Below are 144,179 nucleotides of genomic sequence, written 5' to 3'. Positions count from 1 at the left end.
GCAACGTCAGCGATATACACAAATGACGGCGTCAAAAACGCCTGAAAAATATGAAGCCAGGTTAATAAAGCAACGTGAGCGATACACACAGATGATGGCGTCAGAAACGCATGAAGAATATGAAGCCAGGTTAACAAAACAACAGGAGCGATACACACAGATGTGTGTTGCTTTTAATACTATCATGGGCTTCTACAATACATAAAATGCAGGGCAGCACTGTGGATCACGCAGTCGTATACTTAGGTGCGAAACTGTTTGAAGAAGGTCAAGCCTACGTGGCTCTTAGTAGAGTAAGATCTTTGCAGGGACTACGTATAGAGGAGTTGGACTGCAATAAACTAACGGGCAAGAAACCTTGCAATAATAAAGCACTAAATGAATTAAACAGAATGCGAGATAAAAACTAAAAACTAGAAAATAAAAATAGGTAAAAAAACTTTTTAAGTTAAACGGTTTTATGTTAAATATACATTGCAATGTTTAAGATAAATGTACTAAAAACCAAAAAATAATAAAATAGATACAGTCGTGGGAATTATAAACATATGCATAGACTAGACTAAAATAAAACCGTCAATAGTCTACAAATTATCGACTTAATGTGCGATAGAAGAATCGTTTAATTCGTCGTTAGGCAGTTTGCCCGCAGACGGTGAGGAAATTACTTACTATTTTCTTGCTCATGGAAATTCCAATAGTTATACACTCCATGTAAATAAAATAGATGTTTCAACTAGTTTATCGTTGGACATTCAAACTGCTGGCTGGCGAGGAATCGTTTCACTGCTCGTAGTTTGTCTTTAATCGACAAAGTACTACTCGCTCACCACTATGAAACCCTAAAACTCGCTTATAATCGAGCTTGCTAGCTTGTTTTCACATTCTAGCCCTACTTATCACACGTCCATCGTTGTCGGTTGAACAACTGCCTAATTATAGTGTAACATTACAAAACAAACATTTTAATCAACGATTGTAGACAATTGACGTGCCCCACGGTTTTATTTTATTTTAGTCTAGTCTATGCATATGTTTATAATTCCCACGACTGTATCTATTTTATTATTTTTTGGTTTTTAGTACATTTATCTTAAACATTGCAATGTATATTTAACATAAAACCGTTTAACTTAAAAAGTTTTTTACCTATTTTTATTATTTTTTTATAAAAATTTGTACACATTATTTGCATAAAATTAAATGTTTCCAATATTTTTTTGGGGATTTTTTGCAAGTACTCAAAATGAAAGTTGAGTTTTACCATAGGGTAATTTGCAAGATTTTTTTTTTTATTTTTTTTATATAAGGGTGTAGATCCGGCCAAATATTACCCGCATATTGTCTTTTACCATCAAAAATAGTTTAAAAATTTATAGTTCTTGCCATTTTAAAAATTGTGTATCTCGTAAACTGACTCAATTCTCATTGAGTGAGAGAATTTGACTGAGAGGATTTCTTCGTCTACACATTCATTAGTCTATGGTTTTACTAACTAGGCCATTCATGTTTAACTTTACAATTTTACAAAAAAAAAGTTGTTCCAGCTGCATACATTTGCATTGTATGATTTTTAAAGAATATTTATTCAGGCACCAACAGACCTTTAAGCGTAGATTTTTAAGGAATATTTATTCAGGCACCAACAGACCTTTAAGCGTAGATTTTAAAGGAATATTTTTTCAAGCACCATGAGACCTTTAAGGGAGGATTTTTAAGTAATATTTTTTCAAGCACCAAGAAACCTTTAAGCTTGAATTTTTAATTTTGTCCAGCATCAAGAGACCTTTAAGCGTTGATCTTTATGGAATATTTTTTCAAGCACCAAGACACCTTTAAGCGTGGATTTTTAAGGAATATTTTTCAAGCAACAACAGACCTTTAAGCGTGGCTTTTTAAGACCTTTAAGCGTGGAATAATTTGTCAAGCACCAACAGACCTTTAAGCGTGGCTTTTTAAGACCTATAAGCGTGGAATAATTTTTCAAGCACCAACAGACCTTTAAATGTGGAATTTTAAGTGTGGATTTTAAGGTATATTTTTTTCAATCACAGACCTTTAAGCGTGGAATATTATAAAGGACCAACTAAGTAAAGATGTAATATTCCTTCTCTCGTTTAAACGATTCCGCCCCAACCAGGGTTTCGGAGTCGAGGTATTTTTGGCTCGACTCCGACTCCAGACGAGTTTTTTTTCACGACTCCGGCTCCGACTCCGGGTCGACTCCGAGTGTGAATTCCTATACCACTAAAAATGAATAAAATGTTCACAAATTTTTAACTTTTTCCTATATTTTGGCCCATATAGGCTAATGTGTTAGTTTTCCTTAGAAAGGGCATTCCTTGGAATACATTCGAACATATCAATATTGTTTCTGCCGAATCTTACATTGAAATGTAGCAAAGTTAGAAATTTTTTGTCGGGTTTCCTTTTTTGTACGAGTATATTCTGGACGGATTTCTTACGTGTGACAAAATCTTTAAGCTTTCAAAATATGTGAAAATGAAGGGGCAACACAAATCATAAGGACTACATACAATAAAAATTATAAGAAATTCATGACCAAGTTTCAAACTGGATATAAGCCAACATTTTAGTGTACTTAGCCTTAAAAAGAGACCCGCAGTTGTAAAGCTCAATAAAAGCCATTTTCATGATTTTTTTCGTAGAATTTTTTCTTCATCGGGAAGAGAAAAATATTACGAAGTTTTGAGGTCGTCTACGAAATCCTGTTTTTATTAAAGCATTTTGCATTGCAAATTCTAGCTCGAAAACTAGTAAACCAATTTTCATATATTTTCGGAAATATTTTTCCGCTCGACTTAAAAATTTGACCATATATTCTAGGCCATTTATACTTTCTATTTTTTTTTTTTTTTTTTTGAAATTTATAAGTAGGGATCACCCCTTAAACTAAAATTCAGCGCTTACATTTTAAACTTTGGTGTGGAGTGGATAATTTTATTGAAATATTGGAGATATATTGTGTACACTGTACACCACCCAGCCGAACACAGATGGATGTTTTCTGGAACTGAAAAATTAGCACACGATGGGATTTCGTATATGAAAATATTCTACAAAAATGTTGCTAGGAAATTTTTATGTAGTGTCGGTCCACTAGGACAATTGTATCGATATTATCATTGTATCGATATTATCATGTTTTCATTGTCCTTTATCATTTTTACCCGATCCTTTCACAAGGAAGCTCTATGATTATGTATTTCATTGAATTTCGTATATGCTATTGATTGTGTAGAAAGCTCGGATACCCATGAACTATATCTGTTCCTGGCGGAGGGATCCGGTTAATTGAATGTCTACATCTAAAGCAGGGTCGAGCTTCTTTGCTTAGACCGTATAGTGAGGGCGCCCACTGAGTTGTTTTTGCATTTGCTTCTCTCTCTCTCACGTACAGTGTAAATGAATGAAAACAAACAAAAACATAATGTGGTTGTTGCTTTTTTCACTCATACGTTCATACATGTCCTCGCTTTGGCTGTATTTCTGTGGTCGTCGCTGATCTAAAGCCCTCATTGAGTATATAATGAATCCTAGGCGAAAGACTCGCCGTTTGTCAGACTTCTGTGTTATGGCAGGATGAATCTGCCGTTGACCAACAATGAATTTATGATGCCCTAATTCAGAAGCGTAACCATCCGAATTTCATATATAGTTAATAGATTTTGCTAAATTTGCCGAAATACATAAACATTTACTTTTTTGAGAAAGTAAGGGTTAAAACTGATAAAGGATAATGAAAACGTGACAATATCGAGTTCTTGGATATGGGAAACCTACATATAATTTTCGGTGGAACAGTAAGACTTCTGACGAAAGAAGTTAAAGGTCCAATCCTAATTCTATTGCCATAGAACTTTACTTTTGTTTGCAAAAATGTAAAGAATAAATTGGATCAACAAAATAAGGAAGAATAGACTACACTTCGGAGGATAGTAAATATCCTGTGAATTGTTCTTTAACTTAGTATAATATACCGTTTGCATATGTGTTTTCTTATACCTTTCTTTTAAAATAAATAATGATTTTAAAAATAAAAATTTTCTTGTTCCAAATTTAATGTTATATTTCTATAACGTGGAAAAAATTTTTGCCCGGAGTCGGAGTCGAGTTATTTTTTCGACTCAGACTCCGACTCCGACTCCAGCAAAATTGCTCGACTCCGACTCGTAGACTCCGACTCCGAAACCCTGGCCCCAACTCATCCCATTGAAAGACTCTCTGCCTGATGCATTCCAAACAAACTCAAATATCCTCTTTGGGGTTTTTCATTTTCCTTACGAAATGCTGACATCTAACGTCTATTTGCCTAAACCTAAACTTGCTTAAAGCCGTGCAACAACCATTAAAAGTAGCTATCAAACTTTGCTTCGTTTCAATTGTGACACTAAAACTTTAGTATTACATTGTTTAAAAATCACTGTGTTTTTATAGCTATTCCATAAGTATTATCTCTCATCTTTGCAAAATTCCATTTTATAGCACATGCGCTATACTTAATAAACTAAAAGATAAATGAGATACAATTTTTCTAGCAGATATTAGATAAATATTCGTCAAGTTACATTTTACAAGACATATTTCCAATCTCCAATGGAAATTCTTTCAGGACATCAACCTAAGGGAATACACCCCTACCATGTGGTGTATTATATTTTATTATTTTACCTCATAAAGATAAAACAAAGATAATTTTTTGTGGTACGTATTCCCGTTGGTATCGCAAACATATGTATATGTACATACATAGGTATTTGTAACATCAAGGACATGAACTAATTACCACGAATTTACACCAGATGGAGTAAGTATTGAAAGGCCATTTTTAATGGATTTGAAAACAAGTCAAAAACGACTATAGTCGAACGGACCCGACCATGGAATGCACCATTCTACAATATTAGAGCAATAAATTTCGGTCTCATAGAAATAATGGTTTTAAACCCAAAGTATGTTTGGAGAAAGTCCGTTTCAGACAATTTGTAGTCGATTCCACGACTCAATGGCCCAAATATTTTAAAAGCTGTATCTAAGTATTTGTCAAGAATGCATACATTTTTTTCTATATCTGCTGTATGTGGAATATTAGGAGGTTTATTTTTCAAACCCTTGATGAACTTCTTCCAGTTCATTCTTTTGGGCGTTGATTTTTCAGATATGTTAAAAAGTATGCTATTGTGATCTGAGAAAGACTTCTTATCGCTTAATATCCAGTTGCCTATTTCTATTTGTAGTCTGCCGGATATTAGTGTGAGGTCAATGACCTCCTACAACCCCTTAAAGTTCTCCGAGTTTGGAAATACAATAGTGGGGTTAGTACATCTGTTGACTATTGCGAGTTGTTTATATTAATTAAATCAAAAACTGGCTTATCTCTGTCGTTGATTTCACGCTGTCCCACAAGGTCTTGCATTAGCGATCTTTTTTCCATAGTAATTTGTATCGGGCCAATGAAAGGTATATTTTCACGAAAATTCTCTAAATGCCGCAATTATGGTCCAAACAATGAAAAAACTTTACAAGTAGCTAAAAAACGAATCCTACAAAAAGTTTTGAAAATCGGATGTACAATAACAGTTACTCCTTTAGAAAGTTGCTGTGAACTTACTTACTTAGCTGGTCCATTACAGAATATTTGTCCCATAGACCGAACTAAGAAAAAATCTCCAATTCTCTGTTTAGTGCTTCGCTTTCTGGAATACCGCGCCTTGTCATCTCTTCATCCACTTGTTTGCGCCATATATTATTTAGCCTGCCAATTCTGCGTGCACCGCCATGTGGCCCGTATTTATACGCTTTTTTAGCGGGTTCATCATCGCTCATTCTTATTTTATGGGCTAGCCAACGCAATCGCTACATCTCGATACGTTTAACTATATTGATGTCGTTGTATAGCAGATACAGCTCATGGTTCATACAACGTCGATATTCACCGTCAACGAAGATTGGTCCGTAGATCTTTCGAAGAATTTTTCTCTCAAACACGCCAAGCACAGCTTTATCTGCTTGCGCAAGTATCCAGGCTTCGGAACCATACATCAGCACGAGACGAGATGTGCCCCTATAGTTAGAGCATACATTCTTATCTCCTTTCTTGTGGACGGGGCACAGTATATTTAGCTTCCAATAATCGGGTACTCGTTCTTCTCTTCCTGCCAGATGGGGCTAACTAGCTGATGCATACACCTTATCAGCGTGTCGCCTCCGCTTTTAAACAGCTCGGTTGGCAGGTCATCAGCTCCTGCTGCCTTATTATTCTTCAGCCGGTTTATTGCTGTCTTTACCTCATCTTGGCCGGGTGGTACACATTCAATACCATCTTCTTGGATTGGATCTGTGGTATCTTCGTCGACTTCGCTACTATTGGATACCAACAGTTTAGAAAAATGTTCTTTCCATATCCATAGCACACTATCTGTATCAGTTACCAGATAACCTTGCTGGTCTCTACAGGATGCTGTGACTGTTCCAAAGCCATCAGTTTATTGTTTCACTCTTTGGTAGAATTTTCGGACTTCATTCTGTCTCCTGTACATCTCGATTTGTTCACACACCCGCTTTTCCATCTCTCTTTTTCCTGCGGAAAAGACGTTTCTCCTCTCTCCATTTCTCCCGATACCACTCTCGTGCGCTACGCGTTGCTATTGATTGTAAATTAGCCTATATGCCGCATTTTTCTCTTCGGCAGCAGCACGACACTCCTGGTCATACCATGAATTCCTTGGTGGAGGTCTCTGGTATCCAAGTACTGATTTTGCGGCTGTTTGCAGGGAGTGGGCAATTTTTTGCCATTGTCCTGATATGTTATCGGGACGAGGAGTGCTTTGATTAAGCAGTTGGGCCAGTTGAGTGGAATATGCTGTAACTACCTGTTGTGATTGCAGCTTACCGATGTCCAACTTCCGTGCTGTGTCTGTTCGCACTTTGTTTGCTACGTTTAATCTGGTACGTACCTTTGCTGCAACAAGGTAGTGGTCCGAGTCTATGTTTGCACCTGAATTTCCCGACTGTTTGGCCAAAGATATTCTCCTTTCCAATTTTGTCATTTAAATCGCCTAGTATAATTTTAATGTCATGGGCAGGGCAACGGTCATCAGTTTCTTCTAAGTGCTCGTAAAATATATCTTTGGTCTTTGTTGTGAACTTCTTCACATAATATCGTTGTACTCAGGAACATAAAGAAAAAGTTAAGACGATCCTCAATCAGGCCTTAAACTGTACTTAGTCCGCCTTCTAATCGCCTACAATGGCCGTCTTTAAAGATTTCCTTCAGCTCGTCCTGAAGAATCGGCTCGTCTATAAAGACTACCTATTAGTCGTCTAGAAAGATCCTCTTCTGTTAGTCTATAAAGGCTCTCTTCTGTTCGTCTATTAAGAATACCTTCTATTCGTTAGAAAGACGCCATTCAGGTCGTCTATGGAGCCCGCCTCAAGCATCCCTTAAACTAGTCTTAAGTGAAAACTTCCATGTTTTCTTAGGAGGTACCTGATGACGCGTTATCCAATATGGATCATCTTGGAACTTCTACGCTGAGAATAGAACGTAATAAGAAACAAGTGAGCAAAGGCTATAGTCGGGACGGGGCCGACTATGTGACACCTTGCACCAATATCCTTGTGCATACGCCATATACCTGCTGGTCGAATAGCTAAAGTGAGGCCAAACATCAGCAAAGTTGCCTCTGGCATTTGCAAATGAGCATAATGTGCTTCGTCGTGCCAACCCCAGTGACCCCAACGTCTGGGAGATGACACTGGAAGTTAACAGGTTGGTCGGAGAGCATAAGCGGAACAAGTGGTTAAATCATCTGAAGAGCCGGAGTAAATGAAATGAACCCAGGAAAGAAGGAAGATAGCACATCAGTCACGTTTGGTGGCGTTAGGCTGACTGATCCGAAGAGCTGTGCAAGTTATTTCAATCGACAGTTTGTCGTGCAACCCGGGAGTGACAGTGAGAAGAGACGAGCGCCATACCGCATTAGATCTCTTCCTACCGAGGATGAACCATGAATGACATCAGGAACGCTAAGTCATCCAAAGCGTTGGGCGCCGGTGGATTTTCCATGGTAATGCTGAAACAGCTGGATGCGCCGGCCGGGAGTATAGTATCTTACTAAAGTTCTCAACCTGTCCTTAGCCACGCACATCATTCCCGAAATCTGAAAAATGGGCAAAGGTGAATCATACAGACAGATTTCGTTATTGTCGCACTCCACACTGTTTGAGGATATCGAATAGACAACCCTCCGACCAAGGAGTTACAAGGAGTTCCTCAAGGTGGAGTGATATCACCGGAACTGTTTAACCTCTTCCTCTCCGCCCCTCCTGTCGTCATTCAGATCGTAACGTATGCGGATGATTGTACGATCTTCGCGTCGGGTACCTTCCCTGATGTCTTTTGTGAAAGGCTGAACTCCCATTTGACTGATCTTACCACACGAGGAATATGCAAATATCCGCCACTAAATCTACGACCACTCTGTGCCCTATATGGACGGCAGAGTTGAGAACAGAGTTGAATATCATGGTCGATGGTAGCAAAATACCCGAAGATTCCAGAGGTTGCCACAATTATTTGCGACAAGCTGAGATGTAGCAACAAGGTCCTCAGGTCCCTAACCGGCAGCACTTGAAGTGCTGATAAGATAAAGAAATCTTCTTGACCAAATGTAATGCGAATGTTCGATCTGTGGTAAGCTATGTGATCCGAAAATATAAGTGCAACTCGATGGACAAATATTCAAACTTATCAGAATACCGCCCTGAGAACTGCAGCAGGTCGCTTCCTTATGTCTTCAGTGGACCAACTATATGAGAAGGCAGAGAATCTTCCAGTACAGCAGCACAATGACATGTTCTCGGTGCAGTACTTGGTCGAGGGTTACCGGGAGAGCCGACCTAATTACCATATTGTGGATGGGACCCCACACCGGAGTATGTCAGGAAGGATCTTCATGATCTAGGAAGCGAGGTGCAATGTTACAACCCCCATATGTAGCAGCTGAGGAATGTCAGCTGCCACGAAAATGCAGATTAGCTTTAGCTCCACTACACTCAGGATGGTGCAGCCTTCTAACTAGCAAATTTACAACCCATCGCAGCAGTCACTTTCCTAGAACTGTAGATAGACCCAGAGCCAGATTAAGCAGAAGAATGAACATACAAACATATAATAAAATCACAACAGTCATATAATAAAATCACAAGGCAACATCTGCCAGTCCGTAAACTGTGAGTTCTGTATAAAGAGTGCGAACATTCCAGGTGCGGTGGTCCCCAACTATGGTAGGATGTTTTTTTATCCACCTTATGGGTGAACATGCCGCACATATTAGCAACCACCTTTAACGGATGTTAAACGCAGTTCGCCAGGTGACATCAGGGAGAAGCCATAATTCACTTGCAATAAAAGAGGCCCTGGGCTTAGCCATGTCAAAGCCTTAGTATCATTCTTCTCCTACTGTATTAAAAGCATTAAAGCTGTGGGGGAGAACGACGAAGTAGCCAGGTTGTTCTAAATGCACTACCGTCTTTTGCCATCAAATCTAAAACTTCTCAAAATTGTAGATCTCACTTGAAATCTTGTAGTGTTTGTAAAATTTCGATCTACTGGTAGACGGCTTTGTCAAGCCACTAATATGCTTCCGTCTGATAAAAAGACTCTTAAATGACTCACTAAGGACTCACAAACGATTATAAACATGACTCGAAAAAGAGTCTCAAATTAGTCAACAAATAAAGAGTAAAGTGATTGACTGACTGGCTTAATGATTCATCAACGCCCAGACCAAACGGCAGAAGCTAGAATCTTGAAATTTTGGGTGAGGGTCAGTCTTGGTCCGAAGGTGTCAGATAAGGCTGGGTTTTTGGAAATTCGAACTAGAACGGTACGAAAAGTACTAAAAGGTACTAAATATGGTACCCTTTGAATTAGGCAAACGGGAAGAGCTAGAATTCTGAAATTTGAACGAGAGTCACTAATAGAGTATAGGATAGATGTACCACAGGGTTTTTACGAAAATGGATGGAGCTGGAATCTTCAAATTTGAAATGAGAATCAAGAAAGGGAAGTAGGGCTGATATAAGAGGTGGTTTTGAAAATGTGTACGAAAAATACTAAATGGTACTAAATTTGGTACAAATTTGATTTGGATGAACGGATAGAGGTGGAATCCTAAAATTTGGAATTAAGATTACTGTTGGAGTGTAGGTTTGAGATATGGATGTAGTTTTGGAAATTATTACTTATGTGTACGAAAAGTACTAAATAGTACTAAATTTGGTACAATTGGGATTTGGGCGAACGGGTAGAACTGAAATCCTGAAACTTTGAATTGAGATTACTGTTGAAGTGTAGGATTGAGGGAGTTTTGGAAATTCGTACAATGGGTAAGAAAAGTACTAAATGGTACTAAATTTAGTACAATTTGGATTTAGGTGAACGGATAGAGCTGGAGTCCTCAAATGTGGAATTTATATTACAGTAGGAGTGTAGGATCGAGGGAGTTTTGGAAATTCGTACTTATGGGTACGAAAATTACTAAATGGTACTAAATTTGGATTTGGGCGAACGGGTAGAACTGAAATCCTGAAATTTGGAATTAGGATGACTATTGAAGTGAATGATTGAGGAAGTTTTGGAAATTCGTACAATGGGTATGAAAAGTACTAAGTGCTACTAAATTTGGTACAATTTGGATTTAGGTGAACGGATAGAGCTGGAGTCCTCAAATTTGGAATTTACATTACAGTAGGAGTGTAGGATCGAGGGAGTTTTGGAAATTCGTACTTATGTGTACGAAAAGTACTAAATAGTACTAAATTTGGTAAAATTTGATTTTGGGTGAACGGGTAGAGCTGAAATCCTGAAATTTTGAATTAAGAGAATCCCCATCTTTACCCTCTAGTAGTCCCGTTCAAGATTATGGTCACTCCTTCCGCCTTCCTCCGTGCGACACTGAAATCTTCAACGGAGATTATATGTCACGGCCTACATTCCGAGACATGTTCACGGCTGTGTACATTAAAAACTCCAGTCTCAGTCCAGTCGAGCGTTTATTCCACTTAACGCAGAAGACAAGAGGTGAAGCCCGTGACATAGTCCAAAGATCGCCTTTGACTAATCAAGGTTTCCAATCAGCCTGGCAGAACTTATGCGCTAGATTCGAAAACAAAAGAATTCTTGTGAATGGACAGATCAATGTTCTTTTCCATCTTCCTTTTATACAATCCGAATCTGCCTCTGCCTTAAAGTCAATGCAGCGAGATATTATTTCCTGTAGATCTGCGCTTTCATTGTACGATATCGATGTCACGAGTTGGGATCCGATATTCGTATTCCAACCGTCTTCCAGATTCAACTCTGACGTTGTGGGAGCAAGGTCTGGCCGATAAAACGGCCATTCCAAAGTGGGAAGTCCTTGATTCCTTTCTCACAAACCGGTATCGTACTCTTGAGTCCGTTTCCGAGATGCGCAACAACTCAAAGTCGGAGGACAACAAAGGGAAACCCCATTCCAATTTCAAAGTTCAGTTCATTTCACACTAATGTTTCTGTTCAAAAAGGTCCTCTGTGCGCCAATTCCGCGCATATCCTTCGAAAATGTCCAAAGTTCATCGCAATGGACATCAAACAACGCTTATCCGAAGTAAAGAAGCAAGGGCTCTGCCTAAATTGCTTCTCTAAGACGCATCATGTGCGTAATTGTTCCAGCAAGAACAATTGTTTCGGGTGTAAGAAGAGAGACAACACAAGCCTCCATGACAGTTCCGTGCATAGTCGTCCCTCCAATTATTCTTCCAACCCTCAACTCAACTCATCTCTGAGTGCTAGCTCTGTTCCTTTCACTCCTAATTCCGTACAGTCCACTAGTCCGGGGAACGGAGTTATCCAATCCTCCTTCACAACAAGCTCAAGAGGAGTTTTATTGGGGACTGCTCTGGTGAATGTGATTCACTCAGGTGTTTCATATCCAGCTCGTGTGCTTCTCGATTCCGATTCACAAGGAATCTTTGTTTCTGAGAAGTTCTTCAACCAATTGAAGCTTCCGTACCAGAGAACGAACGTGCAGATTTCCAGTCTTAACAATACTACTGCAGTTTCCGTTCGAAAACTTTGCTCCATACTTTTATGCTCCAGATTTGAAAAGTCCGTTCAAGTTGAAGTTCAGGCATTTGTAGTGCCGCAATTATCTGGAAATCTCCCTTCGCAGACTCTGCAGAAGTTCCACTATTGATCTGCTAGTAGGAGGCGATTTTATTACTGAAATCATGCGATCCGGGGTGATGCATAATTTGTGCGAATCCCTGATGGGCCAAGAGACCATCTTTGGATGGATTCTCACAGGTCCAATTCCTATCTCTTCTCCATCGTCCACTGTAGTCTCCAACTTCTGCGAGGTTCCTCCAAGGTTTACTTCCAATTCTGATCAATTCTGTGAGGAATTGGTTGTATCCACTACGACGAGGAACAAAGATGGCAGGTATGTCGTTCGCCTTCCCTTCCAGGAAGGCTTTCCAGATGCTATTCTTCTAAGACAATCCCGTCCAAGCGCGGTCTCTCAATTTATCAGCAGTGAGAGCGGCTTACTCCAACACCCAAGAATTAAATTAGAGTATGATCAGGCCACTTGTTCCAGTAAAGACATTCAAACATGTCCTCTTAATCCCAGATGTGGTCTGTTAGATTCTGATTTGTTGAATTATTGTCCTGGCACTGTTACATATCCAGTTCTTCCACATACTAATTCCAATCCAGAGGAGCTCTCCATTTCCGAGAGGCTTCCTAATTCATCCGTTTCTCCATTCCAAGATGAGTTTCCTTCCGGTGTTACTCATGCACTTCATTGTTCCTATACTGAGCAGTCCTACATGTCCGTGAGGTCTGCTTATACATCCATTCTTCCAATTAGGAAGGATTTCCATTTTGGTGCTACTGGTCCAATCTTAACGCTACATAGATCTAATCCAGAGGAGTCCTCCACTTCCGAGAAGTCTCCCTGTGTATCCATTCTTCCACTCCAGGATGAGTTTCCTTCCGGTGTTACTCATCCAGTTGCTGTACTCCATGATTCCAATCCTAAGGAGTCCTCTGTTTGCGAGAGGTCTCCTTATACATCCATTTCGTCCACTGTAGTCTCCAACTTCTGCGAGGTTCCTCCAAGGTTTACTTCCAATTCTGATCAATTCTGTGAGGAATTGGTTGTATCCACTACGACGAGGAACAAAGATGGCAGGTATGTCGTTCGCCTTCCCTTCCAGGAAGGCTTTCCAGATGCTATTCTTCTAAGACAATCCCGTCCAAGCGCGGTCTCTCAATTTATCAGCAGTGAGAGCGGCTTACTCCAACACCCAAGAATTAAATTAGAGTATGATCAGGCCACTTGTTCCAGTAAAGACATTCAAACATGTCCTCTTAATCCCAGATGTGGTCTGTTAGATTCTGATTTGTTGAATTATTGTCCTGGCACTGTTACATATCCAGTTCTTCCACATACTAATTCCAATCCAGAGGAGCTCTCCATTTCCGAGAGGCTTCCTAATTCATCCGTTTCTCCATTCCAAGATGAGTTTCCTTCCGGTGTTACTCATGCACTTCATTGTTCCTATACTGAGCAGTCCTACATGTCCGTGAGGTCTGCTTATACATCCATTCTTCCAATTAGGAAGGATTTCCATTTTGGTGCTACTGGTCCAATCTTAACGCTACATAGATCTAATCCAGAGGAGTCCTCCACTTCCGAGAAGTCTCCCTGTGTATCCATTCTTCCACTCCAGGATGAGTTTCCTTCCGGTGTTACTCATCCAGTTGCTGTACTCCATGATTCCAATCCTAAGGAGTCCTCTGTTTGCGAGAGGTCTCCTTATACATCCATTTCTCCGTTCCAGAATGATCTCTATGTCGGTGTTAGTTGTCCAGTTCTTGAACCCCATGGTTACAATCCGAAGGAACCCTCCACTTCCGAGAGGTCTTCTTGTGTTTCCATTATTCCGTTCCAAAACGTGAATTTTTCTGGCTTGATGGAGTATGATAAGACTATTTCCAAATACATTAGTCCACAAGATAATATTTCCATTCGTGGGTATCATAACTCCATTCCGATACACATCTATTTCAAAGATACAATTCATATTCTCCACAATTGGGAATGTGATGAACTATTTCCAGAATTTGTTCCAATTAAAGACAGATTTCCGATTCAGCCCCTGTGCTCGGAAAACAACTACTTACTACTGACGGTCGTCACTAACGGGAATATTCCGTCAAATACATATCGACTGGTTTCCACGTTGTATTTGTTCCTTTCCGGCAATGAGACTCCACATATGAGTCTCTTGCGTGAAACAACTTTTCCAAGATATCCTCCAAAATTGAAGTCCTTCCAAAACCACTTTATTATCCATATACCCAACATTCGTCACTCCAATCATACTCCATCGAAGATAATTCATTTTAGCAACCACCCAGGTGATATAATCCAAGAATTCCAGTTACAAACAGGCACATTGCTTGTCGTTTGTAACTCGTACTGGGCTATTCTGATTTTCCATAAACGAGGTCGATTTCCAATTCCTGATGCAAGCAGAACAGGGCGTGATGTACTTTGTTGTACACATTCATACGAAGCTGCACTCCGATTCGAACCTCCTACTAAAACAAGATTTTCATTCCGAGTAAATCATCCAACACCAGATTGGGTTAAAATTCTTATCTTTAATTATTATTACTCACAAACTGATATGCTCGTTTATGTGTGTGAAGTTGGTAGAACCTTGATATCTACCCCATTATACCTACGAATAGCCAATTGTACGTCCGCATCCTTTCACCTGGGTTCTTCCAAAGTAAGTGTTGCGCCAGTGAAAACGTTGTCCATTCCAAATATTATTCACGCATTGATTGTCGATTTTCCGTTTTCCAACTGGAGGTCAGGACAGAAAATTGGCTGTGGAATCTTCCCTATACAAACCTCGTCCAAACTGAATACATGGAATTAAAGATGGAGTCCCAGAGAACATTTCCTCATACCAGGAATGTTCAATTTCAGTTTTTTGTAGAACAAAGTTGTCGATTTTCCGTTTTCCAACTGGAGGTCAGGACAGAGTATCGCCTCTGGAATCTTTCCTATACAAACCTCGTCCACACTGAATACATGGGGTGAAAGATAGAGTCCCCGAGAACATTCCCTCATACTAGGAATGTTTAATTTCAGTCTTTTGTAGAACAAAGTTGTCGATTTTCCGTTTTCCAACTGGAGTTCAGGACAGATTATCGCCTCTGGAATCTTCGCTATACAAACCTCGTCCAAACTGAATACATGGAATGAAAGATAGAGTCACAAGAAACATTTCCTCATACCAGGAATGTTCAATTTCAATTTTTTGTAGAACAAAGTTGTCGATTTTCCGTTTTCCAACTGGAGGTCAGGACAGAAAATTGGCTGTGGAATCTTCCCTATACAAACCTCGTCCAAACTGAATACATGGAATGAAAGATAGAGTCACAAGAAACATTTCCTCATACTAGGAATGTTCAATTTCAGTTTTTTGTAGAACAAAGTAGTCGATTTTCCGTTTTCCAACTGGAGGTCAGGACAGAAAATTTGATGTGGAATCTTCCCTATACAAACCTAGTCCAAACTGAATACATGGAATTAAAGATATATTCACCAACACTATTGTAACTTTTTACCTCACTTGACAACATGAAATAAAAATCTTTGTTAACGATATTTTTGATAGCATCTCTTCTTTTTATTAATTTCCATTTTTCTTTGTTCTTGTTTTTTTTGTTTGTATGTAATTATGTATGTATATAGGTAGTTATGTATAAGTGTTTGGTTTGGTATGTATGTATTATATTTGTCATCGGAAAAAATGTTCTAAATTCATAATGTTAGAGTATTATCCGTATTTCATTTCATGCTTCTTTTTTTTGGAAATTTTCTTTTTATTTTATTTATTTTTATTTGTTTTGTTCATATATTTTTTTGTGAAATAACTCAACGCAAACAAACATTAGCTATATGTAATAAGTAGTTGTATATATAAGTATGTATGTGTATGTTATTAGTTACATATGTACTTCTCTATATATATATTAAGTAAATAACTTTGTTTCATTTTCATTATTCGTCTTCGGGTTTGCCTTCTTCTATATATGCATGTAGGTATGTATGTAAGTAATTATGCAATTGAAAAGTGGGATGTAGATTAAGTCGTATGTACTCGTATGCATTAATGTTAGTTAGAGGATCTCGATTGGCTTTAATAATATGTATCTATGTAAGTTTGTATATATATATTTTGTGTTGGTTTTTACTTTCTTTAGATCGGAATCGAATAGTAATTGCTGTGGTTGCTTTAATTAGGTAGTTCTGCATTATGCCATAATTTTGTTTGCTCCTTTTACACAATCTTTTATTTTTTCGGCTAGATAATTATATAATTTATAATTGTTGTTGTTTTTGTTTTTCTCATAAATTTGCTTGTCAACAATTCGAACAGTAATACTTAATTAAATAGTTATATAATTAATTAATTTAATTTAATTAAAATTTAACACAAGTTTCGCAGTTAGCAGCGAGCGCACAAAGCTTTGTTTGTATAAATATGTCGGTTGTGTGGTTGGTTTATTTAAGAACTAAAGGTTTATTGAGTTTTTCTTCTTGTTGTTGTTTTCTTTTCTTTAACGGTTAAACATATTAATATTTACTTTAAATATTTGCAATAAATTCAATTTTAAATAGAAAATTTTAATTTCAATAAAGATAGAGAGAAAATATTTTAAAGAGAGATAGAAAGAGCAGAGTTGAATAGAATAGAGTATAGCTGTAATTAGTCTAAATTATGATAATTTTACACAAAGAAGGGTATTGAATGGGGATGTTGTTTAAACAAACCATACAAATATTTTTTTTTTAATTTTAAAATAAAATTGAATTAACAAAAAAATTGTAAATGCCTCATTGAGTTGCTCAGATAAGATTCTTCAACCAAACCAGTAAGGAAGACTCAACATCAGACGTGGTCGACCATATGATAAAATACACCCCTGTGAATATGTACAAATAATTAGTTTTCCTTCAATAACAAATGAGCTTAGCTCACCCATCTTGGGCAAGTGAAACAGCGTATGTGTGTGGTGGATTTAAAACATGACAAGTAAAAAAGTATCAGTCGGCGTTGCCGACAGAGATATAAATTCACCTTATGTAAATTGAATCTTTCATCTACGGAGAGATCGAATATATTTAAGGTATTTTCAGAATTTCATAGCCCTTTTTAGACAATTGAATGCGGATTAGGATTAAAATTTAAAAGTGTTGTGGAGAAAGTACTTAAAGTAATGGACCGGCATAGTCCATTATGGAAGTGGATTTTATTTTGGGAGTCATATCTGGATTTAAGGGGTTTTCAGAATTTGTTGGGCCTTTTGAATGAACGTATGAACTTGCTGACAAATATATGGATTTGGATTAAAGCTCAAAAGTTTTGTGGATGAGGTATCTGAAGGAATAGATCGACATTGTCCATTTTGGAATGGGTCTTATTTTGGGAGTCGTTCCCTTCGTTAGATATGATTTCAGTTGATCACCGTATAATTTAAAGCTTTTGGGCCATTATGTATGTCCGAAAGCAAGTTTCCGTAAAAATTTCCAAAAAATCTTCGAACAGATTTAAAAGTGCACTTAAATAAACGTGTTAAACTTTTGTGAGGAGGTCCATGGTCCATTTTGGAACTTAAACTGCGAGATCCGAAGTTTGGACCAAATCAGATGCTCCGTGTACCGGAAGTGGTGGGTGGACCGTTAAGCATTATCTTCGAACTTTATCTAAGCTTCGCAGAAATATTACAATATGCAAAGTTTGTGCCAACGCAGTATCCGGATGGCTGTTTTTACAGTTTTCGGGTCATTTTGTCAGGAAGTATGGACTAGCCCCGAAAACTAGTAAAAAAGTATCAGTCGGCTTTGCCAACAGAGATATACCCTCAACCTGTGTAACTTGAAACACTTTTTTCCCAAATGTTAAACTTTAGTGAGGTAGGTCCATGTCTATTTTCGAAGTGAAACTACGAGATCCTCAGTTTGGACCAAATCAGATGCTCCCGTCAAAAGATATCGCGTGTACCGGAAGGGGTGGGTGGACTGATTAGCATTATCTTCGCACTTTATCTAAGCTTCGCAGAAATATTACAAAGTTTGCACCAACACAGTATCCGGATGGCCGTAGGGGTTTTTTACAGTTTTCGGGACATTTGGTCAGGAAGTATGGACTTGCCCCAAGCAAAAAATTATCGTTACAATGGCCCCGAGAACAGACTGTTGCAAACAAAAATCAAAACGATTCGAGAGAAGCTCTTATAATGTACTTTTCCAAAATTTTGTATGGAAGGTACCCGAAAGAGTTGGCCGATATATATGGCCAGTTTCTTAAAACCTGATCTATATCTGATAGAAATATTACTATGTGCAAGGTATGGACCAACTCGGTTTCTGCCTTCAATGGTTATCGTGCGCACCATTTTTGCCAACAAGTTAGAACTTTTGTGGGGGAGGTACCCGAAGATAAGGACCGGTATGACCTATCTTCAAATTTGAGCTAAGTTTGGACAAAGTATTACGACTGTCAAATTTAAGACCAAATCGGTTGATTCGTTTGACTATTTCCGCGCGCTCCAGCCAACCAACAAGCCGAACAGGCAATCAGACGGACATGACCAAATAGACTCCAAATTATCTGAAACGGATTTCGTCCAAACATGTTTGTGGTCTTAAATCATTATTTCATTAGACTAATGGCTGAGAACATAACAAGGAAAAAACCTTGCATGTGAGAAATTGGAGACGCACAGGGGCCAGACTGAAGTCCAAGAAAAAGCAAAAGAAAAAGTCTATAAATACTTCCTTCTGATCGTCTTTAAGGAATCCCTTCTGATAGTATATAAATACCACCTTTCTTTCAGCTCGTCTATAAGAACTTCCTTCGTCTTGTCCATAATAACTCCCTTCATCTCGTCTATTAAGAATGTCTTTTAGTTGTCTATAAAAACGTACTTATGACCACGTACAAAGACTACCATCTGGTCATCCAAAAAGGCTCCTTCTGGTTGTTTATAAAGATTTTCCTGTTGTTATTACAAAAACACTCTTCTGGTCGTCATCAATACTCTCTTCTGTATGTCTATAAAGACTCTCCTCAGGTTGTCATAAATAATTCCTTCAGGTCGTTCATTAAGACTCCACTTAGAACGTTATAAATATTAACTTATAGTATTCTTTAAAAATTCTCTTCTGGTCGTAAAGACTACCTTCTGACACTCTTCTGGTCGTCTATAACTACCCCTTTTAGTCATCTATAAAGGTTCCCTCTGCTCATCATATAGACTATCTTCTGTTCGTCACAAATACTCCCATAAAGACTGGATCCTGGTCTTCCTTTAAGACTTCTCCCTGGTCATCTATAAAACTCCATTCTGGTCGTCTATAAAACTCCCTTCTGGTTGTATACAAAAACGCTCTTCTGTTAGTCATAACTCTCTTCTGTTAGTCGCCATAAAAAACTCTCTATTTTTTTTTTTTTTTTTTTTTTTGTAAAGACTATCTTCTTTTCCGTTCTTTTTAAAGACTACCTTTGGGCGTCTATAAAAACACACTTTTGGTCATCTATAAAGAATCCCTTGTAATCGTCTGTACATACTCCCTTCTGGGCGTCTACAAAGACTCCCTTCTGATAATCTATGAAGTCTCTCTTCTGTTCATCATAAAGACTCCATGTTTGGTCATCCATAAATACATCCTTTTGATCGTCTATAAAATGTGGCTTCTGGTCATCATAAAGACTCCTTCTTGTAGAGAAACATCTGTCTCAATTATGTTATCTATTAAGATTTTCTTTTTTGTAGTCCTAAAAATATCCGTTAGGGCGACCCTCTTTTTTTAAAGTTTTTTTTCCACCAAAACGTTAACCACAACCGAGCGATATATGGGGACCAAACAACCTAAACTCGCACAAATATGCATATCGAAGCTACATAAAAATCCGATCCGGTTTTCACAATTTTTGGCTGGAATCATTTTTTTAACCACAAAAATAAACTGGTAAAAATTGTTCACCGATTGGACCAAAGTGCGACCTTAAGAGAATTTCGTGAAAATTCACATTTGGTCCAATAGAAATTACTATGGAAACAAAAATCGCTCGGCTGGCACGGGTTAACGTTAACCGATCGCCATAAAATTTCATATAAGGTTTTATGTCAAATGGAAAACAAAGGGAATAGGCCTTTCAAAAAAAATTTTTTTTGTTCATCCATGCATATCACACAAAACGTCCATGTACGTCAAAGGATAGAAAAACAAATACGAAACGAAATACCAACTTGAAGTCTTTGACATCCAGATGAACTTCTATCGGAGAGAAACGTCAATGCATAAACCATTGACAGTACGGAACAAAGTCTTTGGTCAAACCTATATAAATTTCAAACTTTTATACGTTAATTCTCGACTTACAACCTGTGCAATATACCAGAAAAACGTATGTAGACACTGTGCTAAAACAAGGGAATGATATTTTCGCATTCCCTTGTTCCGGAGAGAGTAAGAGAAAAATTAGCGTCGGTATTGTTGCCTTCCTTAATAAGTGTAAACATATTGTAGAAGCCGTATGCTCCCTAAAGGAGTAAAATAGGAATAAAAAAAATTGTTACCTTCCCAGCAAAAATTTGGATCCGTTAGGCGTTATGTAACCCATTACAAAGTAATGTATACAAAAATAACCACTTATATTACTCATTACAAAGTAATGAGTACGGTGGAACAAAGCTTGTGTGTCAGACTACAAGTTCGAGGGTTGTGTGTTCAATGCTCACAGCCGGCCGTGTTTTTTTTTTTTTGTTAAAAAAACAAGTATAAAAGTGTCAGTCGGCTTTGCCGACAGATATATACCCTCAGCCAATGTGAAGTGAAACTTTCACCTACGGACAGATTGAATGTATTTAAGGTCTCTTCAGAATTTTGTGGCCCTTTTTGGACATTTGAACTTGCCGACAAAAATGTGGATTAGGAACTGCACTAATGTTGAACTTTTGTGGGGGAGGTACCCTTAGAGAGGACCGATGTGGGTAATTTTAGAAGTTAAACTAAATTTTGACAAAATATAAGAAGATCCAAAGTTAGGACCAAATTGGTTGCCTCATTCAGGTGATATTGTCCTAGCATAGTGACCGGTATTGCCCATGAAACTAAGGTTGGATATAATATGACGAAGACCAAATGTTGGACCAAATCGGTTGAACAGTTGAAGAGTTATCGTGCTCTCCGATCGCCACATATGGTGAAATATGGACTTGCCCCTGAAAAACTTTTACCGACGTAATGAACGTAGCGAATGCAAATCGCTTCAACAAAAATCAAAGTGATTCGGGAGCAGGTCTTAAATTGAACTTATTCGAAATTTTGTGTGAGAGATACCAGAAGGAGTAGACAAATGTAGTCCATATTCGAACCTGATCTATATATGGTAGATATATTAGGATGTGCAAAGTATGGATTACTTCGGTCACTCCCTTAAAGAGTTATCGTAGGCACAAATTTTGATGTTTTGTGGGGGAGGTACCTGAAGGAGTGGACCGATATGGCTTTTCTTCGAATTTATACTATATTTGGACAAAATATTACAAAGGCCAAATTTTGGACCGAATCGGCATCGAGAGTTATCTCGCGCTCCAACCCCTACACACGTGTCATAGGGGCTTTTTACATCTTTCAGGCTATTTTCTCAGAAAGTATGGACTTGCCCCAGATGAAACTTGTACCGTCGTATAGGAAGCGGTGAATACAAGATGTTACAACAAAAACCGAAGAGTTATCGTGCGCACAAATTTTCCGAACATTTTCGAACTTTTGTGGGGAGGTACCGGAAGGAGTAGACCGATATAATCCATCTTCGAACTTAAACTAAGTTTGGACAAAATATTACGAAAGCCAAATTTTGGACCCAATCGGCTTATCCGTTCGAGAGTTATCGTGCGCACCAGCCAGGACGGACATTGCTCAAACGACTCCAAATTGTCTAAAATACATTTCGTCCAATCATAATTGGGGTCTAAAACCATTATTTCGATGAGGCAAATTTTGCTGGGTTTCCACTCGCCGGCATTATCCACCTTGGAGTGGAGTAGGTTCGTTCTTAAGCTGGGTACACATTGTCAGTTTTGAATGACAGCTTTGTTGTTGCTTGCTAGTGTGGCCTTTCATTTTTGTCATTCATCATGCAACCACAAAATATTTTGTGGTTGCTGGACGGTTTGACAGTTATCGATAATTGCGAAATATCGACATTCAAAACTGACAATGTGTACCCAGCTTTATGGTATGCTATTGAATTTATGCCAAATATTTGAATTATTTGAATTTAAAATAGGGTTGAATTAACATGAGAGTTATTACAAATTGCACTTTATCAAATAAGAAAGTCAGAAGGAAGGAATGCTACTCTTTTCACATATCCACTTGAAATTTGTCCATTGTGTGAACATTCCCTATCAGCAAAATCCCCCTCCATACCCTTTGTTTTTGTGTAAATCTACATTTAGTTTTTTAATTGTTATATACAAAAATGAATGAAGGCAATCATCAGCTAAATATTTAGACTAAATTATTTTAATAATAGTAATTAGAATAATAATAATAATAATGATAATAATTTAAGACATACACAAGTATAATTAACAAGGTAAACTTTGCTGTTGTTTCCAAGTTATTTTTTTTTTCTTTAATAATAAACAAATAGTTATTTTTATTTAAATATTTTTCCCATTATTTTCTGTTTGGTTTTTTTTTTAATTTAATTTAATTTAATTTAATTTAATAAACAAAATTAACTTAAAAATAATAAGTGGCAGTATTCATTCATAATTTAAATTTTTGTTTTAATTTAAAAAACAAGCAACAAATTTTAATTTAAAATTAATTAGTTTTTTTGGTTTGATTTCATTTTGTTTTTGTGTTTTTTTTTTCTTTTTGGTTTCATAAAGGCTGACACAGTTGTGATTGAGATTTCTTTAGATCTTTAGTTGTAGTATATATGTATACGTATGTAAATCTAGGAGACTAGGGGAGGGGGCTTTGATTTCTGTAGACGTTGAATGTTATGTTCGGAATATATATGTATTTATGTTGTTTATTATATAAATTGAAAAACATGTCGAGAGAAACATGGGAAAATTGTAATTAAAGTTTCAAGGGAAAAAGTAATAATAAGTGTCGGTGACATCATGGCGTATAAGTGATATTAAAGATTTTATTTAATTTAATTATTACACATACGCTCCCATTGATCAAATTATCATTTACCCAAAGAATGCGTTTTTGACTTAGCAATTTATATTTTTCTCTACGACTTCTACTTTATCTTGCATCAAATTTTCATGTTGATATCTCTAAAACTCAACGAGTCACAGCTCATTTATTGGGAGTTTGTCATAAATCAACAAAAAAGTTTTTTAGTTTATTATTTTATTTTTTTGTATAATAATCTTTTTATGTTAGGAAGTCAAAATTCAATTGGCAACTTAAAACGCATTTTTTCTGAACTAGATTTTTTGAGATATGACACTCTTTGAGTAAATCAGCAATATCTCCTAAAGTATCTTCAATGTTCTGACATATAACTTTTCCCCTCGACATGCAACTCAAAATTATATATCATTTTTATGTGGTGGTCTCATTTGGTTTATTCAGAATTTTATTTTCTTCATTTTCTTTCTCATTTAAATAAAGCATAATAACATTTAATTTTGTTTCCAATACTTTCTTGCTTAAATATTACTCATTTATATATATACAAGGAAATGTTTGTTGTTTGTTTATTTTTGTCTTTCTTGTTTTTGGAATGATTGATTCTATGTACCTAACTTTGCAATACATTTTTTGATATTGTTTTTCTTTTATTCTTTTGTTCTTTTGTTATCGTATAAATTTTGTTTTCGTTTAAGAAACACTTATTAAGGTGGTTAAATATGTATGTTATGGTAGTTTGTGGTTTCGGTTCGGTATATTTCTTTTCTTGCTTGTTTTTATTTTTATTGAATTTAAGGGTTAATTTTTTTTATTTTTGGAGGGGTATCAAACACACGTTAATTCATATATATGTATGTATATTACCACATAAAAAATTTTAAACCTGATTTAACTTTTTTTGGGAAAAAAAATGTTTTAACACACAAATACATTTTGTTATATATAAAATAGAATAGTTGGGAATTTGTAAATTACATTGAGTTTTTTTGTTAATGTAAAAAGTTCCATAAATATTTAAAAAACAGGAAAAATTGTGAATGAAATATTCGAGATGTTTAATAGTCAGATAATCACTTGGTGTACTACGGATCTTGGCTCAATATGTTTTTTTTTTTTTTTTTGCAATACCTTAAATTTTACGTCAACGGTAGGATGCCGCTAGCTCCAATTGGCATTTGAAAGTTTGAATATACAAACTATCAGGCATGTCACAGATTCCGATCGGAATGGTTTCAATTTCGTAATTTCATTTCGATCGTTTTTGTTTTAGCTTCTTCAGATTCCGATCGATTTTGTAAAATCGGAAAACTTCGTTATTTAGTTTAAATATGAAATTAAATGTAAATTTTGTAACAAAACAACATTTTTATTATTTCTAAGTGTTTTAAAGTGGCAAATTAAAAAAAAAAAACTAAAAATACAATTCCGTTTGCAAAATCAAAAGTGGTTTCATTCCAAAAAATTCTTCGTTTTTCGTTTTCTAAAGAAGCTAAATACGGAATTAATTCCACTTCGATCGCAATTCGTTTCTGTGACATGCCCGTATATGAAGAGGATTGGCAATAACTATACGCGCATCCATGCAGTTAAATATGTTAAATGGGTAAAAGTAAAAACGATTTGTTTCTTGTCACCTGGACTTTCGAAAAGAATAAGTTAGAGAATCTTATTTCTCTAAGATCAAATCAAATCCCAATTATAGGTTGAAGTAACAGACCACTCTAGTAACAAGAAACAATTCAGTGCATAAAGACTCAATTTTGGTCGTCACAGAGACTACCTTCGGTTCGTCTACGAATACCCCTTTCTGCTCATCATTAAGTCTTCTTTCGGATAGTCTATAAAGTCTCCGTTTTGGTCAACTATATAAACTCCCTTCCGGTAATCATTAAGGCTCCCTATTGTTAGTCCAGAGAGATTTCCGTCTGGACGTCTGATTGTCTATAAAGTCCCCTTCCGGTCTTCTATAAATACTCGCATCTGGTCATTATAAAGACTCTCTTTTGTTTGTCTTTAAAGAAATTCTTCTATAATGAATCTTCAAGTTGTAATAAAGACTCCTATCTGGTCGTCCTTTGAGAGAAGTCTATCTGCAGACTTTCTTTTGGAAGAACACTTCGTTACCGATGAGGTCTAAAAAGATTTGTTTGTCGTCACATATTAAGTCTTCCTGCTAGTCCTTCTGTTCGACATTAAACCCTTCCTTGTGGTCGTGTATAAAGACTACAGTTTGGTCGCAAGCACGCTTTGCACACTGAATGTCTGATTTCTATTCTCGGACTAGACAGCATCGAACCATTTTTCCCCGGTGACAAAAAACCCTCTTTGTAATATTACCATACATTTTCTGAGTATAGACTTCCTTCTGGTCAACAGTCAAAGACTCCCTTCTGGTCGTCTATAAAAACTCCCTTCTGATCGTCAATAAAGACTCCCTTCTGGTCGTCTGTAAAGATTCCCTTCTGGTCGTCTATAAAGACTCCTTCTGGTCGTCTGTAAAGACTCCCTTCTGATTGCCTATAAAGACTCTCTTCTGGTCGTTTATAAAGACTCCCTTCTGGTGGTCTATAAAGACTCCCTTCCGATCGTCAATAAAGACTCCCTTCTGGTGGTCTATAAAGACATCCCTCTGTCGTCTATAAAGACTCCCTTCTGGTCGTTTATAAAGACTCCCTTCTAGTCGTCTATAAAGGCTACGTCTCCGTCTATAAAGACTCCCTTCCGATCGTCAATAAAGACTCCCTTCTGGTGGTCTATAAAGACATCCCTCTGTCGTCTATAAAGACTCCCTTCTGCTCGTCTATAAAGACTCTCTTCTGGTCGTCTATGAAGACTCTCTTCTAATCGTTTATAAAGATTGCCTTCTGGTCGTCTATAAAGACCCTCTTCTGTTTATAAAGACTCTCTTCTGATCGTCTATGAAGACTCTCTTCTGTGTATAAAGACTCCCTTCTGATGGTCTATAAAGACTCTCTTCTGGTCGTCCATAAAGACTCCCTTCCGGTAGTCTATAAAGACTCTCTTCTGGTCGTCTATAAAGACTGCCTTCTGGTGGTCAATAAAGACTCCCTTCTGGTCGTCTATAAAAACTCCCTTCTGGTCGTCTATAAAGACTCCCTTCTGGTCGTCTATAAAGACTCCCTTCTGGTCGTCTATAAAGACTCCCTTCTGTTCGTCTATAAAGACCCTCTTCTAGGCGTCTATAAAGACTCCCTTCTGGTCGTCTATAAAGACTCCCTTCTGCTCGTCTATAAAAACTCCCTTCTGGTTGTCTATAAAAACTCCCTTCTGATCGTCAATAAAGACTCCCTTCTGGTCGTCTGTAAAGATTCCCTTCTGGTCGTCTATAAAGACTCCTTCTGGTCGTCTGTAAAGACTCCCTTCTGATTGCCTATAAAGACTCTCTTCTGGTCGTTTATAAAGACTCCCTTCTTTTCGTCTATAAAGACTCCCTTCTGGTCGTCTATAAAGACTCCCTTCTGGTCGCCTATAAAGAGTCCCTTCTGGTCATATATAAAGACTGCCTTGTGGTCGTCCATAAAGACTCCCATCTGATTGTCTATAAAGAATCCCTTCTCGTCGTCTATAAATATCCCTTCTGGTCGTCTATAAAGACTCCCTTCTCGTCGTCTATAAAGACTCCCTTCTGGTCGTCTATAAAGACTCCCTTCTAGTCATCCATAAAGACTGCCTTCTGGTCATCAATTACGACTTCCTTCTGGTCGTCTATAAAGACTGCTTTCTGATCGTCAATAAAGAATCCCTTCTACTCGTCCATAAAGACTGCCTTCTGGCCATCAATTAAGAGTTCCTTCTGGTCGTCTATAAAGGCTCCCTTCTGGTCGTCTATAAAGACACCATTCTGGTCGTCTATAAAGACACCCTTCTGGTTGTCCATAATGGCTCCGTTCTGGTCGTCCATAAAGACTCCCTTCTGGTCGTCTATAAATACTCCCTTCTGGTCGTCTATAAAGTCTCCCTTCTGGTGGTCTATAAAGACATCCCTCTGTCGTCTATAAAGACTCCCTTCTGGTCGTTTATAAAGACTCCCTTCTAGTCGTCTATAAAGGCTCCGTCTCCGTCTATAAAGACTCCTTTCTGATCGTCTATAAAGGCTTCTTACTGGTCATCTATAAAGACTCCTTTCTGGTCGTCTATAAAGACTCTCTTCTGATCGTCTATAAAGACACCCTTCTGGTCGTCTATAAAGATTCCCTTCTGGTCGTTTATAAAGACTCTCTTCTGGTCGATTATAAAGACTCCCTTCTGATCGTCTATAAAGACTCCCTTCCGGTAGTCTATAAAGACTCATTTCTGGTCATCTATAAAGACTACCTTCTGGTCGTCTATAAAGACTCCCTTCTGGTCGTCTATAAAGAGTCCTTTCTGGTCGTCTTTAAAGGCTCCTTACTGGTCGTCTATAAATACTCCCTTCTGCTCGTCTATAAAGACTCCCTTCTGGTCGTCTATAAAGACTCCCTTCTAGTCATCCATAAAGACTGCCTTCTGGTCATCAATTAAGACTTCCTTCTGGTCGTCTAGAAAGACTCCCTTCTGGTTGTCTATAAAGACTCCCTTCTAGCCGTCTATAAAGACTGCTTTCTGATCGTCAATAAAGAATCCCTTCTACTCGTCCATAAAGACTGCCTTCTGGCCATCAATTAAGAGTTGCTTCTGGTCGTCTATAAAGACTCCCTTCTGGTCGTCTATAAAGACTCCCTTCTGGTCGTCCATAAAGACTCCGTTCTGGTCGTCTATAAAGACTCCCTTCTGGTCGTCTATAAAGACTCCCATCTGGTCGTCTATAAAGACACCATTCTGGTCGTCCAAAAAGACTCCCTTCTGGTCGTCTATAAAGACTCCCTTCTGGTCGTCTATAAAGACTGCCTTCTGGTCATCAATTAAGACTTCCTTCTGGTCGTCTATAAAGACTCCCTTCTGGTCGTCTATAAAGACTCCCTTCTGGTCGTCTATAAAGACTCCTTTCTGGTCGCCTATAAAGGCACCCTTCTGGTATAGAAAAGGGGGAGAGTGTTATAGTTCGCCAAACATAATTATCGTGTCAGTCGATTATAGGGAAATGGTCTAACAGATGACCCTATAATTGTCTCCAACAGCCCGATCACCCGACTTCATCCTCTCTGAACGCCGAATTTTCATCAATCATGGGAATGTTTCAGATAGTTCACCCACCAATCATTGCTTCAAGGAACTGCTCAAAGCATCTGATATTCGGATAGCAGAATGGTTGTTCCCAGATATCATCACAGTCGCAGCTACTCGCTATACACCATATCGAATATACGAAGTGAGACCAAAGTGAGAAAAATCAGCAGAAGCGGAGCAATTACCAATTAATGTGATTAGCTCCGTCGAGCCACTCCTAGTGCCCCCGGAATTAGGTAGATGACATTGGAAGTTAAAAAAATTTAAAGACGAACATAATAACGAATCTTATCTCCTATCTCAACTATTCCAATTTACATATAATAAATTTGTTACATTTTTATTTATTGGGTATTTATTTCAATGGAAATTTGTAGGTTATGTTTGTATGTATGTATATCGAAAAGGAAATTGTAATAATAAATTTTCACAAAAAACACCTAGGAATTGTTATATATCAATACTATACTTTGCAATTTCATATGTTTGGAATATATATGTATATCTACATACATACACGTCTATATGTATATATAACCAGTTCAATATTTAAGAAAATCGCATACAATTTTTTTGATTATATTTGAATTAAAGAATGGGTTTTAAGCCGTCAAATGTCATATAAAACCCTTTGACATTGAAATGATCTTATACACATATGTACATATATGTATGTATATAATTATATATTATTTTTTGTTTATCAATTATTATTATTAATAATAACTAGAGTCTGACAATTTGTTTTGTAAAGTGTTTCCCATTTATATATGTTTACTTATTATTTGTATATATGTATGTAATTTTGTATTATTTTCACTGAAATTTTGCAAATATGTATGTAATGTAATAATTTAGTTTTGTTTTATTATAAATATTACCAATTAATAAGAAAGCTTTATATTGTCCTTAATACATATGAAGTTGTTGTTGCTTTGGATTAAATATATGTATAATATATAGTCCTTCAAAGGGGGGCATGTGGGGTTTATTTCCTCTTCCATTTTGTTGTTGTTTTCTTTCATAATTTGTTTTTCCTACTTTACTTTGCTATTTGTTCCGCTCTATTATTATTTCGTTAATTTAGAAGTGAAGTGAATGCTTGAGTGTGTGACGACTGAGTGAGTTCGTGAGTGAGTGAGTGAAAGATGGTGGTGTTTGGTATGGATAAATGTGAATTGAGTCATTACGGTATTTATATTTTTATTATGTATATTGCAAAAAATTACTAATACGTTTTTTTATTTTCCATTTTTAATACCAACATTTTTTATTTTGTAAATTTTTTTCGCACTCAGTTTTTTATTGTATTTTACCGAATTTTCTGTCTTTTTTAATAATTCCATTTTCTTGAGTTTCCTTGTAATTTTCTATTTTTTGCTTTTGTTATTTTAACTCCTTGTAAATACAATTCATTATTGCTGTTTCTTCTCCCTTTTTTGTATTAAATTCAAAGATTTTGTTTCTTAGCATTTGTTATTTAGTAAGCTGGTGCTGGCATAACTTGTTATACATTTCCTGAAAAAGAAATTTAATTATACAAAATTAATATTTATTTTAAAATCTTATAAAAAATAGAAAGCAAATTTGTGTAATAGACGAATGTGTAATAAATTACTAATACTACCAATTGCCACAAAAAATGGAATGACTTGACTTGCAACATTGTGTTGCCACCATGCAAGTCAAGGCGATATCAAGGCAAAGAAAACATGTATGACCACGCTGAGTTGTCGAAAAACAGCAAGAAATTTTAGTGAATTTAGTCCCGGGCCACAGTACAGTAATTTTACTGAAATTTTGATATGAAATAATGCGTCTCTAGATCGACGTCCATAGTAGAGTGAAATCATAAAATTTCTGTAGTGAGGAGTTCGATTTAAGAACACCTAATTTCATGAACATTTTTAATGAAATTGACGTTAGTGTGGACCGGGACTTATGAATGCCGCACAGTGGTTCGGAATCGATTTTCCTGGGCAAAACCCCATTTTTTGTCACCGATTGTTAATTTCCATATGGGATTCGATAGTCCGTGGTAACCAGGGTTTCGGAGTCGAGCCATTTTTCCTTCGACTCCGACTCCGACTCCAGGCCAGTTTTTTGTCACGACTCCGACTCCGGAGTCGACTCCGATGGTAATTTCCTATACCACTAAAAATTAATAAAATTTGCAAAATTTTTCAACTTTTCCTATACTAGGACCCTATATACTTATCTGTTCTTTTCTCTAAGACAATTTGTAATGCAATGCGATGTAAAATTGATGTTCCGTATTGAATCTGCTGTATCTTATATCAAAAAGAAAAACAACAACAGAAAGAATTTAGAAAGTTTCAGTAGATTTTGCCGAAATATATGTACGAGTATACCCTCCGATTATCAATTTAAAACAAAAACAAGTAGAACTGACGAGTTTGATTAATTATTTTTGTACGGACGCACAGAGGGGAAACATAGGCATAAAGTTGCTCAAAACTCAAAATATGAAAATCGTTTTTTTTATGAAAAAATGTTGATAAACGGCAACCAGACTCTTTTCTACATTTGCTATAACCATCCTCGACTTTGTAAGATTAACCAATCCAATGCAGCAGTCGATTGAACTCAGCCTTACTGAAAACAAAAAGTAAATTTTCGAAAACTAACTAAATTAGGTGAACATTAAAATGACATTATTTTCGCGACAACTAATATTTTTCAAGATTTATTGTTTTTGTACAGTCTCCGACAAGATTATCATTTAAAATTTTCAGATTGATTTTACATCTTTGCTCTTTAATAATGGTAATACATATCCTCTTTATGAAAATTGTTTATGATCATTTTTAAGATTACTACAATTTCAATAGTGAAAAAGTCTATTTCCCCGTCGTTTCCCGACCATAGTTTCTTCTAATGTTTTATGCGATTGAGCCTCAAATATCAGATTCAATCATAAACAATTGTGCATATTTGCGCCAATCCGAAAAAATCTAATTTTTCTCAACTAAAATATGAAATATTTTTATATGGAATTGAAAGGTTTACTCACACTAAATTTTGCTCCGCGTTATAGCCGGGGCTCTAATTTATCAAACTAAACCAACACCTATCAAATATGTTTGCATTATTCAGAAACATTCACGGCTTTTCTCATGGGAATTCAGAAAAATTAAATTTAAGTAAATTTCAAAAAATAAAATTTAGAATGAAATATATCACGGTGCTCTTGAAACAATTTTAAATGGAAGGTGCTTACACCTCGGAAGTTTTTGCAGATTCTGAAACTACAAAGTTCATAGATGAGAACAATCAAAAAACAAAAAAATCGCCGGAGCGCTTTTTAAATAAATCGCGATTTAAGTTGACATTTTTAGGGGTTGTTTAGGTTTTTGCGATTTTGCTTAGAAACCGCATTTCCTTTCAAAATGGGACTAAAACAAATATTGTAGCTGTGAAAATTTCCTACAAGATTGACCTCTATGATATTTCCGTAGTTTTTACCATTTTTGAGATATATAAGTTCATCTTGGGACAATGCACTGACTGTATCGCCCCCTTATAAAACAATGTCATGTAGGGTGCGCCTTAACTAACTTTTGATGAAAACCGCTTACACAGGGAAAGTTTTTGTGAATTCTGAATCAGCAGTGTTCATAGATGAGAAAAATCCAAAAACAAGAAAAAATCGCAGTAGGGATTTTTAAATAAATCGCGGTCAAAACTCAAATTTTTAGGTGTTTTTTAGGTTTTTACGATTTTGCTTGAAAACCGCAAGTCCAATCGAAATGGAGCTAAAGAAAATGTTTTAGCTGTCAAAATTCTCTAGAGAATTGACGTTTATCATTTGTTCCCAGCGTGTACCATTTTTGAGATAAGGAAGCTCAGTTTACATGTTTAGTTTTTTTTAGGGTTTCGCGAATTTGCTTGAATACGGTAAGTCGTATCGACATGTGACCTGAGAAAATCTTAAAGCTGTGAAAATTCTCTACAAGACTGGCTTAAGTGGCTTATCCTTAGTTGTAAATTTTTTTTTAGATATATAAGTTTAAGTTGGGAATTTGCAGTCATGACATTGTTTTATGAGGGGGCAATACAGAATTGAATTGTCCCAATTTGAACTTCTATATCTCAAAAACGGTAAAACCGACGAGAATATCATAAAGGTCAATCTTGTAGAGAATTTTCATATCTACAACATTTGTTTTACTTCCATTTTGATAGGAAATGTGGTTTCTAAGCAAAATCGCGAAAACCTAAACAACCCCTAAAAATGTCAACTTAAATCGCGATTTATTTAAAAAGCGCTCCGGCGATTTTTTTTGTTTTTTGATTGTTCTCATCTATAAACATTGTAGTTTCAGAATCCGCAAAAATTTCCTAGGTGTAAGCACCTTCCATTTAAAATTGTTTCAAGAGCACCGTGATATGTAAATGGGACTATATATACATCTGTACTGATTTGTTTGAAAATTGGCTCAATGTTTTTTAAGGCTAGTTCAGGTTGAATGTGTCAAATTTCAGTGATTTTGGTGCATTTTTATCTCATATCAGATGCGAATATATATGGAAGATGCATCCAAATCTGGACCGATTTTCATTATTTTCTATAGGATTAATCCTTGTGCAGAAGATATGCTTTTTGCAAAATATTATATCAATCGAAGTATAAATGAGCTTTCTAGGACTTTTGATCAACTTTTAACACAAATTTCCTCTCTGTGGGACGGGTCACATATCTTTTTCTTTTTATTTTGTCGAAATATGAAGATGGGTATGCCAACAGTAATTTGTTACTTACAGATTTTACGAAAGCGAAATTTTGACTTCTACAGTTCCCTTTTTTTTAAATGCATATTTTTTAATTCGTTTCGCTTAAATACACGATTATTATGTTCTTAATGATCCCACAAAAACATATGCTGATCGGTTTATTCGTTTTCGAGCTTCAGTGGTCACCGTAAACTGCTTTAGTAAAAACAGTGTTTCGTAGGTGGCCATTTGTCAGAAAACTGTGCAATATTTTTCAAAAAAAAAAAAAAAAAATCTGAAAGTAGCTCAAGGTATTATAAATCAGATGAAAACAATATCTTTTGGAAAAAATTTGTAGATTACTTGTAAAAATTCATGAAAAATTTCATTTTTCGTGCACAATAAGTGACCATAACCCCTTAATTGTGGACAAAATAAATAAACAATATGTGAGATCTAAAACTAGTATTCCAGAGTGTATATAAGTTTTGTCATAAATGTGATGGTATATTAAGAAATTGATTCATATTGAAATATGCAATTATAATTCTTTTGTCATGGAACATTACTAAATATAATAAATCCTTTGCTTACAAGTTTACTCATAGATTTCCTATAAAATGAATAAACGATTTATCAAAATGTTAATAAAGTTAATCTCTCTATCATAAAAAATAAAAACTTTTTTGATAAATGTAGAAAAAAAAATTTTGCCCGGAGTCGGAGTCGAGCTTTTTTTCACGACTCCAGACTCCGACTCCGACTCCAGCAAAATTTGCTAGACTCCGACTCCAGACTCCGACTCCGACTCCGACTCCGCAGCCCTGGTGGTAACACTAGCGAGTTTCTTAAAACGAATAATAGGAAGAGGCAACATCGCAAACACAGAAAACCATGTACAGCGGTTTCACTACCTCATACCCCCCGCCTATAAACTCGAAGTCGCCTTGTAGAAACATCGTTAGTGAAAAATCAAAAAGGAACGTCAAAATAGTGGAACCAAGTTCGCTTTTCACAGAATGATGCCCAAGAGTGCCCTCCTCCTTCTCAGCCCTTTTGTACCCGTTCCGTCCGCTTAACACTTTTTAATTTTTTTTAATTACATGGAAGATACCAAGCAACGGTCCTGGCCGGCTTTAACATGGCAAAGTCCAGGATTTATCTTGGTCCCTCTTTCATCTCAAGTGAACACTGACCTCCCAGTGGTGTCACCTGGGGAACTGCCTTTAACACCCGTTAAAGGTAGTGAGCTAACATGTGCCGCGCGTACACCCATAAGAACGTTAAAAACTTGGGTTTGGGCGTCGCGTTAGTAACCCTCCCCTAGACAAACAGCCTACTATGAAAAAACGAAAGAAAAGAAAAACAAATCCCTCAAAAGTTGACGACCCCCGCAAACGTTGTAAGGACCATGATCTGCGAATCTGCACCTGGAATGTTCGCACCCTTTATAGAGAAGGTGCAGTTTACGCATTGGCAGATGTACTAGAAAAGTGCAAGGCCGACATTACTGCCATACAGGAAATACGATGGAACGGGAAAGGCGTCACAACAACACCTAAAGGTGACGCACTGTATTATAGCTGCCATGAGTTTGGTTGCGGATTTGTAGTTAGTCGGAGACTAAAACATCTGGTATCCAGCTTCACTCCAGTGAATAAAAGACTTGCTGCAATTCGAATAAAAGCAAAATTCTTCAACATCAGCTTTATTTGCGCTCATGCTCCCACTGAAGAAAAGGACGAACAGACCAAAGATATATTTTACGAGCGCTTAGAAGAATCTTATGACCGTTGCCCTGCCCATGGCATTAAAATTATTCTAGGCGATTTTAATGCCAAAATTGGAAAGGAAAATATCTTTGGCCCAACAGTCCGAAAATTCCGTCTCCACAGTGAAACATCTGACAATGGTATGAGGCTGATAGACTTCGCAGCGGCAAAAAACATGGTAGTTAGTAGTACCAGATTTAATCATCTCGATATTCATAAGGGCACCAGGCTGTCTCCAGATCAGAAAACAAGAAATCAAATTGATTATATTGTAATAGATGGAAGACATTCATCGAGCGTGTTAGATGTACGATCTTTCCGAGGCGCAAACATTGATTCGGACCACTACACTATAGGTCAAACGGGCCATTTTATTGGCCAAAAGTCTTAAAGTTAAAACAAGTATTTGGTTTAAGTTAATATAGCGTTTTTAGATTCAGGGAGAAAAATGGAACAACCCTTTATGGACCAAATACACAACTGGTACCTTAACCCTTTGGGGACAAAAACTGGAAGGTCTGTTATTTGTCTACAGAATTCAAGGCATCGACGTCCGATAAGCTCAGAAGCTTTTTGTTGTGTTTCGTTTTAGTTTTAATGTGAATATGCTTTAAAATTATTACCATAGACTAATTAATGTAGAGACAAAGAATGGCTCTCACCATTTTTCTGCGGCGAGACAGATGTCGTTTACGCATGTTTGTGGTTTGAGTGACAGCTACTTGTTTCACTCAAACGAAAACTCCTAAAAATATTAACATTTACCAACTATATGCCTATCAAAAAGAGTGTTATAGTTAATTTCATATGTAAAGTACATTTTAAAGTAGAGAAGTTTGCAAACAAAGACCCTAATTGGTTGAAAAACAAATAAATTGTTTTCGAAGTTGAGTCATTTGACTAGCCCCAGTCTGGCTTGAGTCAGATGACTAGCCCCAAATCGATTCGTGCGACATCTGGTGGAGAATGAAAAATGAGAGCGTTCGTAGTCTCTGATTAATTTGTCTATGTTATTACCTTGAAAATCCCACAATACGATGTGACATATTTTGACTATAACTGTATATATTTACAAAAGATTTGTAAATAATTTGACTTTAGAACACAGCAGAATGCTGTAGACTCCAAATTGGCTAACATTATTCGGTAAGAGGTTTAACCCTGACTTCAAAAAAGTTAATATTATGGAAAATATGGTAACCTAAAAAAAGTTGTATAATTCTTGCAGAGCAAATTTACGCAAAATCACATAAAATTTTCTAGATTTGGCACGAGTTAATGAACCAATTTCAATTTTCACTTTCATTGCCGAACGTTGCCGAGACTTTAAAAGCGTACATAACCTCAAAATTTTCAACTTTCTTCGAAAATTCAAAGTTAACACCCATTTAATAACTATTTGTACAAATAAATGATGAAAGGAGGGCATTTTTGATAAATAGATATCGAATACTTTCAAATCAAATCGTTACTTATGCTAATATTGTGATTTTGTTTCACCCTGAACGTATACAAGTAATCATATTTCGTTAGAAAGTTTTTAAAGATATTTTGATAATACATATTTGGCTGCCTGCCATGTAACGGTATAATTTCTCATACAAAAATAAAATTTATTTTTATTATATTTGAAGGGTTTCTTACAAGAAAGTAACACAAAATAAGTGAAAATACAAAGTGCGAAATCTGACTTATGGCCAGTAAAATGGGCTGTTTGACCTATAGTGCACTACCTTGTTGCAGCAAAGATACGCACCCGCTTAAACGTAGCAAACAAAGTACGAACAGACACAACACGAAAGTTAGACATCGGTAAGCTGCAATCACAACAGATAGCCACAGCATATTCCACTCAACTAGCCCAATTGTGTAATCAAAGCACTCCTCATCCCGATAACATATCAGCACAATGGCAAAGCATTGCCCACTCCATGCAAACAGCCGCAAAATCAGTATTTGGATACCAGAGGCCTCAACCAAGGAATCCATGGTATGATCAGGAGTGTCGTGCTGCCACCGAAGAAAAAAATGCGGCATATAGGGCAACTTTACAATCCGTAGTAACGCGTAGCGCACGAGAGAGATACAGGGAGAAAAGGAGAGAGGAGAAACATCTTTTCCGCAGGAAAAAGAGAGAGTTGGTAAAGCGGGAGTGTGAACAAATCAAGATGTACAGGAGCCAGAATGAAGTCCGAAAATTCTACCAAAGAGTCAAGCATCAAACTGATGGCTTTGGAGCAGACACATCCTCCTGTAGGTACCAGCAAGGTAATTTGGTAACTGATACAGATAGTGTACTCAGGATATGGAAAGAACATTTTTCAAAACTGTTGGTATCCAATAGCAGCGAAGATGACGAAGATACCACAGTCCCAATCCCAGAAGATGATATTGAATGTATACCGCCCAGCCAAGATGAGATAAAGACTGCAATAAATCGGCTGAAGAATAATAAGGCAGCAGGAGCTGATGGCTTACCAGCCGAGCTGTTCAAAACCGGAGGCGACACGCTGATAAGGTGTTTTCATCAGCTAGTTAGCACCATCTGGCAGGAAGAACGACGATTGGAACCTGCGTATCCTGTGCCCCGTCCACAAGAAAGGAGATAAGACTGTATGCTCTAACTATAGGGGCATAAGTCTACTCCCTATTGCCGCCTATAAGATAGTGTCAGGGATATTGTGGGAACGACTAAAGCCCATGGTCAACGAAATAATTGGACCATACCAATGCGGTTTTAGACCTGGCAAGTCCACCATTGACCAGATATTTACCCTGCGGCAAATCCTAGAGAAGATCCAAGAGATGCAGATCGACGCCTACCAGCTTTTTGTCGATTATAAAGTAGCCTTCAAAGGTATTCCAAGCCATGTCTGAATTTGGTATCCCCGCAAAGCTCATCCGGCTTTGCAAAATGACTTTAACTGACACGAGGTCCTCAGTTAAAATAGGAAAGAATCTCTCCGAAGAGTTTGGTACCAAAAGAGGTTTCAGACAAGGAGACAGCCTTTCGTGTGATCTCTTTAACATCCTGCTGGAAAAGGTTATACGAGAGGCAAACGTCAAAAGAAGTGGCACAATCTACACCAATAGTCACATGTTACTTGCTTATGCTGATGATATAGACATCATAGGCCGATCAGTAAAAGAAGTAACTGATACCTTTATGAAGGTCGAAGGAGAATCTGCTAAAGTGGGTCTGGCGGTAAACGGTGAGAAGACCAAGTTGATGATACTACCCGTGCTGATGTATGGCTCCGAAGCCTGGGTACTTGCGCAAGCAGACATGGCAGTTCTTGGTGTGTTTGAGAGAAAAATTCTTCGAAAGATCTACGGACCAATCTGTGTTGACGGTGAAAATCAACGGCGCATGAGCCACGAGCTGTATCTGCTGTACAACGACATCAATATTGTTAAACGTATCGTGATGCAGCGATTGCGTTGGCTAGGCCATATAATAAGAATGAGCGATGATGAACCCGCTAAAAAGGCGTATAAATTCGAGCCAAATGGCGTTGCACGCAGATTTGGCAGGCCAAGGAATAGATGGCGCAAACAAGTGGATGATGAGATGAAAAGGCGCGGTATTCCAGAAAGCGAAGCAACAAATAGAGAGAATTGGAGATCTTTTCTTAGTTCGGCCTATAGAACAAATGTTCTGTAATGGGCCAGCTAAGTAAGTAAGATTCGATAGTCCGTGGTCACACTAGCGAGTTTCTTAAAACGAATAATAGGAAGAGGCAACATCGCATACACAGCAAACCATGTACAGCGGTTTCACTACCTCATACCCCCCGCCTATAAACTCGAAGTCGCCTTGTAGAAACAGCGCTAGTGTGACCTTTGACTTAGTAAACATATTGAAACTATGAAAAACCAAGAAAGTACGTCGAAATATTAGAATGTATGGGCATGGCGTGCTCCTAAAGACGACCATTTTTGCAATTTTGGAAAATACGTCATTTTTGCAAATTTGTGGAGAAAGAAATAGCTATTTCTCGGAAACTATAACAGATATTGTGTTCATTGTTTTTTTTAGTTAGGTAGGTAGGGTTGTTGTTTTTAAGAACCATTTAAATAAATTACCGTCGCGTTTACATGAAGTGAGATGTTTTATTTTTCCTCAGGTACCAAATTTTAATGAAATTCCAACTTTAGTGGACTAGAACTTTTAGTGAACAACTTGGAACCAAGTTCCGTTTTCACAGAATTATGCCCGAGAGTATCCTCCATCGGAGCAAGTTGAATGTAGTGGCCTTTTCACCAAAATGTTTAAAAAAATTAAATGTTTGTCAAAAATAGCCGGCCCTAGGCCGGCATATAAGACTTTCTCCTATGAACAGATGCTAAACAGGGCTAACGCGATAATAATTTTTTCAAAATTATTTTTTTTGTCAAAATTCATATAGTTTTTCGGAACTTTTGATGTCTATATCTCGGGAAATACGGACTTCCCTAGCATGATATATATATTAGCGTAATATGCATTCTAAGAATTACCTGTGGACATAATTTCAAAACTTTCTGAGTCAAGTCACTACATTCATCTTATGCCTTATGAAAACCCAAAAAGTAATATTTTTTTTTAATTTAAAAAAATTAAATTTTTGAAAAAAAAAAATAAAAGCATATTTAAAATTGTTTTTCTTTTTTATAATTTTTTGTATTTTTTCAATTTTGGAAAAAATTTAAACTTTTCAAAACTTTCTGAGTCCAGCCACTGCATTCATCTTATGCCTTATGAAAACCCAAGAAGTGATTTTCTAATTTAAAAAAATAAATAAATTTTTGAAAAAAAAAATTGAAAACATTTTTTAAATTTTTTCCTGATTTTTTTTTAATTTCTTGTATTTTGGGTTTTAAGTATTTTTTCAATTTTGGAAAAAATATCAATTTAAAAAAAATTTAATTTTTTTATTTTTATTTTTTTTTTTTGTGTTTTGTTTATTGGTGTTTGACCTTATTTAAATGGTTAGAACATATGAAAAACTCGAAAACTCTCACATTTTGATGCAAAATTAAAAAAAAAATTAACTTTGACCTTGAATTCTTACGCAACTACTAGACCGAATTCGAATGTTTTTGATGCATTATCTGACGAACAAAAAAAGTATCAAAATATCTGTATCCATTCAAAAGTTACAAAGTTTTGACAAGGAAAAAACTATTCTGAACCACTGTGGTTGAGAAAAGAGGTGGGAGAAAAGAGGATGGATTTTGACTCTACCACAGTTCACCTTTGATACGAGTGATATATGTATACACACACTTTTATTTTGCAGGTGGCGAAGGAGTTGGGTCGATGACGCACCCAGACGTAAACGTCTGGTGGACAAAATCTTCCTCCCAGACCCTGTCGTTGCTTTAGCCAAAGACTCGAAAGAGACTGCGGTGACAAGAAAGAAAGTGGAGGTGAAGCCTACTGCATCTGGCAGTATGGTGGAACCTAAAGCTGTTCCGAAGCCGAACCCGAATCAGAAAGGACTGAAAAAGGCTAAGGTGCAGAATCCAACAACAAAAGACTCTCGTAAGGGTAGTCAACTGGTGAAGGTGATTGTCCAAACCCGGATTCTACCCCGACTGATAAAGGTAAAGTGGAAGAACAAAAGGTCTCGGAGACCCTCACAGGCTGTAAGGGAGTCACGATCGGAGGATCGCCTGGAGTACCATCGACTTCTGAAAAGACGAACAAGTTTTCACAGCTGAAATCTGTGAAGCGGATTCGCTCTTCAAAAGGCCCACAGCCTTCGCCAAAGAAGATGATAACCTCCCCGGCGCACTCCTATGCTGGCGTTCTTGATCGCAAACCCAAGGGAAATAGCACCAGTACCGAGAAGGTGTACACCTCCTCTGGAAAAGCTACTATCGAGGCCTGCGATCCGGGACGTAGGAAACCCCATGCCAAACCGGCCACAATGGCAACCGATGATGATCTTCTGGTTGCAATCATCGACACAGCTGATCCCTTCGTGAAAATCAGCGAAAGTCACTGGTTGCTCTTTGAGGCTCATCTTCGAAGAGCCATTGTGTCTGCGGAGGTAAACTAGGGTGAACGTCAGTTTGGCAGTGCCTTCCTCCAGAAGGAAGTTAATGTCATTAAATGTCTCAACAGAAGCTCGCAAGACAACCTTAAGAAGACTGTTAATGGCTTCAACGACCGAAATCGCTGCGGTCTGTAGCGGAGATTCCATCAAAGAAGGTATTCCCAGCATGGATTCCCCCACCCCCCGTGGACAAGGAACATTTGCTGAGGATGCTGGAGCTCCAGAACCCAGGTCTCCTTACAAAGGGCTAAACCGTCTAACCCCTTGTACGGAAAATGGAGGGATGGCCGTTAAGATGGCGGTAGACTCCTAAGGGAGAAGTACCTCAGAGTTCGTGAGGGAAAAATTAACTTTGGTTCAAAATGGGTTCGGTTTCGACTGAGTCCACCTCGCGAAACTCAGTAGGAGTAGGAAAGCGACAGGTGCTACGCATTTTGCAGATTAATCTGTATCATTGCAAAGCAGCTGTCGCCAAACTTCTCCTGTCCCTCACGAACTCAGAGGTGGACATTGTTTTAGTCCAGGAACCTTATATATACAAAAAAAAACGCCTCTGGACTGAACAAGCCAACTTCGAGGTCTTCGCATCGTCCGAGGGGGACAAGGTGAGGACCTGTGTTGTAGGTAGGAAGAACCTTAATTTAATCTTTCTATCTAATTATAGTAATGGAGACATACGCACGGTGCGATTGGAGAACGGCAGAGATAAGGCCACTCTCCTGTCCTCAATCTACATGCCCTACGAGGACCCTGATCCACCGGGGGTACGTAATCTTTGTATGTAACGCCAACGCCCATCATTTCCATTGGGACAGTGAGGACACAAACATTGTAGGTGAGTCAAATTTTATGTATATTATCTTATAATTTAAGAATATGTAATAAAGGAAATTACCCAACCTTTAAAATTAGAGACAGAGGGGAGGTCATTGACCTAACTCTGTCAAATTTAGATGATTCTGTCGTCAAGAACTGGAGGGTATCTGACAAAAGCTCCTTCTCGGATCATATGAGGATATACTTCGAAATCTTTTTCGACGGAGCCCGCCAAAATCCTTATAGGAACACGAGAAGGATGGACTGGGGCAGGTTCACTGATCTAACGAACCATCAACTGACACTCATCGGAAGGTTAGTAACAGTTGCTGAGCTTAACAGTAAAGTGACCAACCTAACGGAAACCTTCTTCGCTGCCATAAGGATGCCTGTCCATTAACTTATCCTGGGAAGAAATCCCAACCGGTGTGGTGGAACAAGGATCTTGGCGAACTGCGGAAAATCACCAAAAGGCTGTATAATAGGGCGCATGCGACGAAACTTGACAGTGACTGGGAATCGTATAAAGCGAGTTTCAACAAATACAAGAGTGAAATCAAACGCGCCGCGATGAAGTCATGGGTTTGTTTCTGTGAGTCTGTAAAAGGAGTAAACGACTCAGCCAGGTCCCGTAAGATGCTCTCCAAGGAACCCAAATCCATTGGCAGTATCAAAAAAAATCGGACGGCACGTGGACAGACTCCGGCCTTGAGGCTCTAAACCTTCTAGCTGGAAACCACTTCCCTGACTGCACGGACGCCGGTAACCTTCACACTGAGTGTGATAATCTCCAAGTCCAAAAGTCAGAGGACGAGAGTCTCATCGATAAGGTTGTAAACAATTTGCCTCACCACAGATATACCTAATTCTGGAGGCCTGGGATTCGAACCGCAGACCTTCTGAGTGCAATGCGGACGTGCTAACCATTGCACCACGGTGGCTGGATGTACACCAGCATAATAAGACCAATACTCACATATGGAGCAATAGTATGGTGGCCAACAGTGGGAAAGAAAACAATTCAGAGAAAACTATACAGCATACAAAGGTGACAGGGGCAATGAGAACTTGTCCGGCTGAAGCCCTCAGTACAATGATGCATATACTGCCAATAAATCTGCACATCAAAGCAACTGCGGCCTGCAATGCTGCAAGGCTACGTGCTCCAGGAATGTGGAGAGCTTACGGACATGCCTGCGTGCTTCTCAAACTACCAGGAAAAATAGCAAATAATGCTGATTACTGTACACCTGCAATAACTTTTGATCAGCCTTTTAAAGTTAAATTTCCAAGCAGGAAAGAATGGAACAATAGAACGCCACTGAAGGGGTACGACATCAATGTATACACGGGCGGCTCTAAGATGAATTGTGGAGTTGGCTCTGGTGTCTACTCGGAAGAAGCAAACATATGTACATCCATAAAGCTACCCGAAGATTGCAGTGTTTTTTCAGGGGGAGATACTGGCTATAAATATATACTTCTTCTAACGAAAAAGCAGACGAACTAGGTAGAGCGGGATCTGCCTCTAAGGACGTCAGTCGCAACACCAATGGGAGTAGTTAAAGGGGATATCTTCAAATACTATCTTTCACAAGCAGAGATCAGATGGGACAAGACCGAAATTTGTAAAATATCAAAATCTACATGGCCACACTACAAAATCAAACGTACAAAGTTCCTGATCAGCCAAAATCGACGGAACCTGGCAAGACTAATTGCGATGCTAACCGGTCACTGGGCCATTGGTAACCATGCAAAGCGCTTACATATTCCACACAATGACTACTGTCGCAGCTGCGGAAACGAAGAAGAGGAAGAAACAGTTGAACACCTCCTCTGCTCCTGCCCTGCACAATTGCAAAGAAGATTGAAAACCCTAGGATGACCTTCTGAGGTTTCTCACTTCATCAGGCTGGATATAATTTACCAACATACTAAACAGAATAACAATCTCTACCCGAGTGGTGTGGTTTTCAAAACGGTACTCGTATATTTAACATACTAATTGAGGCTATCAAGGTTATAGCCACAACGTAAACCAACCAACCAACCAACCAAATCGAAGTTTTTCATTTGGAGTTTCTAATGAAAAAAAATTCAAATTAAAAATGGAAAAAACCTAATTACAAATGAAATAATTCGAATTGCAAATGAAACAATTCAGATTACAAATGAAATTATTCGAATATCAAATGGAATTCTCAAATTAAAAATGAAATAATTCGAATTTCAAATGAAATTCTCAAATTACAAATGAAATAACTCGAAATTCAATTGGAATTCTCAAATTACAAGTGAAATGTTTCGAATTACAACTGAAATTATTCGAATTACATGTGAAAATGGTGTAGACCGAATTCGAATGTCTTTGATGCATTATCTGGCGAACAAAAAAAATATTAAAATATCCCTATCCATTGAAAAGCTACAGAGTTTTGACAAGGAAAAAACGATTCTGAACCACTGTGGTTGAGAAAAGAGGTGGGAGAAAAGAGGAGGGATTTTGACTCTACCACAGTTCACCTTTGATACGAGTGATGTATCTATACACACACTTTTATTTTGCAGGTGGTGAAGGAGTTTTGTCCCACGGCAGCGGGTTCTTTCGTACCGGATTGACCCGGAACAACACAAAATCATCGTTCCGACCAGCACATATGTTTGTATTTGTTTCGTTTTTCTGTGTTGGAAGCAGCATATCCCGGAATGCCTGCTCCGAATTCTTTTGGCCCGTGCCGGGACTGAGGAAAACCCAGGACCAATATATCTGTGCTCCGTTTGTCACATCCGCATCTTCACCCACATCCTTCCACAACCTTCGGTGAGATGCAATGGATGTCAGGAGTGGGTGCATCTAAGGGGTTGCTCTGGACTTGTCCACGTGAGGGACTACGACAGGGACTATGTTGCTGCATGCTGCGTGAACACAGTCCCCAGTTAGTCGTAGTCGGATTACGAAACTCCCTCGTCGTCTGACTACGAAACTCCCCCGCAGTCCCCTCGACAACAACCGCACATGCAGCCTTTAACGCCAGCCGTTGTTGTCCCAATCCCAGAGAATGCATCCTTTTTGCAATTTAATTGCAATGGACTCCGAGGTAAGATCGTAGAGATAGTAGATTTCATGAGTCGGAAAAACATCAAGGTCGCTGCGGTGCAAGAAACCAAGCTCAACAACAACTGCAGCTTACAACATTGTGATGGTTACAATGTGCTAAGGAAATATCGCACCAGAAGTGGAGGTGGGGGATTAGCTTCCCTATTGCACCAGTCTGTTCAATACAGACCTATCTCGCTTGAGCCTTTCTCTAATGACCCATACATGGAATGTATGGGGGTAGCAGTCAGGTGTGGAACTGCCGAGATAGAGTTGCTGAACGTATACATCCCGCCGAGAAATAGCTATATCTCGGATTACGTGCGTAACATTAGCCCGCTTTTGGAAGGTCATAAACGTCTGGTCCTGGGGGACTTTGATGCGCATCATGAGATGTGGCATTCGGCCTTCGGAAACGACCAGAGAGGTACAGCGCTGGCTGAGCAGATTGACAGCTCTACGTTTTGCACGGTCAATGAGGACGCCCCTACTAGAATTAGAGGAGAGTTTCACAGCTCGCCAGACATAACCATCGTGTCACCTGGTCTGACAAATGACGTTACCTGGCAACCCGTCATTTCCCTTGGATCAGACCATCTCCCCATAATTGTCTCCATTAGCCGATTTCATTACCGCTGAACGCCGCACATTCGTCAATCATAAGAAAGCTGATTGGCCGGGTTTCAGAGAGTTCACCAATCACCGCTTCAATGAACTGCTCAATCCTTCTGACGTTCGGGTAGCGGAAAGGACGTTCCGAGACATCATCACTGCTGCAGCTGCTCGCCATATCCCTGCTGATCGAAAACCCGAAGTAAGACCAAACTTCCCAGCAGAGGCGACGGGATAAGCAAATGAGCGTGATGAGCTTCGCCGAACCAACCCCAATGACCCCAGAGTCAGGGAGCTGACACTAGAACGGAACAAGTGGTTAAATCATCTGAAGAGTTGCAACATTGGAGCCGGTATAGGTGAATTGTGGGCAACGGTTAAGTCACTCTCGAACCCTGGAAGAAGGGAAGATAGGACCTCAGACACGTTTGGCGACGTTACGTTGACTGACCCGAAGAGGAGCGCAAGTTATTTCAATCGACAGTTTGTCGAGCACCCCGAGAGTGACAGGGCGAAGAGAAGAGTATTACGTCGCATCAGATCTCTTCCTGCCGAGGAGGTACCACCACAGTTTACAATGGATGATGTTGCCAATGCCATCAGGAACGCTAAATCATCCAAAGCGTTGGGCCCTGATGGAATCTCCATGGTAATGCTGAAGCAGCTGGATGAGCCGGGAGTGGAGTATCTCACTAAAGTTCTCATCTTGTCGCTATCCACCCTCATTGTTCCCGAAGTCTGGAAAATGGGCAGGGTGGTCCCACAACGGAAGCCCGGCAAGAATGTCAGCAAAAGTGAATCGTACAGGCATCCGGCCAAGCTTGAAACGTTGGATAGTCAATTATATGTGTGTACGGCAGTCGTACGTGGAATTCAGGAACAAGAAGTCCAAACCCCGTAGAGTGAAACAGGGAGTTCCCCAAGGTGGGGTGATAACTCCGGACCTGTCTTCCGCCCCCTCCAGACGGCATCGAGATCGTAACGTAAGCGGATGATTGCACGATCCTGGCATCGGGTACCTATCCTAATGACATCTGTGAGAGACTGAACAACTATTTAACCGATCTTACCACCTTTTTCCATTCGAGGAATATGCAGATTTCCGCCACAAAATCAACAGCCACTCTGTTCTCCACATGGGCAGCGCAGTTTGGAAGAGAATTGAATGTAGTGGTCGACGGTAGCAGAAGTCCGACCACAAAATACACCAACATTTTAGGGGTCACATTCGACACTACTTTCACGTCGTGCGCGCACGCCACAGCTATCTGCGACAAACTGAAAAGTAGGAACAAGATCCTCAAGTCCCTAGCCGGCAGCACTTGGGGTGCAGATAAACAAACCTTGTTGACCACATATAACGTGATAGGTCGGTCTGTGGTAAGCTATCCGTCAACATAGACAAGGTGCAGAGGGCAGCCTCAATCCTGATAACTGGAGCATTTAGAAGTACACCGCAAGCGGCTCTAAATGCGATGTTGAACCTCTTGCCCATGAGACTCAGCAACAAAGGTCAAGCAGCACGTAGTAACCTAAGGCTACATGAATTGAAACGTTGGCGCAACAGCACCTATGGACATGGATGCATTCTTCAGGAGCTAGGACCAAACCTTAGCTTAAATCCGCAGAGGAAATTCATCGACTATATATCACCAGTCCAAAGATTTGAAGATATTGAGGTCGTTATCCCTAGTGGAGATGACTGGATCCGTAGTAACCCTCCTCTGGACGGTCTGGCTTTCTACACAAACGGTTCCAAGATGGAAGAAGGTACCGGAGCTGGCGTCTACTGCGAATAGCTTTGTCTCGAACACTCATACAGATTGAACAGTGACTGTAGCGTTTTCCAAGCTGAAATCAGAATGGCTGCAGAGTTGATAAAAAGTCTGGATGCAGAAATCTTTGAACCGGTGACTATCTTCGTTGATAGTCAGTTGGCTCTTAAAGCCATCAAATCCTCCAACATCAAGACTGAGGCCGTTCTTGAGTGTAGAACTGGGGCCTAATTACGTGATTCGATATCGAGTTGTTTCGACCCGAGTACTCAAAGTTGGGATGACAACATTCGTTATCGAGTAAAATTATCGAGAAATTGAGCATAAATTTGCGAGTAATTTTTCGTAGCCAAATGGCCTATCGTAAACAAACGAAATGAAAGATTTCTTATTGTATTTTTGATTAAAATGTAAAAAATTGTTGTTTATTGACGGCTTATAGAGGAAAAATGATATTAGTAAATAATTGTGAGCATTCTTTACACAAAATAACAAGAGAAATTGGGAAAAGTCCTTTTCAGTCGTTTTGAGAAATTATGATAAAATTAGAATTAAAATAAATACATATTTTCATTAACCAAAAATTAGTGTTTGCAGTCGTTAAAATACAAGTTGAAAAAATATGAATTTCTGCAAAACAAAAAATTATTTAATATTAATAGCCTTCACTTTAAGGTGCACAACTTTTAATAAAGTGCATTTTAAACAGTTCATCCCTCGTTGTTTACCAAAGGAAATACTCTCTCAGAGAGGCTAAGTCAAAACACCCACCAAATTCTCTCATTTATTTTGAGAGAGAATTATTAAGGGGTAGTTTACACTATATGTAAATGTCATATGACACAAAATAAAATCATTCCATATCTACCCACGGAGGCAATGTGGAGACGTAGTTTTATTACATTATTGCTGGTGTGGACGCACAGAGTAAATTGCGTAAGGAAAATCTCCAATATTGCACATATTAGCGAATATATAACGATGGAAAAGTTCATGTCATATGACATTTACATATAGTGTAAACTACCCCTAAGGTAGATGTATTAGCAAACTGTAACAAGAATGTCAAAACAATTTTGCAAACATTACTAATTTTCATATTTTCTTAGCACCACTTCATTCCGAAATTATTATTCAATGTATTGTTCAAAAAATTCCACAAATATTTACATTTTTCATCCATAATTTTGTTTTTTAGTTTTTGCTTTGAAATAAACACATTTTTTTGACATCTACCTTCATAACATTCCCTGAAGAACACATAGTTCGATTACCGGTTACTCTCGAAACATTCGATCAACGATTTCGATCGAGGCTTATCATGCCGTTTTTTTCTCGTGTCGAAAACTTAGAACGTTTTCACACGATAAGGTTTGCCTGCTCAAAAATGCGTTGTCCGTTTTGGTTCTCATTCGTAAATTGTGTCAGTGTTGAAACAAAATGTGGAAGTAAGTGAACGAAAACGTACATAAAGTACTTTTTTGATAAATTCGTTCAAGAAATATTTTTTATTTAATTTGTATTATACAAACATTACTTCAAGAACATGTTATGATTTTTTAATTAATTTCTTTTATAGTTTTCGTAATTGAGATTATTTTAAATTTTTTGAAAGAAAAATGTTCGAACAGAATTGTTTGTATAAAAGGGGACGAAAAAATCCATCAATGTAAATCTGATCATGGTATAAGTAATAACTGTTTCCTCACATAATAGCTCTGTTCCTTTACGTGCAAGAATCTTCAAGTTTTACCACTTTTTACTCGAAAAGCGTTCCTTTACTTCAGACACCGTACAATTCATATGGGAGTAGTTTACAATTTTTACTACTTTTGCCGGTTTTACTATTTTCAAAAGTAAAGGAACAGACCAATTTTTATAAAATTAAGAAAGAATGTGTGTGTGCGAAATGTGTAAGAAAAAATGTAAACAAATACTCATTTTTGTGTTAAATGCTGTAAGAAGTGACAATACACACATAAACCTTTTTGGTACATTTATGTAAAACCGTACTTCTTTTTGTTCAAAAAGTACGCTTGCATAAAATGACTTCAAAGACGCAACACTAGATGTGAAGATTACGAATGAGAGTCAAAACGGAAACCACGTTTTTGAGCAGTCAAACCTTATCGTCTGAAAACGTTCTTATTCACGAGTAAATTCACGATCGAATCGAATCACATAATTAGGCCCCTGCTTTGGAGAACCTCACAAACGCTGTCCGATTCTGCTGGGTACCGGGACACTGTGACATTATGGGAAACGAGAAGGCAGATGAACTGGCAAGGCATGGTTCGCAATCGACAAGTCTAGCAACCACTGATTCTATCAAACCACTCATATGTCTCATTTTTCGGAGCGTGGAAAGGTTATTTGAAGAACGAGCCAAGGAACTATGGCATAATGGATGAAGGTGCAACGTATCAAGGGCCATTTGGCCGACTCGTAACAACAAATAGAACAACTTCACTCTTAAATTTGAGCAAATCAGAAACTAGGGTATTGACAGGGGTCATTACCGGTCATTGCAACATCCGAGCATTTACCACCAAATGGCAGGATGATGGCGTGGACTATTGCAGGCTCTGTGAAGATGAGGAGGAAACGGAGACTATCGAGCATATTTTATGCCGCTGCCCGATGACAGCTCGAAAGCGACATAGTTTAACAGTAGTATACTTTCCTCCAAGCTTAACCTTCTACTCAAACATGGAACCAACAATCATTAATAACATCATAAAAAATTTAAATTGGCTGGGACGGCGCAACCCATAAGCGTAACTACTTCTCTGCCAGTTTGCCATCACCAATAACACCACCTTCCCTTTTTTCTTACATATAATTTTCCTCTTTAATAATCTTTTTACTATTATTTATTATTTTTCCCAACCCCCCTCTCTTTTTTCTTTCGTTTATTTTTGTGATTTATGGATGATCACAATAGACCGAAAGGTCGACTAGTGGCGTAGTCACTATGGTGGCTACACATCCCCAACCTAACCTAACCTGGTCGAGGACGTGAATGGTCGCAAGTGTCTAGTCATTATCAACTCCTCTTCGATGCCAGGACATGGGTGGGGGTACTAGCAGTCTAGTCTGCGCTTCGTACGATGGTCCTTCCCCTTGCGGCACACTCGTGTAATCAAGACATGGAGAAGAATACAACAAAACTCCTCGGCTGCTGTTTGGCAACACTTCCGAGGATGTATTCTTGAAGTGTAGTCAGCACTGGAAACAGCTCTGATTCACTTCATCAACAAAATACAAAAAAAAAAAATCGGACCAATCTATAAATGCCAACAAAAATAAATAAAAGTACGTCCGAGGTTCGGAAGGCCTTGTACGAAAAGACAAAATTTATTCCCGGCAAGCGAACACGTTCGCAGACGGGTCATGCAAATCCCGCGAATCGAATGAAGTTGAAACTCAACACTACAGCCTTATATACAATAAAACTACAGTCAATCCCTCGGCGGAGGGTTCTTTTATACCGGATTGACCTCGAACCACAGTGTACATTAGAGTGACCAAAAAAAATTTTTTTTTGTTTGGATTTTCTACCCCCAATTTTATTTTCATTTGATCTAAAAATCTTATATATGAAATTTTATGGCGATCTGTTAAGGTTAACCCGTGCCAACCTAGCGCTCTTAATTTCCATAAAAAAACTTTACCAGTTCATTGTTGTAGATAAAAAGCAAATCCTACAAAAATGTTGAAATTTGGATCGTATTTTGATATATGTAGCTCCGATAGGCTGATTTTGGGCCCCATATTGCTATATAGAAATTTGATCCGATTTTCAAAATTTTCGGTGTGAAATCAATCATGTGCGTTCAAAAAGCACTTTTTAGCCACAACAATGAAAAATTTCATCGATAAATGCTGATTTTAAAGAATTTTCGTGAAAATACACCTTTGCCCCATACAAATTACTATGGAAACGAAGATCGCTAGGTTGACACGGGTTAGCCTTAACCGATCGCCATAAAAGGAGGGTAGGAAATCCAAACAAAGATGGCTGATGAGCACGATAACTATTAAAAGGAATGACTCTCATTGATCAAAACTTTGCTCATCGAAATATTTCTCACAAATGTAAATCACGATCGAAGATGGACTGCATCGGACAACTTCTTCGAGTAGAACTTCAAACTTTCATCTTCCAATTTATTTATAATGCGATAGTTAAATCGATGGTCAATATAGCAAAATTTAAACGAAAAACAATTTTAACAGAATCAAAACAACGGAATAAAATAAAACAAAATCAACTTCAAAATAATAAAAAATGATTTAACTTTTTTATTTAATATATATGCGTGTATATATAATAATTAATATCGATAATTGTAATAATATTGCAAATAAAGCGCATAAATATATTTACACATATTTCATTTTTAAGCTCATTATCCAAGTAGAAAAAAAACTTAAAACAATTTTTATATATAAAACTACAATAATTTACATATCAAAATAATATTGCCAAAAATTATTTAGAAATAAAGAAAGAAAATGAAACTAATAACACAAGCAGAGCACTTTGGAAACTGAATTAACAAAGAGAAATATAAAAAAAAACATTTTATTTTTAGCAGTATGTGTTCTATGGCATGGTGATATTTTCTTTGTAACGTAAACTTAAATAGGAGGCAAAAGTTTCATATTTCTATGTTTTATTTTTTGTTTTAATAATAATGAACTTGGCTAACTAGAAACAAGAAACAAGTTAAATAAATACATTCTAATAATAAACTTAAAGAAAATAATTCACTTAAAAGTACAAAGAAAAAATAATAAAAATTAATTATAAAAAATATAATATAACATGTTTGTTTTATAAACATTCGCCATAAGCGAAAAGAGAGAGAGAGAGAGTTGGGGGTAATAATAATAATAATAATTTTCGAAATTTCGGAATGTTCGTATTCGTTCTTTATGTTTTTAAAGCTCGTTTTTGTTTTACATCAAAATAAAAATTTTATAAAGAAAGATAAATTTATAAACAAAAACACAAAATATGTATTAAAGCATAATAATGACAATGTCTAAACAATAAAGAGAGAGAGCATTGATTTTCAGTATTAGGTAATTTCCATTAAATTATAATTAAAGCGTTACTATTTTGAGGAGTTATTGTTTTTGGCGCCAAATATATTTCTTTGTTTGGTATTATTTGCCATTGACTTTCTTACCGGACGTCACAAATGGACCCACATAATTGCTGGGGAACAAACCGGTTAAACCATTCAATTCACCACGCCACCATTCAGGTTCATCACGTCCCAGCACACTGATAATATCATCCTTGTCAAATGATAGCTCATCATCGTTTTGTGCTTTGTAAGGATACAGAGCAATAACTTTATCTGAAAATAGAAGGAAGAAGAATATATTAGTAAAGCAAGGGAAATTAGAACAAGTAAGAACGGTGTTAAGTTCGGCCGGGCCGAACTTGTTATACCCTCCACCACGAGTTGTATTGAAGTAAAATGGAATAATTAGTTTCCTTTCGTGTAAGAAGAAGACTTAATACTAAATTTCAGCAATTTCGGTAAAACAATGTGAGGCACCATTCTATGGTGACAGACAGATTTTTGACGGAAAGTTTCCAAGAAGACTAAATACCAAATTTCCTATATTTCGGTAAGAGATTGTGGCTAAAACTTAAAAAATAAAAAAAGTACGCGTCTATGGGGATATAGGAAGACGTGGAGCTATACTGATAATACTCTTCTGGAATATTTTATAACTCTTGGAAGACGAAATAACAAATTTCAGCCATTTCGGTTGGATATTGACGTCACAATCTTCAGTATTACGAAAATCGGGAGGTACCGTTCTATGGGGGCTATATCGAAACGTGGACCTATACCGACGAATTTTTGTCAGAAATGGGGCAATATGAAAGCGTGGACCTGTACAGACATATTTCTGGCGAACAGTTTTATATAACATTGAAGACTAAATACCAAATTTCAGCCATTTTGGTGGAATATTGAAGACACAACCTTCAAAATACGAAAAATCGGGAGGTACCTTTCCATTGGGGCTATATGAAGGCGTGGACCTATACCGTCAAATTTAAAGGGGAAGTTTGAGTACCACCAACGAAGTCTAAATACGAAATTTCAGCCATTTTTGGTAGGATAATGAAGCTAAAAGCTTAAAAATACCGAAAATCGGGAGGTACCGTTCTATGGGGGCTATATGATGGTGTGGACCGATACCTACAAAGTTCTGGGGGAAAGTTTTATACCACCAACGTAGACTAAGTACCAAATTTCAGCCATTTCGGTGTGATAATGAAGCTAACACCTTCAAAATACCGAAAATCGGGAGGTACCGTTCTATGGGGGCTATATGATGGTGTGGACCGATACCGACAAAATTCTGGGGGAAAGTTTTATACCCCAAAAGAAGACTACGTACCAAATTTCAGCCATTTTTGGTAGGATAATGTAGCTAAAACCTTAAATATACCGAAAATCGGGAGATACCGTTCTATGGGGGCTGTATGAAGGCATGGACCGATACCGACAAAGTTCTGGGGGAAAGTTTTATACCACCAACGTAGACTAAGTACCAAATTTCAGCCATTTCGGTGTGATAATGAAGCTAAAACCTTCAAAATACCGAAAATCGGGAGGTACCGTTCTATGGGGGCTATATGAAGGTGTGGACCGATACTGACAAAATTCTGGGGGGAAGTTTTATACCCCTAAAGAAGACTACGTACCAAATTTCAGCCATTTTTGGTAGGATAATGAAGCTAAAACCTTAAAAATACCGAAAATCGGGAGGTACCGTTCTATGGGGGCTATATGAAGGCATGGACCGATACCTACAAAGTTCTGGGGGAAAGTTTTATACCACCAACGTAGACTAAGTACCAAATTTCAGCCATTTCGGTGTGATAATGAAGCTAACACCTTCAAAATACCGAAAATCTGGAGGTACCGTTCTATGGGGGCTATATGATGGTGTGGACCGATACCGACAAAATTCTGGGGGAAAGTTTTATACCCCAAAAGAAGACTACGTACCAAATTTCAGCCATTTTTGGTAGGATAATGTAGCTAAAACCTTAAAAATACCGAAAATCGGGAGATACCGTTCTATGGGGGCTGTATGAAGGCATGGACCGATACCGACAAAGTTCTGGGGGAAAGTTTTATACCACCAACGTAGACTAAGTACCAAATTTCAGCCATTTCGGTGTGATAATGAAGCTAAAACATTCAAAATACCGAAAATCGGGAGGTACCGTTCTATGGGGGCTATATGAAGGTGTGGACCGATACTGACAAAATTCTGGGGGGAAGTTTTATACCCTAAAGAAGACTACGTACCAAATTTCAGCCATTATTAAGGTGTGGACCGATACCGACAAAATTCTGGGGGAAAGTTTTATACCCCTAAAGAAGACTACGTACCAAATTTCAGCCATTTTTGGTAGGATAATGAAGCTAAAACCTTAAAAATACCGAAAATCGGGAGGTACCGTTCTATGGGGGCTATATCAAAACGTGGACCGATATATCCCACTTTCAATACCAACCATCCTGCAAGTAATAGAAACTTCTGTACCAAATTTTGACTCTCTATCTTTAAAATTGCGAGCTGTATCTTGATTTCAACAGACAGACGGACGGACGGACGGACAGACGGACATGGTCAAATCGACATAGAATTTTATGCTGATCAATAATATATATACTTTATAGGGTCTCCGACGATGTGTTACAAACGGAATGACAAATTTAATTATACCCTCCATATGGTGGAGGGTATACAAATAATGAATGTGTACGATCTAGAAATTCTTATAAAAGACGATTGTATGTAAAGGCAACTTTCATGGTATCTATGACTCTTTTCGCGACATCTATAAAGACAACTTTCGACTCGTCTATAACGTCGAAATTAGTGTAGTCTATAAAGACGTCTATAAAGACGACTTTAGTGTCGTCTATAATGACGACTTTAGTGTCGCGTGTAATGACGACTTTAGTCGTCTATAATGACGACTTTAGTCGTCTATAATGACGACTTTAGTCGTCTATAATGACGACTTTAGTCGTCTATAATGCCGACTTTAGTCGTCTATAATGACGACTTTAGTCGTCTATAAAAGCGATTTTCATGTTGTCAATAATGAAGACTTTCAACCCGTCTATAAAGACGATTTTCGTATCGTCTGCAAAGACGACTTTCATGTCGTCTATAAACGACTTTCGTATCGCTTATAAAGTCGACTTTCGTGTCGTCTATAAAGACAACTTTTGTGTCGTCGATAAAGTCGACTTCGTGTCGTCTGTAAAGACGACTTCGTGTCGTCTATAAAGACGACTTTCATGTCGTCTATAAACGACTTTCGTATCGTCTATAAACTCGACTTTCGTGTCGTCTATAAAGATGACTTTCGTTACGTCTATAAAAACTACTTTCGTGTCGTCTATAAAGACGACTTTAGTGTCGTTTATAAAAACGACTTTAGTGTCTAGAACTTTAGTTTCGCCTATAAATACGATTTTCATATACAACATGAAAGACGAATTTCATGTTGTCTATAAAGACGGCTTTCACGGCGTCGATGAAGACGACCTTCGTGTCGTTTCATGACGACTTTCGTGTCGTCTATAAACGACTTTCGTATCGTCTATAAAGTCGACTTTCGTGTCGTCTATTAAGTCGACTTTCGTGTCGTCTATAAAGACGACTTTCATGTCGTCTATAAACGACTTTCGTATCGTCTATAAAGTCGACTTTCGTGTCGTCTATAAAGATGACTTTAGTATCGTCTATAAATAAGAGTTAAGTGTCGTCTATAACGACGACTTTAGTGTCGTCTATAAAAACGACTTTAGTTCCACTTTCATGTTGTCTATAAAGACGACTTTCACGGCTTCGATGAAGACGACCTTCGTGTCGTTTGATGACGTCTATAAAGACCACTTTCGTGTCGTCTATAAAGACGACCTTCGTGTCGTGTATAGAGGCGACTTTCGTGTTGTCTATAAAGACGACTTTCATGTCGTCTATAAAGACAACCTTTGTATCGTCGATAAAGACGACTTTCGTGTCGTCTATAAAGACGACTTTCATGTCGTCTATAAAAAAACTTTCGTATCGTCTATAAAGTCGACTTTCGTGTCGTCTATAAAGACGAATTTCATGTCGTCTATAAAGACGATTTTCATGTCGTCTATAAAGAAACATTCGTGTCGTCTATAATGATATAGTTTGTGTCGTCTAAAAAGACGACTTTTGTGTAATCTATAAAGACGCCTTTCGCGTCGTCTGTAAAGACGACTTTGTTGTCGTCTATAAAGACGACTTGTGTGTCGTCTATAAAGACGACTTGGGTGCCGTCTATAAAGACGACTTTGGTGTCCCCTATAAAGACGACTTTGGTGTCCCCTATAAAGACGAATTTCGTGTCGTCTATAAAGACGACTTTCGTGTCGTCTATAAAGACGACTTTTGTATCTTCTATAAAGACGACTTTCGTGTCGTCTATAAATACGACTTTAGCGACGTCCAAGGAGACAATCTTCGTGCCGCTTATAAATACGACTTTAGCAACGCTAAGAAGACAATCTTCCTGTCGTCTACACATGTACAGCCTTAAAAAAACTTTTAGTTCGTAGTTAAAGGTTAAGGTCTGCTCTAAATATGACTACTGGATATACATACATACCAATATATCTACTTACCCAAAATGGTTTCGGTCATTTCAACACGACTACCAGAGACGGGAGTATTGCGACCACTGTTACGACCACCTTGTAGTACTTTAACATATGTGGCAGGGAACCAACCAATTTGACGTTTGCGACCTTTAGCCTGTAGTTCACCTTCCCACCAACCGGTTTCGGTTTTCTTGCGGATCATTATAAGTTGGCCACGAGTCAGCGATAGCTGTTCGGGACTGGTAGCTTCATAGGGAGCAATAACTTGTGCTATTTCCGAACGTTTGGCTCGCATGCCCTATAGTGAGGAAAGGATAGATGGAAAACAAATTCAATTAAAATCACAACAACAATAACACACATAACTTTGAAAATATTTGATGAAATTAAAGTGTATAGCATTCCTAGAATAAAAAAATTTGTTGTAGTAGCAGTAATTAAGAGAAAAAAGCAAAACAATAAAAAACAGTGGTTGAAAGAAACAAAAACAATAAGCTGTAGAAAGAAAACAAAGCATTTTTTTAACACATCAAAAGAACAAAAACATAAAATAAAAACTGCAATTTTAGGCTTGCAACTAATCAGACATACAGACAGACAACAACAACAGAAGGAGTAAGGAGTAGATGGACAGACAGAGAGATTTGATTTTTTTAAGAAAACAAAATAAATTTTTAATTACTGGAGTCATGGAAGAAGTACGTGACATGGGACGACTATACGATTCAGCAGGTTCACTTGATTGTGTCTTATTGTTAGATTGTGTGTTTATTTGTGAGACTTCCGTATCCAGTTCCTCGTTTGTACGTGTCTCTTCGGCCGCCACAGCTGCCGCATCATCGTGAGTGGTGTCATTTGAGGCGGCAGGGGTCATTTCATTGGTTAATTGCATATCAGCGGCGGCGGCGGTAGCGCTAAGCGTATTATCTGACAAAGCAGTCGAAACATTTTCGGTTATTTGTTCATCATGAGCATTGCCATTGTATGTGTTATCCTAGAAAATGGTTAAATGAGAGATAGAGAGACACAAAATGTTTGGATTTTTACGATTAGGTAAAGGGATAATTCAACTAATGCTTTAAAGTGATTCAAGGGTAGTATATGTATGTGTATGTGCTTTTGTTGTTTTTGTGTTTTAAGTTGTTTTTATAACATTTCAATTGAAAGTTTGTTTTGAATATTTGCTATAACAATTTTGTGTGTTTCTTTATGTTAGTCACCATGCTTATGTAAACTTTTATTAAATATAGGTTAACAATGTGCAGCAGACACGCACGACTCTCTATGTGAGATTGATGGACTAGCAGCATCATCATCATTTATTGTAGCATAACTTTTCTCTCTACTCACCTTGCTGTAGGCATCATCATATTGATCCGTTGTGTCGGGAATCGTTGTTGCCGCTCCACCCACATCGGCCTTTTGTACATAATTCGAGGGGAACATGCCGGTGCGATTGCCTATTGTACCCGTCCACCAATCGCCTTCTTTCTTTATCACCATTACCATTTCACCGGCGCTAAATGTAAGATCACCAGCCTCGGCAGACTCGTAGGGATAGGCGGCAATATAATATTCAACATCACCATTGTAGGCAGCATCTGTGGAAGCAACGGCTGCAGTATCGGTTGCGGTGGATCTAAAAAGTATGAAAAATTATATTTTTAATACTCCTCAAAAAACATCATCTTCCCCATCTTACCCATAACCCTGACTGTTATCATTGTAGGTATCTTGCGCTGTGGTATAACTTTGTGTGGCCTCTAAATCTTCTTCCATTTTCTCCACATAGGTTTCAGGAAACCAACCCGTATGTCCATTTATCTCACCAGCCAACCAACCAGGTTCAGCATTTTGTTCCAGCGGCACAAAAATTATATCACCAGGCACAAATGAAATTTCATCAGCATTGCGTGCTGAAAACTCATACACCGCTTTGTACTTAACAAAACCTTCGGGTGCTGGTCCACTTGTATCCACAACAGCATTATCCATGTCACCACCAGATACTGCTGCAGCTGTTGTACTATTATCATTTGTCATACCATATTGATCAATACTGGAAGTAGTTGTTGCACCCCATGCTGAACCTGTATCCCATGCAGAGGTGGCTGTGACATTTTCATTCTTTTTATTGTATTTCATTTCCAAAATTTGTGTACGCTGTTTATCATAATCGGTATATAGTTCTTCACATTTCTTAATCAGCTCGGAGAGTTCACCTTTGACTTCGGTCACCTGAATGTCATGTGAATTGATATCTTCCTTTTTCGATTCAATTTCACTCTTAATATTTTCCACCTTGTCTTTGAGTTGTTTGATAATTAGCTGAAAAAAGGAAATGTAAGGGAAAATTATTTGTTTCCAAATTTCTAAGAATATAGGATATAGTCCTTCTATGAAGTATTATGCGTTGCCGGCTGAAGTATTATGCCTTGACGGCAGATACTGAAACCCTGTTGAGTTCTTATAAGATGATAGGTGAGGAGAGGAAGATTCACGCTGTTTGTCAGCATGATATCATTTCGATCTCTTGGAGTCTCAATCACATTGCGCACATCTGGTTCATCTATATAGAACTATTTGCCATCCACTAGACTGTAGTTTGTAGCTACTGCAGTGGAGTTCGGCAAGAAAGAAGTTCAAATGGCGTATTTAATGAATTTCATCATCCTTCCTTTTTCATTTATTCAAGAATGTGTGTGATGGAAACCAAAGGCTACCTTTAACAATTAAAAAAGTATCAGTCGGATTTGCCGAAAAGAGATATACACTCAGTTTGTGTGAATTGAAACTTTCATCTATGGACAGTTCGATACCAAAAACCTTTTCCCCAAAATTTAAGTATTTATGGGTTTTTTTAATTATTGTGGACCGTTCCTGGAATTTGATCTTGCTGTAAAAAATATGAATATGAAGGAAGTGGATCTTTCGATAGATATCGCACCCACCAGTTATTGCATTTAGCCCCCGTATAATTTAGAGCTTTTATCAGGAAGAATGAACTTGCCCACGAAAAACAGTATATGGCTGTAAACAGGACCACAAGGAGCAGCTTCGGTAAAATTAAACTATGTTTGGAAAAAATATTAAGAGAAGCAACATTTATACCAAATCGATTGCTCCGTTCAAGAGATACCACGCGAACCATTTTTGAACTTTTGTGGGACGGGTACTGGAAGTAGTGGAACGATATAGTCCATATTCGAACCTGTATTATGATTTAAATTTGGACCAAATCGGTTTCACTCTTCCAGAGTTATCTTGAGCACACTTTGGGAAGATGTTTATGATTGATGGGGAGGTACCCGATGGCCCATCTTCGAACTTGATCTAAGTTGGGAAAAAATATTACGAAAATATTACCAAATTATAGACCGAATCGGCTGATCCGCTCAAAAATTATCATGCACCCCCGCCAGACAGACAAACGGGCGGACATTACTCAATCGTCTCCAAATAAGGCTGCCCTGAACATGCCTCAACATGACACCAGTGAACCATCTTCATGAGGAGACGAATATTTTACATTAACACAACAAGATGCAGTACCTGCCTGGGTTTACCGGCTTGAGCATCCCTGCCACTATGCAGCTGAGGAGCGTCAGCTGCCACGACAAACCAGAGTAGTGTTGGCTCATCTACGCTCAGAATGGTGCAGCCGTCTGAATTCCTATAGGGCAAGGATCGATGACACTGTGCAAAACATCAGCAAGCGGCACAGCCCCGCACGAAACACTGTACCTTTTCAACTTCCCTGCCAAGCCAGATTAAGTTGGAAAAGGAGCATAAAACAAGTAAAAAAGTGTCAGTCGGCTTTGCCGACAGATATATACCCTCAGCCAATGTGAAGCGAAACTTTCACCTCCGGACAGATCGAGTGGCCCTTTTTGGACATTTGAACTTGCCGACAAATATGTGGATTAGGAATTAACTGCACTAATACACAAATGTTGAACTTTTGTAGGGCAGGTACCCTTAAATATTAGCAGATCCAAAGTTTGGACCAAATTGGTTGCCCCATTCAAGTGATATCGTCCTAGCCTTTTAGTGACTTTTTTTAAACATTGCGGAGAAGTACCGACAGTTGTGGACCGGTATTGCCCATGAAACTAAGTTTGGATATAATATGACGAAGACCAAATGTTAAACAGTTCAAGAGTTATCGTGCTCTCCGACCGCCACATATGGTGGCATAGGGGTTTTTACACGTTTCGGTTTGTTTTCCCAAGAAATATGGAAAACTTTTACCGTCGTAATGGAGGTAGCGAATGCAAATCGCTTCAACAAAAATCAAAGTGATTCGAGAGCAGGTCTTAAAGTGAACTTATCCGAAATTTTGTGTGGGAGGTACCAGAAAGAGTAGACAAATATAGTCCATATTTGATCCTGATCTATATCTGGTAGATATGTTAGGATGTGCAAATTATAGATTACATCGGTCACTCCCTTCAAGAGTTATCGTGCGCAAAAATTTTCCGAACATTTTTGAAGTTTTGTGGGGGAGGTACCTGAAGGAGTGGACCGATATAGACCATCTTCCAATTTAAACTATGTTTTGATAAAATATTACGAAGGCCAAATTTGGGACCGAATCGACAGATTCGTTAGAGAATTATCTTGCGCTCCTACCACTACACAAGGTGTCATAGGGGTTTTTTGCACCTTTCCGGTCATTTTCTCAGGAAGTATGGACTTGCCCCTGATGAAACTTGAACCGTCGTATGGGCGGAAGTGAATACAATTTGTTGCAACAAAAATCAATGCGATTCGAGAGCAGGTCCTAAACTGAACTTATCCGAAATTTTGTGTGGGAGGAAAGTCTGCACGATGTGCAAAGTATGGATCAAATCGGTTACTTTCTTCAAGAGTTATCGTACATACAAATTTTCCGAACATTTTTGAACTTTTGTGGGGGAGGTACCGGAAGGAACGGACGGACATTGCTCAATCGACTCCAAATTGTCTGAAACACGTTTCGTCCAAACATACTTGGGGTTATAACCATTAATTCGATGAGGCACATTTTGCTGAGGGTATAAACATATCAAATACTGTTACAAAAACAACAACCTGTCGCTGACCCAAAGTCTGGAAAATAGTCAAGGTGTCCCGCTACTGAAGCCAGACAAGGATGCCTGCAATGTTGAATCATATAAACCTATTTCGCTTTTGTCGCTCGTAGCAAAGACTCTTGAGGCGTCAGGATTCAAGGACAAGAAGTGAAATCACTGTAGAATGAAACAGAGAGTTTCCCAAAGTGCGGTGTAAACTCCTGAACCTTTTAATCTCTACTTTCCATCCTCCAGAAGTCAGGAAAAAAATCTATTGAAAACTGTGGCTGTAAATGTGAAAATCACTACATTTGGTGATTGGACAGGAAAGGTAGATTGTTAAACAGGTCCGAATCGTGTATTGTATAGTACAAAATTCCAACAACAAAAACCATGTGGCTACCATTTTTAAGAGAGGATTAATCATTACTAGAATTTTGGTTTGTCGAAGTACGAAACAAGCGATCACCTGTTTGCAAGGCGACTTCACTACCTCTCCACCACGACCAAGGTATCAAATTATTATACTTTTCCCATTTAATTTGAAAGACCACTTACTTGTTTATTGGCAAATGCCGCTGTCAATTGTTCTTGTTGACCCGCATCTCCCGTAACACCAGCCGCCTTCGCCTTAGCATCCCATTTTGCTTTCTCTTGTGTCAACTGTAGCAATTTGGCATTTTGTTCTTTGATACGGGCTTTCAGTTGAGACATTTCCGACATGGAAGTGTCACGCTGTGAACGCATGCCATCAATAACTGACTTAACATTGGTGACACCGGCACGTGTTTCACAGATTTTCTGTGATAGATCTTTGATCTGAAAAACAATACAAAAAATTAAAATTTTAGAAATTTTAAATGAAGTAAAACAACAAAAACCTTTTCATTCAATGTACTCAATTCCACATTCAATTGAGTATTGTGGGCCTTTTGTTTGAGTACTCGTTCCTGTTCACGTTGCTTTTGAGAATTCAGTTCAGCAATGCGTGCCTGTTCCCATTCCAGCAAACGTTGTTTTTCCAATTCTCTGAAATTAAAAAAAAATGTAGCGTTTAATTTTTGGTATGTTTTGAATATGAGGTGTGTTGTGATTTACTTTCTTGCAGCTTCTTTAGCCTCAAGTTCACGTTTTCGTTGTTCTTCTTTTTCCATTTCCAGCTCACGTTGTTTTTGCAATTGGCGTTCAAGTTCTTCCTGTTGTTTGCGTTCTGCTTCCAGGCGAGCTTTTTCGCGTTTCTCTGCTTCTTCACGTTCTTTGCGTTCTCGTTCTTCTTTCTCTTTGCGTTGCTGATCCTGTAAAAGTTTACGTCGTCTGTCTAGCTCAGCTTGTCCCTTGTCAAAGTTCTCTTTGCGTTTGTCTTCGAAAGAGGCTGTAAAGAAGTTTGAATCAATAATGTAAATTAATATTTAGTTTCATGGAGGATATGAAATTCCCTTACTTTGTGGTAGTCCAGCTAGAGGATCAGCATCGCCAGCCCCTTGAGATGAAACCGAGGCATGCCTTGATCCAGCCTGAGAACCAGGCCTTGAAATTGGACCTGATACAGAGCCTTGCCGTGATTTGTTCTTACGAAAACTGGGTGGAATCCAATCAGCAGGCAGAGTGGCTGGTATTTTTTCACCGTTCATGGCTTTGTCACACAAAAACATGGCCAATATAAATTCATCACAACTGAGACGGCCATCTGTATCCAAATCTGATAGTGTCCAAATTTGAGCAAGTGTTGCCTGAGGCAATTTACTTTGCACCAATATACCGCGTGCCTGGGGACCAGTCAAATAACCGGTGCGATTGCGATCTGTGGCATTGAAGACTTGGGTATATTTGCGTTTGGCTGGAGCCTTGACGGCCCATTCACCTTGTCTAAAAAAAAAAAAACAAAAGATGGGGCAATATTAATAATTATTGAAGATAAAGAAATAAATAATACTCACGGTGACTCAAGTGAGGGTGCCCTCTCCGATATGGACATATTGCGGCTTGGTGGATTACTACCAGGTGGAGTTGGTGTGGCGGCTACGGCACTTGGTGGCGATATTACCTTTGCCGCAGATACTGGTGGTGGAATTGGCGGGGCAACAACCGAGGGCATTGCTCCGGAAACAGGAACAGTGGGTGGTGCTATACCAGGCACCATGGCACCGGGCATCATGGGCGGTATGCCAGGCATTGCAGCTGGTTGCGTTACAACAGGCATTCCAGCAACAGCTGGCACACCTGGAACACCGGCAACACCACCATGCATCATACCCGCCTGCATTGCGGCAGGCATTACTGGCACAGCACCAGTCATTTGTTGCATTGGTGGTATTCCCGCCATGGCTGCCGGGGCCATATTAGCCTGTGGCACAATGCCTGGCAAAGAACCGGGTACCATGCCTGGTACGATGGGCACAGCACCTGGCATTGGTACCAGAGGAGCTGCTGCTGCAGTTGGAGCGGCAGCAACAGATGTAATGGGCATAGCTGGTATTTCGGGTTTTGGAGCGGCGGCTGTTGCTGCTGCTACGGCTGTTTTTGTTGCTTCCAATGGACTTAGGCTGCCAGCGCCTGTAGGTGTTAATGTTGGTGTTATACCAGTACTCAATGAAGCCAGTAACGATGGTGGCAATGCCTTGGGCACTTCCATGCCACGTAATTTCAAGTTGATTAGCTTGCAAGCAATACTGAACTCATTTATGTTCATTTTTCCATCGGAATCTGTATCTGCCAAAGCCCTGATAAGAAAAAAAAATAAAAACAATTAAAACAACAACAATAGCAATGGCAAGTGTTAAAATTCACAGTTTTAGCAGAAATGCAAAATGTAAAAAATAAAAGTGTAACGAACTCAGCTTTTGAGATATGACCTTTGAAAAAACTTCGAGCTTTTGATTAGAGGATTGAAAACTACAACACATAATCTACATAGAATGTAGGTTCATCGGTTCCAGCATAATACACTATTAGTTTTATTTTAAGTTTAAGCTCAATGTTGTGAAGCCATGAACAAAGGAGGATTTTTAAGACTATCCGAGGGAAGTATATTCTTTGATCGACGTTCCACATAAGAATCGCGGAATATTTTTTGGAGGAATTTCAGCCTAGAAAACGTGGATTTTTTACAAATATTTTTTGAACGGCATTCAGCCTAGAAAACGCGGATTTTTAAAATCATGTTTGGAGGACATTCAGCCTAGAAAACGTGAATTTTTAAAAATATTTTTGCAGGTCTTTCAGCCAAGAAAAAGTGGATTTTTTAGTTATTTTTTGGAGGTCTTTCTGGAGGATAATCAGCGTAAAAAGCGTGGATATTTCTAAAATTATTTTTTTGAGGACTTTCAGCCTAGAAAATTTGGATTTTTTACATATATTTTTTGGAGGACCTTTAGCCTAGAAAACGTGGATTTTTTACAAATATTTTTTGGAGGACTTTCAGCCCAGAAACGTGGATTTTTTACAAATATTTTTTGGAGGACTTTCAGCCCAGAAACGTGGATTTTTTACAAATATTTTTTGGAGGACTTTCAGCCTAGAAAACGTGGATTTTTTTACAAATATTTTTTGGAGGACTTTCACCTAGAAAACGTGGATTTTTCACAAATATTTTTTGGGGGACTTTCAGCCTAGAAGACCTGGATTTTTTACAAATAATTTTGGAGGACTTTCAGCCTAGAAAACGTGGAGTTTTTACAAATATTTTTTGGAAGACTTTCAACCAAGAAAACGTGGATTTTTTACAAATATTTTTTGGAGGACTTTCAGCCTAGAAAACGTGGATTTTTTACAAATATTTTTGGAGGACTTTCAGCCAAAAAACGTGGATTTTTTACAAACATTTTTGTAGGACTTTCAGCCTAGAAAAACGTTGATTTTTTACAAATATTTTTTGGAGGACTTTCAGCCTAGAAAAACGTGGATTTTTTATAAATATTTTTTTACTATATTCAGCCTAAAGAACGTGGATTTTGTACAAATATTTTTTGGAGGACTTTCAGCCTAGAAAACTTGGATTTTTTACAAATATTTTTGGAGGACTTTCAGCCTAGAAAACTTGGATTTTTTACAACTATTTTTGGAGGACTTTCAACCAACAAAACGTGGATTTTTTAAAAATATTTTTTGGAGGACTTTCAGCCTAGAAAATGGGGATTTTTTACAAATATTTTTTGGAGGACTTTCAGCCTACAAAACGTGGATTTTTTACAAATATTTTTTGGAAGACTTTCAGAATAGAAAACGTGGATTTTTTACAAATATTTTTTGGAGGACTTTCAGCCTAGAAAACGTGAATTTTTTAGAAATATGTTTTGGAGGACTTTCAACCTGTAAAACCTAGATTTTTTAAATAATTTTTGTAGGACTTTCAGCCTAGAAAACGTGGATTTTTTTAAAAAAAAATTTTTGGAAGACTTTCAAATTATAAAACCTAGTATTTTTAAATAATTTTTGTAGAACTTTCAGCCTAGAAAACGTGGATTTTTTTAAAAATATTTTTTTGAAGACTTTCAACTTATAAAACCTAGATTTTTTAAATAATTTTTGTAGGATTTTCAGCCTAGAAAACGTGGATTTTTTTACATATATTTTTTGGAGGTCTTTCATCCTAGAAAATTTGGACTATTTACAAATATTTTTTGAAGGACTTTCAGCATAGAAAATGTGGATTTTTCACAATTTTTTACCATATTTAGCCTAAAAACGTGGATTTTTTACAAATATTTTCGGACGATATTCAGATTTTTCACAATTTTTTACCATATTCAGCCTAAAAAACGTGTATATTTACAAATATTTTCGGACGATATTCAGACTAAAAAACGTGTTTTTTTACAAATATTTTTGGAGCATTTTTAGCCTAGAATATGCGGATTTTATGAATATATTATGTCCCCCAAGGACATTCAACCTAGAAAACCTGGATATTTTTAATATATTGTTTAGAGAACTTTCAGCCCGGATTTTTCTAATATATTATTTGGGCTGAATTTCCTAGATAGCCCTAGATTTTTTAAAAAAATTATTGGAGGAATTTCAGCCTAGAATACGTGGATTTTGTACAAACATTTTTTGGAGGACTATATCCCTAGAAAATGTGGATTTTTTACAAAAACATTTTTAGAGGACTTTCACCCTAGAAAAAGTTGATTTTTTACAAATGCTTTTGGAGCACTTTCCACCTAGAAACGCGGATTTTTTATTAATATTTTTGAAGATCCAAAAAATTCCTAAAATCCAGTAAACGTTTTTCTTTTGAAGTTTACATTTTAATTTCATAGACAAACATGTAGTGATCTTTAAATAAACAGCAACAAATCACATTATGTCCTTTAAAATTGCAACCACTGGCATTGCTTTGTAAATCGCCAACCAAATGAATTATACATCTGCACTAAGTTCTCAGCTTATAAAACGTTTTTTGAATTTGGCATTTACCATTTCTTTTTGTGGCTAAGTACTTCATTTATTACGTCCATACTGTATATGTACATACATAGATACATGTACAATAGGTTGGGTTGAAACTCACCTGAGCAAATAAAAATTAGGAGATTTAAAGAAAATCTACTACTGGGGTCACAAAGGAGGTGAATTTATGACCTACTATTCTCTTGTTCGTTTCGATATAAGATTGGGAATGATTTTTTGTTTCAATACAAAAAATAAGAGGACTGACTAGTATTTCTGGCGATATCCAAACTATAGTTATTCGCCAATTTTTCGTATACATATTTATAAACTAACGAATATTGCCAAGCGCTTAGAATGAAATCTAGAATTAATTTACTTATTATTATTTTGTCTACTAAGCAATTCATCCTTATGCTGTGACCATTCATATATCTTTCATTCGGTACATTCATTCATCATCAAATAATGCTTATTTTATGCATTCTTTGAAGATTGCTGTTTATTGTGTGACCGGTTGCTGCGATAAATTTCAGTTCATATTCATATTTGTTTTTGTTTATGGCTATTTTCCATTTACGTTTATTCTTCTTTTGTTCTTTGACTATGAATAGAATGTTTATTCAAAATTTGCGTACAATGCAAGAATAGAATGTAAGAGTAAATTAGAAATTATGTTTATAAACAACAAAAACCATTACCACGTTAAAAAAACGTACACACGCTGGCGCACAATCCATGAACTTGGTGTACTTGAATATAAAACATAAAGGTTGCCTTTACTGACAATGCTACTTTGAATATGTAAGTACAGTAAAACTTCTCTATAACGGCTAATGGTTTGTCGGCAGAAATATATGCTAGCCTGTAGCAATACAAACAAAACAATAATAGGAGAGATGGACCACCTAAGTGTACTATGAACAGATCCCAAAATTTAAAAAAGAATATCGTATTCGTAAGAAATAAAAGAAGTATTGAATAATAAAGTTATGGGTGAAAAAATATTCTTTAAAATGTCCCCGTTTATTGGTCTGATGGTGGGTGAAAATTTTTCTTTAATAATCCACGTTTATTGGTCTGACGAACTTTATTGGTATAATGATGGGTGAAAAAAGTATTAGTTGAAAAATCCTTTCATATTTGTCTGATGATGGGTAAAAAATATACTTTAAAAAATCTACCTTTATTGGTCTGACGATGAATGAAAAATATTCTTTAAAAATATTGTCGGAAACATCTTTATTTCAATAAGGCACATTTTTGACACGAGGTCCTCAGTTAAAATAGGAAAGAACCTCTCCGAAGAGTTTGGTACCAAAAGAGGTTTCAGACAAGGAGACAGCCTTTCGTGTGACCTCTTCAACATCCTGCTAGAAAAGGTTATACGAGAGGCAAACGTCAAAAGAAGTGGCACAATCTACACCAACAGTCACATGTTACTTGCTTATGCTGATGATATAGACATCATGGGTCGATCAGTAAAAGAAGTAACTGATACCTTTATAAAGGTCGAAGGAGAATCTGCTAAAGTGGGTCTGGCGGTAAACGGTGAGAAGACCAAGTTGATGGTGTCGACGCGCAATGCGTCCATTGAGCTCGGACCGACTGTGGAAGTTGGTTCCTATAATATTGAGGTAGTAAAAGACTTCGTCTACCTCGGCACCTCCGTCAACACAACAAACGACATCAGTTGTGAAATAAAAAGAAGAATTGTATTGGCCAACAGATGCTACTTTGGATTAAGTAAGCAGTTTAAAAACAAAGCCACATCTCGTCAAACAAAAATAACGCTCTACAAAACACTGATACTACCCGTGCTGATGTATGGCTCCGAAGCCTGGGTACTTGCGCAAGCAGACATGGCAGTGCTTGGTGTGTTTGAGAGAAAAATTCTTCGAAAGATCTACGGACCAATCTGCGTTGACGGTGAATATCGACGTCGCATGAACCACGAGCTGTATCTGCTATACAACGACATCAATATTGTTAAACGTATCGAGATGCAGCGATTGCGTTGGCTAGGCCATATCATGAGAATGAGCGATGATGAACCCGCTAAAAAGGCGTATGAATACATGCCACATGGCGGTGCACGCAGAATTGGCAGGCCAAGGAATAGATGGCGCAAACAAGTGGATGATGAGATGACAAGGCGCGGTATTCCAGTGTGCAAAGCAACAAATAGAGAGGTATGGAGATCTCTTCTTAGTTCGGCCTATAGAACAAATGTTCTGTAATGGGCCAGCTAAGTAAGTAAGTAAGTACATTTTTGATCGTATCAAACACCTGGCAGCTGAGAAGAGTCAGCAGCCACGGCAAACGAGAGTATTTTTGGTTCAACTACGCTCGGGCGTCCAACTTCCTATAGGGAAAGGGTCCATGACACCGTTCAAAGCATCTGCCCAGCATGCGTCAGGGATATTTTAAAAATATTTTTGGATGACTATCTGTCTAGGACTCGTAGATTTTTTAAAAATATTTTTAGAGGACTTTCAGCCTAGAAAACGTGGACTTTTTACAAATATTTTTTGGAGGACTTTCTGTCTAGAAAACGTGGATTTTTTACAAATATTTTTTAGAAGATTTTCAGTCTAGAAAAAGTGTTTTCTTACAAATATTTTTGGAGGACTTTCAACCTAGAAAACGTGGATTATTTACAATTTTTTTTGAGGACTTTTAAGCCTAGAAAACGCGGATTTTTTACAAATATTGTTGGAGGACTTTCAGCCTAGGAAACGTGGATTTTTTACAATTATTTTTGGAGGACTTTCAGCCTAGAAAACGAGGATTTTTTACAAATATTTTTTGAAGGAATTTCAGCCTAGAAAACATGGATTTTTTACAAATATTTTTTAGAGTACTTTCATCGTAGAAAACGTGGACCTTTTGCAAATATTTTTGAGAACTTTCAGCCTAGAAAACGTGAATTTTATTACAAATATTATTGGAGGCCTTTCAGCCTAGAAAACTGGTATTTTTTACAAATATTTTTTGGAGGACTTTCTGTCTAGAAAACGTGGATATTTTAAAAATATTTTTTGGATGTCTTCCTGTCTAGGACTCGTAGATTTTTTACAAATATTTTTTGGAAGATTTTTAGCCTACAAAACACACACATTTTTTACAAATATTTTTGAAGGTCTTTGTATCTAGAAAACGTGGATCTCTTAAAATATTTTTGGATACATTTTTTGTTTAGAGAACGTATATTTTTTTGGACGATATTCAGCCCAAAAAACGTGGATTTTTATAAATATATTTTGGACTATAGTCATCCTAAAAAACGTGGATTTTTTACAAATATTTGTTTGAAGATATTCAACCTGAAAAACGTCGATCTTTTACAAATATTTTTTGGACGATATTCGGCCAAAAAAAGGAGGATTTTTTACAAATACATTGTGGCTCAGGAGCTATACTCTAAAGATAATAGTCAACGGGAAGTATGTATTGTTATGTTAAAGCTAAAGTAGTCCATAGAAGCAGACATCAAATGAAAGTTATACAGAATTCAGTTGTACCTTGCTTGCTACTCGGACATTCTATATTGAGGCAAATGAAGTTGCAGTTTTGTTGGCATTTACAGGCTAACATTCCGAAAGTATTCTGAAGGGCTACGCTGTGTCACTTTATTGGATAAACTAATATATTCATCTAGTATAGAGTCAGCTGAGTCTGGTCTGACGAACTAATTAATAATAATAGTTCCACAAACATCCCAGAAGGGCCAAGGGGGACTACTTTCATATCAACCTAATGTTTATCGTCGAGTCCGAACGGCGTGTCTTACGACACCACTTGTAGAGAAGTTTTACATGGCTGAAATACTCATGAAATGTCGCGAACATTACTGAGTGGTATTTTTCCACCGTTGAAAATTTGATGTTGCCTAGCCGATGAATCGAACCTACGACCTTCATTTTTCTGCCAATCCCACGGCAGCGAGTTCTTTCGTACCGGATTGACCCGGAACAACACAAAACCAATGTTCCGGCCAGCGGCTGCCACCTCAGTGTGTACATGTTCGTATTTTTTTCGTTTTTCTGTATTGGGAGCAGCATATCCCGGAATGCCTGCTCCGAATTCTATTGGTCCGAGCCGGGACGGAGGTAAACCCAGGACCAATATATCTGTGCTCAGTTTGTCACATCCGCATCTTCACCCACATCCAACCTTCGGTGAGATGCAATAGATGTCAGGAGTGGGTGCATCTAAGGGGTTGCTCTGGACTCGTCCACGTGAGGGACTACGACAGGGACTGTGCTGATGCATGCTGTGTGAATACAGTCCCCAGTGAGTCGTCGTCGGATTACGAGACTCCCTCGTCGTCTGATTACGAAACTCCCCCGCAGTCCCCTCGACAACAACCGCACAACGCAGTCTTTAACACCAGCCGTTGTTGTCCCAATCCCCGAAAATGCAGCCTTTTTGCAATTGAATTGCAATGGACTCCGAGGTAAGATCGAGGAGATAGTAGATTTTATGAGTCGGAAGAAAATCAAGGTCGCGGCGGTGCAGGACACCAAGCTGAACAACAACCGCTGGTTACAATGTTCTGAGGAAAGATCGCACCAGAAGTGGAGGTGGGGGATTGGCTTTCCTATTGCACCAGTCTGTCCAATACAGACCTATCTCGCTTGAGCCTGTCTCTAATGACCAATACATGGAATGAATGGGGGTAGCAGTCAGGTGTGGAGCTGCCGAGATAGAGTTGCTGAATGTATACATGCCGCCGAGAAATAGCTGTATCCCTGATTATAGGTCTGACATTAGCCCGCTCTCCCAAGGTCATAATCGTCTGGTCCTGGGGGATTTTAATGCGCATCATGAGATGTGGCATTCGGCCCTCGGAAACGACCAGAGAGGTACAGCGCTGGCTGAGCAGATTGAGGACGCCCCTACCAGAATTAGAGGAGAGTGTCACAGTTCGCCTGACATAACCATCGTGTCACCTGGTCTGACAAATGACGTTACCTGGCAACCCGTCATTTCCCTTGGATCAGACCATCTCCCCATAATTGTCTCCATTAGCAAACCACCCGACTTCATCACCTCTGAACGCCGCACGTTCGTCAATCATAAAAAAGCTAATTGGCCGAGTTTCAGTGAGTTCACCAATCACCGCTTCAGAGAATTGCCCAATCCTTCTGATGTTCGGGTAGCGGAAAGGACGTTCCGGGACATCATCACTGCTGCAGCCGCTCGCCATATCCCTGCTGGTCGAAAACCCGAAGTAAGACCAAATTTCCCAGCAGAGGCGACGGGATTAGCAAATGAGCGTGATGAGCTTCGTCGTATCAACCCCAATGACCCCAGAGTCAGGGAGCTGACACTGGAAGTTAACAGGCTGGTCGGCGAGCATAAGCGGAACAAATGGTTAAATCATCTGAAGAGCTGCAACATTGGAGCCGGTATAGGTGAATTGTGGGCAACGGTTAAGTCACTCTCGAACCCTGGAAGAAGGGAAGATAGGACCTCAGTCACGTTTGGCGACGTTACGTTGACTGACCCGAAGAGGTGCGCAAGTAATTTCAATCGACAGTTTGTCGAGCATCCCGAGAGTGACAGGGCGAAGAGAAGAGTATTACGTCGCATCAGATCTCTTCCTGCCGAGGATGAACCACCACAATTTACAATGGATGATGTTGCCAATGCCATCAGGAACGCTAAATCATCCAAAGCGTTGGGCCCTGATGGAATCTCCATGGTAATGTTGAAGCAGCTGGATGAGCCGGGAGTCGAGTATCTCACCAAAGTCTTCAACTTGTCGCAAGCCACCCTCGTTGTTCCCGAAGTCTGGAAAATGGGCAGGGTGGTCCAACTACGGAAGCCAGGCAAGGATGCCTGCAAAAGTGAATCGTACAGACCGATTTCGCTTTTGTCGCCCGTAGCAAAGACACTTGAGGCCTTTATTCTCCCCAGTATCAGAAATAGCTATCAAGTTGCCGATCATCAACATGGATTCCGTAAGCAGTACAGCACGACAACAGCGCTGCACGCCATTACCACATATATCTGTAAAGGACTCAACCAGAGACGGCCGTGCGATAGAACAGTGATGGTGGCGCTTGACATGGCGTCGGGTACCTATCCTGATGACATCTGTGAGAGACTGAACAACTATTTAACCGATCTTACCACCTTTTTCCATTCGAGGAATATGCAGATTTCCCTCACAAAATCTACAGCCACTCTGTTGACCACATGGACGGCGCAGTTTGGACGTGAGTTGAATGTCGTGGTCGGCGGTAGCAGAATTCCGACCACAAACTGCCCTAAAATTTTAGGGGTCACATTCGACACTACATTCACGTCGTGCGCACACGCCACAGCTATCTGCAACAAGTTGAAAAGTAGGAACAAGGTCCTCAAGTCCCTGGCCGGCAGCACTTGGGGTGCAGATAAAGAAACCTTGTTGGCCACGTATAACGCGATAGGTCGGTCTGTGGTAAGCTATGCGGCTCCAGTCTGGTCACGTATAACGCGATAGGTCGGTCTGTGGTAAGCTATGCGGCTCCAGTCTGGTCCCCGAGATTGTGTGATTCGAACTGGAAAAAGATTCAAACTTGCCAGAATGCCGCCCTGAGAACAGCGACAGGTTGCCTCCTCAAATCTTCAGTGGACCATCTACATGAGGAGGCAAAAATTCTTCCTATAAAGCAACACAATGAGATGCTTTCGTTGCAGTACCTGCTTGGATGTTATCGTGTGAGCCATACCAATCACCATCTTGTGGGTAGGCCCGGCCCATTCAGGGAGATCAGGAAGGATATCCATGCTCTAGAGAGAGAGAGGTCCAACGATACAGGAGAGAACCCCTAGATCAACAAGCATATCAAGCAGAATTGAATAGCATTCACACAGACGCAGTTGCCAAGGCCTTAAGCAATTATAGTGTGAATAAAGTACTCGGAGTACATCCTCCAACTATCGCAGCTGAGGAGCGTCAGCTGCCACGACAAACCAGAGTAGTTTTGGCTCGGGATATTGCAGTCGCCTAAATTCATATTGGGCGGAAATCGATCGCGCCGTGCAAGACATATGCCCAGTATGCGGCATGGGCCCGCACGACACACAACACCTTTTTAACTGCCCCGCCAAACCTACCCATCAAGTCCAGTGGATCTGTGGATGCATCCCATCGAAGCAGCCACTTTTCTGGAACTGGAGATAGACCCAGAGCCAGATTGAACAGAGGAACGAACAAATAAACATAACAAAAACACTGTTACAACAACAACAACGACCTTCTGCGTGCAAGGCGGGTGTGCATACCATTACACCACGGTGGCACCCCTGAAGAACTAATTATCGTATGAAAAAAAAAATGATCTGGTCGGCTGTATTAAGTTGAAGAACGGCATCCCTACACTCTCTTAGATAGTGATTACATTGTGGTAGGTATCATAACTGATCACCGTCGCGTTAGGTTTAGAGCTTGTAATTGGCATGGAACCGATATTTTGATATTGCAGGATCTGTAAGGATGAGAGGCTCGATTAAGCCCAGTTATGTAGCTGTCCCAGTTTTAGTAGAACTAGACAGCGGATTTTAGACCTCTGTAACCTTGCAGTCCTCACCTGCCTCTCTTCATTGGATCCAGTGATTCTTTTTCGCTTCTCAAGATCATGTAATTCGCTCTGGGGAAACCTTCGAAACATTCCCAAGATTGATAATATTATTTTATATGTAAGCATTTATCCCAAATTGTATTCCCTCCACTCTATTTATCTCGTCAGCTATAAGTTTGTCATTCGTTTTCTTATTATACTTTCAGAGAAAACACAATGGGCATAAGATCTCCTACAGAACAGAAGAACGAACATACAAACATAATAATAAACACTGTTGCAGCAACAACAACAAGATCTCCTAGTAAAGGAGCTAGTATCTGCACATACTAAAACCTAGTCTAATATATGTATCTGAGAGGCATGGATACGAAAGCGATTGGTGTAGCAATTGTATGAGAGGAAATTTATGTAATATATCTACGATCAATATCGGCTTCGTAGGAAGCCCGAGCTATACCAGCTTTATGTCGACATCACATAGTTAAACTTATAGGGTTACAACTATTGAATTGTTCATCTCGTAGTAAAGTGTCCCCCCCCCAGGAAGACATTGAATATGAGACTCTTGGGGATATACTCGGGTAAGTAATAGGGAGTAATATGTAGGATTAATTGAGCGGATTAATTGAGCGTGGAACATGTTTTGTTAGTTTTTGAGTACGGAATCATTGCAAACAACCTCTTTCTTCAAATCTAACCTACAATATGCCAGTAAGTCAAATAAGAAATATTTTGAAATACGTACTTCAATTCACGTCTGCAAGATTTCATTGATTATAAATTCCCTCAAGTTGCTATAGGGAAATCGTTATGAGTGATGGAAGTTAAGTGACATTTTATGTTTCTATCTTGTTATGAATTCATTGTGCTGGCATTGTTGCATGAGCAAGAAAAGATATGGTTTTGCAACAATGTACGAAATATTATCATCAAATTGAGAAACGAGCTTGACATAAAATACTACATTGTTTTGAGTATTTATTACATGTCATGTATTCTTATTGAAAAAAAGGGATAACATAAAATGCCAGGATTATACAAACAAATCTACAGCATATGATAAAAGACGTGTTTTTTCACGAGCAATCCTCCTATATACATGCGAACATATGTATGTATGTAATTCTGTTCTCTTGAATTTAGGGGCGTATGCATTTGAATAAGTGGGTGGATTGAGAAAGTACATTATATTAGTTCCCACAAGCATCTCCGAAGAGACAAGGGGAAAGGGAAGATTTCTCCCACAACAAAATGGAATATAAAAATAGAAAATAGAAAAGAGATCTTCACATTTAATGTCTGAAAAATTTCGGTAATTAGTATTTGATATCACCGCTAAACTGTTTTAAATTCCAACAATGTTTTGCAAAGAGGATTTCTAACGAAGCCAGCGATGACTAAATGCCCAATTTCAACCATTTTGATGGCATACAGTTTCCGTTAAATGAGTGCTATACCAAAAGTTCCGTTAAAAGGGAAGAAAGGCTAAATGACACAATTTGTGGTGGTGAAATTTTCTGGCCAATGGGAACCCCAAATTGAGCCGAAAAAGTAGATAAAAATGTCAAGTACGTGATATAGGGCGGTACCGTTATATGGAGGCTAAGCCTAAACGCTTTTTGTGACCACAATGAACATGTACAGCCCAATCATGAATATCAACTTATCCTGAGTTTTCCCACTTTTCCATTTAATTTGAAACGACAGAAAGACAAAACTCACGGGGAATTGACATTCACAGTAACCCTGGTAATGTCAAATTACAGCTTCATTTACATTATTTGGAAGGGCGTAATTCATAACGTCGGAAATCACGATATACAAATGGAAAGCCTTGCACTAAATAGATGGAATCGCCACCTACATATTTTGGTCAGACGCACACTTTCTGACGGTGGGTTGGGAATTAGGCGTCCTCTTTCAGAGACAGAAGCAAAGGGAATGTTTAGCGGTGTTTGCAAATTTCTTGATTAAAAGTAGTTGAGGAAGGAAGTCAAGGCTATAGCATAATAGTTAAGAACTGAACAACCCATAGAACCAATGTCTTTGCCCCAAGAGGTGTCGGCTAGCAGTCAGGTATGGAAGGTATGGAGTTGATTAAAGTATACATCCCACCTGTAAATAGTTGAACTCCAGGTATTTGGCTCGACATTATGCCGCTTTTCGAAGGTCAAACCCCACTGGTCTTAGTTGTTGTTGTTGTAACAGTGTTTTTTTTATGTTTGTATGTTCGTTCTTCTGTTCAAGCTGGCGCTGGGTCTATCTCCAGTTCCAGGAAAATGGCTGCTTCGATGGGATGTAGCCACAGATCCACTGGAGTTAGATGAGTAGGTTTGGCGGGGCACGGCGAGACCAATTTCCGCCCAATACGTATTTAGGCGACTGCAATATCCTCAGTGTACTGGTCGACTTTAATGCTTATCATGAGTTGTGGCATTCGGTCCTCGACAATGGCCAGTGGGGTATAGTGCTAACTGAGCAGATTGATAGCTATACGCCCTTACTAGAATTAGCTGAGAAATAACCATCTTGTCACCTGGTCTGACAAATGACGTCACAAAAAACCCGAATAGCCGTCCTTCGGCCGGGTTTTAGGACTTTCTCCTATGAACAGGAGCCAATATAGGGAAAGGGAACATTTGCTTTTAAATTAAAAATTTCAGTAAGTAGGCAGCCCATAACAAGGGAATTTTCGCAACTTCGGAGGCCATATCTCGGGAACTGGGCACTTCCGCAACAAATGTTGTATATATTTGTGATCAGGTGGCGAGATCTACCTGCGAAAAAAGTTCATCCCGATCAGGGATTATGCCGAAAAGACATCATGCAGCCGCTCGCCATATATCTGTTGGTCAAATACCCGAAGTGAGATTAAATTTCCCAACAGAGGCGGCGAGATTAGCAAATGAGCGGGATGAGCTTCGTCGAACCAGCCTCAGTGACCACAGATTCAGGAAGCTGAATGGGAACTTAACAGGTTGGTCGGTGAGAATTATTGGAAGAAGTGGATTATCTAAAGAGTTTCAATAAGTGAATTGTGGGCAACAGTAAGAAGTCAGTTTGTCGAGCAACCCTGGAGTAACAGGGCGAAGAGAACAGTACTACGTCGCATTATATCTCTTCCTGCCGAGGATGAACCACAATTTACAATGGATGATGTTGCGATTGCTATCAGGAAAATCCTCCAAAGCGTTGGTCCCTGATGGAATCTCCATGGTAATGCTGGAACAGCTGAATGTGTCGGACAAAGAACAAAAAGTCCAAGCCCCGTAGAATGAAACAGGGAGTTGTTTTTGTTGTAGCAGCTTTTACAAGTACATGTAAATCTTTATTTTATTGATTCGGCTCTGCCTCCAGCTCCAAGTTCAGAAATGACGCCACCTGAATAGGATTAGTCCAAAGAGAGAGAGAGAGAGGAATTAAGTCAGTCGGATTGGCAGCGCAGTTAAACAGGTGCTGCGTGGTATGCGGACCGGTGCCACATGCTGGGCAAATATTCCGCGTGCCATCAATCCTGGCCCAGTAAGAATTGAGGCGGCTGCACCAACCAGATCTAAGTTGTGACATCACGACTCTCGTTTGTCTTGGCAGCTATTGTTCTTCCGCTGCCACGTGTGGTGGATGATCTTCGAGGACGTTATTCACACTGTAGGCTGCCAGAGCCTCTGCAACCGCATCAGTATGAATGTCTCTTAAACCTGCCTGGTATGCACGTTGATCTAGAGGTTCTCTTTTATATCTTTGGACCTCTCGCTCTAGATCTCTATAATCCTCCCTAACTCGCCTGGGGGTTCAAGCATATCCACCAGATGGCGATTTGGGTAGTCTTGCCTATAGCATCCAAGCAAGTACTGCATCATCAACATCCTGTTGTGACGACGCACAGGAAGGATCAACTACTACTTGTTCGTGTTCGTACTTGAAACAGGGAGGGGTGATATCTCCGGAATTTTTCAACCTCTACCTCTCCTGCATTCCACTTCCACCAGATGGAATGATATACTGATGATTGTACGAACTAGGCGTAAAGGGGAGGGTACCCTAATGACGTTTGTGAAAAGTTGAACTTCCATTTGACTGATCTTCCACGCGAGGAATATGCAAATATCCGCCACTAAATCTACGGTCACTCTTTTCACCACATGAGGTGACATTCTACTCTGTTTTCACCTCTGCCGTCAATGTGGTGAACAGAGTGGCTGTATATGGTAGCAGAATTCCGACCACAAACTAGCCCGAAATTGTAGGGGTCACATTCGAAAGCATGTGCATGTCGTTCGCACATGCCCCAGCTATCTGTGACAAGCTGAGATGTAGGAACAAGTTCATGATGTCCCTAGCCGGCTGCTCTTGGAGTGCAGATAAAGAAACCTAGTTGACCACATATAACGTGATAGGTCGCTCTGTGGTATGCCATGCGGCGTCAGTTTGGTCCGCGAATATAAGTGCAACCCTTTGCAAAAATACTCAAACCTGTCAGAATGCCTTCCTGAGAACTGGATAAAGGTTTCCTTCTCATATCTTCAGTAGACCATCTACATGAGGGGAAAAAGATTCTTCCAGTACATCAACACAATGGCATGCTTTCGTTGCAGTAGTTGCTCGGATGATACTGTGAGAGCCATCCTAAACACTATATGGTATATAGGACCCTCCACCCAGGCATGTCAGGAGGGATGTTGATGATCTAGAAAGAAAGCTCCAACATTACAAGAGACAGAAGCCCTGAATCAGCAAGCCTATCAAGCAGGTTTGAATAGCATTAAGAGACAGATGGAGTTTGAGTACATACCCCATTTATCGCAGCAGAGGAGTGTAACCTGCCACTACAAACAAGAGTAGTTGTGGCTCAACTACATTGTGAACGACAAGGATTGATGATACAGTTCAAAGCATCTGTTCAGCATGCGGCAGAGGCCCGCACGACAAAATGTACCCTTTCAACTGACCTACTCAACTAACTCCAGTAGTTTTGTCGTTACAAATCAACGAAGCAGCCACATTGCTAGAACTGAAGATAGGACCAGAGTCAGGTTATGCAGAAAATAAATAAAACGATGTCCAAAGTTTGGACCAATTCGGTCACTACTTTGTGCGCACCATTTTAGCCAAAACTTTTTAGCTTTTGTAGGGGAGCTAAACGAAGGAGTGGAACGATAAAGCCCATCTATGAACTAATATAACTTGTATATAATTTTGAGGTGCGTTATTGCTGCTTTCATCGTGTAACAATTTCTAGCATTATCTGCCTTGCTTACGCAATGGCTGAGTTCGTGGCAAAACATCTTCACAACTTTCGAAAACCTCTACAAAACCGACATCTAAACAACATTTCCTGTGTAGTTCAGGTATGTTCGAAACGTCGTTCCGACTCCGCGCAAATGAGGAGCCCCTTACCAGTAGGCTGAACAAAGGATCAGAAACTTAAACAATAACAACTGATAAAAAGTTACAGAATAGGTCCACAGCCTGCACTAATTAATACAACAGATGTCTACCCTAGCACCTTCGCCAAATGTTTGTAACTTCCATTGACTGCATTATGTGGATCTTCTATAAAAACTATGAAGACCCATGAACTTGTGAACTTTCAGTACAGCTTTAACTCCCCGAAGTTTCAATAGGAAGGTGATTTACAAATTGTTGCGGGCATTACAATCAAATCATAATGCACCATGGCTTTTGAGATAGAAACTACATTCCAACTGCTCCTTCTTTCAACGACAATCTGCAAAAGCATTGGCAGTACGCATAAAGGCAAAATAACCGGAGAAATAAAGCATGAATGAAAGTACAATAGAAGTTTAAGTGTAAATAAACATGTCTCAAGTATAGGCGACAGGCAAGCAAGCGATATCATCGAAGCCGAAGCATCATCATATCGCTTGATGTTCGCTCTACATTTTTATTATGTATTTTTTTCGCTCTATGAGTCACAAGCAGCTAATCGGCTTGTTGATGATGTCGATGACTTACCATATTTGTCCAAGTATTAAAGGCGGCAGCTGTGATTGCAGAAAGAAGCCTTTCGCCTGGCCGCCGGTAACAAAACCATTTTGTGGCTGTAAAGCTTTAAATTGCTCCACATATTTCAGCTTTTCTCGTTGTGTAATAATCCAGGGATCCGTTGCTGGATTCATGGTGGATATTTGATTGTGGTTGTTGTTGGTACGGTCGATGTAATTGATAACTATTTTTAGGCAATTTTAATTTCCGGCAAATCAAGAAAAGTGTGAGGGGAATTGTAGTTTCTTTTTTGTTTTTGCTTTTGGTGGAGTGCAAATATGAATGGATGCTGTTGCTGCGGTTGTGGATGGATGAGAAGGCGACACCAAGAAGAATTTCGTTGCTTTTAATCTTCTTCTATGTGGGGGCTGCTGACTGGCTTTTTATTTGTTCTAATTTCTAGATTTCTAAAGTTTTACATGAGAATGTTGTTGATGTTGCTGCTGCTCATGCGACACATCGGCAAAATTTGGAACAACAAATGCACTTTGATGTGACACACTTTGGCTTTCTTCCGTTAAAAGGGGCTGAGTGGCGACTGACTGACAGCGACGACGACACCCTTTTACAATGTTTTATTATTTTACAGAATGGAACGCCACTAGGATATCAAGTCTTTCATGTAGGGAATACCTAAGAGGGTTTTGTTCTTGTTTGTTTGTCTTTTTTGTAGGAGTTTTTAGTCTTGTCAGACTATGTTGAGATCTCTCTATAGGAATTTCGGTCGACACTGAGATTGATTTCAAATAAAAATCATCGAGCTTAGTTAGTTATTTTCATGCCTTAGCTACTGCTGCTGCTGCTGCTGTGGTTGCCACTAATGGGGAAGAGGTCGGGATACATACAAAGGCAGAGGCTGCTTTGCTTTACTAGTCTTCTCTTGTTGTTTTTCTTGTTCTTTTTATTACTATTATGTGTAATTATTTAGCTATTTTGTTGTTGCTATTGCAGTTGTACTACTTTTTATTTTGTTCCTTAAGCTTGCCCTGCTACTTTTGTTGTTGCTGTTGTTATTCTTATATATTCCCTCTGTTGTTGTTCTATTGCGTTTGCGTTTAGACTCCCACCACCCGCTTCAATTGGGTTTGTGTGTCTTCTCAACTCGTTATTCTCTTGCTCCACCACCACACCATATACGTCCAAATCCTAAAGAATTTCTTCCTCCACAACTTGGTCTGGTGTTATTAATGGTTATTATTTCGTTAAAGATATTCGTTTTCTGCTCTAGTAACCGTCGACGTGCTGCCAACGTTGACGTGGTCAGAGGAGAGTTATGACGGAATACTGAAACTCAGACACAACAGTGGAGAAGGAGAAAACTCTGTTTTTACTCTCTGCCTCTGCTGCTGCTACTACGTCGCAACTGCACTGTGACTGCTGCGGCTGAAAGACCGAAACCGAAAAGGAAAACTACGTTATGATGTTGTGTATCCAAAGAACTTCAATGGACGAAGGATGTGTGAAATTGAAATGAAAATTAGTATAAAATAGCACGAAAAAAAATAATTTTTTTTTCTAAATAGTATATTCTTTAAAAACACTTAATAAACACTTTATCTATTTAAAACAAATTGCTTATTTTTTATGAACAAAACACAATCTACTCGATTCTCTTTCTATGCTTTTTTAGAGACTTTGTTATAGATTTTTTTTCTTGCGTACTGCTTTCTTTTTGAGTAAAAGAATTTTTGCTTTGCTTTTTACATTGTATTCCTAGCTATTTTGTTGACTTTTGGTCCACTATTTGGTTGACCACTCACTTAATTTTGAATTTTTCCGTTTAATTTTCTTTTTATTACTACAAATTTAATGAAAAAATTCATTTAATTTCTCTCTCTTTGGAAATTATTCTTTTCGCGTGTATATGAATTGGAAAAATTTTTCTACTAAACAAACGTCACTTTTTTAATCAATAAATCAATTGACAAGTATTGCCAGATGTTTTGCTACGGGACAAGTGTTTTTTTGGGTTAGTCGACGTCGTATCGTATGGTATCGTTCTTGAAAGATAATTTAAAACTACTTGAGAGCCCATTTAAATGTAACCAAATTTAATAAATCCATGCTCTGTTCCAGAACTAAAATGTTCTTACAATTTTTACCACTTTTACACATTTTGCGTTCCCGTACACTCAATTTATATGAAAATCGTTTACGACTTTTACAACTTTTACGACTTTTACCACTTTATAAAGTACGGGAACAGGCCACCAATGGGTTTCCATTACGTATACGTAAAAAACCTCACAAAGAAGGTTAACCCGACAAAAAGCTCCAACGTAAATGGCGTTTTACTTATTAAAACTTAACTCTGATATTTTCATTTTTTGTAAAAGGAAATATATGAAATAAAATAATGATTTCAAGAATTTACATCGGCATAAAAATATTTAGAGAACATTAATTTATTAAGATTTGTTCCTGTACTTTTTTAATGGTAAAAGGGAAAACTGTCAGAATTGTTCTCTCATGAACAGTTTTATCAGAAAAGTAAAGAAACGAAAAAATGGTAGATCTGGTAGCATTGTCAAAAAGAAACATACAATTTCATTTTTATTATTTTTCACAGTTTTTAACAACACAGCGTTAGCATTTTTCTTCTGTTTTTGTTAATTTGTTCTTCAGTTTTGTAAACAAATGTCGAAAAATCAGTTCTACCATTTTTATCTGAAGAAATTTGTCTGGTAGCCTGTGTTAGAGGAGAAAGACATTTTTGCTCTCTCTCCTCTCTCACTCTCTTAAAAATTGGTTCCAGTTCTACCACTTTTTGCAGGTTAAAAATGGTAACAAATGGTACAAACACAGCAAAAAATGTTGGAAGTTGTGCAATTGGAGCTATGATTTCAAAACATCTTTCGATGTAGTCCAACAGAGTTATGAAAAATGCACTCCGTTCGATACATTATATAAGCAGTTGCTGTGGAGACCCCACAGAAAAAAACAGTTGGTTGATCCCTACACATCTCTTCAAAAAATAAGCAAGAGTGTATACATTTCGAAGAATTAGTTATAAAATAAAGAAGTAACAATCTAAGTTGCGAACATTTTTGCGGTAATTCACGAGACGGAAATTTTTAATGGAGTGGAGTTGGAGTCCATGTCGAAAGCTGAACTAGTGATGGGAAGGCAACACAAAGAAACATTAGGATGATGAAAGAAAAACAGATGCGCTTGGATTTAATCGAGAACGGAGGAAGCAAGCTCAAATGTGATTGAATTTAATGGAAATTTGTTTTTAATTTGTGTTTATATAATAAAGTTCTTTGTGTTCTTGTTTTACACAAATAATAAATGCATTTTATTTATTTTGGGTTATATTTTAATTGCATATTTATACTGATTAAAAATGCAATCCGAAGAGTGCCTTTAAATTCAATCCAAAACACTACATCAAAAGCTGTAATTTGGATCGAAAATGGAGTGCATCCTAGCAGTGTGCTGTGGAAGCAAAATGGAGAGCATCCTAGCTGCGCGCTCCCTTGTAAAATTCATAAGTGAATTCATAGAAAAAGATGTACTCCAACGGCAAATGTACCGTACACTTGTAGTGATTCAACTGCATCCGCGGATGCACACTTTTTGCTGGGATGTACTCCAGCGGCAAATGTACCGTACACTTGTAGTGATTCTACTGCATCCGCGGATGCAAACTTTTTGCTGGGATACTAATCGTTTTACTTTTCATTCATGTTTTGCAGTTTTTCGAAAAATGTTAGTGTTTTTCATAAATTTTGAAATTTTTAATTTTGTCTGTCAAAATTAATTTATTTCGAAAAATATTCTCATTTGCTAGAGATGGGACATACATTTATCGTCGTTCGTAGAGTAATTTAAATTGAACAAGGTACAAAAATCGTTCTTCGCTCTCAGAATTTTGTATGGAAAATGAAGTAATTAATACTTCAAGCAACGAATAGAGAGCGAATTATAAGTATGAACAAGGCATTAGAGGTTTTTATTCCGATAATATCGATAGGCAAAACTATCTATCGATATTGATTTTTTTAAATAATCGATATTATCGATAGAGCAAGCGATTTCTTGCCCACTCTACCAGAAACCACAAAATATTAGGTCTGTACGATAACCCAAAAGTTCCCAGCAAAAAAGTGTGAAAGTAGTGCAAAGCAGAGTTATGATTTTAATACATCTTTCGATGCAGTCCACACGGAGTTATGAAAAATGCACTCAGCTCGATACATTTTTGAAGCACTCGGTTAAAGATACCTAGCCAAGCAAGCCAATTTTTTGATCCCTAAAAATGTCGCAGTCTTTTTTTCTGAACACAAGAAAGAGTGTCTAAAATTATAACAATTTGTTTAAACAAATAAAGAAATACAAACTAATGCTACGAACATTGCTGTAATTCACGAGACGCAAATTATTTTTGAAGTGGAGTTGAAGTTTTTTTTGGAAATCTAAACTGGAGCAGGAGGAAAAATGAAAAACCATTTAGGGGATGAAGCAAAATCAGTTACGGTGTCATAAAATGCAGAATATAGGAGTTATACCCTAGACAGACGGCAGAGTTAATTTGCATTAAAAATGTCCTAATTTGAATTAATTTTTCACCCTGACAGACGATAGTATCTGCATTTATGAAACAGCTGTTTGTGTTGTTTGTTTGTACCCAGTAGACCATTTCATAAAGCTTTACAAAAGTTCGCCAAAATATGCGAAACAAATACACTTTCTACCTTTGAACTTTTCACCACGATGAAGCAAAAATAAATTTAATTTATTCGCGATATTTTTAAGTTTTTTTAATATTGTTACGAATGTAACTGATAGATTTATGTTAAATTAGTTTATTTTCCGTTAATTTAAAAATTTGAATTGTAACGTAACGTTTTATTACGCAGTTATTTTATTTAAGCAACAACAACTACCATGTAGAATTATCTTCATCATTCTAGTTCTTTACATGTTACTAATGTGCCTTTGCTTCCATTTGTTTTGCCATAATCGTTCAATTATCGCCCAGTATTTGTTTTTGTTGTACTTTACTTTGTCCATTACCTAATGTCTGTATTCTGTGTTTGTATCCCGTATATGTGTGTTGTTGTTGTTCGCTAGGTGCGAGTGTGCGTCTGTGTGTTTGTTGTTAGTTGGCTTCTCGATGTTGCCAGATGCATGCTCTAGATACTTCCAAACGACAAATGTGGGCATATAAATTTGAGTTGCCGGGCAAACAGTGAGCAGTTGTGAATTTTATACCGAAGTGTAAACATCGACTAGTAAAGAAGTAAAGTAAAGCTGTGTACTTAGCTATAACAGTCAGCTCCGAATAAGTGTAATAAAGTAAATAAAGCATTGTAGAAACGTAATCTAAATCGAACCCTGTTTTATTTGGTACAAATCGTATCGGGGAATAAAACAACGTCTACACGGAGATTAGTTAAATCTAATTCCGTAACAATTGGTGTCAGCAGTGAGATTACGATCATCCTACAATGAAGTTTAAGGATCTGCGAGTGGAAGACTTGAAGAAGGAGCTAAGTAAGTTGGAGTTGTGTTCTACTGGCAACAAGGCCGAACTACAAAAACGCTTGTTGGAAGAGTTCGAGCGCCGTGGAATGAACATCGATGAATATGAGTTCGAGAAGGAGGAAGTCGAGTTATCGGCAAAGGGCGAATCCAGCGTTGAGGAAGTTTCGTCGGTAGCTGCCAGGGGTGACGATTTGAAATCAATGCTGGCTATGATGATGGAGAAATTAGATGCTAAAATGGAAGAAAATTCCAGAAAGAGCGAAGAAACTTCCAGACTTGTGATGGAAATGAAAGCAGAAAACTGTCGAATGAGCGAAGAAACCTCCAAACTTATGATGGAAATGAAAGCAGAAAATTCTAGGATGTTTGAAGAAAATTCAAGAAACTTAAAAGAGGAGTTGGAAGAGAATTCTAGAAAAATTAACGAGAAACTCGAGAACATCACGATAGTGATTGAAAAGAGAGTAGAAAACATGGAGGTGCAAATTAAAGAGTTGGATAAAAAGATTTTGTCTGTTGACGAGAAAGTTCTGGCCCATGATGAGAAATTTGTGAACCTTGAGAAGAAAATGTCGGAACTGGAAATCAAAGGCGGCCCAGTGAGAGCTATCCATAACACGTTAAAAATTAAGCCTCCTGTGTTCGACGGCTCAACCTCTTTCAATGTGTTCAAATTACAGTTCGAGACCGTGGCTGCTAGAGATTCTTGGAACGACAACGACAAGGCTGTATCACTACTAATGGCATTGCAGGGCGGTGCTGCTGAGGTAATACAGACTATTCCCGCCGCTTCTAGAAACAGTTATGGAGATATTATGGCTGCTCTTGAACGTAAGTACGGTGGCGAACATAAGCAAAACATCTACTTAATGGAATTAAGGGGAAGAATACAGAAGCCAAATGAGACCTTACAGGACTTCGCAACGGAGGTAGAACGTTTGGTGCTAATGACGTATCCAGGAGAAAACCATCCATTGTTGGACCGTATGAAAATCGAAACATTTGTGAATGGTATACGTGACCCCGAGATCAAACGTGCAACGTATGCGTCACCAAAATCGTCGTTTGCTGAAACCGTGTCGTACGCCCTTACGCAAGAGACGGCAAGAATAATCACCAATCCCCAGACTCACAAGGTCCGCAAACTGGATACCGAGTTCGATGAACCCAAATCTCTTACTAACGAGATGGTGGCAGCATTGAAGCAGGCATTAAGGGAAGAACGTTATACGGCAGCACCAACTAAGGCCAGGGGTAGGTGTCACAATTGCGGCAAAATGGGTCATTTTGCGCGTGATTGTAGAGCGAAGCGCAAGCGATCGAGGTCATCGTCACCACCCCCGTCAAGGGAAAGTAAAAGAGTGGTTCAACGTTCTGCAAATGAGTCACCGTTAAACTAAATCGAGCCAGTCCAGCGGGGCGTGAACTGGCTCCCATCGACGACGGCCCCACAATCTCCATAGCGATTGTACAGCAGAAAAACCACAACCTTACAACAACTGGTTACATCAATGGCGACAAGCGAATTCTGACCTTGGATACAGGCGCATCAAAGTCAATCATCAGATCAGATCTGGCAGAAGGAAAGATAACGCCACTAAATGGAGTCAGACTGCGCACAGCAACGGGGGAGCCTGCGGCAGTACATGGAAAGATAACCGTGAGACTTACTATTGCCAATAAATCGGTCGACTACGAGTTTATAGTGGCTGATATCGTAGACGAAGTTATCATAGGCGCAGATTTTATGATTGCCTTTGGTCTTAATCTGGATATGAAAGAACGTGTGATGACATGGTCCAATGTGGAAATTCCATTAAATATGGGCTACGATGAAAACACACCTATTAGACGTCTGACTACGGAACACCCAGAGATTATACCGCCTTGTGCCGAAACATTGATATGGGTACCAATGGATGGAGATTGTGGAGTCGGGAAATTGTGGGTGGTGGAACCAGCAGAGAACAAAAATAGTAACATCTTAATAGCGAATGCCCTGGTGAAAAGCAACGACGATGGACTGATTCCAGTTAGAGTTTTGAACCTGTCAGATAAGCAAGAACAAATTTGCCAATTTTCAGACGTTGGACAATGAACACCAGCCGAAGCTGTAATCAATTTGGAAAATAACACCGAAAAATCAGCAGCCACGGAAAAGAAGCACCTCGATGGTTACATCAAAGAGTGGACACAGAACTTATCACCTTCCGAGAAGAACAAGGCCAAGCAGTTATTATGGAAACATGCCTCTACCTTTGCGTCTACAAAAGGGCATCAAGGAAGAACATCGGTGGTGAAACATGAAATAAACACAGCAGACGCAAGACCAATAAAACAGGCCCCAAGAAGCGTTCCACTGGCAAAAAGGGACGAAGTCCAGAAGTTAATAAGCGAAATGGAGGAGAGTGGTGTGATCGAACCGTCGTCGAGTCCCTGGTGTTCCCCAGTAGTTCTGGTCAAGAAGAAAGATGGAAGCACCAGATTTTGTGTGGATTACAGAAAACTAAATGATGTCACTAAGAAAGATAGCTACCCGCTCCCAAGAATCGATGACACACTAGACACCTTAGCCGGGACGTCATGGTTCTCTACCCTCGATCTGCAGAGTGGTTACTGGCAGGTAGAGATTGCCGAAAAAGATAAGGAAAAGACAGCGTTTGGCGTTAACGGCGGTCTCTGGCAGTTTAATGTCATGCCATTCGGGCTCTGCAACGCCCCGGCCACCTTTGAAAGGCTGATGGAGCGGGTGCTGAAAGGGTTGCAGTGGAAGTCGTGCCTTATATACTTGGATGACATCATAGTCATGGGACGGACCTTCGACGAACACCTCACGAATTTAAGGAATGTACTCCAGCAGCTATCGTCTTCGGGTCTGAAACTGAACCCGAAGAAGTGTAGCCTTTTCCAGCGAGAGGTAAAGTTCCTGGGGCACCATGTGACGAAGGAGGGCATATCGACGGATAGCGAGAAGATTAAAGCCGTCAGAGACTGGCCGCAGCCTCGAAACCTCCACGAGCTGCGAAGTTTTCTGGGTCTCTGCACCTATTACCGTCGGTTTGTCCCCAATTTTGCCAGCATTGCCGCAAGCTTACACCGATTGACTCAAAAAGGGCAGAAATTCCTGTGGAGCAACGACCAGGAAGAGGCATTCCAAAAACTCAAAGACATGCTCTGCACAGCCCCTCTTTTGGCGTACCCTGTACCGGGCGGTAAGTTTGTGTTGGACACGGACGCCAGTGCATACGGGAATGTCGAATGGGTGAAAGAAATGACAGCTCATATGACATTGATAGATGGTGTAAACAGCCCTTAACACAAATTATAAAAAGCTCCCATTAAATTTGATCGTAAGTTAGTTTACTTCCTCTGCTCTGCTTTTTATGACACCGCAATTGATTTTGCTTCATCATCCAAATGGTTTTTCATTTTTCCTCCTACTCCAGTTCAGATTTCCAAAAAAGCTCCAACTCCACTTCAAACATAATTTTCGTCTCGTGAATTACAGCAATGTTCGTAACTTTAGTTTGCATTTCTTTATTTCTTTAAACAAATTCTTATAATTTTAGACACTCTTTCATGTGTTCAGAAAAAAAGACTAGGGATCAAAAAATTGGCTTGCTTGGCTAGGGATCTTTAAGTGAGTGCTTCTAAAGTGTATCGAGCGGAGTGCATTTTTCATAACTCCGTGTGGACTACATCGAGAGATGTATTGAAATCATAACTCTGCATTGCACTACTTCCAAATTTTTTTGCTGGGTTCTTCCAAATTTGTCTTAAGCGCTCGGCACATACGGTGCGTTGTGCGTTGCGGTACAACAACCACATGAAAAAAGTGTAAGTGAAGCCAAGTTTTTTGAAAAACAACAATTTGGCTGACGCATTAAAGTTAAACATAATTTAACTGTTTTGGGACAACGTGTGTCCCAACGTGTCACTAAACGGACCGTATGTGCCGAGGGCTTTACGTTGGCGGTGCGTGTCTTCCAGGAAGAACGCTGCAAGATCTATATTAAAAATTTTACCAATTTTCAGACAAAAATGTGGATTTTTTTAATCCGCTAAATTGCTTGGATTTTATGTTGTTTTGGAGATTGTTTTGTTTCCCCAAGCCTCATAAGATATCGGGATCTTTGTTCATGTCATTTTGTATTACCAGCATAAAACAATTCTTACCGTATACCCCCTCCAGAGGGGAAAGGGGGGAGAATGCTACGCTCGTGGTCTCTTAAAACACTCTTCGCAGCAGCAGAGAGCTGTAAACGGCGCATTGGCTTGATTTTTACACTCTAAATATTTCTGGCCACTTTCTCCGTACAAGTGGATCCACTGTGCATCGGCATAAAAATATTTAGAGAACATTAATTTGCCCGGGCCACACTAGAGTAAATTTCATTAAAAAATTTCAAGCAATTTCATTGCTCAAACGTCAAATGAAATCCAATCGATTTCAGATGAGTTTTCATTTGACGTATACACAAAGGAATTGAAAGATGAAATCGAGTGGGTTTCGTAAATGTAAACATAGTATTACCCAGCAAAAAAGTTTGGATGTAGTGCAATGCAGAGTTATGATTTCAATACATCTTTCGATGCAGTCCACACGGAGTTATGAAAAATGCACTCCGCTCGATACATTTTAGAAGCACTCGCTTATAGATCCCTAGCCAAGCAAGCCAATTTTTTGATCCCTACTGTCGCAGTCTTTTTTTTCTGAACACAAGAAAGAGTGTCTAGAATTATAAGAATTTGTTTAAAAAAATAAAGAAATACAAACTAAAGATACGAACATTGCTGTAATTCACGAGACGCAAATTATTTTTGAAGTGGAGTTGGAGTTTTTTGGAAATCTGAACTGAAGTAGGAGGAAAAATGAAAAACCATTTGGATGATGAAGCAATATCAATTTCGATTTCATAAAAAGCAGAGAAGAGGAAGTAAACTTAGTTAAGCCCACGGCACATACGGTCCGTTTAGTGACACGTTGGGACACGCGTTGTCCCAAAACAGTTAAATTATATTTAACTTTAATGCGTCAGCCACATTGTTGTTTTTCAAAAAACTTGGCATCACTTACACTTTTTTCATGTGGTTGTTGTACCACGACGCTCAACGCATCGTATGTGCCGAGCGCTTTACGATCAAATTTAATGGAGAGTTTTTATAATTTGTGTTAATGTAATAAAGTTAATATTCTTGTTTTACACGAATAAGCAATGTATTTTATTTATTTTGGGATATTTGCATTGACTTGCATTTTATAACATCTTTAGACTGCATTTAAATTCAATCCAAAACACTACATCAAAGGCTGTGATTTGGATCGAAAATGGAGAGCATCCTAGATGTGTGCCGTGGAAGCAAAATGGAGTGCATCTGCGCGCTCTCTTGTAAAATTCATAGGTGAATTCATAGGAAAAGATGTACTCCAGCGGCAATTGTTCTAGTGATTTAACTGCATCCGCGGATGCAAACTTTTTGCTGGGAAATGGTAACATCAGTAGTGCGATTCTCTAACTAATTTTTTGAGTTACCGACAAATATCGGTAAAATTAAAATGCTTATAAATTCGGTAATTAACGATCAAAAAGAAAGTAGTCGTGTAGTTCTACCGATAGTAACAGTGTTGTCAACTTTTATTTGAAAATTTCTTTCATAATTTTGCATTTTAATTTTACCGATATTTGTCGGTAACTCAAAAAAAATGAGTTAGAGAATCGCACTCATGGCACAATTACCCAGGTAGTGGCATCGTAAAATTTTGAATATGTTATGTCAAAACTTTCTTTATGTTGTTGGGGAAATTACAACAAAAATAATTTTTTTATAAAGGGATTTGACTTTTCATATTCGATCAGCTGGTGTGATACCACTACCTGGTAGTTCTGCCATGATCGCACTACAGGTAAGTAAAGGAACACAAATTTACCCAGAAAAAATGTTGGAAGTTGTGCAATTGGAGTTATGACTTCACAACATCTTTCGATGTAGTCCAACAGAGTTATGAAATGCACTCCGTTCGATAGTCTGTGTTTAGACACACAAATTTCTCGGGAAAGTAAATTGAATTTTGGGGAGAGAGCGGAGAGGAAAGAGCTCCACAATACTCTTTCCTACCCCCTATTGCCTAAAAACTGAATTTACTTTCCCGTGTGTCTAAACACGGACATAGTCTTATGCCACACAATGAAATTTTTCATGTACGTGAAAATGAGTTTATAGGCAGGAGATGTAAAGGGGTGAAACTCTGTACACAAGGTTCTGTAATCTGAAATTATTCTTTGTGTTTAAATTCGTAACACTCAAAGCAATGCAAGGCAATGAAAATATCAAAATTTTCATATGATTTCATATGTGTGTGTGGACGTCAATGAAAATTTGGAAGAAAATGGCAAAACGTTTTCAATGAAAATTTTGTCCCGGTCCACACCATGGTAGAATCACTACAAGGTAGGGCATAGCAAACAGCTGATTACAATTTTTTCTATTGGTTTGCTTATTCTTTCAAATCAATATACAAAAATTGTGTATGTATGTGTATGGTCGAAATGAAAATTGTTATTACAACATTTATTATTTATATTTATTACAACATTGTGATGAAACAAACTTTTGAACATATACAGAAGCTGACTCTGTAAAGAAAATTTAGCCTCCCATTCATTTTTCGCGTTTTTTAGTTAATGATCCAAAATATCAAATAAACAGTGGAACCTGTTGCATATTCAGTTATATTAATTCTGACAGAATAAGCAAATACACCCAGGCCTTGTTTTTCACAATTTTTTCGAACCTGACCTACCTTCCAAATTATTGTACCATGGTCCACACTAGAGTGAATTTCATAAAAAAATTTTATGAAATTAGGTGTTCTTAGGCCGAATTCCCCACTACAGCAATTTCATGATTTTACTCTACTATGGAACTCGATCTAGAGACGCATTATTTCATGTCAAAATTTCAGTGAAATTACTCTAGTGTGGCCCGGGACTTTCATAGTCTGGCATAAGACATACATTTTATAAGTAGTTGCTTTAAAGATTAGATTAAAGGGCTGTTTACACCATCTATCAATGTCATATGAGCTGCCATTTCTTTCACCCATTCGACATTCTCTATGTTTGTCAAAATTGACGTTATCCATACAACTTTCAATTTGTGCGTTCATACCTGCAAGTGTTATTTTCGTATGACATAACCTAAAAATATAAAAACAGCTGTTTTTGTCATTATTTACATTTATTGTTGAGTTGCAATTTTGCGCAAATTTTAATTTTGGTTGAAGGAAACTGAATTGGTGTTTGGAGTTATAGAGGCAGTTATGTTTTTGCCACCAAACAATCATTTCAAAGTCTGCTTCTTTCAACCAATCGATCTGAAAATAACATTATAAACGCCATTTATTTACTTTACTGAATATTTAAATATACATACCTTTCCATTTTCTTTTTAAAAGATTTTGTTTTTCATTTTTTGTTTGAGAATGTCAGAAAACAGCTGATAAATTTATGTTTAAGCCACCGGCACATACGGTCCGTTGTGCGTTGCGTTACAACAACCACATGAAAACTTCAAGAACAAACTTGGCATCACTTACACATTTTTCATGTGGTTGTTGTTTTCAACGCGCAACGCGTCGCACAACGGATCGTATGTGCCGGGGCCTTTACATACGAGAATGCCGTATCAAATAGAGCGCTCCCTAAATGAAAAATTTACATATGAGTTGCCAACTCATTTTGATAGATGAAAATTTTCATAGTGGTTACACTACGTGTACAATATTCGCAGGTAGAAAATTTGGCATATCATACGACATTGATAGATGGTGTAAACAACCCTTAAGAGGCAAATTATAATCAATGCAATCATTTTTTTTTTTTAAATTTTTATGTATAGTTTGTAAGAACAATAATGTTTAATATTTTATTTATAGAGTAGCTATGAAGTAAGGTGGAATCTTTGTAATTATATCTGAATTGGCCATTGAATTATCCATATGGCTTCGATTGCAAAGTAATGAAAAATAAATAAATAAAATAAAGATCCCTACAGAAAAAAACAGTTGGTTGATCCCTACACATCTATTCAAAAGATAAAAAAAAAAAAAAAATTAAAAAATTAATCTTAAAAATGATCTTCGCCTAAAAAGGCAAAAATTTTCAAATAAATAAGCAAGCATGTATACACTATACATTTCGAAGAATTAGTTATAAAATAAAGAAATAACAACGTAAGTTGCGAACATTTTTGCTGTAATTCACGAGACTGAAATAATCATGGTAGAATCACTACAAGGTAGGGCATAGCAAACAGCTGATTACAATTTTTTCTATTGGTTTGCTTATTCTTTCAAATCAATATACAAAAATTGTGTATGTATGTGTATGGTTTTGAAAAATATGACAAAATATTTTATACATAATAAAATTCAGTCGAAATGAAAATTGTTATTACAACATTTATTATTTATATTTATTACAACATTGTGATGAAACAAACTTTTGAACATATACAGAAGCTGACTCTGTAAAGAAAATTTAGCCTCCCATTCATTTTTCGCGTTTTTTAGTTAATGATCCAAAATATCAAATAAACAGTGGAACCTGTTGCATATTCAGTTATATTAATTCTGACAGAATAAGCAAATACACCCAGGCCTTGTTTTTCACAATTTTTTCGAACCTGACCTACCTTCCAAATTATTGTACCATGGAAATAATGATAAAAGAAAATCAGATGCGCTTGGATTAAATCGAGAACGGAGGAAGCAAGCTCAAATGTGATTGAATTTAATGGAAATCTGTTTTTAATTTGTGTTTATATAATAAAGTTCTTTGTGCTCTTGTTTTACACAAATAATAAATGCATTTTATTTATTTTGGGATATTTCGCAATGGCTTGTATTTGCACAAACTTATACAAAATGCTGTTCGATAACAAACTTGTAAAGTAAAAGAGAGCGAATTTGGAGGCAATAGTGAGAGAATTTTGGAGAGTTTTGTTTACAAGTTTTTGCAAGGAAAATTTTTCTTGTAAGAACTTGCAAGTTTGATCAGCTGATTTAAATTCGATTGCTTTGTGGCGGACTTCTTGGCAAAATCATAAACAAACGTTTGGTTATTAAAATAAATAGAAATAAATTATAAAAATTATTAAATATATTATGGAAAACGATAATGTGAATAAAATAACTTATTTTGTAGTTTGTGGTGAGTACTTTTTTATTTTATTATTTATTTATTTATTTAAACTTTTCCGGCAACTTCTTCTTCAAATCACCTGACTTCTTGCAAGTTTTTGCAAATTGTTGTTCGATAACAATCTGCACATTTTTAGACTCGAGAGAGTAAAATTGGTGGAGAGACGTTACTGAGTACTTGCAAGTACTTTTCACTTGCGAAGTTATCGTACAGACCTATTTTGTGGTTGCCTGATGACTGTCAAAAAGCAAGCAACCTATTATTTGAGCCAAACTGACAGTCAAAACTGATCGTGTCTACCCCGCTTAATTTTTCTTTTTTATTCTCGATTTTTCGGTTTTGTGATACCTAAAGTACGATTATTTTCTTCTTACCCTGCGTTTACAAATAACAGGACAGTTGACTTCATGTATTGATTGTCAAAATACCAAAACTTGCCTGTGTGACGTAGACGTCCAGACAACTGCGAAAACAGTTGTAAAATTATGAATGAAAATCATAGATTTCTTCTTGTTTTCCGTTTACATATTTTGGTTTTGTTCATGTTCTTTTGTTTTCAACACATTTCAATTATCATATCACTTCTTTTTTACGAAAATGTCAAAACTTTGTTAACCCGGCTGTCTGTGAAAAAATTATGGACAGCTGGGAGACAAAAGACAAATGTTTGTATGTGTTAGTAAATCAGAGTTGTATTTGAAGACAAACTGTCTGGTGTAAACGCCTAGTTAGCAATCCCTAAACAACAATCTCAACATTGGCACGTGTTTTTTTCTTGCTCTCGAAAAATAATAATATATTTTTAAAAATAGTGAATAAAAATGTCCACGACATCCGAAGATGAAGAAAATGTTGTAAGCGGCGAAGAAGAGGAGGAAGAGGATAGTGAAATTGGGGAGGAGCAAGAAGATGAAGAAGGGGACGATCAACAAGTCTCGAAAAAACAGAATCAGGGCAACGATGAAGTGGCCAATGGAAACAGTGATGACAAAAATCTGACGTGGAAGGATTTGGTTAGTAAATTAAAAATGCATTTAGCAATGACAGACATTTAATAAATTATCGTTTTAGGGCTTGAATGAAACTTTGTGCAAGGCCTGTGAAGAATTGAAATGGAAGGCCCCATCAAAGATCCAAAAGGAAGCCATACCAGTGGCTTTGCAGGGTAAAGATGTTATTGGTCTGGCTGAAACTGGTTCGGGTAAAACTGGTGCCTTTGCTTTGCCGATATTACATGCTTTGTTGGAAAATCCTCAGAGATATTTTGCCTTGATTTTGACGCCAACACGTGAATTGGCTTTTCAAATATCGGAACAATTTGAAGCTTTAGGTAAGACAAAACAAGGGCATAAATTGAATACTGGCGGAAAAAATCTGAGATGTTTACCACAGGTAGATCTTGAAGTCCTGATTACAAAAATATAGAGTTTATTGGGCGAAGTCCATACTTCCTGAGATATGGGTCTCTGAAGATCCGAAAATTTGAAAAATTCCCTTGCTAAAGTAAGAAAAATAATTAAAGTAAAAAATGTTGTTCCCGTGCGCTAAATTGGCTCCTATACATAGGAGAAAATCTTAAATCCCCGGCAGAAGGCCGTCTAATTAGAAAAAACTTACAATTTAAACAAAATCAGTTTTTTTCCGCCAGCTGGTAGAGTATTCAATATGTTCCAAAACAAGCAATTAATGGTAGATTTGTGTACATTATTATATAAATTTTAGGTAGTTCCATTGGTGTCAAATGCTGTGTTGTTGTTGGTGGTATGGATATGGTATCCCAGGCCTTGCAATTGGGTAAAAAGCCCCACATTATTATTGCCACACCTGGCCGCTTGGTTGATCATTTGGAAAATCTGAAAGGTTTCAATTTGAAAGCCATTAAATATCTTGTTATGGACGAAGCTGATCGTATTCTCAATATGGACTTTGAGGTAGAGCTGGATAAAATATTAAAAGTACTACCAAAAGAGAGGAGAACATTTTTGTTCAGTGCCACAATGACAAAGAAAGTAAAGAAACTGCAAAGGGCCTCGCTAAAAGATCCCGTCAAAGTTGAAGTATCCAATAAATACCAAACTGTCGAACAGTTGCAGCAATACTACATTTTCATACCAGTAAAATATAAAGACGTCTATTTAGTTCATATACTCAACGAATTGGCTGGCAACAGTTTCATGATATTCTGCAGTACTTGTAATAACACCGTCAAAACAGCTCTTATGTTAAGAGCATTGGGTTTGGCCGCCATCCCCCTGCATGGGCAAATGTCACAAAATAAACGTTTGGCAGCTTTAAATAAATTCAAAGCGAAAAACCGTTCAATTCTCATATCCACTGATGTTGCTTCAAGAGGTCTTGATATACCACACGTTGATGTGGTATTAAATTTCGATATACCCACCCACAGTAAAGATTATATACATCGTGTGGGTCGTACTGCCAGAGCTGGACGTTCGGGTAAAGCCATAACGTTTGTCACCCAATATGATGTGGAATTGTATCAACGTATTGAACATCTACTGGGTAAACAATTGCCATTGTACAAGTGTGAAGAGGATGAAGTGATGGCATTGCAGGAACGTGTCAGTGAAGCTCAACGTACAGCTAAATTGGAATTGAAAGATATTGAAGAATCCAAAGGAGCTAAGGGCCGCTTTAAGAAAGGTGCTGGTGGTGATGATTTCGACGATTCAGAACAATTTACCGGTGCAAGAAAACGTCTTAAGACCGGTGGCGGCGGTGGTGGTAAAAATAATTGGAAAAAAGCCAAAAGGAAGTAGATAGGTTGATAATTGATGTAATAGCCTACTGTATGTTTGTTTCTTGTATTTTATAAATATATAAATTAGATTATAGGAAAAATATTTTATATACTTATGAATCAAACTATTCGAAAAGAAAAAATATATAAAAAATATATTTTACACAAAAAAATGTGAGTTACATATATGATGAAATTGACTACGCAAGGAATGGTTTGGCTTTAATTGTGGGTTACTTTTCCCACGAATTCCTACTCTTATATACTACGGGGTATGTTCGCACACTTCACCTCTCACTTCACGCCTCAAGTATTTTGTTCAACTTGAGGCGTGAAATGAGAGGTGAAGTGTGTCTCATACCCGTATATATAGACAATTTTTAGTATATATAATTTCCACTGAAATCCCGGGATAGACAGCTAGGCTTTCAAAGTGAGAAATAAGAAGAAAATTCGGAAATTCCAGGGAAGGGAATTCCCAATGAAAAGCTCTAGAATCTATAGAATCTTCAAGTAATTGGGAAGATACCTCCAACACTTGGAAATATGTATACCAACAAAGAAATTTTTGCGAAATTTGGTGGCCGTAGAGTTTTTTACAGTTTTCAGGCGATTTGAGCCCTTCAAGATTTGCTGTGTCACCAGGCATTTTAGTTGTTGGTAGGAATTTTTACAGCTTTCTGACAATTAGTGAACAGAATGTGAACATCTCCGCGCAAATAATTTGTAATTTGTCATTCCGATTTTGATAGAAGGACTGCATGTAGTTGTTTTGTACTTCTGTGGGGGGAAGTATTCGCGAAAAAGCAATAAAATATAAATAATGAAATAACTGCGGCACCAATTTCAAGAGGCTCCGCATAACCCCCTTGAAACAGTTTCCGTATATAACCGCCGTCAAAGCTATACTAAATTCGGCGAAAATATTAGTTCGTACTATTTTCGGAGTGAATCGGGTGAGAACACTTGGAGATGCGATAAATGGGGGGTGTTCTCCGAGGACCGCATTCACACAATAGTTGTGTATGGTATCCGTGACTGCATTTGTGTGATAGGCTTGCTAATCCAGGGGTTCTCTCTTGTAACGTTGGACATCTCTTTCTAGATCATGAAAATCTCTCCTGACATGCTCGGTTGCGTGTCCTGTCCACCATATGTTGATTAGGATGATATACCATTGTGTCACTGAAGCCATTCTGGCAGGTTTGAATATTTTTCTATAGCGTTGCACCGTTATGACCGTACAAACATCCGCATATGTTGTGATCTCAATTCCGTCTGGAGGGTGTGAAATACAGGAGAGGAAGACGCTATACAGTTCCCGAGATATCACCTCAACTTGGGGAACTACGAGTTTCACTCTACGTGACTTGGACTTCTCTTTCCTGAGTTTCACGTTCGACTGGCGTCCACACATTTTATTGATTATCCAACGTTTCATACTTGACTCAATGTCCTCAAACAGCGTAGAGTGCTTGACAGTATCAAAGGCTTTTGTTAAGCGTGGTTGAGTCCTCGACTAATGTGTGTGGAAATGGTGTGTTTGGAAATGGAACCCTGGAACTGAACTGGATAGCTATTTACGACACTGGGGAGGACTAAAGCCTGAAGGGTCTTTGTTACGGGCGACAAAAGCGAAATCGGTCTGTACGATTCACCCTTGCTGGAATCCTTCCCTGGCTTTAGTAGCGGGACCACTCTGTCCATTTTCCAGACTTGGGGAACGGTGTGTGTGGCTAGCAATTTTTTGAGAACTTTAGTAAGATACTCGACTCCCGAATCATCCAGTTGTTTCCGCATTACCATGGAGATTCCATCAGATTTATATTTAGCGTTCCTGATGACGTTTGCAACATAATTCTTTTTAAATTGCCGCAGGAAGAGATGCAATGCAAAGTAGTATTCTTTTCCTCGCCCTGTCAATCCCGGGGCATGCTCGACAATCTATTGATTAAAATAAGTTGCGCGGATTAGTCAACGTAATGTCCCAAAAGGGTCTCTTCAGATGTTTTAGCCAATTGTTCCGCAGACCTTTTAACATACAGTGTAAGCTCCCTGACTCTGGGGTCACTGCGGTTGACTCGACGTACTAATCCCGCCGCAATTTCTGGGAAATTTATCTCACTTCGTGTATATAGTTATATAGGCGAGCGGCTGTAGCATAGATGATATCTTGGGACGTCCTTTCTGCTACCCGAACATCAGAAGGGATGGGCAGATCTCTGAATCGGTGATCAGTGAACTCTATCTGTAACTAGACCAATCAGCTTTGCGATGATTGATAACAATGCGGAAAGGCTGTCGGTTTACTGATGGAGACAATTATGGGGAAATAGTCTGGCTGAAAAGAAACGACTAGTTGCCACTGGTTGGCGGCTTCATTGACCGTGTAAACGTAGAGCCATCAACCACTGCCGAAGGCCAAATGTCGCAACTCATGATGAGCATTAAAGTCAAAAATTCTATCCCAATCCAAAAAAAAAAAAATAATCAAATATTTTTTCCAAATAAATAGGCAAGTGTTTTATTATTAAAAGTCAGTTATTTGTTAATAACATGTATTTGCTTTAAATTTAGATACATCTTAAAATTATTTAAAATCTATTATTAGCAATTATGAAATCATTCGAAAAGACAAAAAGGGGGGAGGAAGAAAATACAATTTTTTTAAGGTGAATAATTTTGTTTTTAGATTTTGGACATGCCACCGCCAATCTAATATTGTATTTACAATAAGTTAATAAAAAAATACATTTGCCTAGAATTTTGCCTATAAAAGATCTTTTTGAAAACGTCCAGAGAAAACTAAAGTCCATAAAACGGAATTAAACAATAATATTCCAATAAAACATAATAAAAATAAACTAAAAATGGAAGAAATTATAAAAAAAATTAAATAATAATACCAAAAAAATAAAAATAATAAAAATTGGAAGAAATTTGGAAGGCAATAAGAAAAACAAATGGTGGGTTCTAGGACTGCAACAAACTACTAATTTTTACTATTTTTCCGATATCATAAAGGAAAAATTGTTTCCGTAGTAAAAATTTCTAGATTCTTGCAGGTTCTGGAACATGCATAAAGTCTCATAACTCATAATTATCATTTTTGAAATGTATGGTCTGTTCCAGTACTGCATTAATCTACTAATTTTTACTATTTTTTTTGATAACACAAAGGAAAAAATGATATCGTAGTAAAAAGCAGTAGCTTCTTGCAGTTCTGGAACAGAGCAGGTAGTAATTTGAAAGGTATACACCAAAGGGGTTTATATTCGGTCTGTTCCAGAACTGCAAGAATCTACTAAGTTTTACTATTTTTTTTTTCGGTAATATAAAGGAAAAATTTTTATCGTAGTAAAAAATTGTAGATTCTTGCAAGTTCTGGAACAGAGCAATTATATTGAGCTTTAAAGAAAAATATTACATAACACATTGCCCAAAAAGTTCCGATTTTAGCAATTTGATTACAATTCAGTGAGAATTGCAGAGTTTATATTGTAACTGCTCGCAATAGTAATCAGCATATTAGAACTAAAGGTACACCCGATTTCAGTCCATATAACGGTAATGAGACATTCGGTGGCCACATATTCGGCTATTAAAAATAAAAGATTTTGATCCAAAAACCTTTAAACAGCTTGACAAATCATCTTAGTGCAGCTGAGCGCTTCTCTGAGCCGGCGTTCGTAGAAAAAGTATTTTATGAAGGTTCCAATCGCAATTGCTCTCGATAAAGATAATTGATCAATCGATTTTAACATCTTCAAGTGTGTCACGATTCGTATGGACTTGTCCCAGAAAAAAATATAAATAGGGCCGCAGACACAATATTTTGCCAAGAATTTAAAAACGATCCCACACGAGTCCTTGAACTGCACTCTTTCCAAACGTTTTGTGAGATGTACCCGAAAGTGTAACCCGGCGTAGGTAACATTCGGACATAATCCGAATCCGTAAGAAATAATACGAAGCACAACGTTTGGACCAAATCAGTTTCACCCTTCGAGGGTTACCTTACGTACTACCCAGTTTAGTTGGTGCCGGAAGTTTTTTTTTTTGGAGCTTTTGAACCATTATCTCAGGACGTAGGTGACACCGTGGTGCAATGGTATGCCAGGCCAGGCAACATCAAATTTTCAATGGTGGCAAAATGGGCCTCAGTGTAATGTTGGCGACATTTCCTGAGTATTTCAACCATGTAAAATTTTCTCTGCAAGTGGTGTCTTAAGACGCGCCGTTCGGACTCGGCGATAAACAGTATCATTGAGGTATTATGAATCGGTTATGACCAATTCGGTTATTCCCTTCGAGAGTTGTCGTGTGAACCATTTTAGTGAACAATTTTTAAATTTTGTAAGGGAAATTCCGGAAGGAGTGGACCGATATGGCCTCGCTTCGAACTTAAAATAAGTTTGTACAAAATATTACGATACTCAGAATTTGAACCAAATCGACAGACGGAATATACTTAAATGTTTGAGATTTTTTTTTTTTTTTTGAAAAAGCTTTGCGATGACGTGAATTATCGACAAGGTTTGAAACGCGAATTGTATGAAATACAAGACGGACAGGTCTAAGTCGATTTCAAATTGTCTGAAACTGATTTCATTCAAACCTATTAAACCATTATTTCAATGTGAGACACATTTTTGTTAGTATCAAAGTGTATAAACCCAGTAAAAGCTCCCATTACCTTATAATGGGTTTATATAGTAAATATATTATCGAAGCCATAACTGCTTCCAGATCAACCAACTAACTCATTATTTTAACAAGGGCAGCTATACAAGGTGGCGCAAAAGTAATCCTCCTATCACAAAATGCTATAAATTTTGCGACTGGACCATAATGTCAGTTCTGTTTTGACATTTGTGTAGTAAACACATGCGAAATACACGTTAATAAACAATTCCAATAAACAATTCTTGCCGAGCCCTCTGATGTTAGAATTTTTTTCGAAGTTTTCTTAAGCTGTTCTAGAAAATTTACCGGATTTTCTAAATTTGCCTTTGAAATTGTTTAGCTTTTCTGATAGATTTCTCTGAGTATAATTTGCAGATGTTTTAGTTCTTATGGCCGAAAATCTGAAAAAAATCTAAACATACTCTATATTCTTCATACTTTTGGCCGAATTTCTGGAAAGTACCAGAATTTACCTTCGAATTTCCTTAAATTGTTCTAAAGTAAATCGTCAAGAAACTCCAATAAGCATTCTGAATTTCCTCCGACAAAACGTTCCGAATTCTGCGAACCGCCTCACACAAATTCGGACATGTTTTGCATGCGATTACAGCATCAGAAATGGAAACTTGTGCAGAAAATACATTCGAATTCGGTACGATCTCGGCAAAAATTGTTAAGTGGGATGTTACGCTACACTGCTCCAGAACGCGGAATATTGGTGAGTATTTATTTGATCAATAATCGGTCGGTGACTTTGGCACAACGTGAATTTCGTCGCAGATTTTGGATTCGACCGCTCCAGACTTCTTTTTGTGGTGTTTTTGAAGTCGCGGGTTTATGTGAACAAGCCTCAGACTCTTTCAGCTCTTAAAGACAATATCCGTCAAGAATGTGAGGACCTATCGCCGGAAGTTTTGGCCAAAGTGATGGAAAATGCCATGAAAAGGGCTCAAGTGACAATTAACTGTGGGGGCGGCCATTTATCTGACATCATATTCTCGACTGGAAGAATCAGTTTTTCATCTTCTTTTTTAAATTACAGTCAAACAAGTAAAAAAGTATCAGTCGCTTTGCCGACAGAGGTATGCCCTCAGTAAGTATTTTGAGGGGGCTTCAAAATTGTGGGCGTAAGAACCGAAAAAAATATGGATGGGATTAAAACTCAAAAATTTGTGGGGATATCGATAGATAGGGAGATGCCGGAAGGAGTGGGCCTATAAGCACCACCTTCGAATTCCATCTAATATTTGAAGAAATATTACGATATCCAAAGTGTAGACGAACGTAGTATTCGAGCTCTCCAGCCACTACAACTTTCGGGCAGTTTTATCAAGAAGTATAGACTTGCCCCTGAAAAAAACTTTTACTGTCGTAATTGAGGCAGTGAATGCAAGTTGCTTCAACAAAAATCAAAGTGATTCGAGAGCTGGTCTTAAAGTGACAAATATAGTCCATATTCGAACCTGATCTATATCTGTTAGATATATTAGGATGTGTATGGACCAAATCGGTCACTCCCATCAAGAGTTATAGTGCGAACGATTTTTCCATTTTTGAACTTTGGTGGGGGAGGTACCTGAAGGATGGGACCGATATGGCTTATCTTCGAACTTTAACTAAGTTTGCACAAAATATTACGAAGACCAAATCGTTGACCGAATCGGCAGATCCGTTCGAGTGTTATCTTGCGCTCCAACCACTACACACGGTGTTCTAGGGCTGAAACTAATACCGTTATATGGGGGGCAGTGAATACAAGTTGCTACAACAACAAGTAAAAAAGTGTCAGTCGGCTTTGCCGACAGATGTATACGCTCAGCCAATGTGTAGCGAAACTTTCACCTCCGGACAGATCGAATGCATTTAAGGTCTCTTCAGAATTTTGTGTCCCTTTTTGGACATTTGAACTTGCCGACAAAAATGTGGATTAGGAATTAACTGAACTAAGACACAAATGTTGAACTTTTGTAGGGCAGGTACCCTTAGGGAGGACCGATATGGGCCATTTTAGAAGTTAAACTAAATGTTGATAAAATATTAGGAGATCCAAAGTTTGGACCAAATTGGTTGCCCCAATCAAGTGATATCGTCCTAGCATTTTAGTGACATTTTTTAAATATTGGGGAGAAGTGCCGAAAGTTGTGGAACGGTATTGCCCATGAAACTAAGTTTGTATATAATATGACGAAGACCAAATGTTGGACCAAATCGGTTGAACAGTTCGAGAGTTATCGTGCTCTCCGACCGCCGCATATGGTGACCCATAAAAAAATCTTTTACCGTCGTAATGGAGGTAGCGAATGCAAATCGCTTCAACAAAAATCAAAGTGATTCGAGAGCAGGTCTTAAAGTGAAATTATCCGAAATTTTGTGTGAGAGGTACCAGAAGGAGTAGACAAATATAGTCCATATTCAAACCTGATCTATAGCTGGTAGATATATTAGGATGTGCAAAGTATAGATTACATCGGACACTCCCTTCAAGAGTTATGGTGCGCAAAATTTTTCCGAACATTTTTGAAGTTTTGTGGGGGAGGTACCTGAAGAGTGGACCGATATAGCCCATCTTCGAATTTAAACTATGTTTTGATAAAATATTACGAATGCCAAATTTTGGACCGAATCGACAGATCCGTTCGAGAGTTATCTTGCGCTCCAACCACTACACAAGGTGTCATAGGGGCTTTTTGCACCTTTCCGGCCATTTTCTCAGGAAGTATGGACTTGCGCCAGATGAAACTTATACCGTCGTATGGGGGGAAGTGAATACAAGTTGTTGCAATAAAAATCAAAGTGATTCGAGAGCAGGTCCTAAATTGAACTTATCCGAAATTTGTGTGGGAGGTACGCGAAGGAGTAAGCCGATTGAGTCCATATTGGAACCTTATCTATGTCTGGTAGAAAATTCACGATGTGCAAAGTATGAACCAAATCGGATACTCCCTTCAAGAGTTATCGTGCGCACAAATTTTCCGAACATTTCCGAACTTTTGTAGGGGAGGTACCGGAAGGAGTTATTACGAAAGCCAAATTTTGCACCGAATCGGTTGATCCGTTCGTGAGTTATCGTACGCTCCAGCTAGACAGACAGACGGACGGACATAGCTAAATCAACTCCAAATTGTCTGAAACACATTTCGGCCAAACATACTTGTGGTCTAAAACCATTATTTCAAGGAGGCATATTTTGCCCGTATGAAAGTGTATATACCCTCGCCGTTAGCATAAATGCTGAGGGTATAAAAACATCGGAAGTTTACTTTTACGCCACCTTGTACATTATCAACTCTTCGTATTGTTGCTAAGAAATAACTTATTTATCGACGGTGACCACCAATCTCACAACTCTCCCTTTTTGTAGTCGGCAAAACACACTCTGCGCCTCCCTTACCCATTACTTAGTAATGAGTATAACAAGTAGTTTTGTCATGTAAAATTTTAAAGAAATAAAGCATAACATAGCTTGTTTACATTTCTTTGTAATGGGTTATTCGGCTCATGTGGCTGCTAAAATTTCGCTGGCTATCCTCGTTAGGCTAAAGGATGAGGGTTTAACAATATACATTGTTCAATAAAACTGGACCATGATTTTCTAGTATTGAAATGTTAGATCTGTAGCGAAATTATTTTTATCCGATAATGCATTTTCTTCGCTATAGTCGGGGGGACTTTTTGTAGCATGTGTTATGTTTGCGCATGCAAATCTTAAATAAACAAAGAAGCACCAAAGAATAATTGTTATTAACTCGGTACGAAATATATAATGGACAGGTTGCTCTCACAATATATAAATAACTCGTAAAATATATAAATTGTTTATACCGAGTAATTATAATAGTTATACTAAATAAAGCAAATATGAAAATAAGGTTATGACCTATATTTTTGGTTTTACTACCGAAAAAAGGGTAGACCGAGTGCGTGCGTAGGTGGTCAATGGACAAATAAAATAAGTGGATAATTATGAAATTGAATAGACTTGATATTTAACATGCAAGTTTTACACAATAAAAAAATATTGTAAAATTGAATTAAATACTTATAGCAAAAGAAGACAAGAGGAATCTACTAAAATATCTGAATCATAGAGTGGTTTCAATAACATTGGATTGGTTTGATTGCATAAAACCCTTTCTAAGATTGGGATATATTACAGAAAGGAAACAAACTATATAATAAATGACGACTGAGAATCACAAGCAAGACATTTATAGGCAAACATAATTTGTTTTTATACCCTATACCACAATGTGGAAAAGGGTATAATAAGTTTGTTTTCCCAAAAATTCATGTAACGCCGCGAAATATTCGTCGTAGACCCCTCATGTGGTATACCAAACTTCATATCTCGACGAGATAAAGCGATTTAGCGATGTGTGTCCGTCCGTCCGTCCGTCCGTCTGTCCGTCCATTAAAAATTGTAATCAAGCTAGAGGCCGCAATTATGGACCGATTGTCACGAAATTTAGTATGGAGGTCGGGTTTGGACCAGAATAGAACTGATTAGTTTTTGGCGATGATCGTGAAATGTTAAAGGGATGAAATGGACCAAAAACAAAATTTTTGCTCGATTTTGTAGCCGCTCTGTAGGTCGCAATAATAGTCCGATCGGCGCGAAATTTTAAACGTAGTTTTGGTTTGAGATGAAGAAGTAGCGTGCAAGTCAACGGTATGATCGGATAATATTTAGCGGGTTAAATTGATCAAAACTTTTGTGTGAAAATTGGTAAAATTTCTAATGCACATCTTATAACAGCTAGCCCGGAAAGCTAGTGCACAGGGATAGTGGTATAGGGTATCACATGGTCGGCCCCGTCCGACTATAGTCTGTTCTTACTTGTTTTTAAATAATATTTAAAGGTATCGAAGGCCTGATAAATGTGAACATTTTAGAGGAATCTAAGATCTCATAGACGTGGATACTTTTAAAATATTTAGAGGTATAAAATACCTCTTAAACGTGCATTTTTAAAATAATGTTTAGAATTATCTATTAAAATATCTGAATCATAGAGAGGATTCAAACACATTGGATTAAGGCCTGGGTACATAAGCTGCTTTGCTTGGTTGCCTTGCTTTCCTGCTTAATTTTTGACATAATAAAAATAAAAGAATAAAGGAGACCGAGCTAATTTCGAACTGGGTTGCCCTTTTCTTTTTTATTCTTTTATCAGTAGCAAGCAAGGCACCCAGGCGAGGCAGCTTATGTACGTATGCCTTTAGTTTGCTTACATAAAGCTCTCTCTCTCTAAGATTGGGATATATTATAGAAAACCCTCTTTAAATTGTATTCATATTCAACAAGTCATCTGCTTGCTTAAAGTGTAAGAGAATAAAGGGCAAGGACGACCTAATTCAAATGTCCTTATCGCAATGCTTCACGTTATTATCCAGTCATTTCAGTTGTCCAACTGATAACAAATTCCATATAAATTTTCCATGTTTTCACAAAAAAAAAAAATGAAAAACTTACATATTTGCAATTAAATAAATAACTGCACACTAGGGTTATAACTTTTTTGCAATTTCTTATAACTTTTTCGCGACATTTGAGAGCATTTTTTATTTTTCTTTCTCGCGAATTTTATGCTTATATTTATTGTACCTATCAGACAAGAGAATATGTGGTCATTTGCAACGAATTCGCTGAAGTTACAGACTGTTTTTAATGACTTTGCCTGTAAGAATCGTATTTGTTTTCTATAAATATATTTTTAAACAAAGCAAATTTAAATAGAAAAAAAACTCGGAGCAGGTTGAATATGTTTGGACTGGATTCGGATCGATCTGAAATTTTTACCACAGGTAGGGCTTGCAGTGCTGATTACGTCAATATATATAACATGGGCAGGAAGTCCATATTTTCCGAGATATAGGCTCCGAAAGTTAAAAAATCCCTTGGTTTTGACGATAAGTTTAGTTTAAATTGAAATTTTATCATATATAACCTGCCTTCGGGCCGGGGATTTAAGACTTTCTCCTATGGACAGGAACAAATATCGGCTAACGCGAACAAAATGTTCCTTTTAATCGACATTTTTTTAACATCGATCCGAATCCAGTCCTTATATTCAACTTATGCTAAAATATAAAAGGTTCTTTAGTAATCGCAGACGGTGCGGAAACTTTTTTCACGGAATCGGACTAAAACACAAGTTTTCGTTATCAGGACAATATACCGCAAATGGTACTGAAGTGTTTTTTTTTTTTTTTTTTTTTTTGGTTATAGCCCAACTGCACACTCACAGTCTCCTCCTCCAAACAACTTCCACAGAGAATTAACTTAAAAAAAAAAAAAAAAAAAAACAAAAAATATATACTAAAATGAAAAAAATCAAACAAAAAATTGTCTTAAATGACTGCAATATACAAAACTAACTAAATTTCTTCCTCATCGTCGTCATTCTCAAGATGTTGAGCTTCACTAAAATTATTTCAACTAAGTTTTCTATTATTACAACTTTTTTAAATATTTGCACTAGTGTTTTAAGATGGTCGTTTGTTGGTTTAAGGAACGCGATATTTTCCCATTAGACAGACATGCATATGGGAAGGGGGGGAAGATGTTTGTTCCTTAATGTGGTGCTTGGTGTATTTTTTTTTTTCAAACTCACTACGGACAACAGTGTGGTATATCGTATAGTTCACATATACCTTCATCTTGACTCAAATCAAAATGATAATCATTTTGTGGCGGATTTAAAGGCATCAGGGGAGGATTTTCTGTAAGAAGAAGAAAGTACATATGATTTTTTTTTGTAAATTTATTTCTTACTTATTTATTATTATCGCTAATATTTTTTTTTTTTAATTCAATAAATTCCAACTTACCCATATGTGGGTCATCGGGAAAGAATCTTCTTAACGAGTGACCCGCTGTACAATTTTGTAATACTATACGTGCTGTTAGTTTATTTTCCAGTGCTTCCATTTCTTCTTTCAGCTCAGGATTACAAAAGTATGTATGTTCTTCGGTGACTAGATTTGCTTTGGTGGAAGTTTGTTGTAGCGTACCCGATGTTGTTGAGTACGTTGACGATGATGATAATGTGGGTGAGGGTGTCTCTAAACGTGAATATTCCCGTGCTGATTCCGTTTCGGGCTTTGTTGTACTACAACGACCTTGATTTGTAACTAATCGTACATCAATTGTACTGCCATTATCCAAAGAAATATATAAAGATTTCTAAAAGAGAGGAGAAAATAAAATGGAATAGAAAAATGGGTCTAATAAACGAGGATTTTTTTGAAGAATTTGTATACTAGACCCCATAAACCTGGTTTTTATACCCTCAGCATTTATGCTAACGAGGGTATATAAACTTTCATACGGGCCAAATGTGCCTCATCGAAATAATGGTTTTAGACCCCTAGTATGTTTGGACGAAATGTGTTTCAGACAAATTTGGAGTCGATTGAGCAATGTCCGTCCGCCTGTCTGTCTGGCTGGCTGGAGCGCACGATAACTCTCGAAAGGATAAACCGATTCGGTTCAAATTTTGGTTTTCGTAATATTTTACCCAAACTTAGTTTAAGTTCGAAGACGAGCTATATCGGTCCACTCCTTCCAGTACCTCCCCCACAAAAGTTCGAAAATGTTCGGAAATATTGTGCGCACGATAACTCTTGAAGGGAGTAACCGATTTGGTCCATACTTTGCTCATCGTGAAATGTGTACCGGACTTAAATAAGGTTTCAATATGGACGCAATCGGTTCACTCCTTCGTGTACCTCCCACACAAAATTTCGAAAAAGTTTAGGGCCTTCGCTCGAATCGCTTTAATTTTTGTTTTAGCAACTTGAATTCACAGCTCTCCATACGAAGGTACAAGTTTCATCAGGGGCAACTTCATACTTCCTGAGAAAATAGCCTGAAAGTTGCAAACCCCTATGATACCGTGTGAGGTGGTTGCAGAGCAAGATAACTCTGGAACGGATCTGCCGATTCAGTCCAAAATTTGGCCTTAGTAATATTTTGTCCAAACATAGTTTAAGTTTGAAGACAAGCCATATCGATCCACTCCTTCAGGTACCTCTCCCAAAAAAATCAAAAATGTTCGGAAAAATTGTTCGTACGGTAAATCTTGAAGGGAGTGGCCGAATTGGTCTATACTTTACACATCCTAATATATATACCAGATATAGATCAGGTTCAAATATGGACTATATTTGTCCACTCCATCCGGTACCTCCCCCACAAAATTTCGGATAAGTTCACTTTTAGACCTGATATCGAATCACTTTGATTTTTGTTGAAGCAACGTGCATTCGCTGCCTCTATTACGATGGTAAAAGTTTTTTAGGGACAAGTCCATACTTCTTGAGCAAACAGCCAGAAGAGTGTAGAAACCCCCTATGGCACCATATGTTGTGGCTGGCCATAACGGTCAATGTCGATCCATTCTTTTTAGTATCTCCTCCGCAAAACATTTGATCTTTAATCCTAATCAACATTTTTGTCGGTTCAACGCCCAAAAAAAAACCCCCCTAAATACATACGTATTTTGGAAAAAAATTGTTTCAATATATTGTGTATATATACACAGGCTCAGGGTATATCTTTGTCGGCAAAGCCGACTGATATTTTTTTACTTGTTTTTAAAGGATTTTTAGATGTATCCAAACCTTCATAAATGTGGAATTTTTAAAGAATTTTTAGATGTATTCAATGCCACATAAAAGTGGATTTTTTTAAAGAATATTTACATGTATCCTAGTCCTCATAAACGTGGATTTATCAAAAGAATTTTCAGATATACCCAAGGCTCCATAAACGTGGATATTTTAAGAATTTTTAGATGTATCCAAGGCCACATAAACATGGATTTTTTAAAGAACTTTTAGATATATTCTAGGCACCATAAGCGTGTTTTTTTAAAGAATTTTTAGATGTATCCAAGGAACATAAGCGTGGTTTTTTAAAGAATTTTTAGATGTATCCAAGGAACATAAGCGTGGATTTTTAAAGAATTTTTAGATGTATCCAAGGAACATAAGCGTGGTTTTTCAAAGAATTTTTAGATGTATCCAAGGAACATAAGCGTGGTTTTTCAAAGAATTTTTAGATGTATCCAAGGAACATAAGCGTGGACTTTTTAACGAATTTTGGATTTTTTAAGAATTGTTAAATGTATCTAAGGCCCCATAAATGTGGACTTTTTAACGAATTTTTAAATATATCCAAAGCCCCATATCCCTGCGTTTACAAATGCCAGTATTGGCAAGACAATAGCAAAAATACAAACCTTTTTCACAAATACATTTATAAATTTTTAAATATGTATAGAGAAAAGTATGAATGTATTGGTGAAAATGGTTCGTAACTTTGCTATTGTCTTGCCAGTACTGTCTGTGTGTAAACGCCTAGTAAACGTGAACTTTTTTACTAATTTTTAAATGTATCCAAAGCCTCATAAACGTGGATTTATCAAAAGATTTTTTTGAAATATCTAAGGCCTCATAAACGCCGATTTTTTAAGAATTTTTTGAAATATCTAAGGCCTCATAAACGCAGATTTTTTAAGAATTTTTTGAAATATCTAAGGCCACATAAACGTAAATTTTTTAAAGAATTTTTAGATGTATCCAAGGCCACATAACCGTGGATTTTTTATGGGCCGATTCCGTACAGCGAGGCGAGTCATGTCGCGTCGTCTATCGTCTCTGTGACAAAATTTAAAACATGCACTATGTACAGCGATAGAAAATAATCGTCGATAACAAGTTATTTTTATTTTTTTTTATTTTATTTTTGTTCGTTAGTAAAAATGAACGGCGACAGCTAATTTGTTGTCGCCGGAAAATGAACATTACGGCGACAAAATTTGACGTCGTCGTGCGACTTTTGCCATACGTAATGGAAAAATTGCAACTGGCAACGCGACACGACTCGCCTCGCTGTACGGAATCGGCCCATTAAAGAATTTTTAAATGTATCGAAGGAAATACGCGCGGATTTTCTAAAGAACTTTTAGATGTATTCAACGCCACATAAAAGTGGATTTTTAAAGAATTTTTACATGTATCCCAGTTCTCATAAACGTGGATTTATCAAAAGAATTTTAAGATGTATTCCAGTTCTCATAAACATGGATTTATTAAAAGAATTTTTAGATGTATCCCAGTTCTCATAAACGGGGATTTATCAAAAGAATTTTTAGATGTACCCAAGGCCCCATAAACATGGATTTTTTAAGAATTTTTAGATGTATCCAAGGCCTCATAAATGTGATTTTTTTTTGAAGAATTTTTACATGTATCCAAGGACACATAAACGTGGATTTTTTAAAGAATTTTCAGATATACCCAAGGCCCCATCAACGTGGATTTTTTAACGAACATTTAGATGTATTCAAGACCACATAAAAGTGGATTTTTTTAAAGAATTTTTACATGTATCCCAGTCCTCATAAACGTGGATTTATCGAAAGAATTTTTAGACGTTTCCAAGGCCCCACAAACGTGGATTTTTTAAGAATTTGTAAATGTTTCCAATGTCCCATAAACGTGGATTTTTTAGAGAAGTTTTAAATGTATCACAGGCCCCGTATACGTGGACTTATTAAAGAACGTTTAAATGTATTCAAGCCCACATAAGAGTGGATATTTAAAAAAAAAATTACATGTATCCCAATCCTCATAAACGTGGATTTATCAAAAGAATTTTTAGATGTATCCAAGGCGCCATATATGTGAATTTTTAGAAGAATTTTTAGACGTTTCCAACATGGATTTTTAAAAGATTTTTTTTTAAATCTCTAAGGCCGCATAAACGTTATTTTCTTAAAGAATTTTTTGAAATGTCTAAGGCGTCATAAACATGGATTTTTTTAAACTTCTAAGGCCTCATAAACTTGGGGTTTTTAAAGAATATTTTTAAACTTATAAGGATCCGATAAATTATTTTTAAAAAAAATTTTAGATATATCCAAAAGCCGGCCCATAAACGATCTTTTGAAAATTTTTTAGATATATCCAATGCCACATAAATGCCAATTTTTAAAGAAGTTATAGATATATACAAGGTCCTATAAATGCGGATTTTTTAAAGAATTTTTAGATGTATCCAAGGACCCAAAAACGTGGAGTTTTTAAAGAATTTTTAGATGTAAAGAAATTTACGAGAAATCTAGGGCCTCGTACGAAAAATCAAAATCATATTCGTGAATATAATTTAAGAATTTTTAATTTTACAGAAGTGGATTTAAGAAGAGTTTAAAGTGGCAACCTAGAGCAACACAATACTGAAGATTTTTAGTAGTTTTTTAGGAAACTAAACAAAGCATTAGAAGCTAAAAGAGTCAACGCATTTTTGTCAATATGTTAATGAACAACCACAAGAAAAGTGAAGAAAAATAATGAAAAGAATATAGCATCCAAGCAAGTGCTGCACTGACAACACTCTGTAAAGTATTTGTTAATTATTTAGATGGTCTGTTAGTGTCACAAGATTCACATTGGTATAGTCCTCAGCAGGGGTTTGTAAGAGGTTTGGAATATCTGCCACCACGTAGCACTAACATTTACAATCAATCACACGGCCAGCGACTGCCAACCCAGCATCAAAACCTATGCTTCTACGTAGGTTTCATGCTGCTACAACAACAACATTTACAATCGCCTCTGGAGCTTCATAGCATAAACCGACAAAGTGTCGCCTTGGCAGAAATAGAATACTCTACCAGCTGGCGGAAAAATCTGAAATGTTTACCACAGTTAGATCTTTACGTCCTGATTACAGAAATGTAAAGTTTGTTGGGGGGAAGTCCATACTTCCCGAGATATGGGCCCCTGAAGTTCCGAAAATTCCCTTGTTAAAGTAAGAAAAAAATTTAAATATAAAAAAAGTTTTTTTTTTTTTTATTTTTGCCTTATTAAGGCGAAGCCCATTTATAATGATATTTAATTAATTCTCTTTCGAGTTGAGCTGTTAGGCCTTTAGAGATACATTGAAAGATTAGGAGTCTACCGAGTCCCACGCATCCAACCATTACACTACGTTTCACGGGCGGTAAAGCCGATCTTCAGGTGTATTAGGATGTTGTTTTTGTGACAAACGAAGGCAAAGCTTGGAAACTGGTATATATATCGCACTTCATTAGATAAATGTATATGCGAAATTATGTCAGTTAATCCCATCCCATTTTTTCAATGTTCACAAATACTATGGTAAGTTTTATTCCTACATCATTAGTAATTGCTCTTCTATATCAGAAGATTTTATTTTTGATTTGATCGTCAATTATTGTTTACTAAAGTTTTGACAAGTTGATGGCTTATAACGCTAAGACGCCGGCAACCTTGACACTCAGTTGTCGGAGACCCAGTTTCGAATCCCAGCCTGGCTCATGCTGAAATTATTTTTTATTTTTGCCTTATCAAGGCGAAGGCCATTTATAATGATATTTAATTAATTCTCTTCCGAGTTGAGCTGTTAGGGCTTTAGAGATACATTGGAAAATTAGGAGTCTACCGAAGTCCCACGCATCCAACCATTACACTACGTTTCACGGGTGGTAAAGCCGATCTTCAGGTGTATTAGGATGTTGTTTTTGTGGCAGACAAAGGCATAGGAGAAAGTCTTAAATAACCGGCCGAAGGCCGGCTACTTAGAAAAAAACTTACAATTTAAAAAAACAAAATCAGATTTTTTCCGTCAGCTGGTAGAGTATTCAATTTGTTCCGTCGCCTTGTGCTGCCAGCAAATAGATAACCTTCTTCATATTTCTAATCGAACATTACATCAAGTGTTTTGGAGTAAAATGTGACCGGAAATTGAACAAAATTTACCAATATGATTTTCTTCCTACGGGTCTTTGATTTTCTATTTCGGAATTCCATAAACAGGATTTTCAAACACGGGGATTAAGGACTTGCAGGCTACTTTTTGGAACTTTGAAGGCCTATATCTCGGAAAGTATGGACTTTCCATATATAAAATATATTGTTGTATTTAGGACAATGAGACCTATGATAGAAGGTGGTAGAAGGATGCAAGTAAATCCGATTTATGCCACATTCTCCACTATGTATGGTTGAGGCGTCTTTGTTTATCGTGCAAAATGTGGAGCTTTACTCCTTTTCTGCACGCGTTGTATTCCGCCGAAAGTTACTTGTTGTGGTACGAATTGAACTCTTCTAGCAGCAAATGGTTATTGCGAGCATATTGACGAGATGCCCACTTTGGACACTAGGTAGTTAAAACATTTCTGATACTCCCATAAGTTTATTTCCCAAAACATCATTTCAAAATTTCTTTTATATCCAAGAACGAAAAACTGTTTCATTTTAACTAAATTGTTTCCAATTTCCGCCATTCCATCCGAATTATTGTTCTACGGGACAATTTTAATTTCATGGCGGTAAAATACCAAAATATGGGATCTATATCACTAGAACAGATTCTTTTGTAATTCATGGGTGCTAAACAATTTATCCTAACAAGCATCCCTAAAATGCTTTCACAGCAAAATTAGTCACATTGAAACAGTACATAACATTCCAAACCACATTGTAGTCAAGTCAATTCTGACTAAGTTTAAATAAACCGATGCTAAAACCGCAACAAGTCTTGAAAAAATCTATATTCTTCATATTACTCGCCAAATAAACTCAAACAGACTTACCTTATTTTTTAATATTTGCACTTCTTCATCATGACTGGGTATTGTAAAAACCACATCGTCACCAAAAACCGAAAGTAAATCATCGCGGGTTACATAGGCAAATGAACGATTTATAGCATCTTCTTTAACATATTTGAGATTGCGACGGGCGGTATCCAATAATATATCGACTTCATCTTCCAATGCTATTAAATGATTCGTATGGGCTTTGACTTCTTTACATATTGAATCGTCATTTTGTCCATCTATACCTCCTCTGTAAACAAAGTGGCACACAATTTGAGTAAATAATTTATAATGTCCAATCGAAATGCCTGCATTTTAACTTACCTCCATCGGACCACACTTGAGTAGCGTGTTTTTTCTATGAGACCAACTCCTTCCAAAACATTTGTGATATCATAAATACGACGTTTCTGCACATCTAATATATCAGCAGCCTAATTAATTGAAAAGTGTGAAGGGGGTAAAAGAAAAACAAAAACGTATTACGTAGTAAATCTCTATTAACAATTATTGTATCTTAAGAACTGTTGTGGATTAAAGATCTTTTCTTTTTGGCGCGTTAAGTTGTGCTGCTGGCTCAGGTGAAAACCAAAATAATAATACTCGCGTACAAAAACAATAACACAAGGGCAACAACACATTCATCACCATTTACACTGTACGTCGTTGCCGTCGTCACAACAAAAACAATGCAAAGTTACTCACAACATATCTTTTTATTGGTGGTTGATTTTTCTTTTTTGGGACTTCGACACAAAAACTTACATCTTTCAAATCAATTTCGCCTCCATTTCTTATCATTAAATCGACAAATTTTTGTGTCAACAAAACCAGAGATCCAATTGCCCTTCCTGGTGTTTGTGGAGTTCGTTCATGTTTTCCAGACTCATTGGGTGGCTTTTGTTGTCGGGGCGTTCTATATTCTGCACTACCATTGAATGGCGGACTTGACTTTTTCGGTGTATTTTCTGGTGTTTCCATGTTTGCAAATTGTCACAATTTCTCCACAAAGGTCCTAGCTATTGCTTCGTCCCGTATGCGCTGCTTATTTTATACTATAAACGTGTTTATTTTTACAATTTTAAGAATTAAATTCTAAATTTGGCGCTTGAGAAATGCTAGCGCCATTTAGATTTTTTATTTTTTTCATTCCTTCACTTCATTGACATTAGGAGTACGAAGTAACATACAAAAATAACGCCGCCGACGTGTTTCGTCTATCATTTCCGGGTGTTTAACCCCCTGTCATTATTTCAGTTTGACTGGCTTACCTCCCGCATTTAAATAAAATGCTTTAAAGGTGAGAACACAATCAATCGTAGCTTGCTTTGCTTGCTTCAAAAAATATCAAATTATAAAGGAATACCAAAGCCTCTTTTCAAATCCGTATGCGTTCCCCTCTAGCAGGCTCTGGAATTCCTTTATAATTTGACATTTGGAAAGCACGCAAAGCAAGCAACGATTGATTCTGTTCTGGCCTTAATGCTTGGTTTACATTTACGAAATCCACTCGATTTCAACTTAAGTCCAATTTAAGCGCCCCATACACTATCAAATTTTGATGTCAACATTTGTAGTAGTTGTGTAAATTTTTCAAAATATGAGAATGTGTGTGTGAATTTTATGGATTGAGGAAAATCAAAATAGTTTTGATTTTCAAAATGAAACCCAATCAATCCGATGAATAGGGTTTATTTTCAAAATTGTCAAAAAGAAATTTTGAAAAAAGAAAACATTGTGTTTGGAAAGAAATAAAAAATGTAAGTTCATTTGTTTTTTAGAGGACAATTTGAAGATTTCGGTTGCAGATTGAAGGCTGATTGAATGCTTTGTTAGTCCCGGTCCACACTAGAGAGATTTCAATGAAATAATTTAATGAAATTATGCGTCTCTAGAGTAGAGCAAACAAAAGTCGAAAAATCAGTTTTGGCATTTTTTTACCTGCAGAAATTTTGCTCTTAAAAATTGCTGCCAGTTTTGCCACTTTTCGGGGTTAAGGAACGCTCTGCAGGTTAAAAATGGTAACAAATGGTAACCTCAGGTAAGTAAAGGAACACAGCTAAAATATATCGAACGGATTTTTCATAACTCTGTTGGACTACATCGAAAGATGTTGTGAAATCATAACTCCAATTGCTCAACATCCAATTTTTTTGGTGGGTATGAGAGCGAACAACGTGATTCAACTGCTGGTATGAACATGGCATTAGGGGTTTTTATTCCGATAATATCGATAGGCAAAGATATCTATCGATATTGAATTTTTAAAAATAATCGATATTATCGATAGTCCCATTGATTTTTTGCCAGCTCTGGGCCGCAGCAAGTGATTTTTTAATTTGACAGATATTTTTCGTATTTGTTTACAGCTCTTCTTTCACAACACGCTCCTTAACGCGTGTTGACCGTCTTCGTTCCTTCTTTATTTTAGTTTAAACATATTATAAATAAAAAATACATTAAATAATATATAAAAATGGCCAACAAAAACTCAAATAAACCCAAACTTTCCAAAGGGATATTGGAAATGAAATTTATGCAACGGACCAAAGAAAAAGTCAACAAAGAAATGGAAGCTGAAGAAGGTGAGTGTATGCGGTGAACCCACATGAAGAACTATTAATATTGGTGTTGCTAATCTTTATTCCAGGACGTGAAATGTATTCCAATGAAATCACCGAACGCATGAAAAACAGTAAATCCAATTTTATTATTGAACCAAGTTTTGTGCATTGTGAAAATCTTATTGAGGGTCGTTTAAGTTTTCGTGGTATGAATCCCGAGATCGAAAGACTTTTGGAACTTGAAAAGGCCGAGAAAGAAGCCTCCCAAAGACATGAACAAACCACTGAGGTATCTAATGAAGATATGGTGAAATTTTATCATGCTCAAAAAGCCGGCGGAGCTGGACGCACAATGGAAAATAAATTCAATAAATATAAAAAAGTCAATAATGGCAATAAGAGACATGCAAATGATGAAACACAACAACAGCACAGTCAGGATGGTGGTGTGGGGAAAAAGAAAAAACCCAAGTTTATGAAACCTAAGGATGAAGATAATTAGCAATGTAATTGAATATAACTAGATATTAGGCTCTATATTAAAAAAATTAATTGTTTCTTTTTTGTTTCTATCGACATAACAAATGGAATTAAGTATACTAAATTTTATATAACGTAACATAAACCACATAAAACAGTGATTTATATATATTAATGGGAAAAAATTAGATAAGAATTTCTCTATGGACATGTTCAAATTTCGTCTAAGCGAACAAAATTTTCTCCAAACATCGGGACTTCTTTGAAATACCTTTGATCCACAATAGGGCACAATAGGGCGTCAGCAACGAAAACTATGGCTACTGATCAACAAGTTCTTAAATTCAAATCCTCCAAAACATTAAAAGTAGATTTAAAGGTACTCTTTTTTTATAAAAACTTCTTTTTATTTATTCCTTCATAATACCGTTAATGTTTTTATTGCATTCTCTTTACGGCATGTAGTGCATAAAAAGTAGATGTACTATTTCTCCAACGCCATGAATTTCGTAAAAAGTTGTAAGAACTGCCTTTAACCAGCACCGTATCACAATTTACTGAAAATATTAAAAGAACCAATTTAATTAATTCTGGTTGTAAAAAAATATTTTGGCAATTTCAGGGTAATAAAAATTAATTTATATTATAGCCATAAAAAAAAAAACATTAAAAAGATTTCAAATTACACAAAATGTTAAAATTAATTACAAAATAATTAAATTAATTGTACTTTATTGAAAACAAACAAACAAAACAAATTATGAATAACGATTAATAATCTAAAACAACAGCAGCGCAAATCCCTCCGCTCACAGCAAACTGTCCAGAATATAAAATGGTTCTGCTCTGTTTTCAGAGATCTACTATACAGGGCCATATACTCTACATCCCATATGTCATCCACTCTACAGTTCCAAAGTAGAAGACCCCAAACTTCATTTATTTTGCAGTAGAAGACTCCAAACGTCATCTACTCTATAGTATATGACCTCAAAGGACCATCTAATCTACAGTAAAGGAACCCCTGTACCAACGAACCCCAAATACCATCTACTCTAGACGTCCCCAAAGACAATCTACTCTACAGAAGACGACCCCAAAGACCATCTACTCCAGCGCAGTTGACCCCAAAGACTTATACTCTTCCCTAGTTGACAGCAGACGATCTCAAGGGCTATCAACTTTGCAGTATACGCCCTCAAGGGCCATCTACTCTGCAGTAGACGACCCCAAGGGCCATCTACTCTGCAGTAGGCGACCCCAAGGACAATCTACTCTACAGAAGACCACCCCAAAGACCATCTACTCCAGCGCAGTTGACCCCAAATACTATATACTCTTCCCTTGTTGTCAGCAGACGACCTCAAGGGCTATCTACTTTGCAGTATACGCCCTCAAGGGTCATCTACTCTATGGCGAACGCAAGAGCCATCTACTCTGCAGTAGACGACCCCAAGGACAATCTACTCTACAGAAGACAACCCCAAAGACCATCTACTCCAGCGCAGTTGACCCCAAAGACTATATACTCTTTTCTAGTTGACAGCAGACGACCTGAAGTGCTATCTACTTTGCAGTATTCGCCCTCAAGGGCCATCTACTCTATAGTAGACGATCCCAAGGACACTCTACTTTACAGTAGACGAAACCAAGAGCCATCTACTCTGCAGTAGACGATCCCAAGGCCATCAGTTAATAACAGTTACATTTTAGCATTCGATTTTAACTTACATGTTTTTAACATACGTTCAACATTAGCCGGCGAAATCATTTTGCCATAGTGATGGGTGCCAATTGGAATAGCTTGTAGAATATATTCACCAATAAGAACTCCAACGACCCACATTGTCATGGTCTTGTTTAAGGTCGTTATAAAAATTGAACCGCCAGGCTAGTAGAATTTAAACATATATAAAATAATAAAAACAAAAATAATAAAAAAACTGCAAAGTTTAGGTCATCGATCATTGTAGGTCATCCTCATTACCTTAACAGCGTCAACGCTTGCCTTCAAAAAGCCAACTTTATCATCAATATGTTCCAAGACTTCAGAAATAACAACAGCATCGTAAAACTGTTGCTTATCAGTCACATGCAATTCAATCGGTTCAATTTTATATTCTATGCGCTTAGGTAATTCGTGATTCGCTTGCTGTGACAAATGTTCTTGAGCTATGGTAATTAAATCTTCACTTAAATCCAAACCCGTGACATTGGCACCTAAATTAGCCAAATTTTCCGTTAGAATACCACCGCCACAACCAATTTCCAAAATTTGTTGATTTTTTAAAATATCTGAAGCCATTACAGAAGGAGATATTTTTCCCTGACTCGCTAGGCCTTCACATATAAAGGGTACTCTTTAACGAAAAAATAACACAATTCACAGATTTCAAATCACACAAAAATGGTAATAAATTCGTGTTTTTACCTTAACTTATTAAGAGAATGTAAAGCCCGTACGGGACCATTGACATGCCACCAATCAGTGGACAAATTCGAATGATGAATAACTTCACTTTGGGTGGGTTCACTTAAGTTAAAAGCTTTAGTCGTTGAAACACTTTTTTGCTTATTGGAATTTGTTTGTAGCATCCTTGTTGGGGGAATTGTTCCCAAGAATGAGCATTGTATCCTATCAATTGGAACGGATAGTTGTTCATTATGTTTTAAAATCAGTATTGAATGAAATTATACCTGTTGCTCTGTTCCAGCACTGGTAGAAGTTTTTTTAGCAGTTGATGTGACATGTTGTCGTGACAAAGTTCGAAATTAGATTGTTTTGATTTTATTTTCGGCAATGCTAAATAAATAACTTTATCAGATTTTAATCCAGTTTGTTTAATTTGAATTTTTGCACACACATACGTACTGAAACATTAATTATTACATTCATGTATGTATGTAAAGGGTGTTTTTTTAAGCTAGATAGAACTTTAAATTGTAAAAAGTAACACAAAAAATTACATTTTGATGAAACTTTTTTTTTATTTGTTTCAGTATACTCTGACAAATCATCATGAATAGACTCACGCTTGAACAACGCTACGAAATTATCCAAATTTACTTTGAAAATCAGTCGTCGATTCGCGCAACTTATAGACGACTTCGTCATTTGTATGGCGTACATAATCGTCCATCTGAACAAGCGCATTTTTGTTAATAAGCAAAATTGCCGGATATGGAGTGAGACCAATACACAAGAGACCCTACAGACTCCATTACATCCAGAAAAATGCACCGTATGGTGCGGTTTTCACGCTGGTGGCATCATCGGACCTTATTTCTTCAAAAATGAGGCCGGAGCTCGCGTTATGGTCAATGGAGATCGTTACCGCACCATGATCAATGATTTTTTGTTTGAAAATATGGATTACATTGATCCGGGGGAGATGTGGCTTCAACAGGATGGCGCTACGTGCCATACGGCGAACGCAACCATCGACTTATTGAAATCAAAATTTGGCGATAAGTTGGTTTCGAGAAGTGGACCTGTCAATTGGCCTCCAAGGTCGTGCGATTTGACACCTCTCGATTATTTCCTGTGGGGCTACGTGAAGTCACTGGTTTATGCTGATAAACCAGCAACAATTGATGCCTTGGAGGCCAGAATTGTTCGTGTTATTCGTGACATACGGCCAGCAGTGCTCGAAAAAGTGGCCAAAAATTGGACGTCCAGAATGCACTTCGTCAAGAACCGCCGCGGTGCCCATATGCCCGAAATCATTTTCAAATGTTAATGTCACGTATTGATCTTTCGAATAAAAACAATTTTGATTACAATTTAATTTTTTGTGTTATTTTTTACAATTTCAAGTTCTATCGGCCTTAAAAAAACCCCCTTTAAAATCGTATGGATGTACGAACTTGTTTTTACTAGCAAATGTTTATAACCTGCTGCGTTTTAAACCTTTTCACAAATAATTAGAAGCCAACATACAGTACTGCTCAAAACATTTGCAACTGAAATTTTGTATGAAATGTTGTTTGTTGTGTCACGAACCAACTAGAATGTCACGCCGTAAGATAAGCTGATACCTACATCTTCTGTCGTAATATATTTAATCTTAAAAAATCTGTTTTTTACAAATTTGAAAATTTTAAATTAATGTGAGAATAAAAAATTATTATTAAGAATAAATTTGTTATTTTTATTGTTTTATTTTGTTCATTTAAATGCAAACTTTTTGCTGGGTAAAGAATATAATGTTTAACAAATCCAAAAAAGTAGGTAGTCCGTCAATGTGTCCATGTGACTTCTATTACGAACAATAGTGGAATTCGGTAACATTTTTTTTCGTTACCGACAGAAATCGGTAAAATTTAGACGCAGAATAATGAATGAAATGTTCCAATAAAAGTTGACAACACTATTGTTATCGGCAGGACTTAACGATAACTTTATTGTATTGGCTAACTTACCGACAAATTTCGATAATTACCGAAATTATAAGCATTTTAATTTTAACGATTTTTGTCGGTAACTAAAAAATTGGTTAGACAATCCCACTACATGTCTCTATCTGTACTTAAGACAAAATATTTTAACTTTTGTGGGAGATGGGTAAAGAATAAACAGGTGTCTATCCCACCAAAGTTAAAATATTTTGTCTTAAGTACAGATAGAGACATGAAGTGGGATTGTCTAACCAATTTTTTTATTTACCGATAAAAATCGCTAAAATTAAAATACTTATAATTAGATTAGAGCCGGTATAGGTGAATTGTTGGCAACGGTTAAGTCACTCTCGAACCCTGGAAAAAGGGAAGATAGGACCTCAGTCACGTTTGGTGACGTTACGTTGACTGACCCGAAGAGGTGCGCAAGTAATTTCAATCGACAGTTTGTCGAGCATCCCGGAGTGACAGGGCGAAGAGAACAGTATTACGTCGCATCACATCTCTTCCTGCCGAGAATGAACCACCATAATTTACAATGGATGATGTTGCTAATGCCATCAGAAACGCTAAATCATCCAAAGCGTTGGGCCCTGATGGAATCTCCATGGTAATGCTGAAGCAGCTGGATGAGCCGGGACTGGAGTATCTCACTAAAGTTCTCAACTTGTCGCTAGGCACACTCGTTGGTCCCGAAGTCTGGAAAATGGGCAGGGTGGTCCCACTACGGAAGCCAGGCAAGGATGCCAGCAAAAGTGAATTGTACAGGCCGATTTCGCTTTTGTCGCCCGCAGCAAAGACACTTGAGGCCTTACTCCTCCCCAGTGTCAGAAATAGCTATCAAGTTGCCGATCATCAGCATGGATACCGTAAGCAGCACAGCACGATAACAGCGCTGCACGCCATTACCACATATATCTGTCAAGGACTCAACCAGAGACGACCTTGCGATAGAACAGTGATGGTGGCGCTTGACTTATCAAAAGCCAGGCAATCCACGCTGTTTGAGGACATTGAGCAGACAACCCTCCGGCCAAGCTTGAAACGTTGGATAGTCAACTATATGTGTGGACGCCAGTCGTACGTGGAATTCAGGAATAAGAAGTCCAAACCCCGTAGAGTGAAACAGGGTGTCCCCAAGGTGGAGTGATATCTCCGGAACTGTTTAACCTCTACCTCTCCTGTATTCCGCCCCCTCCAGACGGCATCGAGATCGTAACGTATGCGGATGATTGCACGATCCTGGCATCGGGTACCTATCCTGATGACATCTGTGAGAGACTGAACTATTTAACCGATCTTACCACCTTTTTCCATTCGAGGAATATGCAAATTTCCGCCACAAAATCTACTGCCACTCTTTCACACATGGACAGCGCAGTTTGGACGTGAGTTGAATGTCGTGGTCGACGGTAGCAGAATTCCGACCACAAACTGCCCTGAAATTTCAGGTGTCACATTCGACACTACATTCACGTCGTGCGCACACGCAGCTGAAAAGTAGGAACAAGGTCCTCAAATCCCTAGCCGGCAGCACAAGAACCCTTGTTGACCACATATAACGCAATAGGTCGGTCTGTGGTAAGCTATGCGGCTTCAGTCTGGTTCCCGAGATTATGTGATACGAATTGAAAAAAGATTCAAAGTTGCCGGAATGCCGCCTTGAGAACAGCAACAGGTTGCCTCCTCAAATCTTCAGTGAACCATCTACATGAGGAGGCAAAGATTCTACCAGTAAAGCAACACAATGAGATGCTTTCTTTGCAGTACCTGCTTGGATGTTACCGTGTGAGCTATCCCAATCACCATCTTGTGGGTAGGCCCGACTCATTCAGGCAGATCAGGAAGGATATCTGTGCCCTAGAGGGAGAGGTCCAACGATACAGGAGAGAACCCCTAAATAAACAAGCATATCAAGCAGGTTTGAATAGCATGCACACGGACGCAGTTGCCAAGGCCTTAAGCAATTATAGTGTGAATAAAGTAGTCGGAGTGTTAGCTGCCACGACAAACCAGAGTAGGTTTGTCAGCTGTCACGACAAACCAGAGTAGGTTTGGCTCAACTACTTTCTGGATATTGCAGTCGTCTAAATTCTTATTGGGCGGAAATCGATCGCGCCATGCAAGACATCTGCCCAGTATGCGGCATGGGCCCGCACGGCACAGAACACCTTTTCAACTGCCCCGCCAAACCTACCCATCTAACTCCAGTGGATCTGTGGCTACATCCCATCGAAGCGTCCATTTTTCTGCAACTGGAGATAGACCCAGAGCCAGATTGAAGAGAGGAACGAACATACAAATATAATAAAAACACTGTTACAACAACAACAACAACAAAAAGTGTTGAGAAAGACTCCTACCCAGACGGACCAGAACAATCCTGGCACAATTAAGGTCTGGATGGAGCACTATTCCAAACTGTTATTAAGCCAGAATAGTTTCAGGCACCCTCGACAGGTGCCCGAATTGCCGACAAAGCATGCACAATACAGCGCACCTATTCTCTTGCCCAGCTATGGCCACAGATTTGGGCCCTGTGGACCTATGGGCAAGACCAGTGGAAGTGGCCCGTTTCTTACAACTCCCAGAACAATAGCAAATCAAATTTCTATATCCACCAAACACACTCCATCATGAACCTTACACACATTCCCATCCACAATATCACCCCTTTCATACAACATTAACACAATAACCCAGCACATAAATCATCCCATACACACATACATCAACACAATAACCCAGCTTATCCACGAATCTAACACACACACAAATTCCCACATCCCCACTCCATAATTGACACACAAACATTACTAATGTTTTCAACATCCTTACAGGGAAAAACGATTGGCTGCAGACAACCTGTTACAACAACAACAAAAAGTATTTTCAATAAAAATTTCCAAACAGTTCTCGAACAGTCCTTAAACTGCACCTAAGCGAACATTTTAAACTTTTTTTGAGTAGGGTACCCGAAGAAGTCTTCTAATATTGAACTTCAGGTATGTTTGGAAGAAATTTTAAGATGTACTAAGCATCAGCTGTATCGGTTACCCAATTTTTAAATTTTCGTGTTCATCAGTAATTTGAGCTCTTTGACGACAGCGGTAGGATCGAGCAGGTTGGCTCCACTGGCCCCGAAGACGACGGAACGTAAGAGAGACATTGGTGTGATCCCTTCCGTTTCGAAGTTGGTGCAGGGAAAGTTGCAGTCACAAGCCAAACAGCCGCCAAAGGTACCGCCTATGTCGACCGTCTCGTCGGTGACTGCCACCGAACCTGCCGGGGAAAAGAAAGGTGCGGATCTAGTAGGGGCGACGACTGTGCAGAGGACTGGGCAACAGACCACTGTAAAGCCATCGACACCTACTAGATCTCACCCTTCTGATGTCAAGAGCGGTGTTGGCACTGTGAAAGGCCATGGGGTGGTGGCGGGAGTTGGACCATCAACCTCTAAACAGAGCGGATACTCAAGGACATCTGCGCAGGAATGCGTTAAGAGGGTCAGGTCTTCTGAGGATCCGCATCCTGTTGCCAAGAGGGTGGTGGATTGTCGACCGAGCAACCAAATGGACCCGCACTCACAGGGGACCGGTCATAGGAAGGCAGTAGGGGCTCAACCAGGGAAGGCCAGTAAAGGTGACCCAGGTCTGATTCCCCCACGGTCTTCAAATGACAGGACACCGAAGCCAGCGAGCCTAGAAGGGGTGATCGCCCCGGAGAATCTCCGAATGGCGATCGTCAATAAGGCTAATCCAGATGGGAGGATCAGCGACACGCACTGGATCGCAGTGGAAAGCCTTCTCAGAAAGGCCATCACCTCCGATGAGGTAGACGCCAGTAAGACCGGCTTCGGGAGGGCGGTTATCCAAAGGGGAATCAGAATCCTCTATTGTCAGGATGAGGAGTCGAGAGACTTCCTCATCCAGTTAATAGAGGGTGCTGGTGACCTCTGGGACGGCTGCAGGCTGGCTGCTGACCCTGTTGATGAGATACCCAGGAGGATCGTAGCCACAACGTGTGTGCCTCCTCCTGACTCTGATGTAGGGGAAGTAGTCAAGATGCTGAGGAAGCAGAACAGGGGTCTTTCTGTTGACGGCTGGAGGCTTCTCAAGCACTTTAAGGAGAGAGACGGCATGGTGATGCGATTCACCATTGATGGTGAGAGTGCGGACTACATCAGAGACTGTGGGGGAGTGCTGTTCTTCGGGTCTGGAGGACTTCGGTTCCGGCTCTCGAGGTCGCAGTAAGGTAGTTCAGCAGCATGGCCTTCGGGTGCTGCAGATCGATCTGCATCACTGTAAGGCCGCGGCTGCTGAACTCCTTCCCTCCCTCACAGACTCTGCAGTAGATATTGCTTTGGTCCAGGAACCCTATTTATATAAAAATAGGGTTTCTGGACTAAACAATAAGCATTTCTCATTATTCTATATGAATAATGGAGACAAGGTAAGAACCTGTCTTGTAGCTAGAAAAAGTCTAAATCTTATTCAGCTCTACAATTACAGTGATGGCGATACGACTGTACCGATAGGGCTTTAGTTCTGGCCTCGGTCTACATGCCGTATGAGGTGGAGGAGACGACGGGCAGATGCAGGTTAGTGATGGGCTGTGATGCAAATGCTCATCACTTCCACTGGGGAAGCAGAGACACCAATGCGAGAGGTGAGTCCATATTCGATTTTATTTTAGCTAATAATCTACGAGTATGTAATAGGGGTAACACTGCAACCTTCCATAATAGGGTAAGGGAGGAGGTTATTGATCTCAACCTTACAAATATGGAAGATACAGCCATAGTGGACTGGAGAGTATCGGAGGAGTGCTCTTTTTCAGATCACAGAGCGATACACTTTCAAGTCCACCATGGAAGTAAAAGGCAACCGCCTCATAGTAATCCAAGGAGGGCAAACTGGGAAAACTACAACTCCCTCGTTTCCTCGAGGTTGTGTGAGTTCAATGAACCACGCACAACGGGGGTAATAGATGGCCAAGTTGCAGATCTCACGCGTGTCCTCCAGGGTTGTTATGAGAAGTCTTGCCCATTATCTTATCCTGGTAGGAGAACTCAACCAGTCTGGTGGAACAACGAGGTAGCAAAGCTTAGGAAAAATAGCAGGAAAGCTTTTAATAAAGCTAACAGCACAAATCTGATACCGATTGGAACCTCTACAGAACCTCTTTCGTTGCGTTCGGGTCGTGTGTGTGTGAATTACCGAAAAACTTCGTAACTTTAACAATACCAAAGCACGACATTGGACTAAAGCCATTATTCCGATAAGACGCATTTTTATTGTATTAAAGTCGATATACCCCTGAAGCTGAAGGTATAAAAAGAATAAGTCGGCATTCTCAACTAATAAAGAAAAGAAGTAAACCCGACCCGAATGTAAACTCCCCGTGAGTTTTGTCTCTCTGTCGTTTCAACTTAAAGGAGAGAATGATCAAATACACGTGGAATTTGAATTCGGAATAAGGCTGTATGTGTCCGTCCACCTGTCTGTGTGACTGAAGCGACGATAATTCTCGAACGGGTCCTAATATTTCTTTCAGGCTTCGTTTAAGGTCAAATTGACCATATGGATCCACGTTTTGTTATACCACTCATATAACAGAAGATTCGAATAGTATGTAGTTTGCATATTTTTCACATCAATTAAAAATCTGAAGATTTTTAATTTTCTCTATAAATCCATCATAAAAAATGTTGACAAAGAAAAATGTGGTCTGCTACTGCTAAAGACTTCAGGAGTAGAAGGTTTGTGTGGGCAAAATCAGCCCATATTAGATTTGTTTTCTTTTTATGTCACAGGTTGAGGATATACATATTTCTGTCGGCAAAGCTGCCTGATACTAAAATACGAAAGGTATCTAAAACGCCCCCAAAGCCACATTCGCTTCACAATACCTTTTTATACATACATTACATTAAACGAAACTTACACATATATAACATCCTCTCTACATCCTGTGGTGATATCATTTTACCATAGTGATGTGTACCAATTGGAACTGATCGGTGAATATATTCCCCAAAGGCAAGTCCAACTAACCACATGCTAAATGTTTTGTTTAAAGTTGTTATAAATACTGATCCTCCAGGCTGAAACATAGAAGGAAGACACACAAGTATTTGTTATGTCACCCTGCTTTGTCCGTCAACATTTAAGGGTCACCCTAAAACAGAGTTGTATGTTGATCATATGGTTGATCCCAATTTTCGTTCATTTTAGCATGTGCCGGTTGGCAGCTCTGCCATTTAACGAAAAAAGGAGAACGAAACTGACGAACAACTTCGGCAGCTCAATTGCAATAATAAAAGTTCAACCGGCAACATCAAGTGTTCGTACAAAGAAATTTGCAAGTTGCAAATTTTCCACGTGTGTGCAAAAAAGTCAAAGTTTAAGTGCTGTACAATAACTATAGCACAACTTTCAGTAATTATTTTTAATATTGTGTGGCGCAAAAGAAAAGGTAATCTACGGGAAACAATCACCACTTAAAAAAAATGCAATAAGCATTTTAAGGATTTTTTCCAGAAATTGATGAATATATTTATTCTATTTCTAGACGAATCATCTGCCGCTAACGGTACCCAAAACAGCGTGGCGCGATACCTGGGTACACTTATCAGCATAGTCCAACACGTGTGGCTACCAATCATTGATTTGCAATAGCCAACCATTTGTGCAGAAATTAATTCGACCAAGAATTAATAGTGACTTCCAGCAAATTTATTTTGATTGGCGAAGTACCCAAGGCATTCGCCGTGTGCTGTTAAAATATTTGTCAGTTTTCCCCGCCAGAATTCCGTTGGCAAACAAGCACGTTGTTGCCGGTCAATTTTTTTGCCACCACACAATCACGTCTTCAGCGGATTGCTTTGTTTAATTATTGCAAAAACATAATTCGAATTAATGCAATATATTTGCATTAATCAACAAAACCACACAACCTTGTTCCAAGAAACAAAATTTTATTTGGGATTCTCCACCTAACCTGAAAATTTGTTGATGGGTGCAACAGCTGTCTTTACATTCTATCACTTTGGCATATCCACCTAGCCAAAAGTGTTTGCACCTACACGCACACAAAATAATTACCATCATCCAGCTTTTGCTGCATATGAGGCCGAACACCATCAAACAGAAACTCTTCGCCTTTGATTAAAATAAAAGCAAGCAACGACAAGCAGAAAAGTCAACGCCTAGTTCTTCACTTAGTGAACAAAGCTTTTGCCAACCCAAAATAGTGATTTTCATTTTGCTGCTTCATAAAGCCACCGAAGATTTTCGCAGCTACGAAATATGTGCTAAAGATTAGTGTGCACACTCGAGTTTTGATGCCACATTCTTGCTTGCAATTTGGAATTTTCCATCATCGTATTTTTGCCCAATTTGAATTGATGTCCACCAGCCGTCCAGTATTGTTTGTGATCCGCAAGTTCAGGTTTAACAAACGGCAATAGTGGTGATAGTTTTCATTGTCAATAGAAGAAATAAATTGCCGTATGCAGCCATAGAAATCTCCATAGTTAAAATTCATCGACCTCCAATTTCAACTTTGTCTAAATTGAGCTTTTACCATCAGTCACCTCACCAATTTTCATCACCAGCAGTTTGTTGTCGTCATAAACCAAATACACCATAGCATCCATTCATAACCAACAGTCATCATTAGTTTGGAAAACACCATTCTCAGTTCCAGTTTTCAACCTCACCATCATTTTTGCATTCAGTTTACGCTCATCAAATTCATCCACACCAAAGCTTTTCACCATCAGCAATTGTGAGTAATCATAAGTAATAACACCAGAACATCACCACGGGAAGAAATAGAAATACAACCAACTTGTACGTAAGTCTAGATTGCAACCAGTGAAGGACGTAAATTTATCGTAACCATTTAGTTTTATCGTGAATGGTTCAGATAATAAGGTCCAATATTCATTTAAAATATTTATTTAGAGAATGAAGTTTTATCTGGTATAAAACACAATAACAATATTTCGTTGCTGTGAAATTATATTCATTATATAAGAAGCCAATTCGCAAAAAGTGAAGCCTATTTTCAGGCATATTAAAATAATTTTGGGATTTTGGTTATTGAAATTTGAATTTATCTATAAATTGATGAGACTTCATTCTAATAAATTAATCATCATGTTTATGTGTTCTAATTATAATTTTGCCTAAAAGTATATAGACTAATTATAATTTCTTTTATATATTTCTAAATTTTAATATTAATTTAGTCTATAAGTTTAATATTGATCTCAAATTATTTTCTTTATATAAACTTAGTAAATAAGTTTATATTTTTCAATATTGAATTTTCACCCCCCCTATTGTTACCCCGATAATCCCGTCAATAATTTTATGATTTTCATTGTCTATAAGCGATCTTGATGACCAAACTCATAGCCTACACGAGCTCGGTTAGGGTTGAGGAAATATATAATATAGTAACATAATTTGTTGGTCGTACACAATGGTACGAATTGAATCGGATTACCTTTCAAATTTATACAGATCCATTTTGGATTATAATCAAATTTATATATCCTTTCTAAACATGAATTATTGCTAGTAATTATATTTACATTTAATTATAATTGAATTATTGTTATTGAATAATGCCAATTATATTGATTTATACAATAAACGCGTGTATGTCATGAATTGAAGATAAACATAAACATGTCAGGCTAATTTCAATAAACGAAAGGTAAAGTAAAGGGGTAAACGACAGTCCGGCAAAACTTTTGGGGGCTCTCATAGTACATGAGGCCCATAGGGGATTCAAATGTAGGATCCATAGGGAGGGCATACGGGTACCCAATAACATCCGGGACCCAACAACAACAATAATCTTAATTTATAGCACAACAAACATTGTTCTTTTATAGTTTTATGGAAGCTAGGTACAGAATTATTGTGTATGTAAACGAGTGTGAGCCGCTGAGTGAGCTGGAGCAAAAATTATAAGACTTTTGTCAATCAGTCATATCGCCGACACCTTGATATAACAATGAGGAAACGTATACACACACGCTCGTCCCATTACATATATAACATATTTCAATATAATAACCCAATAAATGCCAAATATTTGTTTACCTTTAATGTATCTAAACTCGCTGTTAGAAATTCCATTTTCTCATCTATATGTTCCAAAACTTCTGAAATTACCACAGCATCATAGCAATTCTTGATGTCACTTGCATGTTCTTCGATAGACTCAATTTTGTATTGGATACGATTAGCTGCAGCTGCAAGTTGGGCATCATTTAACAAGTGTTGTCGAGCAATTGCAATCATATTTTCACTCAAATCCAAAGCAGTAATATTGGCTTCGAGACGTGCTAAATCTTCTGTTAGAATACCTCCACCGCAACCAATTTCTAAAATCTTTTGATTTTCTAAGAGATTTTGTTTATTCGACATATGCGTTGATATTTTTCCCTGATTATAGAGGCCATCACAAATAAAGGGTACTCTGGGGATGGCGATGGAAGCAAATAAATAATTAGAATGTAATTGATAATTGACAGGAATTTAATTGATTACCTTATCTTATTTAGGGTATGCAAACCCGGTACTGGACCATTTGTATCCCACCAATTAATGGCTAATTTTGAATGATGTTCTATTTCACTGTTAATGGAACGATTTAATTTCAATGGTTGCTTGTTTGTACTTGTTTGCAAACCTCTAAACCAAAAAGAATTTCCTTAAAATTTGTTAATTTCTTTGCAAACTTAGATAAACAATTTTAATACCCCGGTTACACTATTGAAGGTTAACCCACTGGGTTTAATAGATCCAGTGGGTTAATCTTTGCTGGTTACACTTAGCTTTTCGAGGATATAAACTGTCAGCTGATGTTTGTTTACGTATACATACAAAATAACTAATAAAGTCGTGTGTTACACTTTACAATTTCTCGTATGAGATATCGTCCCCTCTTTGCTCATATTCGTATATTTTACACACAGGGATACATTTTTGCATCATGGTATCAATCGTACCTTTTGTTAAAAAATGTCTAATGAAAAAAAAATAAATAATTTTATGATTTCCAAATAACTTTAGATTTATTAACTACATAAAATCTCATGCGACCGATCGTAAACGTGTAAAACACGACAAACTCTGTTGCAAAAACAGTTGCAACTTTTGGTACTTTTTGAGTAAAGTTGGATTTTTTTGCACAAATACCGAATACAACACTGTATTTTTGGTGGATTTGTGCCGGATTTAAAATAAACCCAGCCATGAGAGGATTTAATTTTTGTATGCAAATCTGGTCAGATTTGAGTAGATTAAGGCCGCCATCAGACCATCTGCTTTTTCACATGTATGACATCAGCTGTTCTGTATATTAGTATACCCAAAGTGACAACATACATGTGAAAAAGCAAATGGTCTGATGGCCGCCTAAGCAAATAAATCCTCATGAAGTGGGTTAACCCGGCAAAAAGCTGTAACCGTGCTATAAAACAAATTTATACCTCATGCTTTGACCAATTGGAAATGGATTTTTCTTCGTGACGGTTCTGAACATGTTGAAAAGTTTAAATTAAATATTATTACGTTTCATAATTATAGCAACAAAGATCATTTGAAAATGAATGCGAGCGTTTGGACTGTTTGGTAGCAGAAATCAAAGTGATCAATGCTTTTAACTAGTTAGTGAAAATGTTATGGCAAAATTGGCAATACATTGTCGATGTTTTGGGGTTTTCATTCAATTTCACTGAATTCCGTTAACCCTGTGATAAGTAATTATTGTTTACAACATATGTATATATATTATTATCTGTGGGCCGATTCCGTACAGCGAGGCGAGTCGTGTCGCGTTGCCAAATGCAATTTTTCGATTCCGTATGGCAATATCGCCTGACGTCGTCAAATTTTGTCGCCGAAATGTTCATTTTCCGGCGACAACAAAGTAGCTGTCGCCGTACATTTTTACTAACGAATAAAAATAAAAAAAAAAAAAATAAAAATAACTTGTTATCGACGATTATTTTCTATCGCTGTACGTAGTGCATTTTTTAAATTTTGTCACAGAGACGATAGACGACGCGACATGACCCGCCTCGCTGTACGGAATCGGCCCACTGATATAGATAATAGTATGATGTGAGTTTAATTGCATTCTCTGAGTAGGATGTACCTCTATTCACCAAAGATGAACGACACCAATCTGTTTTTTGGTTTTGTGTTATTAAGGCGAAGGTCATTTTTAGAGTGAATTAATTAATTCTTTTTTCGAGTTGAACTGTTATGGCCTAAGGAGTACATACATACATACATATGTTCCCACAACATCCCTGAAGGGACAAGGGAGACTTCTCTCATATCAATGAGTGCACGCCGATTCATATTGGCTCAATGATATGGGACCTACTTTTTATTGCCGAGTCCGAACGGCGTGTCTTGCGACACCACTTGTAGAGAAGTTTTTCATGGCTTAAATACTCAGAATTGTCGCCGGCATTACTGAGGGGGAATTTTGCCACCGTTGAAAATTTGATGTTGCTTGGCCTGGGATTCGAACCGCAGACCTTCTGAGTGCAAGGCGGACGTGCTAACCATTGCACCACGGTGGCCCCAAGGAGGCCTAAGGAGTACATTGAAAAATTAGGAACACACCGAAATACCACACATTCTTTATGCTACGTTTCACGGGTGGTTAGACCGATCATTTGGCATATTAGAATGTTATTTTAGTGGGTGGACGAAGGCTAAGCTTTGAAACTAGCATTAAAATAAATAAATGCTACTTTCCAAGCTTAGCATTTGTATTAATGCTAGTTTCCAAGCTTAGCCCACGTCCACACTAAAATAACATTCTAATATGCCTATTACGTCCTTTCTGTAGTCAAATCATGGTAGAATAATAAAAGGTAACCTCATTTCAAAAAAACAAAGATACGTCTCTGAAATTCTCTGTAATTGAACCTGTCTGTAATTAAAACTTTAATTGAACATATCCAACTCTGCATGACATTAATCAACAAAAACTACTTCTATTTATTTACATTTGTTTCATGTTGTGGAAGTGGTAAGTTAAATGCAGATATTTTGTGTAGATAATCTTTAAATTTATACATAGTTTTATTTTAAGTGATTAAGATGACGAGTCTTCGATGGGTTGTGCCATTCTAATCCTGTGAGGTCAATTTTAACACTAGAAACAGTCTTGCTGATTTGTTTGTGAAAGATCTCAATATCACGAATTGGAAAATCATCAAAAGAGAAAGCAGCAACCAAGGAACTTAAGGCGGAATGTGAAGACATTTTCAATTAGAACAAACAAGCATTGACCAAATACAACGTCAATTCTCCGTCGACTGGTAATGATTCGACCGACCAATGAAACTTTGGGTTATTTTATGCCCTCGTGACCAATTCTTGCTGACCTTGCTGACAATTGGATTTAATTGACGGAAGCGTTTGTTTTAACACATGAACAATGAAATGGCTCATTATACCTGTGACTGTTGGGATGCTGAACGTTCCAGTGGATTGTTTATACCCTGAACCTTTAGGCTAAATGTGCCTCATGAGCCAAAGTATTTTTGGACGAAATGCGTTTTAAATAATTGAGAGTCGATTAAACCCACGTTTGTCCGTCTGTCTGGTGCTAAAGATAAGGCCCACTTTTTCGGTTAATTTCGGGTTCAAACTTTTTCTGTTAAATGCTGCGAGTGGTCCAAATAAATAACGATTAATATCTAATTGTTATCCCATATATTACTTTTTACTTTGGCTTTTTCATGTTTATTTACAATAAAATAAGGTGATAAGAATGATCAATTTTCAAAAAATGAGTTATTGGCCTAAAGTTATCATTCATCGGGGTCAGTAAAGAATCAGCATTAGAACATGAAAACGATTTCGATCTTTTGGGGGATCGGTCAACTCCTTCGATACATTCCACACAAAATTTTGCGCAGTATAAGAACATGTCTCGGATCATTTTTAATTATTTTCCTGTCGTTTGTAAACGCTCCCCTATAGGGTAAATTATTTTTCGGGGCAAGTCCATTCATTCTGTAAAAATGGAAGAAAAGCTCTAAAAACCCTTACTAAAATGAATGATGTCACGATAACTTACAAAGATTAGTGTTTTACACCGTTATCAAGTTCTTCTTGGGCAAGTCCTGGCAAATGGTCCAAAAGCTCTAAAAACTACTACGGGGACAATCTAAAATCTCCGGGCACGATAACAATCGAAGGGAGTGACCGACATTGGTCCAACCTTTGCAGATTATATTTCTCTCAAACATACATTGTTTAAAGGTGAACTATAACGGACAACTTCCATTTCATAGCCATTTCTTGGATCTTCTTTGCATTTCGGGACGTAAACAAATAATAATTCGCTCCAGCATATTTTGTTGCTGTAAATAAAACACGTTCTCAATATATTTGTTCATTTATTCTTTTTCATTAATAATTTTGAAAATATTGAGTTTTGGTTTTGAGAGTTAACTGACAAATTTTTATGTGTATGACACTAAAACACATACATAGACAATGTTTGTCAAACACGCTTTGACAATGAAATGTTGTCAAAAGTATAATTTAGAAAAAAATTTAAACATATGATTGCATGAGGTTACCTTTTTTAATTGTACCATGTAGTCAAATATTGGTCGTTATCGGTCAGATAACCCATTTTTTATTCTTACATGCTTGCTTTAAGAATAAGTGTCAGATAAATAAAAAGGAACTTTTAACTTCCTTTTAAAATTTAAACTGCGCCCGAGATTATGCTGCACCAAAACAAAGAAAAAATTGGCAGCAAATTCAATTCAACCAATCTAATCTGATTTGAGAAAACTTGAGGTATACAGATTTTTTTGTTTGATATTGCCATATTTTTAAAAATATAACAATTAGTTTAAATGGAAGATGTAATAACAAATCCCTTGTAATGCGAACTTTATTTCTTACTTTTCTTAAAGTAAGGTATAACAAAAATGGACTTTAAAGACAAGATGAACGGGCCTATAAGTTCAATACCACATACATGAAAATGACAAATCCACTGGATTTTCTAAACCAAGTATTAATACATTTAAATGTTGTGTGGAATTTGACACTAACATTACAGCCCAGTTCCGTCAGGTGGGTATTGCTGTTACATTTTATTGTTCTTCCATGCCCAATCCCCTTATACTTTGCTGAACGATGTCTGTATTAATCTGGTAACATATTTTTATATAAAACAACAGCAATTGTTTGATAGTTGCAATAAAGTATTCTCTTCCTGGAAAGGCTACGACTGTCAAAAATGTAAGAAAACTATTTAAAATATATATTTTATCTCCGACCAAATACCTATTTTCGTTGAATATAAGATTCATCAAAGGTATTGATTGTTGAATAACTTCTATTGTAGCATTTATTGATGGACCATTGTTTGCATTAATTTCTCTTAATTTCGGAATAACAGTATCACTCAAAACTTGACTGTATTTTTGTAGAGAAACTCTCTTGTACTTATAATTGTCTTTTAAACAGAATGTGGTTGTAACAGATTTTATTTTCTCTGAACCGGCTATGACAGTGGAATAAGTTTCTACTAAGCAATGTTTTTATGAAGTTGTGAAAATGATGGACTATATCGAATGCGTACCGCATTGTGTAGATTGGTACTACATCTACAGGTTCAACACTTGAAATGGTAAGACGCAATCATTTTAGATGTATGTTTGCGCAATCACACACCGTTAGTACGACTTGTGCATTTAAATTTGTTGCAGCATTATGTAATGTGCTCAAAATTTGTGAAAGTTTGTCCCTACTATAGTTTTCCATAGCATCAATACCAATATAAATTTGCCAATCACTGTGAAGGCCACTTAATAGAAATAAATAAGCTTCTTTGCCATTGACACATCGGAAACCATCAAAAGAAAGCACGCATACCCTTTCATGTTCGGGTTTTTGTCCTAAAATGTTTCGTATAAGTGCTGTTACTCTTTCGTTGAAAGACAGTAGAACATTTGAGAATTGTCTTTCTAAAATTTCAACTCGTGGGAGATGAAATTTCTGAATTCTCTGTCTTTCAATGTATTCTTTTCTTGATTTTAATAGGAGAAGCATCATTGATTTTGTTTCTTCTTCACTGCAACTAGAACAAATGTTCGAAGAAATACTGTTTGCGCGAATTCTACCACCCCTATGTATTTGTACCTCTTGCGTTGATTCTGCATCCTTTTGCGTTTTAATTTTACCGACATTTGTCGGTAACTCAAAAAATGAGTTAGACAATCACACTACTGGTGACCATGTTCATTTTTATTTCACTTTTAATTTCATTAAGGAAAGGAGAGTATAACTTCTTTGAATTTTGTTTCTGAATTTTTAAACAAACTGGACATTAAATAATGGGCTTGTCCCATACCTTTACGTTTTATAAACCATTCTCACCATTAAATCTATACATAAATAATTAAATTAAATTTCAGTTTTAACAGCTTGCAAAGCATAACACATGCTTGTTGAATTTATCCACCGCCAGCTATTGCGCCAAAAATCGTACGTGGAACCATTAACCAAAACGGTACTACAGCCCACTGCAAAGAAATAAGTGAAAAAAGAGACAAGGTGTGACGTACATAGTAAAATCGTAGAAATAAATTAGCCTATTGAAATCAGGATCTGCATTAAAAAATCATCACCAAAAGTTTCAAATAATAACCCTATCAGCAGTACACCACAAATATGGCTACAAGTATTGTACATCAGCTATTCTATGGCACTAAGTCCATATTTACATTAAGCAATTTTTCTTGCGGCAATTGTCAGTTTGATGAAGAGAGGGGTGAGGCAGACGGTAACCATTTGTCTATCAATACCCTCTCTAACTTACAAACTGACAATTTCCGCAAAGAAAAATTGCCTAATGTAAATATGGACTTTCAACAACGACAATTCGTCGGTGTCATGCTTAAGTGTTCCATACGCTATTTTTGGCATTTTGAGATAAAGGTACCTTACATGGTTTTGATATATTCTTTGAGTATAGTAAATTAGAATTGTGATTTTAAAATTTTTGAATTTTTGCACCAATTTTAGGCTGTATAGACTCAAACATTAGCTTGAGTTTTTCTCGAATCAGGCAAATGGCGTATGGAACACTTAAGAATGACATCAACGAATTGTGGCCGTGACCCAAAATCCAGGAAATTTCGGCCAGCGTCAATCAACTTAGCACACATATGTATATGCAAATTAATTCGAATTACAAATATATTAATTCATTTCAAATGAAATAACTCGAACTTTAAATGAAAATATTCAAATTACAAATGAAAAAATCGAATTACAAATTACAGTAATTTCTGGTTACCTGCATTATTCATATCTGCATTTTGGCGTTACCTGACCAAAAATCTGTTTATAGGCAACTATTTTCTAGATTCCGTTCAATATATTATGTTTTAGTGCACATTCAATAGATGCATTTTCGGCATAGCTGCATCAAAATTTTGGTGATTTTACTTCAATTTGGTTGTAAAATTTACATATATCTGCACAAGAAAAAATTTTAATTTTTTAGCGAACTCAAAACAGGGATAGAATTCAACCACTCTGATTTTGTATTGATAAGAAGTGCGCAAAACAAATACAACACAAGAAAAGATAATGAATTGTAAAAAATTGTAACGTTTTCTCTCCCGAGCTTGAAATGTCTCTCACATTATTATTTCAACATTGCTTATAGCTGCACATCATATGCACGTAAGTAATATTGAAGATATCGGCCTTTTTGGGCAGGTAAGCGAATTTGAGCTTCCTGCATTTTGGGGATTGCTGCACAAGAAGTCGTGCATTTTTTGATTGTGCAGGTAAGCAAAAAATACTGTACATAATTCGAATTACAAATGAAAGAATTCACATTAATGATGAAACTTGTAATTGTAATGTAATGTTTCGATTTATAACTGAAATTATTCGAATTACCTATGAAAATGGTGTAGAAATCTTTAAATATCCTCTCCATGTAGTTGTGTAAGGCAATATGGGTGGAAAACTTTATTTAAGAACAAATTGGACTTACTTGTATCAAGAATACGTTGAACGTCCAACGGTGATATCATTTTATCATATCGATGTGTTCCAATGGGTGCAGCTTTTATAACATATTCTCCAATTAAAACACCACCAACCCACATGGTAAACGTTTTATTCAAAGTTGTAATAAATATCGAACCTCCAGGCTATTGAAAAAATATATATAGAAAATAAAATTGATTGAGAAAGAACAACTTGGTTAGTTAAACAGAGGCTCAATTCTGCTACTATGAAAATGTGAAATGAAAACTTGCATTTCAAATGTTCATAGAACAAGAATCCAGTCCCAGGATTGCTTTGAATCTATAAAAATTCCAAAATTACAAAGAAATGTTGGTAAACGTAGCAGTACATTGCACCTGCTAATGGGCCAGTAGATTTAAATTAAATGTTCAACAAAACACATAAAAATAAATGACATTTGGTATGGTGGCTCTTAACATCTTCCTGGGATATGGTGACATCAATGCTTAAAATACTAAACACCGCTCTACAACTTACTTTTAAACACTGTACACTGGCTTGCAGAAATCCGACTTTATCATCAATATGCTCAAGTACTTCCGAAATCACCAAAGCATCATAGTAATTCTGTGTGTCTTTGGCATGCACTTCTATTGGTTCAATTTTATAATTTATAAGATCACATAATTTGGGATTTCCCTCTTGTGATAAATGTTTGCGTGCCACATCAATTAATTCATCACTCAAGTCCAATGCTGTCATAGAAGCTCCCAAACGCGCTAATTGCTCGGTAAGTATACCACCACCACAACCAACTTCAAGAATTCGTTGACCTCTCAATACGTTAGATGTGCCCACCAACTCAGCTTGGATATTACCACGAGCAACTAAACCATCGCGTATAAAAGGAACCCTAAAAGAAAATAGAAAATTGAAGATATTTGCAGTTACATAGCTTATAAATAATTGATTTGTTACCTTAAAGCGTTTAAAGCATGTAATGCTTTCATCGGGCCATTTGTGTCCCACCAATTTGAGGCCATTTTTGAATGGTGATGAACTTCTCGTTGAGTCTCGTCGCTTGCATTAGACCACTGTGCTGCCGGTAAAGAAATATTGGTGGTTTCTTTTTGTGCCGTAGCAGCCTGCAACTGCCGGCAAGAATGTATCCTTGATTGCCTTATAATGGTTGGAAGACATCGCTTTAATATGTTGGACATTGTTCAGCACTTTTTTTAATTCTATGCCAAACAAATTTCCTCCGGTGTTCAACGAATGTGGTTGTAAAAACAAATTGCACAGCTTCAGTTTTGCGAATTGGGAAAGAAAAACAAAATAATCACAGAAACAGCTGTTTGATGTTAGGGATCTACAAATTGAGAAATATCTATGTGCTGGTAGAGCTAATGCCATGTTCATACCAGTATTTGAATAACGTTGTTCGATCTAATAACTACGTACACCAATTAACCGGTTCATACGACTTGGCACGCAATTCATAGCAACATGATACATATTGTTACGAATGTAACTGATAGGTTTAAGTTAGTTTAGTTTAATTTCCGTTAATTTAAAAATTTGAATTGTAACGTAAAGTTTTTATTACGCAGTTACTTTATTTAAGCAACAACAACTACCATGTAGAACTCTCTTCATCATTCTAGTCGTTACATTACCTTTTGTTAATGTTCTTTTGTTTGTTTTGTTTTGTAACAATAATGTAATTATCGTTTAGTTCCTACTTCTTGTATTTCGTGTAGTTGTTTGTTTGTTGTTGTTACGTCATTACTGTGCTTGTCTACTTGTATGTATGTGAGTCTGGTTGTTCGCTTAGTGCGAATGTGTGTCTGTGTGTTCGCGGCACAGATTCGAGAGGTTGCCATATGTTCTAGATATTTCTAGACCAAGGAGATTTTGGGTATAAATAGAGTTACGAATGGCAACATTGGTAGTAGTTGTGTTTTAAGCGTTGAACTGAACAGATCGGTAAAAGAATAGCTGCGTGCTAACTAGAGACAAGCTGCGTGCTTAGTAATTAAAGTCGGTTACGAAGAAGTGTAATAAAGTAAATAAAGCATTGTAGAAACGTAATCTAAAACGAACCCTGTTTTATTTGGTACAAATCGTATCGGGGAATAAAACAACGTCTACACGGACATTAGTTAAATCTAATTCCGTAACAATTGGTGTCAGGAAGTGAGATTACGATCATCCTACAATGAAGTTTAAGGATCTACGAGTGGAAGACTTGAAGAAGGAGCTAAGTAAGTTGGAGTTGTGTTCTACTGGCAACAAGGCCGAACTACAAAAACGCTTGTTGGAAGAGTTCGAGCGCCGTGGAATGAACATCGACGCATATGAGTTCGACAGTAAGGAGGAAGTCGAGTTATCGGCAAAGGGCGAATCCTCCGTTGAGGAAGTTTCATCGGTAGCTGCCAGTGGAGACGATTTGAAATCAATGCTGGCTATGATGATGCTGGAAATCAAGAAAATAGAAGGTAGCTCCATGGAAATGAATAAGAAAAATGAAGAAACTTCCAGACTTATGATGGAGAAATTAGATGCTAAAATGGAAGAAAATTCCAGAAAGAGCGAAGAAAATTCCAGAAAATTAGAGGAAAAGTTGGAAGAGAATTCTAGAAAAATTAACGAGAAACTCGAGAACATCACGATGGTGATTGAAAAGAGAGTAGAAAACGTGGAGGTACAAATGAAAGAGTTGGATAAAAAGATTTTGTCTGTTGACGAGAAAGTTCTGGCCCATGATGAGAAATTTGTGAACCTTGAGAAGAAAATGTCGGAACTGGAAATCAAAGGCGGCCCAG

The 144,179-nt window shown here is 37.8% G+C and overlaps 6 protein-coding genes and 1 long non-coding RNA gene across 12 annotated transcripts; 3 read left to right on the top strand and 4 right to left on the bottom strand.

The window, feature by feature from the left end:
* Nucleotides 1-29,841: 29,841 nt before the first annotated feature.
* Dap160 (dynamin associated protein 160) lies at nt 29,842-83,005 on the bottom strand. 6 transcript variants are annotated; one of them, XM_073970308.1, is made up of 13 exons: nt 82,836-83,005; nt 81,046-82,458; nt 64,039-64,821; nt 63,543-63,967; nt 63,200-63,473; nt 62,983-63,130; nt 62,660-62,920; nt 58,750-59,375; nt 58,398-58,686; nt 57,730-58,041; nt 57,072-57,345; nt 52,548-52,721; nt 29,842-30,014 (listed from the first exon to the last, which is right to left on the bottom strand). In XM_073970308.1, exons 2-13 carry the CDS (start codon nt 81,207-81,209, stop codon nt 30,004-30,006), a joined length of 3,741 nt encoding a protein of 1,246 aa, XP_073826409.1. In that variant the 5' UTR covers nt 81,210-82,458; nt 82,836-83,005; the 3' UTR covers nt 29,842-30,003. The 6 variants fall into 6 exon arrangements, with proteins under 6 accessions (XP_073826409.1, XP_073826411.1, XP_073826406.1 ...); XM_073970310.1 differs by lacking the exon at nt 57,730-58,041; XM_073970305.1 differs by lacking the exon at nt 29,842-30,014 and having other exon boundaries at nt 51,625-52,721.
* Nucleotides 83,006-96,477: 13,472 nt separating this feature from the next.
* Nucleotides 96,478-98,713, top strand: pths (probable ATP-dependent RNA helicase DDX47). Its single transcript, XM_073966234.1, has 3 exons — nt 96,478-96,781; nt 96,840-97,098; nt 97,491-98,713. The coding sequence occupies exons 1-3, from the start codon at nt 96,590-96,592 to the stop codon at nt 98,546-98,548; spliced, it is 1,509 nt and encodes a 502-aa protein (XP_073822335.1). The 5' UTR covers nt 96,478-96,589; the 3' UTR covers nt 98,549-98,713.
* A 4,301-nt stretch (nt 98,714-103,014) lies between these two features.
* On the bottom strand, nt 103,015-118,051 carry E2f2 (E2F transcription factor 2). The gene is made up of 5 exons (XM_073970302.1): nt 117,612-118,051; nt 117,171-117,280; nt 116,841-117,096; nt 110,047-110,401; nt 103,015-109,938 (listed from the first exon to the last, which is right to left on the bottom strand). Exons 1-5 carry the CDS (start codon nt 117,825-117,827, stop codon nt 109,829-109,831), a joined length of 1,047 nt encoding a protein of 348 aa, XP_073826403.1. The 5' UTR covers nt 117,828-118,051; the 3' UTR covers nt 103,015-109,828.
* Nucleotides 118,052-119,182: 1,131 nt separating this feature from the next.
* Nucleotides 119,183-121,833, top strand: Mpp6 (M-phase phosphoprotein 6). Its single transcript, XM_073970313.1, has 2 exons — nt 119,183-119,431; nt 119,497-121,833. The coding sequence occupies exons 1-2, from the start codon at nt 119,323-119,325 to the stop codon at nt 119,910-119,912; spliced, it is 525 nt and encodes a 174-aa protein (XP_073826414.1). The 5' UTR covers nt 119,183-119,322; the 3' UTR covers nt 119,913-121,833.
* Nucleotides 120,276-134,047, bottom strand: LOC141395006 (ubiquinone biosynthesis O-methyltransferase, mitochondrial-like). Its single transcript, XM_073970311.1, has 8 exons — nt 133,861-134,047; nt 133,411-133,789; nt 130,235-130,394; nt 122,588-122,693; nt 122,322-122,525; nt 121,878-122,250; nt 121,622-121,781; nt 120,276-120,447 (listed from the first exon to the last, which is right to left on the bottom strand). Exons 2-8 carry the CDS (start codon nt 133,735-133,737, stop codon nt 120,329-120,331), a joined length of 1,449 nt encoding a protein of 482 aa, XP_073826412.1. The 5' UTR covers nt 133,738-133,789; nt 133,861-134,047; the 3' UTR covers nt 120,276-120,328.
* LOC141395010 (uncharacterized) lies at nt 130,546-132,989 on the top strand. The gene is made up of 2 exons (XR_012410531.1): nt 130,546-130,765; nt 130,862-132,989. It is a non-coding gene; the product is annotated as an uncharacterized lncRNA (long non-coding RNA).
* A 5,543-nt stretch (nt 134,048-139,590) lies between the features above and the next one.
* Nucleotides 139,591-142,747, bottom strand: Coq3 (ubiquinone biosynthesis protein COQ3, mitochondrial). Its single transcript, XM_073970312.1, has 4 exons — nt 142,333-142,747; nt 141,892-142,267; nt 141,377-141,536; nt 139,591-139,889 (listed from the first exon to the last, which is right to left on the bottom strand). Exons 1-4 carry the CDS (start codon nt 142,572-142,574, stop codon nt 139,771-139,773), a joined length of 897 nt encoding a protein of 298 aa, XP_073826413.1. The 5' UTR covers nt 142,575-142,747; the 3' UTR covers nt 139,591-139,770.
* Nucleotides 142,748-144,179: the final 1,432 nt, after the last annotated feature.

The sequence above is a fragment of the Musca autumnalis genome, unplaced genomic scaffold (genome assembly GCF_047663935.1).
Source record: "Musca autumnalis isolate F117 unplaced genomic scaffold, ASM4766393v1 scaffold_2, whole genome shotgun sequence".
Classification (NCBI taxonomy): domain Eukaryota; kingdom Metazoa; phylum Arthropoda; class Insecta; order Diptera; family Muscidae; genus Musca; species Musca autumnalis.
This window is presented reverse-complemented; position numbering and strand designations above follow the sequence as displayed.

Coding starts and splice junctions, on each gene's coding strand:
- Dap160 (XM_073970305.1), bottom strand. CDS start 81,209: ATGAATCCAGCAACGGATCCCTGGATTATTACACAACGAGAAAAGCTG. Junction 59,376..62,659: donor CGGCATTTGCCAATAAACAA/GTAAGTGGTCTT, acceptor TCCTTTTTTCAG/CTAATTATCAAACAACTCAA. Junction 58,687..58,749: donor GATAACAGTCAGGGTTATGG/GTAAGATGGGGA, acceptor CATACTTTTTAG/ATCCACCGCAACCGATACTG.
- pths (XM_073966234.1), top strand. CDS start 96,590: ATGTCCACGACATCCGAAGATGAAGAAAATGTTGTAAGCGGCGAAGAA. Junction 96,782..96,839: donor ATCTGACGTGGAAGGATTTG/GTTAGTAAATTA, acceptor TTATCGTTTTAG/GGCTTGAATGAAACTTTGTG. Junction 97,099..97,490: donor GGAACAATTTGAAGCTTTAG/GTAAGACAAAAC, acceptor TATAAATTTTAG/GTAGTTCCATTGGTGTCAAA.
- E2f2 (XM_073970302.1), bottom strand. CDS start 117,827: ATGGAAACACCAGAAAATACACCGAAAAAGTCAAGTCCGCCATTCAAT. Junction 110,402..116,840: donor TGCAAATATTAAAAAATAAG/GTAAGTCTGTTT, acceptor CCTCTCTTTTAG/AAATCTTTATATATTTCTTT. Junction 109,939..110,046: donor TCCCGATGACCCACATATGG/GTAAGTTGGAAT, acceptor TTCTTCTTACAG/AAAATCCTCCCCTGATGCCT.
- Mpp6 (XM_073970313.1), top strand. CDS start 119,323: ATGGCCAACAAAAACTCAAATAAACCCAAACTTTCCAAAGGGATATTG. Junction 119,432..119,496: donor AGAAATGGAAGCTGAAGAAG/GTGAGTGTATGC, acceptor TCTTTATTCCAG/GACGTGAAATGTATTCCAAT.
- LOC141395006 (XM_073970311.1), bottom strand. CDS start 133,737: ATGTCGAATAAACAAAATCTCTTAGAAAATCAAAAGATTTTAGAAATT. Junction 130,395..133,410: donor CGAGTTTAGATACATTAAAG/GTAAACAAATAT, acceptor TCTATGTTTCAG/CCTGGAGGATCAGTATTTAT. Junction 122,251..122,321: donor CATTCTCTTAATAAGTTAAG/GTAAAAACACGA, acceptor TTTTCGTTAAAG/AGTACCCTTTATATGTGAAG.
- Coq3 (XM_073970312.1), bottom strand. CDS start 142,574: ATGTCCAACATATTAAAGCGATGTCTTCCAACCATTATAAGGCAATCA. Junction 142,268..142,332: donor CATGCTTTAAACGCTTTAAG/GTAACAAATCAA, acceptor ATTTTCTTTTAG/GGTTCCTTTTATACGCGATG. Junction 139,890..141,376: donor TCAACGTATTCTTGATACAA/GTAAGTCCAATT, acceptor ATTTCTTTGCAG/TGGGCTGTAGTACCGTTTTG.